We start from the raw sequence: 144,179 nt of genomic DNA on the forward strand, positions 1-144,179 counted from the left end.
TGAAGCTGTGTTACTTTGCCTGTCTAAAACACCTAATGGTCTAATAAAGAGCTGAATGGTCTGCCAATAGAGAGGCAGAGGAACGGGTAGGTGGGGCTGGCATGAAGAGAGAACAAATGGAGAAATCTGGGAGGGAAGAAGAAAGAATGAGAGAGGAAGAAGAAAGATCAGGGAACAAGAGAAGAAGGAGGAGGACTTTAGGGGCCAGCCACCCAGCCACCCAGCCACCTCAGCCACTCAGCCACCCAGCCACCCAGCCACCCAGCCACCCAGCCACTCAGCCACCCAGCCACTCAGCCACCCAGCCACTCAGCCACCCAGCCACCCAGCCACTCAGCCACCCAGCCACCCAGCCACCTCAGCCACCCAGCCACCCAGCCACCTCAGCCACTCAGCCACCCAGCCACCCAGCCACCCAGCCACCCAGCCACCCAGCCACCCAGCCACCCAGCCACTCAGCCACCCAGCCACTCAGCCACTCAGCCACCCAGCCACCCAGCCACCCAGCCACTCAGCCAGATACAAACTAAGAAGAAAATTAAAGGGAAACAGGAATAAAGGTAAAAGTCCCGAGGCCAAAGATAATTTAAGCTGACAAGAAACAAGCCGAGATAAGACCAGGCATTTATAAGAATGAATAAGCCTCCTTGTGCGTTTATTTGGGAGCTGGGTGGTGGGCCCCCCAAAAGAGCCAAAACAACCAACAACAGGTTTCTTTGCGTAGCCTTTGACTGTCATGGAACTCGCTCTGTAGCCCAGGCTGGCCTTGAACTCATTAAGATCTGCCTGGCTCTGCCTCCTGAGTGCTGAGATTAAAGGTGTGTGCCACCCCTGGTTTACCTTTTCAAATTTTTAAGGAATTAGTTTTTAAATGGGAAGGAGCAGAAAGATGGCCTACTGGGTAAATGCACTTGATGCTAAACTTGCTGACCTCAGTTCAATCCTGAGGACCCACATTTTGTTTTGAGACAGGGTCTCATCTCACTGCGTAGTCCCGGTTGGTCTGGAACTTGCTGTGTAGACCAGGTTTAGCCTTGAATTCACAGAGATACACTTGCCTCTATCTCCTGAGTGCTGGGGTTCAAAGTGTGTGTGCCATCATGCCTATCACAAACAACTTTTTTTTTTAAGAAACTTTTAAAAATTCCGATGTGGGTAGGTGGTGACATGGTCAGAGTCGAAACAGGTGAAGGAGGGACATGAAAGGAGGGACAGAGAGCACAGCGCTGTGGAGACAGACTGGCCCTGCAGAGGAGAGGGCGCATCAGTCTGAACTCCGTGTGGTGGAGGAGCTACCACAAAACCTGAGCTTACATCCCTCACGCTCAGCAAGTCTTTTCAAGGAACTTTGTCAGCTCATTCACAGACCACAAGATCAACGTTCTGAGGGACCGTGGATGCAGCTCAGAGACTGGTACTTGCCTGGGATGCATGAGGCCCTGAGACTGACCCCAACACCATGATTTGTTTTAAGTACATAAAAGTCAGCATTTGTATTTTCTATAAAATATTTTTGTTTTATAGATAAATCTCTTCCTTTTCTTTCTTTTTCTGGAACAGGACCTCCTGTGGTCCAAGCTGGCTTTGCATTTGTTTTGTGACCAAGGATGACCTGCTTCATCTGAGGTCACATCACCTTAACTGCATTAACTTGACACTAACTTGTTACTACTAGGAGAAACACAGAAAATAATAATAATAATATAGTACTTGCAAGATGAATTTTTCTTGGAGAGGATTTCCTTATGACAAATCTTTGTTTTGGAGAGTCTGTTGTGTTAAGCTGGGTGTGATGCCACTCAACTGTGATCCCAGCCCTTAGGAGGAGGAAGAAGGACTAAGAAATTCAAGACCATCTCTGGATACAAGCAAGACTGAGGCCAGCCTAGACTCATGAGTCCCCGTCTCAAAGAACAAAGAGCCTGCTGCTCTGTGCTCTAAGCATTGATGACAGAGAAACAACAGAAAAGGTCCCTGCTCACACAGAACCCAGACAGGGAAAACAGAAAATGAGCACGCGAATAAACGGTTGATTTCAGACAGAAGTGTGGGAGAAAACAACAGAGAACACCACCCCGGAACAAGAAGGTCCGAGCTGAAGGTAGGGGTGAGAGGGAACCGGGCTGCACAGTCTGGCTGACAAAGGGCTTCTCGGAGGAGGGAAAGTTTCATCTGAAGCATTCACAGTGAGCCAGCCACAAAACAAACAAACAAACAAAAAACACCCAAATAGGCAGCTGATGTCTCCAACCCTCTCACTGTCCAATGAGACAAAATTATGTGTTGAGTAACATGGCTGAATGCGCCGTGGATATTTACTGAAAATAACATTTTCAGTCTTTGGAACTGGGAAACCTGATTCTAAATATCCGAGATGACTAAATAGTGACTCCATCAGAAAGCATACGGTACGGCTAAGGTGGGGGGCCGTAAAGAGGAGGAAAACAGCATGGGGGCCAGCAAGATGGCTCAGTGAGTAAGGGTGTCTGTCACCAAGCCCGACAACCCAAGTTTGGGGGTCACATTGTGGAAGGAGAGAACTGATTCCCAAAGATCATCCTCTGACCTCCACATATACACCCTGGCTTCATGGAGACCAGAAACACACAAAATGTATAACATTTTAAAATGTAAAAAAAAAAAAATTAAAAATAATATTAAAATAATCAGAAGGTTGGGAGACAGTTCACTGGTAGGTAGCTGCAAAACATGTACAGGCCCTGGGTTTGAGGCCCAGCAATTGAAAACAAAATCAAAAACCTCACTTGTTCTTAAAAGTTCAAAAGGTTGTATTTAAAAGTTCAAAGGAAATTGGTTAGAACTATGGAGGATCTTAATTTGTTGTTGTTGTTGTTTTTGGTTCTTTTTGAGATGGGGTCTACTGTGGCCCAGGCTGGCCTCAAACTCCCTATGCATAGCCCAGGATGGCCTTGAATTTCTGATCATCCCGCCTGGATCTCCAAGTGCCGAGAATACAGGCAGATTCTACCACGCTAGGTTTATGGGTTTATGTGGTCCAGAGCTTTGGGTGATGTCAGACGGGCATTCTATCAGCTCCCTAGCATCGCTAATACCCTACTGCTATCATTCCAACAATACCCCACACACCAGAGGTTTTTAAAGGAGCGGATAAAACATAGCCATAAATTAACCAGACAGCCTAATTTGCACACTTGTATGGGCCTTTGGGTGTGTGTGCCAGAGTCTCAAACCCACACCTGACCCCTGCACAGTGAGTGCTAGTACCACAGGCATGTGTTGAGTGGTGTGTGGCCATCTGATACCAATACAACAACTCAGTCCAGAAAAAAAAAGCTTTCTAAATACCTATATTTGTTGTTTGAATAAGAATGGCCCCCACAGGCTCATATATTTGGTTACCAGGGAGTGGCACTATTCGAAAGGATTAGAAGGATTAATAGGTGTGCCCTTGGAGGATGTGTGTCACTGGGGGTGGGACTTGAGGTTTCAAAAGCCCATGCCAAACCCAGAGTCTCTCTCTGCCTATGGATCAAAATACAGCTCTCAGCCACTGCCCCAGCACCTGCCTGCACGCAGCCATGGGCCCCACCACGATGATAATGGACCAAACCTCTGAACTGTAAGCAAGCCTCGGTTAAATGCTTTCTCTTGTAAGAGTCGCCTTGGTCATGGTGTTTCCTCACAGCACTAGAACAGTGTGTAAGACTGAACGTGGTACCAGAAGTGGGGCATTGCTGTCCCAGGACTGACCATGCTGTTTGTTCTAGGAATAAGAGGACTTTGCACTAGAAAAGCGCTTGGCCGCTTTAAGTGGGGCTTGTTGGACCATCCTAGTGGGGGCAGGAGGACAGTGGCGCTGAGAGAAATGCAGACAATGCTGGCCCAGCTCAAGAGGTCTCACAGGGGAAGAATATTAGTGACTGGCTTTCTGCCCTGGTCCGAAAAACTCTGCCTGGGGTTAAACTGGAGCGTTTTGGATTAATGGCATTGGCAGAGGAGATTTCAAGACACCCTAGTATTGACCATGTCATGTGGTTACTAGTGGTCACTCTTACGCAGATCAATAATGAGAAGGAGCAAGCTGGACAAAGAAAAAAGGAAATGTACACTTTGAGAGAAGGAGCAGCAAGAAGTGTCATGGCACCAAGTCCACTGCACACAGAGACAAAAAGTTTAAAGAAAAACCTGATGCTAAATGCAGTAAAGGGAGCGGTGGCCTCGGAGAAAGACCCCACCCTGCTAAGCCTCCGTGTGAGAGCAATTAAAGACGAGCTTAAGTAGTGAAAGACACCAAAACAACAGAACGCTGGTACAAAGGTAGTCGAATGGGGGTCCACGTCCCAGCCCCAGCAAGCCGCAGAACTTGGCAGCTTCAGCCATGTGGCTCTGACTTTAGGGTCAAGGATACAAGGACCGGGTTATGGAATTTTCCTCCGTGACTGAGGAAAGTGGCTGAGGCCAGGTATGTGGCAGGGGCGTCCCTGCATGGAGGCCTAGTGAGGCCATTGAATGAAGTTACAACGGTGAAGCCTGGATTGCCTCGGAGATCCCGAGATGTTAGGTTGCCAGGGTTACCTGGGAAGGCAAGCTGCTAACAGGGTATGAAAGCAGCCAAAGAGAGAAGTGTGTTGCAGTCAACATAGCTGAAAGGCATTGGATCTGAAGAATGCTTGACATTTGATATAGAGATGCAGAGTTTGGAGTTTGCCCAGTTGGTTTTGGGTCTTGCTTTGATTCAGTATTTCCTCTTCCTCCCTTTTGCAATGGGATGTATATTCTGTGCTACTGTATGTTGGAAGCATGTGCTTTGCTTTTTGCTTTTGCTTTTCCATGGGGTTACAGTTAAGAGATTGCCTTGAGTCTGAGAAGAGACTTTGGACTTTGAAACAGTCTTAAGACTGAAACACTAGGGGACTCGTGAAGTTGGACTGAATGAATGCATTTTCACATTATAATATAGCTACAAGCCTATGGTAGATAGGAAGTGGAATCTGGTGCTTCCTGGCATGATAATGCACTAAGCTCTGAAACTGTAAGCAAGCCCCCAGTTAAATATTTTGTCTTATAACAGTTGCCATGGACATGGTGTCTCCTCACAGCAATAGAATAGTGATTAATACTGATATAAAAAAGCATAATATGCAAATCTGAAATGGGATAACAGAGTCAGCTTGAGAACTTGTTTTCACTACTGATACTTCTCTGGCGGAGATGGTTCAAACTCACACTCATCTTTTCTAACATCAGCACTGAGGACAGACAAGGGGCTTTACAGACAAGGGCCAGTCCACGGCAGGTTTCACGTGGACAGGGGAAAATACAGTGTATCCAGACAGGAAATTAGTGTCATCTGGGAGGTCACAGAACCACCTGTCTGACACAAAGACAGCCAGAGTTAATCTGGGGTAGAAGCTCTGCACTGGACCTGGACACAAGGAAAGGGGTCAGTGATTCTAGTCAGAACCAGAAAGTGTAGGCAGGACAAGGGACAGAGGCATGCTTCCGGATGGACCCGTTTTATTTCCAAACAAGATTCCAAACATAAATAAACTTTCCCAGTTCCATAATGGATTTTCAGTCCATAAAATGTATTTCTTCCTAAAACTTTTCATAAAATCTGCCTTCCCCTTTGCAGAGGGAAATTGGCAAAAAGTCGAAAGTTAAAAGGTGGTGCACAAAATATTCCATCACCATCATTATGCAAGTCCTCCAGTCCTCACAAATGCACATGAGAACATCAAGATAAATTGTACTTCATCACACTCTGCAGCACCTCGAGATTTCCTTCATTTGTTAATGTTCTGATTTCACAGATCTTAGTATTCCAAAGTGTAACCTTTTCACAAAACAGGAGAACAAACCAAGCTATCTTATACTGAAAAGAGATCAGCATGTGGAGCACAACATACTTGTAAGAATAAAACACCAAGTATTCCATCAGGTACAGTGGGTGGTCCCTTTGTCCTTCATTCCCTTTTCATCTTTGAGAGCTCTTCAGACATCTGAGAACACTTTTTGTGTGATTTCTGCAGGATCTGGCTCATAGTTAGGATAGGAAATGCCATTTTAAGAAACTCTGAATATATCACATTTTCCTCTTTCTTACAGCTAAAGTCAAAATATATTTCACACCTTTAAACGATGTAGAAGAAAACAGTAATAGCTCAGGGGTAAAGCACTTGCCAAGCATGTAAGGCCCTGGGTTCCATGCCCAGCACCTTGAGAAGATGGCTATCACTCAAATAATAACAACTAAAATCTCAGGTTTCAAAAACACCCTGTGATTTCCCCCCATAACCTCAGTTGAAGATGGACATCAATTTATATCCTAAATACAAACCATGGTGATCCTGTGGAGGCATTGATGCTATGTGGCCAATTTTTAAAAATCTGTTTTGTAAGTAAAATCAGTGTTTAGGAGGAGTATGTTGGCATATTCAGAATAGGACCTATCAAAAATTACCGTAGAAAAGACTGATGTTAGAAGTGATCTCAAAGGTCAGGCGATTCTGCTCTCAGATTTTAGACAAAAGAGACCAGTGCCAGTAACTTGAGCAAATCAGCAAGGTCATCTATGAGATTATTTTCATACACACACAGAACACACACACACACACACACACACACACACACACACTGTTACATTTATTTTACTATACAGATGCAGTAGCTTTGACGATAATTGAGAAGTCAGTGTGGAAGTTTCCATTTGTGATCTCGTTGCTGGAAACAGGAAACATCCATTCCTCATGGAGTGGAAAGGCTCTCGTCTCATGATGCACTGGATCATGACCTGGTTGGGTGTTCTCTGTACAGCCCCTACCTGTAACATGGATTGCGAGCAGAAGCTGGGTGGACAGGAAGCAGGGTGCTCAACGTAGACCTAATCTGGGATCCCTTACTCTGCCCAAGGTGTGCACACTGGCAGTGAAGACTGTTGAGGAGGCAAGGCTGGGCAGCTGGAACTTGTAGACCTAACTGGAGAAACTCAGGGGTGGGCAGTGCCGGGTCTGCCCTTCACCCAGAGGGATCCCCAAGAGGGCTCCCTTGACCACCGTGGGCAGAGAGAAGCACGCGTGTCTGTCTTATCTAAGCAATTAAACCACAAGTTGGGTATCCCTCATCTGAAAAGCTTGGGGCCAGTGTTTCCAGAGTTTTAATTTTTTTAGACTGTGTGATATTTGCATATATATAACAAAATATCTTGAGAATGGGACCCAAATCTCACTGAGACATTCATTTGTGCTTTTTATACACCTTATCTGCATAGCCTGAGGGTAACTTCACAAAATAGGTTTAATCATTTTATACACAAAATAAACTTCCATGGTCTGAAGTTTTCCATTTGCGCCATCAGACCAGACTCAAAATTCTGGATTTTGGGATAGTTCAGATTTTGGATTAGGATGTTCAACCAGCATTACTTGGATGTCTATACTAGGTAAAAAGTTTCTAATTATTTTAATTTACATACGCACATAAATATCAAAGTATTTGATCCTTACTACTATTATTGTCTAGCTCCTCACAAAATGACATGTGGATATAACTCTATGGTAGTTTTCTTTTAAAAAATACTTTTATCTTTAATTTTTTATAATAGCTGTCTTTCAGAAAAATCCTGTTTAGCTATATATATTAACATTAAATAACTTAAAAAATAAACAATACACTATACCAAAATTGTCTAATTTTTAGCTACAAGTGAAAAATTGAGTTTTCAAGAATGGACTAGCCCTTCTTCCAAAAATGGACTAGACTTTCTAAAGATACTTCTCATAATTTTAAGGTATTATTAAGCATAATTTATTTCCTCACTATCCCAAATATATACACACCAGTCTTAGTAATTTATGCCAGGAGTATTCCTAAGTAACAATAAGCTGTTTCATTTTTCTATCTTTACTTACTTCATAGTAGGAAACTTACTCTACATTTAAATAAGTTTGTTTCCAAAAGATGCTCCCAGGGAAATATTAGAACATGCAGCCTCTCATTTTCTCAGAATAGGAAGGAGTAGAAAGTAACTTTCCAGTCTTCTTTTAGCCCACCCTTATTTACAGCATCTTGCTCATAAAATTAACAGTCTCAGGGAAGAAAAGCTTTTGAGAAGAAGTCTGTTTTGCTAGAAATCCTGTCAAAATTCCCACAAGTAAACACAACCACTGTCGGAGGCAGAGGACATGCAGTCCCCAGTGCTGGCCTCAGAGTGTCCCCTAGACCCTGCCCTGCACTCCAAGTCAACTGAGGGAACTGAAGAAAAGCCCACGTTTTTTTAGTTCCTCAGAAGTTACTACCTCACCACCGCTGGAAAAACTTCTTGTGGAAAGAACACAATAGAGGCCGGACCTAGGGCTGCTTCTAGCTCCTCAAACTGTGACCATTCGTACCACGTGGGGGGCTACAAGAAAGAACGGAGGAAATGGCCCACTGGGGGCACCAAGTTCAGATGTTTTTAAACTAGTTGGTTAGAATCACTTTTAAAATGTAGATTATCAGGTCTGCAGGGTACAGATTCCAATACTCGTGAGAAACAAGAGAAAGGCTCGGATGATTGAAAAGTGCGCGTCTTTCCAAAGCAAACCGAGGCGGTCAAGAGCTTCGTGCATGTGAGGAGCCCACTCTGTCTGTCACAGGTTCTCATCCAGCCATTTGATGTAACTATTCCTAGTCCGGATTCCCACAGAGAAGTTGGTCGGCCAGCTTGTGAAAATCATACACCCATGAAAGCCATCCTCAAAGTGGTCCAAGGTCACGTTCACGCCTGCACTCTCCAAGCGCTTGGCATACATCATGCCGTCATCCCGCAGGACGTCATGCTCACAGGTGAGGATGTAGGTCTTGGGGAGCGCCTGGAGCACTTCCTGCTCTGCGATGAGCGGGGAAGAAGCAGCGTCCAGCAGTTGAGGGATCTCCTGGACGATCCTGGCATCACCTGTGGTCTGCATGACAGGCTTGTAGCTCTTTTTGATGGATGAGGGCAACAGGGATGTCCAGTTGAGCCGGGCCCTGAGGGCTGCGGCCTTTTCCACATCCAGTGAAGTGTGATTGTTCACAATCATCGCCTGCACAAAGTCATAGTTGCCTTTGAAGTAGTCCACCCAGTACTTCACCATGACATGGCGCGGCAGGATTGGAGTGTTCACGTTCTGCTGGTAAGATGGTGTGTTGAAATCCAAAGCCTGGAGGACTGGGTAGATTAAAGCCTGCAGTTTGAGCTTATTTTTTAGGTTGGCCACGTATGTAAACTAGAATAGAAAAAACATATTTCATTTGCATAGATCCTTTTATAGAAAGCAGTTTATAGAGTGTTTTAAATAAATGAGTGGGTTTTTTAAGAATTAAATAATGCATTCCATATCACCATGCCCTGCCAAACTGCTGGACAATTCCTAAGGAAGGTATACTGCTTGTGACTCATAGTTTTGAATGAATTCACTGTTATGTGGCCCTTGAGGTCTCTAACCCCCTACTTGTATCTATCTATCTTTTGGTACCTGTACGCCTTGGTGCGTATTATATATGAGTGAATTGTGAGCCTTACTTAACTTCTTATTTCCTATAAGACGACAAATGGATTGGGGGGAAAAAACCACAAATCTTCCTCTTTCAGAGGAGAAGGACAGAGAGTGACGCAGGGACAGTAGGACTCCAGGAGTCCCAGGTGCTCGGTGACCAGCTGCTAGTCTCCATGCTGGGACACTGAATTCATACAGGCAAGCAATGAGCACATGCCACGGTGAGTAAACTTGAAGTGGAAGGGATACGACTTCCCATCCCAGCAGCCTCAGCTCACCTGCGACTCTCCACAGGGTAGCTATATTGCCCATTTTGTAATTCCAGCATTTAAAATTCTGCATGTGGAGGGCACATCTCAAAAGAAGATGGAATGATTCACAGTAACTGAGCAACCCTCACTTAACTTTCAAACCTCATCTCCTGGTAAGATGCGTGTGAGAACTGTGTGCATGTGGTTGGTAAGATGCATGTGAGAACTGTGTGCATGTGGTTGGTAAGATGCATGTGAGAACTGTGTGCATGTGGTCGGTAAGATGCACATGAGAACTGTGTGCATGTGGTCGGTAAGATGCGCGTGAGAACTGTGTGCATGTGGTCGGTAAGATGCGCGTGAGAATTGTGTGCATGTGGTCGGTAAGATGCATGTGAGAACTGTGTGCATGTGGTCAGTAAGATGCGCGTGAGAACTGTGTGCATAGGGTCTCACTAAGTCCTTGCAACACTCCCGCAGTTAGATGACGTCATCTTCACATTTCCAAGGGTCATAGAACACAGGGATTTAGGCAGGGACATCTATCTCTCCAAGGCGGAGCCCAAATTCAGTCTATCTTTGAGGCCTGTGAGCCCGGCATGGTGGTGTGCACCTACTACCCCAGCACTCCACACGGCTAAGGCAACAGGATCTGAAGTCCTAGGCCAGCCTGGGCTACACAGTAAGACATCATCTCAAAAACACAAGGAATATAATTGGGATAGTGGTACAGGCCTGTAATCTCAACACTTGGGAGTAGAGGCAGGAAGACATCCTAAATTACACAGAACATTGAGACTAACCAGTATAACTAACATCATACTCTATCTCAAAGACAAAACAAAGCCACCAAACAGTAATAACAGATAAAACATTGGAAAACATTAGCATTTTAATTTCTCTTAAAACTCTACAAAAATAACCATAGGAACTGAAATTTAAGTCAAAATATATCCCATTTTGCAAGTTGAACAGTAGCGGGTAGGTAGGGCTATTTCATGTCCACGCATCTTCCTGAGCCCATTCAGAGACACTCCTCCGTGCCGCTTCGAAAAGCCTGTGAGGAATCTCCCAGGGCAGTCACAGGACGGTGCTAGCCACATGGTGAGCAGCCCAGCGCCACGTGTGAAGACGGTGAGAGTCAACAGGCATGCTCACCCCTCCCTCGAGCACCCTGAGGCCGGGCTGTTACCTGCTGTCCAAGGGCAGCTGCCAAGTTCCCGCCAGCACTGTCTCCAGAAACACCGACTCTCGCAGGGTCGACCTTGTACTTGTCTAAGATGTCTGGCTGCAGGAAGTATCTTGTGGCACGCATGACGTCGTAAATTTGCTCAGGAAAGAAGACCTGTGGAACGAGCCTGTATCTGCGAAGACAAAAGCAGTGTGCATTTTGGGATGTAGCCACGCTTTGAAGGCCACTCAACATTTACAGAGAAAAATGGAATTTTCAAAATCCAGAAATAGACAAGAAAGTAAAATAAATATAAAATACAGAAACAAATCATTTATTTTCTCATAAAGTAGGTGGAGTTAGCAGCCTGGTACTAACAAGAGTCCTTAAAATATGCTCTAGCTGGCCGCTCCTGGTTAGGTTCAGCTGTTAACTTGGCACAGCCAAGTTATCTGAGGGAGTCTCAATTGGGGATTGCCTCCATCAGATTGGCCTGTGAGCGCCTCTACATCTATGGGGATTTTCACGCTTGTTGACGTATGTGAGAGGGTCCAGCACACTGGGTGTTGCCACCCTGGGCAGTTGTTAGGAGAGCAGGCTGAGCACTATCCAGAGGGGGCGAGACCGTGAGCAGCATGGTCTGTGGCTTCTGCGTCATTTCCTCCCTGGTCTCCACCCTGACTCCCGCCAATGTGGACTGGAACCAGGATGTGTGGGCCAGATAACCGGCCCCCACGTTGTTTTTAGTCATGTTTTATCACAGCAACAGAAAAGCCCACTAGGACACCAGCCATGGTGGGTGGACACCCATAATCCCAGGGGAGGCTGATGCAGGAGGATTGGGAGTTTGATGTGTGTGTGTGGGGGGGGGGGGTGTCTCTGTGACCACAAAGGTCAGCAGAGTGTCGAACTGTGTGAGACAAGAAAGAAGTCTCATTCAACACGACTCAGTAGCTGTTGCCGGTTCAAACTCCAAGAGCAGCTTATTTTAGGCATATTTAAGTACAGCACAATTTGGAAAAAAGCTTCCTGGTGATAATTAACTGAATACCATGTGCACAATAAAGCTTAAGGGATGACTGTATCGAAACTGTATAATTACTTAAAGTACATGTGGCCTCTTCCACGAAGATGGGATCTATAGATGGACTTCAGGCAACATGTTAAGGGCCTGGAAGAGGATCTGGTGTGGTCTCAGTCATACAGATAGAACAAAGGTCACCAGGCTATTAACTACATTCATTCTCAGCCTTTGGGGAGGAAATCAGGTTATGTATCTCCTTCTTTGAAGAGACAACTCTGTGTGTTTAACATTCCTGGTTCTCCTAGTACCTATCTGTAAACACAAGGACCTCTGTGGCCCCTACAGGTTGAGGCCAGCCTGAGTCACACAGCAAGACCCTATCTCAAAAACAAGCAAAACAAAACAAAAACAGCTCCTGGACATCAAACTTACCACCTGATGTAATGTCAGTTGCTCCTTATTAAGACAGGGTGCCTCCATAATGAATTTGGGGGGTTATTTATGAAGGTCTACATACCACTCACAGCAGCTCCAGGTTAAGAGCTAACTAAACAGCATTAACCAATCACTAGTCTAACGTTTACCACAACTCTTTTGATAAACACAATAAATAAATACATCTGTCTCTACTGAAGAGGTCCATGCCAGCCTGCCACTAAACCCAAGGAACACATGTACTTCCTGGAACACTGGTAAAATGTCATTTTTAACTGGAAAAGGAAAGCTTTGCTGGCACAGAGCATCATCCAGACCCTCTGGGACATTTATGGGGCTCCTCCTGGGGCACACTTTGCAAGGGCAGAGTTGTTCGTCGTCGTCGTCTTATTCTGTAAAACGTGTCAGAACCCTGATCTTGAGAAGGGCCATGCACAACATCAATACCGTGTGTATCTACAGTTCAGTCTTCACACCTCTCAGTCTCCAGCCCCTCCTGTGCTGATCTCCTTATCTTCTGAGCCTTAACTGGGATGTTTGACTGTAATTCCACTTGCTTCCGGACCAAGCAGTGCCTTGGCTGGGCACGTTGTGATTCAACCACTGAGGAGGCTGAAGCAGAATCCCATGGTGAGTTCAAGTCCAGCCTGGGAAACTCGGGGAGACCTTGTCATGAAATAAAAATAGAAACAAGGCCTGGGAATACAGACAGCCCTACTAAGGCGCACCGCTCCCCCACGGACATGAGTGGGGTTACACCACTTATGTGTCACACCACTAGGTGGCGACATCTCTCAAGATTGTACTTATCCCTGCTCTTCCATGTAATTTCTGATTTGAAAAACAAAAACTAAAAACCAAAAAAGAGATGCACCTCAGGAGTCAAGACATGAAAACAATGTGGTGGTTTTTTCCCATTCCATCGTCATCTTAGTTAGGGTTTCAATCGTTGCAGTGACTAAACACCATGATCAACAAGCAAGTTGGGGAGGAAAGGGTTTACACAGTCAGGGCAGGACCCTGGAGGCAGGAGCTGATGCAGAGGCCATGGGGGGATGGGGGGAGCTGCTCCACGTGGCTTATTCAGTCTGCTTCCCCCCCCCCCCGTTTTTCGAGACAGGGTTTCTCTGTGTAGCTTTGCGCCTTTCCTGGAACTCACTCTGTAGACCAGGCTGGCCTCGAACTCACAGAGATCCGCCTGCCTCTGCCTCCCGAGTGCTGGGATTAAAGGCATGCACCACCACCGCCCGGCTCAGTCTGCTTTCTTATGGAACCTAGAACGACCTGCCCAGGGATGGCACCCCTCAAATGGGCTGGGCCCTCCCCCATCAATCACTAATTAAGAAAATGCCTTCCAGCTGGGTCTTAAGGAGGCATTTCTCAATTAAGGTTCCCTCCTTTCAGATGACTGTACTTTGTGTGTCAGGCTGACATAAGACCAGCCTGCACAGTCACTGTATCATGATAAACAGTATTTCTAGTTGCACAGGAGGTCAGTACACACCAGATATACACATGCATTAAGCTGAGTTTTCAGCACTGTCTTACAGAAGTCTCAGAGTCTTTGGATGGCAGGAAATACAATCTGGGTAAACTGGTACCTATTGACTAATCCTGTCAGTTAACAACTTGCTGAGCTAACATGGAAAGCAATCCTGAAAACAAGCAGATCATCACGCTAACATCTATGGTGCCATTGAAGATCCATAGTCTAGTACAGCCCGGTGGTACTGGCCTGTGATCCAACTACCAGAGTCCAGGGCGGGAAGACTGAAAGAACAAGACTGGGCTATAACGTGACCAAGACCAGACTGGGCAGCTTATTAAAACCCCCTTCAGTGGAAGAGCAGTCACCTAGCATGTGTGTGACTAAATCACCAGTCCCCTGTCCCCACACAAGTCCATACTCTAGCCTCTCATTTGATCTCTGTGAAATCTTTTTCTTAAAGACAAGGGCTCACTGTGTAGCTCTGGGTGGCCTGGAACTCACAGAGATCACTGCCTATCTATCCCTGCCCCCCAAGCACTGGGATCAAGTGTGGAATATCATGCCTGGGCATTGTTGCTCAAGCTGAAAGCATCCATTAGTTTTACCCAGTAAGAAAAGATGCTGCTTTTATAGACCAGAGAGTGAATATACTGAAAGCAGTGTTACTTTGGTCAGTTCGAAGTAGCTAAAACTTACCTGAGAGATCCAACGAAGTTGGGAATGCATTTATAGACACAGAAAACTTACAGAACCAGGAGGAAACTCATGGGCAGTTTATCTAAAGAAAGGAGACAGCCTGGCCTAGTGGCACAGACTGATACCACCACCTTCTTGGGACTGGAGTGAGTCCCAAGAGTGAGTTCAAAGCCAACTTGGGTAATTGCAGAAGATCCTATCTCCAGATATAAAATAGAATCAAAGCCTGGCTATACAGCTCAGTGGTATAGTGCTTTGCCTAGCATGTGGGAGACCCAAGAGAGGGAGGGAAGGATGGAGGGAGAGAAGTGCCTGCTGTCTGCAGCTCAAGCTCCCAATTATGTCCCTGGAAAGTACTAGAAAAGTAGTTTTACATTATAGATAAAAGGCCTGGAATTAACATAGTCAATACACACACACCATCACACTGAAATTAACCAGACCTGAAGTCCAGACATCTAGCCTTTCTGAATTCACATTTAATTTACACTTTCAGTATTAAGTATACTTTTATGCACTTACCTACCACCAAAATGAAAAAAAAAAAAATCCATGACAATTACAACTAGGAAAATAATTAGCCTTTATACCCTCTTTATGACTCCTGTCCGCACCGGCACTCGGTGCTTCTTCACCTCTTACATTTAGCCGTTCTTACTCTCTTTTCTGCATATTGTACTCTCCCCGCACTCTACATTGTTTACTATTTACACGTTATTGGCTAGTTCTCCCCCTCTCTGCTCCCTCCCCCTTTTAGAGACAAGTTTTCATGTAACCCAGACGAACTGGTATCAAATTTGCTAAGAATGACTGGGGACTCCTGATTTTACTGAGATTATGGGCGTGCATGCCTGTGTGTGTGTGCGTGTGTGTGTATGTGTGTGTGTGTGTGTGTGTGTGTGTGTACGCGCGTGTGTGTGCATGCGCATGCACACACGTGTGTTCAAGCGTGTATTACCGAGTAACACACCCCCATTCTAAAATACATCTGCAGTCTTCCAACGCCACAACATTGAAGCTTCATATTACCCCATTTGAGCAGTAAATCCTCAAACTAGGTTTTTGTTATCTCAGAACATTTGTCATGATTTTGGTGGGTTAGCAATATTTCCAGTGCAAAATTACTACCCATTAACAATATTCTTTTCCTTATCAGGAGAGGGGCACACACCTGTGATCTTAGCACTCAGGCTATAGAGGCAAGAAGATCAGAAATTCAAGGTCACCCTTAGCTACCATCATGAGCTGCATGTCATAAACAAACAAAAATCCTTACCCAATAAAACATATTATCTTCCTCACCAGATGTGGTACTCTGCACACATGTAACTCCAGCACTGTGGTTATCTGCACACATATGTAATTCCAGTACCAAGGAGACTCGGGAAGAGTAATGCCAAAACCAGCTGAGCTCCAAAACGAGTACAGGTCAGCCAGAGCTATGTATGAGGACAGTGTCTCAAAACACAAATAAACAAAAGCCCGAACATCACACACACACACACACACACACACACACACACACACACACAAAACCAGCCGAGCTCCAAAACGAGTACAGGTCAGCCAGAGCTATGTATGAGGACAGGGTCTCAAAACACAAATAAACAAAAGCCCGAACATCACACAACACACACACACACACACACACACATTTTCCTTCTAAATTCTGCCTGCACTTCACCTAATTCTGTTTTTCAAAAACTCTGAGGTGTGAGCCCTGCCCCCAAATTCCAATTCCAGTGCTGTGGGCAGAAACCCTGCATCTATCTTAGAGGAAAAATCCCCAAGAAACCCCAGTGTTGCGCCAGGCCAGAAACACCAGAACCCCATCACATGCTCCCCCCATTCTCAGGCCGCCTCCTGTTTCCACAGCAGGGCCTTCTCCATCCCCAAGAGCCTTCCCCCTCATTCCGCCATCAAAAGTCCCCTGCCTTTCATTTTAAAGACCATTTCTTTCAATCATTTTCTGAGTCCCTCTCCTTTCTTGGAGCCAAGGTCTGACAACTAACTGTAACCCAGACACCTCAAATTTCTCGAGAAGAGAAGGGTTCAGAATACGTCAAAGAGTTCTATGGAGCACTGGCCCTGTGAGCTCATGCTTTGTTTGCTTTGCTGAGGCAAGGTCTCATGTAGGCCAGACTGGCTTCAACCTATGCAGCTGAGGATGACCTGGACTGCCCGATCCTCCTGCCTCAGTGCCAGAATTACAGACATGGTCTAACTGGTGCTAGCAGCCAGCACTCCACCTCCAGACCCAACACGTACTTTAATATTTATTACAGACACCAGGGAGAGGAGGCAATGCCGAAAGACTGATGATCTGGACTATCACTAGTGGCCAACGAGGCCGGAACAAGCATTGTCCTCAGAGCAGCCTAAGCTGGAAGGAAGCCTTGTGCCCTGCTGTCTGCAGGAGCAATGTTTGCTCGGGTCGTTCCAGGTAGGTGAAAGGTTGTGTGATAGAATGAAATCATCTTCCTGTTGACTCAGCCGACAGAGAGAGGGTTCACAGCCTCTCCAGCTACCCCGCCCCCAACTTTCCCCTCTCCCAAGAAAAACTCAGTACCTTCATCTTGGGAACCTTAAAAGGCTTATCACCCTCCAAGTCTGGAGAACCTATATCTTCAGTAGGGGGAATCCAAAATAAATGAAACAATTACATCCAGCTCGTGCCCTCCATTGGATAGACACGACCCCAGAGGAACAATCCATGTATTCCTTTAACAACGTTCTTTTTTATTAAAGGAACATACAGTGGAGTCTGGGACAGAACTTGGTTGGTAGAGTGTTTGCCTACCATACAGGAAGCCCGGGGTTCCATCCCCAGCACCGCATAAACCCGGCATGGTGGGACATGCCTATAAACCCAGCGACTCAGACGTCAGGGCAGGGGCATCAAAGTACAAGATCATCCTTAAGTGCATCGCAAATTCAAAGCTAGCTTTGGCCACATGAAAGCCTGCTTTAAAAAAAAAAAAAGAGGAGGAGGAGGAGGAAAAGGTGACGGAGGATCAGCAGCTGTCGGAGACAGAAGCTTACTGTTTCTGCTCTCAGCATTTGCCTCTTGACCTGACACCAATCCTTTAGTGGGGGTGCGGGTGGGGGTGGAGATGAGAGCAAAGGCTTCACTGACTGGATAAGCACAGCATTCCATAAAGCAGGTATGGAGGCTGCTATCTGTGACGCCAGCACTGTGGTGGCTGAGACAAGAAGACTGGCATGGGGATGAGGCCAGCTTGGTCTAGATGGTGAGCTACAGGCCAGCCTTGGCTACAGAATGGGATCCTGTCACACAAAGGTGGGGGAAGGCAGAGAGCTCAGTGGGAAAGGCACTGGCTGTGAATGCACAAGGAAGGCCTGATTTTGATCCTCAGAGCCCACGTCACAAGCCAGGCATGGTGGGGTGCTTCTAATCCAAGTGTGGGAAGGGCAGAGACTGGTAGAGTCCTTGGGCTTCCTGGCCAGCCAGCCAGCGTAGCCTGCTTGGTGAGTTCTAGGCCAGTGCCAGATCTGGTCTCAGGAGGAGGAGGACAGCTCCCGAGGAAAGGCACTGAGGCTGTCCTTTGACACATGTGTGTGTGCACGTGCACCCACAAACACAAAGACACACAGGGTTGGGGTTCAAAAGATTAGGTAGATACTGGAAGCTCCACCCAAATCTTAGAGATCGAGTGCCAAGGCCCAGAAGTGAAGTCTTCAAGCAACGTGAACCTCCCAAAGTGCTGGTCCCGGCTTAAGACGTCACAGGGCTCACAAGCGGCTCAGTGGTAGAACACTTGCCTAGAATGCATCAGGTCCTAAGTTTGGTCCCCAAGACTGGGAGAAGGAAATGTCTTCATGAGACATATCTGTAAAGGTTGAGAGACTCCAGTTCCAGGTGCTTATCTCAACTGCCTTTCCCTGCTGGGCGTGGGGTGGGGGAACCTCACCCTTACCCTTAACCAAGATACTCAGTCACTGAGTATCAGCCACTCAGTACTGAAGGAGCCCAGGCAATCCAGGAAACCGTGTGCTTCTAGCTGCCTCTCTTGGTGTGGTTCCAGAAGCTAAGGAGGGAGCCACAGGCTCAGTGTGAAGCAATGGGCCAGGCATAGGTTGACTATGGATGTAACACAGAGCTGTGTGTGTGTACATGTATGTCCTGGACAAGTATATGTGTGCATATGTATGTAGAGGCTAGGGTCAATCTTAGCTGGCATTCCTCAAGATGCCACCCACTTTGCTTTTGAGACAGCTTCTCACTGGCCTGGTTCTCACCCAGTAGCCAAGGCTGGCAGGCTAGTGAGCCGGGGGATCTATTTTCTCCACCTCTCTTGTACGGGAATTAGAAATTTGCACCACCAACAGCACATCTGGCTTTTTTCGTGTTTAAGTGTGTTCTGGGGATGGATCTTAGGCCTCTGTTCTTGCAGAGTAAACACTTGACCAAATGAGCTGTCTCTCTGAACCACTCCCTGCCACCTAAAATTCTAAAGGATCGAACATGTAAGACAAAGGCCTGGGCATTCTTTCCCCTTTGGGTTTTGATTTAAGAAGTGATCAGAGACAACATACACTAACTAATGTTTGAAAAGAGTGATTTGTTACTTAGCTCCAGCAAAGAAAACCAATCAAGCTCTTTTCTAGAAGCAGCCACGGGGTCTTTTCTCTCTAGATTTAAAGTTTGTGATGCTGTCTGAGCTGGCCGGGGCAGACGTGGCTGAGTGGGCATGTGTGGAGCTGAGCTTCCCATCTGTGCTGTTGTTTTGTTTTGTGTGTGTGTGTGTGTGTGTGTGTGTGTGTGTGTGTGTGTGTGTGTGTGTGTGTAGGGGGTGGGATTGGGGGCCTCACACATAGAGCATTCTATCTCTCCATGGCTTCCACGAGGAAGAGAACAAAGAAAGGAATACTTGAGAGTGAGGTTGTTGTCTGAATCTAGATGGTCTTTTAATAAAAAACCCAGAGCCAGATATCAGGGTGAAAGCTGAAAGATCAGAGAAGCAGAACAGCAGCCACTAGTTCTTACCTCTACGAAATCCTCAGCCTAAAGAGTGAGTTCCTGTTTCCTCATGCCTTATATACCTTTCTCTGCCCTGGCGTATTACTTCCTCGGATTAAAGGTGTGTGTGCTTCCCATCAAAGGCATGAGATCTCAAGTGCTGAGATTAAAGTGTGTGCCACCACTGCTTGCCCTCTATGTCTAATCTAGTGGCTGGCTCTGTCCTCTGATCCTCAGGCAAGTTTACTAAGGTCCACAGTATATCACCACAGAGGTTACCGTGTGGTTTTCAGGTCGTGTATACCCAAAGCTACTGAAGCACAGGGCACCACGCGTCGGCCCATTAAAGCACTGTGCTTTTAGATCTGGAGCTTTATGACGTTAAAAACAAGAGCCTGACATCTTCAGTGCTTTTACCCTGGTGACCATCAGCATCCTGTGCGACCACACAACAGGAACCTATAGCTCTGCAAAGCTTCAAGTTCCTCACCTGACACCAGGTGAATGTGATGTGGTTTAAAGCCTCTTTATAAGACAGTGCATAAATGTACAAAAATTTAATTAAAAACAAAAACTTGAAAGTTTTCCACATTAAAAAAGGATGGCATTATAAATCCCTTGTAGAATTTAATTTATCCAACATCCTATGTGGATTGACAACCAAGAATAGCCATCACACTATGCTTTATTATTGTGATGGCTAACTTTGTTTGAGACAGCCACTATTGGCCTACCCAAATCACAGCCTATAAGCCACTCTAATAAATCCTCTTTACATATACATTTTTTTTTTTTTTGGTTTTTTTTTTTTTTCGAGACAGGGTTTCTTTGTGTAGCTTTGCGCCTTTCCTGGAACTCACTTGGTAGACCAGGCTGGCCTCGAACTCACAGAGATCCGCCTGGCTCTGCCTCCCGAGTGCTGGGATTAAAGGCGTGCGCCACCACCGCCCGGCTTACATATACATTTATACACACACACACATATGTACATATCGATTCTATCCACCTGTTCCTGTAGAGAACACTGACTAACGAAATTTTCTCATACTGCTTCTTTGAAAGAAAGGTGTGGTGGTATTGTGTTCACCAAAATATTGTGTACCTTAATAAACTTACCTGGGGTCAGAGAACAGACAAGCCACTAGTTAGTCAGTGATAGCACACGCCTTTAATCCTAGCATTCCAGAGATAGAAATCCCTCTGGATCTCTGTGAGTTCAAGGCCACATTGGAAATAGCCAAGCATGGTGACACACACCTTTAATCCCAGAAAGCCAACCTTTAATCCCAGGGAGTGGTGGTAGAAAGTAGAAAGATATATAAGGCGTGAGGACCAGAAACTAGGGGCTTTTAGCTGGTTAAGATTTGGCTGGATAAGCATTCAGGCTTTTAAGCAGCAGTTCAGCTGAGAGCCATTGGGATGAGGACACAGAAGCTTCCAGTCTGAGGAAACAGGACCAGCTGAGGAATTGGCAAGGTGAGATAGCTGTGGCTTGTTCTATCTCTCTGATCTACCAGCATGGACCCCAATAACTCGCCTCGGGTTTGATTTTATTAATAAAAACTTTTAAGATTCCTGCTACAGAAAGGTATGAATCTCTCTTGTCCCTTATATCTTATGGTCTTCGTGACTAAACAAAACAGAGGTTAAAAGGCAGTGTGTTGAAAATATCCTACTTTATAAATGTAAAATCAGATGGTCCTGGGTTTTATAAATAAGAATACAACCATGTAAGTTAGATACAAGACACCTTTTCATTTACCAGATACATAATGTACAACTGATATGTGAGAACTGCAAAGTACCGCAGAAGACAATAAGAAGTAGGTCCTGGCTTTACTCACTTTTTAAAATGAAAGGCCTTCATGTAAGTCAGCCATCAGGCAGGTCCCCTGCCCCTGTGGACCAGTACAGACAATGTATTTGTAGGAATCCCAACCTTTGGTGCTTATATCACATGAGGTGGTTCCAGTTCCAGGCTGCCCCAGGCCTTGCCTACCAGCTTCCAGAGGCACACTCTTCACCAAACCACAGTCCACACGAAGAAAAGCCATGATTCCACTCCCCAGCCCCGGGACTGACGGTGAAGATAAGGGCCAGCTGCTGCGCAGTCTCTGTGCCAGGGGACAGGCGGCTCTGGGAGAACCCAGCATCCACCACGTTGCTGGAGACTCACAGGATCCTCCATCCTCATTCTTCTTTTCCTTGATGGGACCCGGGTCCTTAACATCCTTCTCTCACCCTCTCTGCAAAAGCCCTCTCATCCCGTCACGTAGACCTCCATAACCATGGCACTGTGTCTAGCTAGGTCCCATTTGTCCTTAAGGGGCTCTGTTCTGGTGTCATTTTTTTTTTAAAGTTTGTTTGTTTTGTTCTTTGGTTTCTTGAAGCCAGGGTCTTATATAACCTAGGCTGACCTCAGACACAGTGTAGACAAGAATGAACTTCTGATCCTTCTGCTTCCAACTCTCCAGTGCTGGGATCACAGGTGTGTACCACCATGGGGAGCAGAGCTGGGCTCCGTGCAAGCTGCGCTGAGCTACACCACCAGCCCCAAATGTCACCTTCTTCTTTTTTATTTTTTTGGTTTTTCAAGACAGGGTTTCTCTGTGTAGCTTTGGAGCCTGTCCTGGAACTCAATCTGTAGACCAGGCTGGCCTCGAACTGACAGAGATCTGCCTGCCTCTGCTTCCCGAGTGCTGGGATTAAAGGCGTGCAGCATCAAATATCACTTTCTTAAAGGTGCCTTTTCTGACCCTTCAAACAGTACAGTCTTGCCCCAGGTGCCTCAATCACTGCTCACCACCTGCTTCTCCCCACTCATCACACTTAAATTATTGGGTCGAGGTTTCTTTTTCAGACTGTGATGTGGCGTTAACTGTTACCCTGCTCTAGCACCAGGCCTTAACACTGCAATTGGCCCAAGAGAGACGCTAAACCAATATTCATGGACTAAAAGGAAAGGAGTGAGCTCTGTCAGACTTCTGGACGTTCCCCTCAGGGAGAGCACAAGGTCACAGGATGCTGGCCATCGTTCCGCTGAAGCACAGGATACCAGGCTTCTGTGGCCAGCCTGGCCCTAAGCACCTTCTCTCACTATGTCTGTCTACAGTGAGTGTGCTCGGATTCCAGGTGTACGCTGTCCTTCTGTCACGTGACTACGGCATTCCTCCTGCAGGCTCGCTCAGCGCTTTAGGAGGGGGTGTCCAACATGATGGAGGAGGAGCTGTGACGTGATGTCGTCACCTATACATATATGGGACTACAGTCCTAACTAACCCAAGGGCCACAGGTTGGGCAGACCTTCCAGAACATCAGAAGCCCTTTTATTCCAGTTGTCTAAACTGGACAGGTCTGTGTCAGCATGAACCCAACCTTACACAGGGTGCTGGAACCCAGGGGAGGGCTCTTGTTTTCTGCTCCCAGGATTCCTAACCCATTCTGCTTATGCGCTTCTGTGAGTTTCCTGAAGGTGCCCCTGCACTGTGCCATTGTCACCCCCAGCCACGTGGATGAACGTCTGGATGCCCTTTATGTAGACTCAGCATGCAATGAAAAGTAAGAAGAAAGCAATTGCTTTCTAAAGTTAATCTTGACTACGTCTTATCTACCCTTCTGTGTTCTACGATAAGCCTAGACTCAAAAGTAACACCCACGTCACTAGAATCAGGAGGCTTCGAAGCAGAGAAGGGCATGGAGGAAGAGCTCAGGGCATGCTGCCCATTGTTGATATTGAAGTCCTGAGGGTAAGTGAGAAGATCCTGCAGTGAACGAGATCCTCACGGTGCCAAGTGAAGCAAGCCCGACTTCCTTCCTTCCTTCCTTCTCTAGGCCTTTGAGTAACTCTAGGTAGCCGAAACTACTCAAGGGCCCCTTAGGCTTCTTCAATACCACATCCTAGGGCCTGGCTCTGAGGACCTGGCTCCTTCAGTGTTCTCCTAGCCCCTGGCCAGTGGCCCAGGCCTGAGACACAGTGTATTGGATGATTCCTGCATTGAACTTCACCAGGAGTCCTCAGGGATCTGGAAGGCCTGGCTGCAGGTTCAGAAAAGCCTCAGAGATGTACAAAGCAACTGCAGCTAAATCTGAGGTGGCAGCCTCCTCAGTCCACTGTGTGGTCCCAGGCTTCTGTTCACAGGGTGGAGCTGCCTGGTGCCTCGGGAGAGCAGCTCTTCGCATAGACTCAGGTCTGCAGTGGGCAAGAGAGAGGTGAGCCATGACCGGGAAGATGGCGGAGGGGGGGGGGGGGGCGCGGGCAGGGAGAGTCGGATGAGCCCGGGTCACATAAGAGATGGTGTCTTCACTGTCTGGTCACTTGGCAACTTCTTCCACTCCTGCCTTGGTAATCAGTAAGGCGTGGGTCCTCTGCAGCTTCACATCTGGAGTCAGCACCCCACAAGGCCTATGTGTCTACTTAGCCATCTGACCTTGGGAGGAGATGATTCAGTTCTCCTCGTGTGTGTGTGTGTGTGTGTGTGTGTGTGTGTACCTCAGCAATCCAGCTAGCCTGGCTGATTAGCGAACCTCCTGTCTCCTCCTCAGTGCTGGAATTTTAGCACGCACTACCACCCCTGGGTTTTTTGTTTTGTTTTGCTGTTGTTGTGGGTGCCGGGGTATGAAACAGGTCCTTATGTTTGCACATAAAACACTTTATCTACTGGGCCAGCTTCCCAACCCTGTTTTTTTTTTTTTTTTTTTTTTTTTTTTTTTTTTTTAAGACAAAGGGCCTTACTGTACAGCCCAGATTGGCCTAGAAATGATTACATAGCCTAGACTGGCCTTGAACTCATAGCAACTCTCCTGTCTCTAGCCAAATGCTAGGATTACATAATAAACCACCATGCCATATTTCCCTGGGTGATTTATATGAAAAATTTAGACTCTTCATGCACCCATCATACAGCCAATAACTGAATTCCCTGCTTATGCTGGGATTTTTTTTTTTTTTTAGCACAACTGATTCAGCAATGAACATCATGTATTAATTCCTATTGCAAACATGTAATAGGTCAAACATGGAAGATGGCTTCAGAGACATAATAAAGCGGAGGAAAGTGGCTGGAGTTTTCCACGGGGCTGTCAAGGAAGGGGCAACCTGAAGGAAGATTCAGTGAGGAGACAAGGGACTGAACGCATTGAGAAAATGCTGGTGTGAAACAGAGATGCGATGTGTCGTTACCATGGCAACAGCTATCAAACTATTCAGGTACTTCATAGCTGCTCAAGAAAACAGCCTATAGAAGAGCCAGCAGAGACGATTCTACCACAAGGTCTACATGGCTAAGATTTGTGGAGCACAGTGCTAGCTCCAAGGGGTACAGAGCCTTACTCAAAGAAAACAGTGCTGGTTACAAACAAGATTCTCTTTAAAATCCCAACTGTTTTTAGATTTAAAAAGTTACTATCAAACTTACAGGTTGCTAGTTCTAGTTAACCTCTTTTCCAAAAGTTTGTAAAACTACATTAAAAGATGCCTGGGAATACAGCTCAGTAGGAAGGTGCCTAAGCATATGGGAAGTACTGGGTAGAGTCCTCCCCTCCCCACCCCACAGCAGAGAAAAGAGCAAATGCATAAACAGTTAACATAAAGTAACTCCATGTGTTACTAAACCCAGTTCAAAACTATTAGTAAGACAGACAAAGTGACACACATCTGTAATCCCAGCATGCAACACTGTATTTTAATCACCAGGTTACTTAGAATTTCTTCTTCAGAAACAGTATGACTTTTGGAGAGTGGAGAGACGGCCCAGCAGTTAAGAGTGCGTGGTGCTCCTCAAAGGCCCGGAGTTCTGTACCCAGCACCCACACTGGGCAGCTCACAAACACCAGGAACTCCAGCTCCAGGGGACCCGACACACTCTCCTGGCTTCTGCGGCACCAGCACTCAAGTGCACACACCCACACACAGACACGGACGGATGAAATCTTAATAGGACTGTGACTACTGTAACTACTCACTCGATGGAAACGATGACAGCGTTCAGCTCCTCGGCCATCGCGGTGCACAGCTGGTCATAGTAACTGATCTCTAAGAGAAAAGAGAGGTCACTCCACAAGTGGCCGTGCAGGTGTCCACGCTTACACGTCTCTAAGACTAAGATAAAACAGCAGCAAACACTGAAAAATGCACGGGAGCCAGGTATCTGAGAGGTAGAGGCAGGAGGGTCAGGAGTTCAAGGCTAGCATGGAGGTTACCCAGGGCTACATGATGTCAAAAAAACCAAAAGAGAAGAAGGGAGAAGGGGGAGGAAGGAGAAGGGGGAGGAAGGAGGGAGGAAGGAGAAGGGAGGGAGGAGGGAAGAGAGGAGGGAAGAAATGGGAAGGATTAGAAAGTGAGGGAAAGAATGAAAGGTAAGCAAATAGAAACATTCAAATGCAAAAATTAAATCTACTTTCTGATAAAAATGTAATTACTATAACAGGAAATCAGTAAAGGTTAGTTCCAAATATGTTTTTAACTTATTAAGCATTTATTTCAAAACAGGCTATATGAACTACACCACATGAATTCTGATTCTGAAGCTCTTCAAATATACCCTTTCACAGCAATCACAGCAAATTAGCAATTTCCTTCTTTGAATTACAAGATTTTGCACTTTTAACGTCCTCATTTGCTGTGATTCAGGAAAACCAGCAACGTGAAGAATAAGGTAGTCTCTTTAAGCCAACACAAAAGAAGTGGAATTTTAGGTGGTTTTAGCACTTCCTAGAAAGGGGACTCAAATGTCCTCAGGAGCAAAGGTAATTTAAAGGGGTAAGAATTGATTCCTTTTGTTGTTCTTTCAGTATTTTAAATCCCATCAGACAGGGATGTGGCTCAGTTGGTAGAGCACTTCCCTAGCACACATGGAGCCTTGGTTTGACCCTGCCACCCCCACCCCACACACACATACCTGGGGGGAGGCACACACCTGTATCCCTGCACTTAGGGGTGAAGGCAGGAGAGGCGGAAGTCTAAGGTCATTCTCGGCCACCTAGGGAAGCTAAGCCTAGAGTACACGAGACCCTGTCTCAAAAAAACAAGTAGACAACAAAAAAGACTTACTGTCTCCGCAGAGCGCCTAGTACCCCCTTCCTTAGGGACTTCCTTCCCGAGAACCAGAGGCTAAGGAGAGCATGCCCACCTGCACACTTCCCAGCCCCCAGATCTCCCTTTGGTACACCAGCCAAACTCAAGGAGCAATGGCCAGACTGACTCGCGTGACCACACGCTTCTGCCATCTGTACCTCCTGTCTCGGACATGACGTCACCTGACCAGTGCCCATTGCCACAGACTCCATCTTTCTAAGGCAGGCACCCTATTTTACTCATTTTTGGATCTTGGTCTCTAGCACACACGAGAGTGACCGTAACAGTTAACAATGGCTGTCAGCGTGACAGGATGTAGAATTACCTCTGAGCATGTCTGCGACAAATGTCTAGACTTTTTAACTGGGGAAGGAAGCCCCATCCTGTCTGTGGTGGCATTATTCCACGGGCCCGGCTCCTGGACTGAAAGGAACGACTAACGTTCCTGCCACGACTAACTGTTGATGCAATGGAACAGTCCACTCACATTCCTGCCCAGGGCCTCCCTGCCTTGATGGACTGTGCCCTCAGAATGCGAGCTGTAACAAGCTCTTCCTTCTTTCCTTAAGTTGCTTCTTGTCCGGTGTTTTGTCATAGTAACAATAAAGGAACCGATACAGTGACCCACGGTCCAGGGCCGCACAGCTGTGAGTATCTGCACTAAAAGTCACAGTATTGGACAAGCTCACACAATGAGTGAGCATGTGCTGAGATCGGGAACCAACCAGTGAGGAACAGAACAAATGATGGAGCTGTGAAACTAAATGTACATTCTCATATTTTCTGCAATAAAATTGAGACAATAATATAATAAAGGAAGAGGCCAAGTTTGAATTGCTTTTCCTCCTATTTTGTTAAAATCATACTTTCATTTGTGTGTGTCTGTGTGGGGGGTGCACATGTGCCATGATGCACGTGCAGAGGTCAGAGGACAACCTCTGGGAGTCAGTTCTCTCTCTTCACCATGTGGGTCCCACGGATGGAACTCGGTTACTAGGCTTGGTGGCCAGCACTTGTGTCTGCTGGGCCATCTCACCAGCCTATCACTCCTATTTCAGTACAGAGACTCCCCAAAGCCCTGGCCTGAGGCTGAGGAAGGAGGTCACCAGAGGCAGAAGCCCTGATCTTCTAAGACAGGCTGTGCTAGGCTGCCTTCTTCCAGCCTGCTCTGTCCATGAGAGATGTCCATCTCCACAGGAAATACCCCTGCACTTGGCAATGCTGTTTTCTTTTAATGGTTGCATACTTTTGGTATTTTAATCTTTGGTTTCATAAGCTGATGTTGATGAATTAATGGGTATTAAGCAACATCCGCTCTATTCCAAAAAAGCCTTCGAAATAAAGTTGATAAGAGTTACAGATAATTACCTCATATTCTGGCCCAATGAAAGTTTACCTTATTTTGACACAGAAAGCTAGTATCAATGGATCACAATATGTCTATGATTTAGGTCACAGGATTTTTATTTATTTTTAGAGACAGGGTCCCTAGCCTAGGCTGACCTCACACTTACTATACAACCGAGGAAGACTTTGAAGAACCAGATTCTCCTGCCTCTGACCCCTCAGTACTGAGATTACAACTGTGTGACAGCACACCAGGTTTATGTAGTGCTGAGGACCAAACCAAGTGCTTCTGGGACTCAAACCAAGGAGTTCGCGCATGCTAGACAACATCTGCACCCGAGCTACGGTGCCAGCTCAGGAAATATTCACAGAGCAACCTGCAGGCACTAAAAAGTAAACCAAGGGCTGGGGCTGGGGCTCAGCGGTGGAGCCATCGTCTCACATCACGATGCACTGCTTTCAATCCCCAGTACTGCACACAGGAAGGGCGGGAGGGAGAGAAGAAGGGAGGGAGGGAAGGAGGGAGAAGAAGAAAAGAGACGCAAAGACAGGAAGGAGAAGGGAGGGATCAATAAGCAAAACCTTTCTACACCATAACCCTATAAATGAAAAGAGGCGCTGCTGACGTGGCCAGAGCGACAGGGGAAACCAGGATGGTCCAGGAGAACGGCCCCATCCTTAAACAGTGGTCACTGCGCTCCAGAGCCCCACGGAAGGGGACGGGTACTTACTTGCACTCGCCAAGGCCCAGCCTCCCCCGTGGATATAGACCACGCTCCGCCGCAGTTGCTCGTCGGGTTTTGGAGAGGCTTCAAACACTCTGACTTCCACCCCATCAAAGTCAGTGTCGGTCACCTTCACTTTCGGGGAAGAACTTGCGCTTTTCTTCCCAAAAGAAACGATGATGAAATTGAGCGCGATCAGGTGGTGGCTCAGCCCCAGGGAGTGGATCAGGTTACTCTGCAGGTTGCGGGAAGAAAGAGGGACGCTGTTAACTGTGGCACCAGACTGACGCCCGCGGGGATACTCACCAACTCCACATTTGGGGTTGGATGTTTTGTTTTGAGAGCTAATGAGAGCCGGGAATGGGGAGCAAGAGGGACAGCGATCTCACTATGCGGCCCTGCAGGTTCTGAAACTTGCTATGGTAAACCAGGTAGATGCGCCTGCTTTTGCCGCCCAGTGCTGGGATTGAAGGCGCAGGCCAACAACCCGGGTCACTTCGCTGTTTTGATTTACCCCGCTAACTGCCTGGCAACAGTTCTTACAAACAGCCGCTCCTGGACTCGAGTCCTGAACACTTAGACCATGACAGCAAACTATTCACCTTTAGGTCTTAGAGCTAACAGCGTTTTCTCTCTTTCCCTTCCCCACCCCTGTCCTGTCTCCCCCCGACCCCCACCCCCACCCCCACCCCCTCTCCTGTCTCCCCCCACCCCCACACTCACCCCCTTTCCTGTCTCCCCTCAACCCCCTCCTCCACCCCCTGTCCTGTCTCCCCGCATACCCACCCCCACGCCCTCTCCGTCTCCCCCCATACCCACCCCCACACCCTCTCCTGTCTCCCCCCATACCCACACCCACCCCCTGTCCTGTCTCCCCCCTTACCCACCCCCACCCCCTGTCCTGTTTTAAAGGCAGTGTTTACACAGAGCCTCTGCATATGCTCTCAGACTTTATCATTTATTTTAGCAGTGCTGGGGATCACACCTAGGGCCTTGAGAATGCTAGACAAGTGCTCTACCACCAAGCCCCAGCCCCAGCCCTGACAGCACATTTTCAGTCCTTTTCAAAACTCTTTTTTGGACCCAAAGTCCGGCCCAATCTTCAGACCTGGGTGCCACCACGATAAACAAATATGTGATGGAGAAGGTGGGAAAGAGAAAAAACAGGAGCAGTCTGTCTGCTAGGGAGACAGGCAGAACTGGAGACGTGATGGGGTGTCGGGTGAGAGAGAGGGCTGGTGGACATGCTGTCACTGACTGGGCGTCAGCACGATGGTGTACAACAGCCTGGAGCGTATGCAGGTGCAGACTGGGCCACACGGAGCTGCTGGTTAGCCTGAGCTATGCCGTCAGACCTTGTTAGAAAAGAGCCCAAATCACCCACCAGCAAAGACCTTTTGGGGTTTATTCTTCTCTTCCCACTTCTACAAGATCCTTAGCAAAGGGGGTTGGAAAGATGGCTCATGGGTTAAGAGTATGGCACAATCATGAAGACCAGAGTTCAAACCCCAGAACTCACTTGAACGAGCTGGGCATAGTGTAAATTCCCATAACCCTCACTCTGAGTGATCAGATGTCCTCTTCTGGAATGCACCTTCCCCATACTCTCCTCCCCCCAACATGCACACATACACACAGAGAAACACAAATAAATAAATAGAAGACTTTCAGCAAGGGGCACAGTGGGCAGTACTGTGCTTTACTGCAGACCATAAAGCCAGGATCTGACACCAGCGATGAGCAAGTCACCATTGCCACGGTAGCCCACACTTGCCCCTCCGCCTCTGGACACCAGGCTCCTGAGACACTGAGCCCAGGGAGGTGTCTTTACAGATGAGATGGTTTATTTGACAAGCAAACTCCCTCTGGAGTGTGTGCTGAGTCACAATCACTTGACTCAGTTTACCCAGTCTGCCCAGGAAATGCTGGAAAGCATTGCATCATAAATCCCCCAGCGGTATTCATGAGAAATAAGAGCAGGAGGTAACTGAGCTAACAATAAACAGCATTTTAGGAATATCCATTTGCTATAAGCAACAGGGAAATGAATATTGATAAGATAATTCAATTTCTATACTTGCTCTGACATTTTGTCTGGAAATCTGTCCAATTTCCTGAAAACTTAAAGTAATTGTTACTATCCATCATATTAAATAAATGGAAGGCCAGCAAGGTAGTTATGGCGCTTGCTGAAGGGCCTGACAATCCAGTTCAGTTCCTGGAACCCACATGAAAACGAGGAACTGATTCCTGCAAGCTGCCCTTTGACCTCCACATGCCTGTCATAGCATAGGTGCACACAAATAAATAATAAATAAATAAATGAGGAAATGAATATTTGAGCATGGAGGGAGTGGGGTGTGTGTGTGTGTGTGTGTGTGTGTGTGTGTGTGTGTGTGTGTGTGTGTGTTTAAATTCTTTGGCCAATTAGAAAATGGCATTTGACTTCACAGTGAAAATGACGGTCTGGTCAGTTCACCGAGACTAGAGTCAGCACAACATGCTCCTCCACGTGACTCAGTTTCCCCACTGACACTGTGTTCACGGAGACTAGAGTCAGCACAACACGGTCCTCCTCCACGTGACTCAGTTTCCCCAGGCCTTCAGAACACTTCTGTCTCTTACTTTGCATTCACCACATTAGCTGAGTCTCTGAAAGGCGGACAGTGTCCTTTGTTTACAGGGGCGGCTGGGGCTAGGGGGCGGGGTGGCTCTGAGCAGAGACTGTTTGTGAAGGAAAAGAGGCAAGAGGGGAAAGCAGGTGGTAGAGACGGAACCCCGAAAGCTTCTAAATAACTGTGAAAAGAAAAAAGTAGTTACCCTAACACCAGGTGTGAGAGTGCCAGCCTTGCGGGTAGAGCAGGCTCCTGAAGGGGTTCAAAGTCACGCTCAGCTACACAGCGAGGTCAAGACCAGCCTGGGATATGTGAGTTCCTGTCTCAACAAAATAGTCAGCTATCCTGTAGTCCATGAAAACTGGGTCTGGGGATGTAGCTCAGTTAGGGTAGTGTTTGCCTATCAAGTGCAAGGCCCTGGGTTCAGTCCTCCGCACCATATAAACCAGGTGTGGAGGTGCCCATCTGTAATCCAGTAGTGATGGAGGGAGGGAGGAGTCTCACAGCTCAAGGTCATCCTTGGCTAAGTAGTAGGTTTGGTGCTATCCTGTGCTATTTGCGATCCTGGCTCAAAATGTGTCTCCCTCCCCAGGTCTGAGGGCCAAAGAGCAAGCGACAGGATACAATCAGAAACGGTACTCTGCTTGTTAGTATATAAATTGCTTCGGTTTTTAACTGGACCAATCTCTGGTGGCCAATTCAATGTAGAAATTATGGACAATTCTATGGGTATGGAGAGCTTTGAGGGGAAGGAAGAGGCAGTCTTCTGAAGAGGAAGCCAGGCAGTGGTGGCACACAGCTTTAATCACAGCACTTGGGAGGCAGAGGCAGGTGGATCCCTGAGTTCAAGGCCAGCCTAGTGTACAGAGTGAGTTCCAGGACAGATAGCCAAGGCTAAACAGATAAACCCTGTCTAAAAAACAAAACAAAAAACAAACAAACAAAGTCACAGAGGAAGCTGGATGAGATAGTACATGCCTGTACTCAGAGGCCGAGGCCGGAAGACTACCAAAAGTGTGAGGTCAGACTGGGCTATACAATAATGTGGGGCCATTCAGAGGTTGGAACCAGAGGATTACAACGAGTTTGAATCTAGTCTGAGCTATACAGTAAGTTCCAGGCCAGCCTGAGCTACAAAGAAAGAACTAGCTTTAAGAAAATTAAAATATCCTGTCTCAAACCCCTCCTCCAAAAGAAAGAAAATTAAACCGAGAAAAGCCATCAAGACCACCAGAGGAGACCCACCCCTGTGAGCCAGTGCTACAGCAGGAGCAGATGAGAGAGCTCCACACACTACGTGACTCCGCCAGGAGCTGTGGACAGGGTCTGTGGACAGGGAGCTGTGGACAGGGTCTGTGGACAGGGAGCTGTGGACAGGGTCTGTGGACAGGGAGCTGTGGACAGGGGCTGTGGACAGGAGCTGTGGACAGGAGCTGTGGACAGGGAGCTGTGGACAGGGTCTGTGGACAGGGTCTGTGGACAGGAGCTGTAGACAGGGGCTGTGGACAGGGTCTGTGGATAGGGGCCATGGACAGGGAGCTGTGGACAGGGGCTGTAGACAGGGTCTGTGGACAGGGGCTGTGGACAGGGAGCTATGGACAGGGGCTATAGACAGGGGCTGTGGACAGGGAGGGGCTGTGGACAGGGGCTGTGGACAGGATCTGTGGACAGGGGCTGTAGACAGGGAGCTGTGGACAGGGAGCTGTGGACAGGGGCTGTGGACAGGGTCTGTGGACAGGGAGCTGTGGACAGGGAGCTGTGGACAGGGGCTGTGGACAGGGAGCTGTGGACAGGGGCTGTGGACAGGGGCTATTGACAGGGAGCTGTGGACAGGGGCTGTGGACAGGGGCTGTGGACAGGGGCTGTGGACAGGGAGCTGTGGACAGGGTCTGTGGACAGGGTCTGTGGACAGGGGCTGTGGACAGGGTCTGTGGACAGGGGCTGTGGACAGGGGCTGTGGACAGGGGCTGTGGACAGGGGCTGTGGACAGGGGCTGTGGACAGGGGCTGTGGACAGGGAGGGGCTGTGGACAGGAGCTGTGGACAGGGGCTGTGGACAGGGGCTGTGGACGGGGAGCTGTGGACAGGGAGCAGGGCTATGAAATGCTGTCTTCAGGACATGGCGTGGCCACTGTACCCACAAACTCACCGCAGCTATGATTATCTGCACACCACCAGCCATCCGCCCAACAGGCAGAACTAACTAGGCTCAGGAAGTTAATAACAAAACAAGGGCATGAGGGGGGAGGGGGTGTGTTGGAAGTGCCTCAAGGGAGTGGGAAGGGAGTCTGGGACAGGTATGATCAAATATATTGTGTACATGTAAGAAATTGCCAGTAATAAATTAATACATGTATTTACATATAGTCATCTGAAAGACGCAAGGACAGTGTACAGAGGCCAGCAGTGTCAACTCCAGAGCCACTCACTGTGCCTGGGTCAAAATCCCAGCTCCTCTCTTATCAGTCCTGCATGAGTCAGTTACTAAACCTCTCTGTGACATAACTCCTATCTATAAAATGAGAATACTAGCAATGTCAAAAGATTGGTGGTGGCCATGTGTAATTCCAGCGCTTGGGAGGTGGGACTGGGGATCAGCAGTCCAAGGTCACCCTCCGTCACAGTCTGCGGCCAACCTGGGCTGCATGAGACTGTCTCCAAAGGAAAATAAAATGCAAAACAAAAAGATTCACAACCATGTTCTAAAACTGTTGGCTAAAAGTTCTAAACAAACTGCTACCAGAAAACTTTTTTTTTTTTCCGAGACAGGGTTTCTCTGCATAGTTTTGGTGCCTGTCCTGGATCTTGTTCTGTAGACCAGGCTGGCCTCGAAATCACAGAGATCTGCCTGGCTCTGCCTCCTGAGTGCTGAGATTAAAGGCATGCACCACCACCACCCAGCCCAGGAAACTTTTGTATATGTGTGATGGCTAGTTTTTATATTACCTTGATAAAAACTAGAATCATTTCAGAAGTGACAACATCAATTGAGAAAACTTGCCCCACCAGATTGTCCTGTGGTCCATTTTCTTGACTGATGATTAATGTGGGAGGTCTCAGCTCACTATGGGCAGTGCTATCCTGAGCAGTGGTCCTGGGTGAGGTAAGAAAGTGGGTTCATCAAGCGAAGAGGAGCAAGCCCGTAGCCACCTTCCTCCATGGCCGCTGCATCAGTTCCTGCCTTGAGTTCCTGCCCTTACTTCCCTGGATGATGGACCACAAGCTGTACGCTGAAACGAATTTTTTCTTTCTCAAGTTGTACTTGGTCATAGTGTTTTATCACAGCAATGATGTAGTGGGTAGCCATTCCAGCTTTGATGTGGAAGTTACAACCCCCATTGAGGCTTTGGAAACTGTCACGCCTACAAGGCGGGGCCAAGGGAGGACCCTGGAGACCCAAGATCTGGATGGGCCAGTGCTCTCTCTGTTCCTGGACCCTGGACGGTGGAGGTTGACTGAGCAGAGCTCCAGAGAACACTGCTGGACTGCAATACACCTTCCCCAGACCCTGCGACCTACCTATCCCTTCATTTGTAAGTTACCTACTAAATAAATCTTCCTTTTAACTACATGGAGTGGCCTTAATAATTTCACCAATAAATAGAAACTTAATAAGGCCGAAAGTATTCTTGGATCCAGGGAGGGGAGCTCGGGAGAGCCTGCTGTCTGATGCTCCAGCCACATGAGAAACTCAGTAACTTGCAACATGATTTCGCTGCTCTCAAGACTCCGCTGCAGCTCATGGCCTGCTTCACTCCTCAAGTCTGATGGTCTGGGTTCTATGTCAGTGGTTCTTCAGTTTTTCTAGTGTGGTCATTTCTTTCTGTCTAGAATCTTTTTAATTCCCCTCTCCATATTCTGCTCTTCTGTACCAATTATAGCTTTTGCTATACTTGGACCAAAGAATGATTTTTCTGCATCAAAATCTGGCCATGTTTTTTTAAGATTTGAGTGGGCTTTTACTAGGGTTATTATTCAGGGCAGGTTTGTTTTGAGGATGTAGTGTCTAAGTATACTTTTAAGTGAAGATCTGGGGAGAGAGTGGGTTTATACAGGGTTTCTCTATGCAGCCCTGGCTATCCTGGAACTTGCTACGCACAACAAGCTGATCTTGAACTTATAGAGATCTCCCTGCCTCTACATCTGCCTCCCAAGGGCTGGGATTAAGGCACGTGTTACCATGATCAGCTTGAAGTACAGATTTAATTTTGGTTTTTGTTAGCACTCAACTTCTATGACTCCAGTGTAGGCTAGAGAAGGAGGGGAGAAGGGTGGTGTAGGGGTGTTTCTGGCTGTGGGCAGGGGTCCCAGTTTTAACCCCTTGCACCCTGTCCTTACACAGCAAGGACAGGAAGAGAATGTGAAGGCATCAAAGTCTTCTGAAAGACCCCACTCTGGTGAAAGGATGGCACGTCATCTCCACCCACCCATCCGTCCCTGTCCTCAGGACAGCTACAAGCCTCCCTTGCTGGAACTGCCCCATCTTGAGTTCCAACTCAGAAAACAGCCTTTCTTCCCCTTCCCATCTCCTTCACCACAGCAGCCCTGAGAGCTCCAGCTTGTTGCCCTCATGCTGCCTCTCTCCGTACACCGCGGTCCAGTTCTCTCCTGTGTCCATGTTTTATTCTTTTATATATAATACAAAGAACCCGCAAAAGGGACTCTGTGTCCATGGTAACACAAGCATTCAGGGTGCTGAGGCAGGAGGCTCACACACAAGTTTGCAATACACAGTGAACCCTATCTCAAAATAAAATGAAACAGAACCTTGGAGAATAACGTAATTTAAATGGCCAGCTGACATGAGACAAATAGAAGATAGACGATAGATAGATAGATAGATAGATAGATAGATAGATAGATAGATAGATAGATAGATAATAGAAAGAAAGAAAGGAAGAAAGAAAGAAAGGAAGAAAGAAAGAAAGAAAGAAAGAAAGAAAGAAAGAAAGAAAGAAAGAAAGAAAGAAAGAAAGAAAGAAAGAAAGAAAGATGACAGGTAGATAGGTAGATAAATGACAGATAGATGAATGACAGGTAGACAGATAATAGGTAGATGGATGATAGATAGATAGATAGATAGATAGATAGATAGATAGATAGATAGATAGATAGATAGATAGATAGACAGATAGATAGACAGACAGACAATGCTGCCTGTTAGCAATCCTTTCTCCTGTCCCTTTCTCGGTCAGGTAAAGAATAGCAAGATGAGGTGGTCGCAATTCATAGCACACAGCTAAGATTTATTGAAGCAAACATAGTCCTCACATGCTATTTTTTACAATGTGTAACAAGGCCAGATCCCCTTTTTCACCTTGAATTGGATGGGCAAGATGCACTTTGTTGGTTCAGTCACTTTAAGTATAGCAGAAACCAGATGGGAGGGGGCAGACTTCTGAAATACCCAAGGAGAAAAAAGCCTGTGCCCAGAATAGGAATAAACCCTGCCAAAAGAGGAATTCTTTCAGACAAGAACTGGGAATTAGGCCATCTTGGATTAAATGAAAAGTATTCAGAGATCAGCATGATCCAGTCCAGGGCCTCTTTCCCTAGCTATCTACCTATTCAAGAATTAACTATCTCCTGTCTTCCCTCAGACAGATGGATAGATACATGCATGGACAGATGGATAGGTGGGTCGGTGGGTGGGTGGTTGGATGGCTGGATGGACGGACGGACAGATGGATGGATGGATTCATGGATGGATGGATGGGTGGGTGGGTGGGTGGATGCATGCATGCATGCATGCATGCATGCATAAATGGGTGGATGGATGGGTGGGTGGATGGATGGATGGATGGATGGATGGATGGGCAGGTGCATGCATGGATGGATGGATGAGTGGGTGGGTGGGTGTGGGTGGACGGATGGATGGATGGATAGATGGGTGGATGGGTGGATAAATGGATGGATGAGCTACAGTGTGTGTGTGTGTGTGTGTGTGTGTGTGTGTGTGTGTGTGTGTGTGTGTGTGTGTGGCGGGGTGGCTTCAAAGAGGGCAGTCTGAAAGTGTACTGCCTTCTTTGGGACAAAGGCAGAACTTGGCTGGGCCTAGTCATTCAAGACTGTAACCCCAGTCTGTAGGAGTCAAGGGCAAAAAAATCACCAGTTTCAGACCAGCATGGACTACAAAGATCAAAGAAAAGAGTCAGGGGCAAGGGAACTGGGAAGACAAAAGAGGACTAAGGTGGAGCTGCCCCAGTGGAAAAGGGTTGAGGGTCACCTCCCACCAGCTCCTATAAACTCACCCGTGTGAACTCTCCACCCTTCATTTGCTTTCCAGGTCCTGCCTGTTCTTTCTTCTTTTGTGATCACAACTCACACCAATCTTTTCTGTGACCTGTCACAAGCTTTCTCAAGCTGCACACCCAAGTCATTCTGTGCTTATGTTCTTTGCTCTCTCTTCTGGCCCACTGCCATGTTTGTCTCTGAGAAGTTGTCTGTCCACATTAGCAGTCCTGTTTCTTTAGCTCCCTTACAATGATACCTACAGCATTTTGACTTCCAGCGCTGCATCTCAAAACAAAGTTCACCAATGGCCTACTCAGTCAAGCATCTACCAACCCGCTCCTCAGTTTCCCCCTTTAACTTCTCCAGGCTCTGGTCTATTGTGCCACAAACCCCCATTTATTTATTTATCACTTGGGAGTTCTTTTGAGACAAGGTCTCATGTAGCTCAGGCTGACCTCAAATTCACCATATGATAACCTTGAACTTCTGGTCCTCCTGCCTCTTCCTCCTAAGTGCTAGGATGTCTGGTTTTTAAAGTGCCAGGGATCTCCTATATGCTATGTAATGTGGCTACCAACTGAGCCACATTCCCAGACTTTTCCAACTGAGCCACATTCCCAGACCTCATTTTGTTTTTTGAGACAAGGTCTAGCTATATAGCCTAAGCTGGCCTCAAACTCAGGATCTTCCTGTCTCAGCCTTCCAAGTGTTGGGATTACAGGTGTGGCCAACATAACCAACTCCTGCCTTTGTGTATATGTATGTATTTTATAGATTGGTTCTTCATCTCCAGCTCAGAGGGTTTTTTGTTTTTGTTTTTGTTTTTTTCCAAGACAGGGTTTCTCTGTGTAGCCATGGCTGTCCTGGAACTCACTCTGTAGACCAAGCTGGCCTGGAACTCAGAGATTCACCTGCCTCTGCCCCCCAAGTGCTGGTATTAAAGGCGTGTGCCACCATAGCCCAGCTCAGAGTTAAATAATGGTGTTTCCAAAGTTCTATTTGTTTATTCTGTTTTATCTTGTTGTGGTACTAGAGGCTGATTCCAGGGCTTCTCAAACACTAGGTAAATGCTCTACCATGGAGTAATAACCCCGTGAGCCACCCCCCTCTAATCTATTCTGTTTTGAAGCAGAGGCTCACTGAGTTTCCTAGAGGGGTCTTGAACTTTGAAACTTTTATTTTAAATTATGTGTATACAGGAGCATGTATATGTGTTTATGGGTATGTGCACACGTGAGTGCGGCTGTCCTCCAACTCCAGAAAAGAACAGTGGATCTTCAAGAACTGGAGTTATAGGCAGTGGTGAGCTGCCCAACTCGAATGCTGGGAACAGAACCCAGTCCTCTGCAAGAAGAGCAAGTACTCTTTAACCACTAAGCCACCTGTAACAAATCCTCAATTAAACTGCTTTTCTTCAGGTATATTTTGATAATATTGAGATAAGCAAGTAACACAGGTTTAATCCCAGGCACCACAAAAATTATCACTGGGTCAGGTGTTAGTGTAGCAGTCCTAAATCTGGGGTTGAATGCGCCTTTCACAGGGGGTCACCTGAGGCCACCAGAAAACACAGATATCTACATTACGATTCATACCAGTAGTAAAATTACAGTCATGAAGCAGCAACAACATAATTTTATGGTTGCAGGTCCCTACCACACGAGGGACTGTATTAAAGGGTCGAAGCATTAAGAATGGTGAGAACCGATGTGTTAATGGCTCACATCTTTAATCCTAGCACTTGGAAGGCAGAGGCAGGTGGATCACAGTAAATTAAAGACCAAGCTGGTCTACACAGCAAGTTCCAGGGCAGCCAGCTGCATAAGGAGACCCTGTGTCAAATAACTAACTAAAATTAGCATTGTCTACTCTTCCTCTGCACCCTACAGCAGTTAATTCACTACATTCTTGGCAAGTTACTTGACAATACATCTAGCTACTAATCAGACACACCTTGATTCTTTGCTCAGCTCCTTCCTTGTTTCTCATGATTTCCAAGCAACCATCAACTCATCTCTTGTTGTGGAATATTATTTTAAGGGGTGTTACATTTGTTATGTAATTATGTTATGTAATTATGCTGTGGAACATTTGTTTAATGATGCAAAGCTATGTTATATTCTTTTATGTTGCATTTGTTTAACTCTGTGAAGCTGTGTTACGGTGCTGGTCTAAAACACCTAGTGGTCTAATAAAGAGCCGAATGGTCAATAGCAAGGCAGGAGGAAGGCGGGGCTGGCAGGCAGAGAGAATAAATAGAAGGAGAAATCTTGGAGGAAAGAAGAAAGACCAAGAGAACAAGGAGTGGAGGACGCTAGAGACCAGCCACACAGCCACACAGCCACACAGCCAGCCACCAAATAAGAGTGAAAGTAAGATATACAGAAGTAAGAAAAGGAAAAAGCCCATAGGCAAATGGTAGATGGGATCATTTAAAGATAAGAAAAGCTGGCAAGAAACAAGCCAAGCTAAAGGCTGGGCATGTATACTTAAGAATAAGCCTTCATGTGTGATTTATTTGGGAGCTGGGTGGTGGGCCCCTCAAAAGAGCAAAAACAACCAATAACAATCTCTATTCTACCTGCCAACACTTTCTGAATGTAGCTCTAAGAGGGATCCCACTGTCATGATACCCCGGCAAGAAGGAGCTATTCCACAGAGAACACTTGTTGCTCTCTGTTCAGCTATCAGACTACTGAAACACAGACCCTCAAACCATGGTCCCCAGAGAATGCCATGTTGGGGTAAAGAAAATCCTAAAAAGCCCTGATGTCAGAGGACAGCTGGAGGAAGTCTGCCCAGCAGGAAGTGATCTCACACTGACCCAACCTATGTGGTTAAATCGCCACACTATTTCTGGGCCTTCGTCTTATCTTTTCTATAAAACTGTAACATTGCTGCTGAGATCAGGCTGTGCCCTGTCTACAGTTATTCTATACTGTGCAGAACAGTGGCCTGCCAGACTGTCTTGCCCTGAGACTACACTTACAAGCAGCATTTGAGTCTGTTTTAAGGAGAGAGGATGACTGTGCACCTTGGTGAACATATGAACGGCACTATCTGTCTGGCATCTCCATGTGGCACAGACTGATAAAGGACTTATGTCTGGGAGAGGAGAGCTTCTTTATAAATGTACAGGGATGAGCTGAGGGTAAAGGATCACATGGGCATATTTAAATTAGGTGAGGTACACCAGGCCTGACGACTCCCCACACATTAGCTTGAGGAAAGGATGTAACTTTCTCACCTGGACCCTCTAAAGCGGAAGACACGGAACGCAATGGTCATGGCTTCCACCCTCTGACCAGCCAGTGTGCATATTAATGACCCAACAAGCAGAGAACTCCTGGATATCCCAGGAGCTTCAACTCAGCTCAGTCTCTACCCCTGATATGGCCCTACTTAGAGCTGTCTGTCATCTGTCCCTGTCTGTCCTGCTGTCTGGGCCTGGTCTCCATCCATTACCACATATGTTCATCTGGACCTGGTCCTACCCTTTGCCTTTATAGCTCAACTCCTGACACTGAAGACTGTACCCAACAGGTTTCCTTATCTCACAAGTGTGCTGCACACCCTCAAACACTCTTTGCCTTCCTATCCGCTCCTCCACTCTGCCTCTGCTAGGCCTCCTGAAACCCCTGAGTTCTGCTGAGACCACTCTAACCCTCTGTAACCATTCTGTAACCTAAGTACACACACAAGTACATCACACATATAGACAGAGGTAACGTACAGTTGCTGTGTTTATATTACCGTGCTTTGTGAGGTGTGTTTGCCGGAGTCAGCTGTCAAGGAAAGCAGGGCTCCTGGCACCTGTTGCTAAGGAAACCACTGTACCTTGTGACTTTACTGTTATCCAATCCGTTCTGACATTGAGGAAGGACACAATGCACCCATCTGTTTCTGCACAGAGTGCTCACTGAAACTGCTACGGGGAAGGTGGAGAGAAACTGGTAGTCTTTCAGCTTGGCCGAACGATAAACACACGTTCCTTTAACCAAGTTCTGTTTCCTTTTAAACTAGTCAGTGGCTTCATGAACCCGTGCACCTGGTGACACCACAAGGTCACAAACCCCAAGCTGCCTAGGTGAAGACTCCCAGCATTCCTAGAGCTTGCCTACTAACCTGAACTGTAGATAACACTCTCCCTAGTAACCTGTTATCCACTGCTGTGAGGGTTCCTGCCCCGAATGCTGACATCATCCTGGCTGCTGAGATCCTGCTGAACTTCCTGTTTCCCGGGGCAGGGGTTATGTATGTGTTCTGAGCATTCCAGTTTGGTCTCATTCTACTTCTTGGCACCCCACCCTTTGCATTCATGCGTAGCTTGTATAACTTATCTTGTGCCTGCTCTTTTATTTGGCAGTGCCCTCTGGACGCAAGCAGGCTCCACATCTGGAAGCGCAAAAAGCAGCTGGTAATTTTACAGAGACTTTGCACATCAGTTGACAGCAGTCAGGAATTTGAGCCTGGTTGTAGTGTGGATGATTTGATCATGGGAATTAGCACATGATGGTAGACCTACTCAGACTCCTGACCTTTTGTAGAGACTCCATCTGGTTTCAAACCATCCCTACATCTTTCCTTGCTCTGTTCTTTTGTCCAGTATTATTTTGTTGAATACATTGGGAGTATGCTGGACGCAGAGTTCTGTAAGGGGCGCAGCCACACAGATGCCACGGAGCAGCAGTGGAGAACCCCCGAAGCCACCCTGGGGCTGGGGCTGCGCCTCAGCTGGTAAAGTGCATCCCTAACAAAACTGGGCTTGATCCACAGCCGCAGCGCTGCAGAAACATGGCATGGGAGTGCATGCAGGTGATCCTGGCAGCTGGAAGGGAGAGGCGGGAAGAACACAAGTTCACGCTTTCCTCAGCTACACAGCAAGTTCTAGGCCAGCTTGAGACACATGAGACTTTGTCTCCAAAACTAAACAAATAAACAAAGCCACCCTCTAACACCATAGCTTTATAAAACCAAGATTTCATGAGGCCACTCTATTACAGAGCTGTTCAATTCATTTCCGATTGTTAATCTGCACATCCAAGAATTCCATTACAGGCTTCAAAGCAAACCTGAGAACCTTACCTAACTCCCCAAGGGACTCTAAGCTAAAGAAAGGGGGATCCAACACACCCACACTTTTCCCTCAAAATGCTGTCTCTTGCCCCTCCCAGGACACGTGTAGTCCTGCGGCTTCACCTCCTGGAGAGCTAAGACGTGCTGGCCTCTTCAGCTCCTTAACTGTTGATGTTTCACTATCACCAGAAGTTAGGCAGTTTCCGCATGGCTAAGGTTCCAGCTAAATTCCAAAAGTCTCCCGTATTTTAAAAGGCCATCTAGTGGAGCAGATGGCGTGAGCGGCCACTGTCTGCCCATCGCTGTTCTGACTGTGGAGAAAGAAAGCTTAGGCAAAAGTGACCACAGGTGATAACTGGGGAACCGAGTTTGCCCAAGCATCCTGACTCCAGAACGTGAAATCATTACTATCTACTGTACAAGTACATCCATTCTCAAAAACCAACAAAGACATTTAAAAGCAGATCTCCAGCTGTCTGGAACACTCGGCCTCTCATAGTCGTACACAATGAAACTGAGATCGCAACCGATATTTAAACATCTTGTAAAAGATACAGGACTCTCCCAGGCTCAGCAATGATGGAAGAAGAACAGCTCCAGACCGGACTGGTCAGGACCAAGAAGTCAGCTTCACCCCCTCCAGCCTTCCTCCCTCCCTGTGACACTATCAGCCCTGTGCATGTCTCGCTTTCCTTGCCTTCCAAGCACAGAGATGTGAAAATCAGAATAAAAAGGCAGCCTTCTGGCTGGGGATGCACTTAATGGAGGCCCAGCACCACCAAAAATAAGCAAACAAAAACAAGAATGAAGCTCTTTCTACCAGACTGTAAACATCCTGGCAGGAATGGAGCTATTCTAAAGACACACTTGTATCACTCCCTAAGCTATCAAACTATTGGTACAACATCCCCAAGGAAAGGGAATTTCCTCAAGAATGTTACCTTGGGAGAAGGGAAAGGCTGAAGCCTGATGCCAGCCAGAGGAGGAACCTGTCTCTCTGGAAGAGATTTCACAGGCTGAGTTGCCAGGGGCCCGGCAGGAGAGGGACTACACTGTGACTTCACTGCAGAGCTGTGCAGACCTCTGGCCCTCTTGTAAAGCGGAACCCTCCTGTCAAGACCCTGAAGATGGGCACGGAGGTCACTGGACCTCCTTATTGATCCCTCTTCCCAGTTCAGCTCCACTAATTCAATCTCCTTTTTTCCACCACGACTTATTTGTTTAAATTGTCTACTGTGGACAGGTGGCTGAGTCAAGGTTGAGAGGGTGGTCAGGGCCAGTCTCGGACCTTATCAACTCTGGAAACCACCTCCTTGCTACTTTTCCCAAGTAGATCAAGAACCAGTAGGACAAGGTCTGGGTCCGAGGCCCAGCTTCTTTCCTGCGGCTGGGACTGCAGCTCAGCAGCAGCAGAGCAGAGCCTAGCATGTGGGAGGCCCTAGGCTCAGTCCCTAGCGTCAACAGCTAATGTGATCAACCCTTTGTATGTGATTATTATTGAGTTTTAAAAGTTCTTTATATACTCTGAATATAAGCCCCTTTCCAAACACATTATTCGGAAGTATTTTCTTCAATTTTGGGGGTTTATATTCACCCTTTGTTTCTTTCTGTATAGGTGTGTGTGTGGTACAGCACATGCGTTTGTTAGTGTGGGGTGTGTTCATGTGTGTGTGTGTATGTTCATGCATATGGAGACCAGTAGGCAACTTAGGGGGTCCTTACACTTTTTTTTTAATACACGGTCTCTTGCGTACCCTGAAGCTTATTGATTCTGCTAGGCTGGCAGACGCGTCCTATACTGGAATTATAGGTACATGCTGCCATGCCCAGCTTGTTAAACAACAACAAAACCAAAAAGCAAATGTGGGTTCTGTCAATCTAACCTCAGGTTCTCTCTCATGCTTGCTTGACAGACGTTTTAACCATGGGTCCTCATTTTCACCTTCTGTACACCGATTATCTTTTAATATCCATTGAAGGTTTTTCTTGATCCCCAGCCCCCAAATAAAAATTTAAGAAATGTTTTCTCCTGCCTTGGGAACTGATCCTAAACAAAAGCCCTCTATGAGGCTGTACCCGCCGCTGAGGCGCCTCTCCTGGAGGCTGTACCCGCTGCTGAGGCGCCTCTCCTGGAGGCTGTACCCGCCGCTGAGGCGCCTCTCCTGGAGGCTGTACCTGCTGCTGAGGTGCCTCTCCTGGAGGCTGTACCTGCTGCTGAGGTGCCTCTCCTGGAGGCTGTACCTGCTGCTGAGGTGCCTCTCCTGGAGGCTGTACCTGCTGCTGAGGTGCCTCTCCTGGAGGCTGTACCCGCCGCTGAGGTGCCTCTCCTGGAGGCTGTACCTGCTGCTGAGGTGCCTCTCCTGGAGGCTGTACCCGCCGCTGAGGTGCCTCTCCTGGAGGCTGTACCCGCCGCTGAGGTGCCTCTCCTGGAGGCTGTACCCGCCACTGAGGCCTCTTGATGCCCAGGACAGGTAGGTTTTGTTTTCGCTTCATTGTTCAAACAGCAGCTGACTCAACCTCCAGCACAAAGACTAGAACTTCCAAACCAAACCTTCCCAACTCCCTTCTGGAGCACAGCAATCCGTGCTTGCCCACTCATGCCTCTGCCTGGCTCCACACACCAGCTCCACAGAGCGCTGCACAGACTGGATTCACCTTCCGCTGTCTGCAAAGTTCGGGAAGCAGAAAATCAGATGAGGCCTTTGACAAATGATTTTCTCTTTTTATGTCTAGGGCTCTCTATATTTTTAAAAACTGACTAGCAAACTCTAAACATGCAAGGCAAGAGATTTTTACAGATATTTACGAACGTCTGAGAGTCAGAGATTGGAGATAGTCTGTTTGTGTATACCACAATGATGACTATCAACTAATGCATTCCATATAAAATATTTTTTAAACGCATTATGAACCCTTTGTATAGCTTTACAGCCATCTGAACTTTCACTCTCTGGTTCTCTGAAAGTCTTATGAACAGGAAAGGTGAATAGCCCACTTATGTGATGCTCATTTGAGGCTAAAATGTTAACTGCCTTGCCTAGACCTCACAGCACCAGATTACAGCAGCAGTATCTGACTCAACAGTTCACCTGATTGTGACTCATCACTGAATACTATCGCTCAGAGCTGGAAGGCAGCCACTACCCAAACCAGCGCTCCAAGGCACACCTCTTCCATTACACATGCCTTGCAACATTAGATTGGGCAAAATTTAAAATCAAGATGGAGAAGGAAGTGGGTTGTGAAATGTCCCCCAAACTCTGTCCCCCGGGCAGCATATTCTTTCTGCCAGCAGCTCAGTGTGAGCAGGATCAGGGTGTCCCTAACAGGGGAGCCTGATAAAATCAGCATCCCAACAAAAGCCCAAGCCTCCAGCAGGAAGCTCTCCACAGCCACGACTTGGCTGGAAGCCTCAGGAGGCAGGCTGGCCCGCAGGCTCAGGCTACAAGAAGTGAGCACAGAGCGCAGGTGCCACTGCCCTGTGTAGGACGGAGTTTGGATCACTGCTAAGCACTGCGGTGTTTACAGCATGCCAGAAACTGAGGGCTGGACAGACGGAGGTCACGGAAACAACAGACTCACTCTCGGAGAACATGTAGTCATGAGCAAGAGCTCAGCAGTTAAGAGAGCTGGCTGCTCTTTCTGAGGACCCATGTTTGGTTCCCTGTACCCACGTCATGTGACTCACAGCCACCTGAAACTCAAGTTCCAGGGGATCCAATGCCCTTTTCTCGACTCCATGGGCATGTATGCTCACATGCACACACTCTCACATACATGCACATAGATAAAAAGGCTTTAAGAAAGAATTTATTCTACACCCACAATCACAACAGTGTAAGCTGTGTAATGCTGGGCATATCCAGTCAACATCAAAACATCTACACATCAGATGGGATGGCAACAAATTAATCGTCCCTTCTGAGGGGAATTTATGGCTAATTACAAGCGAACAGTTCCATGTGTTTGTCATCCACTCTTTTTGTTTTGCTGGTCTTGGATATTAGGTCTCACCCTGTACTGGAGGAGCCAGGAGGATCCCAGGGACTCAGGAAGCTCCAGGTTCAGTGAGGAGAACGTCCTGACTCTGAAGGCAATCTGGCCTGCACATAATGCACACACTAGAGCACACCCACACACATGCACACAATGAATAAAGGAGTAAAAGTTTTGTTTTGAAGCTGGGTCATAAGGAAAACTACTTCACCCTAACACTGAACTACAACATGCAGTCAACAAACACTGGAAGAAGTAAGTGTCCAGGTAACACCTGGAGTAAATACTTAAAACTGGCTCATTGCACTAACATTTGCCAGAGGTCAGGGCTTCGCTCTCTTTCAGGGCTACACAATGTTTTTCTGGGAAACTTTGGGGCAAGTTCTTTTTTTGATTATTTGGGTTCTGTTTGTTTGTCTTTGACATGGGGTATCACAGACTATTTCAAACTGACCAGCCTGAGCTCCAGTCATTGCTGGAATTGCAGGAGTGCACCACACATGGCTTATGTGTGCTGAGGACTGAAGCCAGGCTTCATGCATGCTGTGCAAGTACCCTACCAACTGAGCTACCCAGCCCTGGGGCAAAACATGTATGCTTCAGCACACTGCCAACAGACTCAACACAAATATTGGACCCAGTCTTTTTAGATGTCCCTGAAAGATTCAGTGAGCTCTGACCTAATCTGTGCAGAAAGGCCGTTATGCCAGGCATGATGACGTATACCTGTCATCGATGAACTTGGGAGTAGAGGCAAGAGAAGGAGGTTTTCAAGCCTTGACTCAACTCTTCACCAAGTTTGAGACCAGCATGAACTACATGAAACCGTTTTTCAATACACAAAGATAGATTTTATTTATTCTATACTTAATTATGTGTGTATACATGCGTGTGAATTTGAGCACCTGAGGACGGTGCCAGTGGAGGCCAGAAGACAAGGTCAAATTTCCTAGAAAGCAGCCATTGTGAGCCTCCCAGGGTGGAACGCAGTTCCAGACCTCTACAAGAACAGTATACAATCTCAACCACTGAGCCATCTCTCCAACCTGATGGATACATAGATGATAGAAGATAGATCCAAAGACAACAAATAACAACCTCCATATGTTCCTTCCCAGCCTCAGTACCAAGTTCCCATTCAGCTACCAGAAGTAACCATGCCCTAAGTAACCACTACCCCAACCCGTTTACCCCTCAAGTAATAAGGACGTCTTCAGACCATCTTGCTAGATTGGGAGCTGAGAAAACGATGGGTGAGAAAATACCCTGACCAGGACTGTTTAATTAGGATATCTTCTGCCCAATGGCCCGATTCTTCCATTCTAACCCTTAAGATTACATCAGCACCCATAAGATGGACTCGGGGGTCACTGGGCCCCTGTATGGAGCCCTTCCTCCCAATCTGGTCACGTCAATCAAACCTCCCCCTCTCTCTGCCTTTCACCATTACTCTGTCTTTAACGGCCATGCCTAGCCTGCCGGGGCTGCCTGTGTCCAGACTTCCGGCCTAAAAGCTCCCTCACAGTAAGTGTGTCTGATCAAAGGATGAAGAACTCCATGACACAGAGATCAGTTCTTCTCTCGGGTTCACAGCAGCTCAGCCTTTTAAAGATATCGAAAAATTCTAGTGGTTAAAAAAAAAAGACTTTATTAAACCCTGTTTAATCTTTTCCCACCCACTCTCTTAAAACTCATTGAGGGGTGGACTGAAGCAATGGCTCGGTAATTTGAGCACTCGTTGCCCTTGCAGAGGGCCCAGGCTCAATTCCCAGCACCCACAAGATGACATGATCACAACCACTGATAACTCCAATTCCAAAATATCCCTCTGCAGGTACCAGGCACACATGTGATGCACATACATACATGTAGGCAAAACACTCACACATATAAAATTAAACCCAAAAGTTGTAAAGAGTAGTTTGGATAAGCCTTGCCTAGTCCAGCACCTTTGTTTTACAAATGAGGCGCAATTCCTACGGGGACAGGACCACAGCGCTAGCACAGCAGAGCTGACAACTGGACCTGCTTTTGAAACACTGTAGCTCCTCTGCAGTATCCCGCCCATCTACCAAACACTGACACCCCACCTCTCCCCGGGAAGACGTAAATGTTCATGGAAACTGTGCCTGTTGAGAGCGGGAATGGGGTAGATGTTCACACTTATCGCAGCTGATCCTAAATCCAAAGGGCTGTGCTGCTGGTGCCAACTTGTACGAGTTCTCTGCATCACTAACGCTGCACCACAGACCGGCAAAGCCACCTGAGGCCACTTCTCACAGATGCATAAACAAGAGGAAAGAGACCAGAGCGCAGTGCCTGGAGAAGATGTGCACTCACACAGCCAATGAGCTGGGGTGAGTGTGCAGCCCGCTACAGTGGGTACCACATGCATAACAGCCTGCCTCCTCTCCACCTTCTCCGACCACACAGGGAGCCTGCCCACGCTCCTTCCCCTACTCTTACACCAGTTTTCCAGGTGACTCTAGAAACCTTAATATGAGAGAAATGAAATTTAATTTAATTCCCACCTATCGCCACCTCTTAGGGTAGAGGCAAGAAAAAGTAACATAAAAGGGGGCTTTAAAGATGCAGAGATCCACAGCCAAGCACCAGGCCGAGATCCAGGAGTCCAGTCGAAGAGAGGGAAGAGGGATTCTATGAGCAAGGGAGGTCAAGATCATGATGGGGAAACCTGCAGAGACAACCAAACCAAGCTAGTAAGAACTCATGAACTTTAGACCAAAAGCTGTGGAGTCTCCATGGGACTGGACTAGGCCCTCTGCATAAGCAAGACAACTGAGTAGCTTGATTTGCTTAGGGGCCCCTGGCAGTGGATCAGGATCCATCCCTGGTGCATGAGCTGGCTTTTTGGAGCCCACTACCTATGGTGGGACACCTTGCTCACCCTTGATGCAGGGGGAGGGGCTTGGGCCTACCTCAACTGAATGTACCAGGCTCTGCTGACTCCTCATGGGAGGCCTTACCTTTTTGGAGGAAATAGGGGGTGAGTTGGAGACTGGGGGTGCTAGCAGGAGGAGGGAAGAGGGAGATCTGTGGTTGGTATGTAAAATCAAATAAAAAATTCTTAATAAAGAAAAAAAGGGGGAGCTTTAATGGAAAATGGGAAGGCGTGCACTACATGCTGCTGCCCTGTGACCCAGTTAAGGAAAGAGCCAGTATAAAAAGAACAGGCTATTCCAAACGGGGAAAGAGAAGAGCTCTGGGTATTGTTTACCACTCTAGTTGGCTGCATAAACCTGGGAGAGCGAGGCCTAAAAATGAGGGAGACTAAAGTCTTACACAATAGCCAACTTTATTCAGAACATCAGACAATTTATACTCTGAGGGTTAAGAAGAATCACATGAGTAAGATGTTCAGTCACAAGGACAGGCCACATGTGGTAAAAACATGTTTCTCCATAGAGACACATGACTAACAGCAGCGAAGTCAACTCACTCCATCCACCACACCTGGGAGGAACACAGAAATACATTCCAAGAACAATTCCTTGTTTTGAAGAGACTGAGGTCACAAGACCTTTGTCTTGTTTGCTTGGAGTTTTCTCACAAGCACTCAGAGTTCTCACATGAGTCCATTCTTGCCAGGCTCCTGTTCAGCTGCCTTTCTTATACCTCCCAGGACCACAGTGGGCCGGGCCCTCCACATCAATCATCATCAAGCAAATGCCCCCAGACTTGGCCACAGGCACTCTGACGAGGCAGTTCCTGGCTGAGAGTCCCTCTTCCCAGATAGGTTTGTCTACAGCTGACGGAAGTTAGCCAGCAAGGAGCGACAGAAAAGCTAGAAAGTGTGGTGAGAACCAAAGGGGACTGTGCTGAAGAGCCAAGTCTGACCGGCCCAGGCCTGTGGCTCCAGGGTGGGCAACGGGCAGGCAGTCCTGGAGGAGACACTGGCAGTCTTCCCCTCAGCACAAGCAGGTGTTTTCAGTCTCAAACCCAGGCTCAGGTCTTGTGAGACAGTGATTCCTCTGGTGGACAGGGCGGCCGCGGAGAAGAACCCCATCTGTCACTCAGCAGCTCAGAAGGCTGTGCTGAGGGTCGTCTTGAGAGCCTGTTGTTTAAAACTGAGTGACCCTGGGGACCTGAGAGCAGGGAACAATTACAAATTAGCTACTTACAGTCCCGGGGTGAGAAAACAAGGCTGGGAAGCAGCTGTGGAGAGCAGCTGACAAGCCCAGGTTGTGGGAAGTTCAGCTCAGGCAGGAAAGTACACGGGGTTCCTCTAACTTTTAACTCCGTCTGTGGTGGCATGGCCAGCAGCAGGTCTCAAGTGAGAATTACCTGAGCCGGAGGTCAACAGGAGGAGGAGGCTGAGAGGACCCCCAGCACGCACCCTCTAAGGGTGGCCCTGGCTATGTGAGGGGAAGAGAGCAGCGTGAACACAGCTTTGACACAGCAGACGCTTGCCCAATACAGGTTCAAGCTTTCGTTCGTTGCTTGGTTGGTCTGTTGTTTTTGCCAGCACTGGGGACTGGACCCATGTACTGAACAAGCTCTGTCCCTAAGCTATATTCCTCAGATCTTTTTCTGCCTTTTGTTTTGAGACAGAGTCTCACAAAGTTGCCCAGGCTAGCTCTGAGGTCTTTCTGTAGCTCAGGCAGACCTTGAACTTGAAATCCTTCTGACCGAGTCTCACGAGTCGCTGGATTTGCAGGCTTGTACACCAGGCCTACCTGAAGATGTCGGTTAAATAAATGGACACAGGGTATTATCGCTTATGTTTCTCTTCCCTCTCACCTCTGCGTTCACATTTTCTGAAGCAGTGGACAATTTACCCTGTCCACTTCCTACATAGGTTCTTCGTGGAAAGGAAACGGATAAGAAGGGCAGAAGCAAACAGTCTGGCCGGTTGGTCCTGCAGGATGCGGCCTCGACGGAGAAAGGGGATGTAGCCTCCAGTGCTGGGTTGCCACCACTGCCCTCTGTGGGCACAGCTCTGTGGAGCTCCAGGCCTCTCACCCACTTGTTCATTTAGGAAATTCACAAGCCTCTGCTCCGTGCCAGGGACTTTTCAAAGCGAGGTGCATAACGTGGGGGAGCCCACAGGCATGGCCCTGCCCTCTGAGCTTCTTCCAGCCAGGCAGAGGAAGACAGATTTAGCTGGGGAAACAAATTACTTAAAGGTGTCTAAGCAATGGTGGGGACAGTGGTTCACACCTGTTATCTGAGCACTTGGAAGGCCAAGACAAGGACAGCCATAAGTTCAAGGCCAGCCGACCTATAGAATGAGATGCTATGGACCCAGTACCACAGGAGGAGGAGGAACAAGATCATCAAACATACATCAATGGTGGTGTCAACAAACTAGAAAAGACGGGAAAGGAAGAGGGGGAGGGGGAGGGGGAGAGAGGATGGTGGGATGCGGGCATTAGGCTGGTAGTTCAAATATGAGCGCCAGCTCTGTCTACAGCCTTTTGATGAACACACAGAAGCTCCCGTCTCAAGCAAGACACCATGGTCACTAACAATTTTAGTGTTTGCCGATACTCTAGGGGCACAAAAGGGCAGGTTTGTATGGTTCCTTGTTTTGTTTTGTTGGAGGGGGGTTGGTAGATTTTTGTTTGTTTGTTTTTTGAGACAGGGCTTCTCCGTGTAACAGCCTTGGCTGTCCTGGAACTCTCTCTGTAGACCAGGCTGGCCTCAAACTCACAGACGTCTACCTGTCTCTGCCTCCTGAGTGCTGGGATTAAAGGTGTGCGCCACCACAGCCTGGCTTTGTATGATGTTTTTGTTGAAAATAAAAATCAACTAAGCTAAATAGAAAAGCACATTGTTTTCTGTCAAATAAAACTTACACACTATTGTACAGGTGTGCAAGAGTTTTTAGTTGTTTGTTTTAAATGCTAACTATTTAACCTGGGGTCTCACACAGCAGGTAAGAGCTCTACCAGATGTTGCTGGATCCTAGGCTCCCTTGCAGGAGGGAAGGAGAAGGCTTGGGATCAGCGACACAGACACTGGGAGTCAGGGGAAGGCAAACAGCAACTCATTTATTCAATAATGGGTTAGGCCTTATATACCCGCCTCCCAGTACTCAGGCTGTGTCCCGATTTGGTGACATTGTGTGATCATCTCTCATTGGCTGGTCATAATCAGGAGCTCTACAGCACCTGTTGCTAGGCCCTCAGGCAGACTCCAGGTTGGCTCATAAGGAAGTATGTTATGTGCATGCCTTGGCCAATGGTTTGAGCCAGTTTCCTCGACCTTATGGGCCTGTCCTACTACACCATTTTTATTACTTGAAATATTAATTATTTACTCTGTGTGTGTGTGTGTGTCTGTCTGTCTGTCTGTCTGAATGCAGGCCAGAAGAGGGCATTTAGAATCTTCCTCCTCAAGTTCCCGGCCTGGTCCTTCGAGGCAGAGGTTCTCCCTGAACATGGAGTTTCCATTTCTCCTGGCTAGGCTGGAAGCAGCAAGCCCTCTTCTTGATCCTCTTCCCTCTGCCTCCCTTGGAGCAGAACGTTCTCATCCTCAAGAAATGGTAACTGTCTGAGATGATGGGCAACTAAAATATTGTAGGTTGATAATATACAATGTATATATACATTTACTGAAATATACTGCACCCCACACGTTTATATAATTACCTGACAGTTAATAAGTTAGTTAGAGGGGCTAGAGAGATGGCTCGGTGGCCAAAAGCATTGGCTGCTCTTGCAGAGGACCTGGGTTTGGTTCCCAGCACCTACACAGTAGCTCACAAGCATCTCTAACTCCAGTCCCAGGATCCAATGTCCTCTTCTGGTCTCCCTGAGCACAGGCATGCATGTTATGAATGTATTTACTTTTCAAATTGTTTTAGAGACAAGGTCTCACTATGAAGTTCTGGCTGGCTTGGAACTCTCTATATAGACCAGGTTGGCCTGAAATTCACAGAAATGTGCCTGCCTCTGCCTCCCAAGTACTGAGATTAAAGGTGGGTACCACCACACTCAACTTGGAAAAAAAAAGTTTTTTTAAGGGAATCCAGATTGTAAAATATACTTTCACACAAGCTGTCTATAGGGTTTCTCATTTTTATCTAACCATGAAACTTTGCAACATATGGCACACTATGAAGGCAAATAAAAAGGCTATCAGCCTCAGGCTGTCCCTGGAGCCAGACTTTCTGCCTTCAACAAACCAATGTGGACAGGAAAAGGAAACTTAGGTTACCCAATCAGAAGCCACCGACTAACCTCTAACCAGAACTTTCCACTGACTCATCCCAGCAAGGCCAAGCCCCAGCAGCTGATTGTCCCGCTTCCCTTACCCTTCCTGTGTTCCTTAGTTCAGACGGCCCCACACCCAGCTCTGTTTTCACGTCCTTCCATGCTCCTTAGGAGTTTCGTTCAGTCACACACAGCACAGGGGTTGAACCCAGGGCCCCATGCACGTTACAAGTCTCTGCTGCTGCACGCCACCCCGGCCCTCCTTCCTCTCTGTAGAACGAAGACATTACAGCTCTACAAAGTGGTTATATTTATAATTCACTGCATAGACTTGATATTGTGCAGAGTCCTCATGACAAACTCCCCACCCTAAAACCAGCACACATACAACAAGTAGCAAGCTAAACACCTCACCAAAATGGACTTTAAAACATTAAAAAGGGTCAATCGGTGGCTCAGCTGGTAAAATCACCTGCTGCTAAGCCTGACACTTGTGGTCCATCTCGGGCTGATGCAGAAGGAGGGAACTAACTCCTAAAGTTTGACCTTTGACCTCCACATGTGTGCTCTGACAGACCACACACTCACACACTCACACACAGAAAATAAATAAAAATTAAAAAAATTTTTTTTTTTAATGTAAGCATTCAAAGAAAAAAAATTCAAGCAGCCTGTGGTGGCGCAAGCCTGTAATCAGGGCACTTGAGAGGCTGAGGCAGAGGAGGTCAAGCTCAGGGCCATTTGGGGATGTATAGTGAGACCCCGTCTCGTTACCCAGGAAAGGAAGGAGGGAGAGGAACTCAGAATATCAGCCCAGAGGGTGGTCACCAGCTACCATCGGAGAGAGAAGGCCAAGACACTCCCACGCAACGGTGGATGCTTGCCAGCCATCTCTGAAGAAGACGGCCCAGAATTACAGCTTGTTATTTAGTAAAAAAAACTGTAGTTAATTCATTCCCAATTCAAAAACAAGCATAAATCTTTAACAACATTATGGGGAAGCTGGAAACTCAGAAAACAGCAAGGCTTGCAAAAAGAAAAGAAAAAGAAAAGAAAGCCTGCAAAGGAAACAAAAGGCCGCTTTTAGCCAAGTTCAGAGTCAGAGCACGTGATGCTGAGGTCAGATCCTGACTCAGTCAGGGCCACAGACTGCAGGAAATCAGAACCCGAAACTCTCTCCAGGTTCTCTGTCCTAAATGACTGTCAAACCCAAAAACAGTCGGAGGGGAAAGGTGTCTGGTAGACGAGAATGCTGGGGACCCGGTGTAGACGAGTTTAAATTGATGTTGAAAGACATGGGCTATTGGGCAAGGCGAGAGGGTAGGAGGGCCTCGGAGGCACAGGAAACAGGGAAGATGTCAGCACACAAACGCACACAGTTCACAGCTGGGCTGGAGTGGGACTCTGACAAAAGGGACGGGCAGAGGAGTGGAGGCTGGCGGCTAAGCTGGAGCGTGAGAGACACCTACGGCCGGGCCGAATGTCAGAAGTCAATAAATGTAATGCAAACATCTATCCAGCTTCGTCTAGGAATGATTGTATTTAAAATGTCCTCGGGGCCAGCAACACAGTGCAGCTGGTAAAGATCCGTGCCGAGCCTGACAACCTGGGCCCCGATACCCAGGACCTACATGATGGAGGGGAGAACCAGTTCCTACAGTTGCCCCTCCCCCCCGACTTACATAAACTCAGTGGCACACACACAAAATAATTAATAAGTGGTTTTGTTCGTTTTTTAATGTAAGTGTCTGGGGAGGGCTCATTGGTAGCTTGTCTAGCATGCAAGAAGTACTGGGTTCAATACCCAGCACTGCAAAAGCTGGGATGTCGATGATGCTTGCAATCCCAGCATGGCTGGTGGGAGCAGCGGGAGCAGGAGTTCAAAGCCAAGGCCATCCTTAGCCAGGTGGCCAGTTCTAGGCATCCTGAGAAAATTTAAAAGGAAAAAAAAAGACAGGATGCAAAGACTGCCATAGCACCCCAGCATACTCAGCACCCCAGCATACACAGCGCCCCAGCATACACAGCGCCCCAGCATACACAGCGCCCCAGCATACACAGCGCCCCAGCATACTCAGCGCCCCAGCCAGGAGCCAGGACCCTTCACCGCAGCTCATCAGGTGAGCCTTCTGTTCTCATCTGACAACAGAAATAACAATACCAAGCAGTGAACAGTTTTGTTTTAATCTATTAAATGAAGGATTTATACACACACACACACACACACACACACACACACACACACACATATATATATATATATATATATATATATATATATATATATAGTGAAATCTTGCACAAATCCTAGAGTTTACACAAAGTATGTAAAAGCGATGCTTGTTCACCTGGTTGGCTATTTCTGATTTTCTGAGACAAAGTCTCCATATATGGCCCAAGCTAGCCTCAGACTATGTAGCTCAGGCTGGCCTGAGCTCTCAATCCTCCTGCCTTGGTTTCATGTGTGTTGGGATGATAAGTGTATGCCATAAACACAGTGGAGTCCTAGCCCTGTGTATCCCAGAAATACCCTGGACAGGAGTGCTGTGGATATCTCTCTATATAAATAAAACACTGATGGCCAGTGACCAGGCAGGAAGTAGGTTGCCAGGCAGGAAGTAGGTGGGACAAGGAGAGAGGAGAATTCTGGAAAGCAGAAGGCTGAGGAGGGAGACACTGCAGCCACCGACAGGACAAGCAGCATGTGAAGACACCGGTAAGCCACCAGCCACGTGGCAAGGTATAGATTTATAGAAATGGGTTAATTTAAGATATAAGAATAGTTAGCAAGAAGCCTGCCACGGCCATACAGTTTATAAGTGATATAAGCGTCTGAGTGATTATTTTATACGTGGATTGTGGGACTGCAGGGCTTGGGGAACCTGGAGAGAAGCCCTCCAGCAACACAGGAGTTCCCAGTTTCACTCAAGCTCCATACACAACCCCCCATTTGCAGTGACCTTCAAATCCACATGTGCAGCCAGGTCACCTTCCAGTGAGCCAGCATACCCAGCTGCATGCTAACAGCTATCTGGACTGACCCCAGCAATGTTCCTCAGGTCCCAGCCCTACCTCACCCACCAGCAGACCCTCTAAGTTAGAGTCACATTTGTGCAGCTGTTAGCGGTTGTCCCAGGGCTACTTGAGGCAGTACCAGGGCTCACCAGAGCTCCTTTCTCTCATCCACAGTGGCAGCCCTGGTCAGCTGCCCTCCTGACCACTCCTAATCCATTTCTTCATGCTGTCTGTTGGATAACAACCCTTACCGTGGAGTCTGCTTGAATTGCGGTTTCTACACTACCAATGGGGACTCTTCTAGGGGCAGAGCTCGGTAATGCAGTCCTTGCCTAGTACGTATAAGCGACCCCCGCCCCCCCCCCCAGCAACAGACCGGAACCAGGAAACAAACAAGCAAACACATTTCTGAGCACTGGAGGTATACCGCACTTGGGAAAGTGCTTGCCTAGCATGGTGGAGCCCTGGGTACCAGCACCTCATCAACAGGGCAGGATGGTGCATGCATGCACTCTCAGCACCTCATCAACAGGGCAGGACGGTGCATGTATGCACTCTCAGCACTTCAGGGGAGAAGCAGGAGGATCAGAAGTTCAGGGTCATCAGTGGCTACATGGAGCTCTTTAGCCAGCCAGGGCTATAAAAGTCTAAAAAAAATGCTGAGGATTACTCTAAAACACAGACTTGACCACGTGACTTCCTCCCTTTTCTCTTGACCATGGATAAAAAGCCACTCCTTACCCAGATCATGCTTCCTCTGACCCCACTTTCGTCTTAAAACATTTAAGGCTCTAGCTGGTCTAAACCATTTTTAGGTTCCCAGCCTTATCCTCATTTTCCCCCCAGGCCCCTCATTCATCCACTGTTGCTCCAGCTAAATGCCCTTTCACCCCTCTCTTGTAAGTGCCCGACTTCCCCTTTCTCTGCTGGTCCGTGTGCAAAGTCAGTCAGCACTGTGGTCAAGCTCCTGAGCACAAGACCAAGGCAGCCCCCCTCCCCTCATCTGTCATCCTGAGCAAGTTACTTGTCCTCGTGTTGGTGTGTTCCTGGAGTAGCCCAATGAATCCGTGCAAATCACAGGGCACAGGATCTGAGAGAGCAGGCACTTACTGCGCTTAAAGATGGTGAATGTAAGGACAACACTCAGCCTTGCTAACAGACTAGATACCAAAGGACAGGAGAGATGCCCCAGTTACAGGGCCACTGTCTGTTGTTTGGTCCCAGAGCCTTAGCTCCTGATCCTCCTTCGTCCATCTGTCCACTGCTGGGACTACAGGTGTACACTACCCTGCCCTCACCCTAGGACTGTGTCCTTTTCAAAGATATTGCAGAAGCCAATAGAAGCCCCATCGATAACTTAGGTTCTATCATCCAGTCCTGTGACAGTCACATCTTATTCAACCAGCAACTCAAGTTTGTTGTGTAGCTATATCATGTTAACTGAAATACCCAGGAAGGAAGCTTCTAAGAACCCAGGAAGTAAAGACAATTTCCAGGGCCCAGGAAGCTCATGAATGTTACAAAATTCACACTCCCACCCCAAGAGAATACAAGTAAACAATTGCTGGGGACAGGTGACTTTCTCTGGTGGAGCTACAGGGCACCATCATCCATGCTGGGGTGGGCTTTTCCACGATCGGCTGCCTTTGAATTACCCATGTCCTGTAACATACTCCTTCCTATACTCATTAGTTCAGTAGGCAAGGCGTGGAATGGTTGCTTTGACTTGTCATTGATGGCTGTCTGAGGGTTCTATTGCAGTGAAGAGACATCTTAACCACAGCAACTCTTATAGACATCTTAACCACGGTAACTCTTATAGACATATTAACCACGGCAACTCTTATAAAGGAAAACATTTAACTGGGACTGGCTTACAGTTCAGAGGTTCCGTCCATTGTTGTCAAGGTGGGGAACATGACAGCATGCAGGCAGAAATGGTACCTGAGAGTTCTACATCTGGATCAGTAGGCAGCAGGAAAAGAGAGAGACACTGAGCCTGGCTTGGGCTTCTGAGATCCCAAAGCCCACCCCTAGTGATACACGTCCTCCAATAAGGCCACACCTCCCAACAGTGCCAATTCCTATGAGCTCATGGGGGCCACTTTCATTCAAACTACCACCGTGCCTTATCCTGGATGTAGATATTTGCACCTCACCAAGAAAAGCCATACAATGAGATCAGTTCATTCTGCCATTTATTCTGCCATGCCTAGCACTGGTGCTCAGTTAACATTTATTAAGGGTTGGGGAGGTGGCTCAGTGGTTTAAGCCCTTGCTGTGTAAGCAAGAGGAGTTTAGAGCCCAGGACTCAGGTAAAAGCGGGGTGAGCACAGTGGCTCACCAGTGATCCCAGTCTTGGAAGGCAGGGACAGAGTCCCTGGAACAAGCTGGCTAGAGCAAGCAGCCTTAGCAGAGCTCTGGGTTTGACCTAGAGACCCGGCCGCCTCAAAGAATAAGGTGGAAGATTTGATTGCAGAAAATTCTGGGCTGGGGACAGTGAGATATCTGAGTGAATTAAGATACCTGCCATCAAGCCCGAGGACTGGAGTTTGACCCTCAGATCCCACACTGGATGGACAGAACTGAGTCCTGTAAGTTGTCCTCTGACCTCCACATGCATGCCTACACATATCACATATACACATATGCAATACATAGAAAATAAATAATATTAAAAAAATCCCTAACATTAACCTCTAGTCTCCTCACATAGGCACACACCTGTACATGTGTGCCCAAACACATGTGAATACACACATACACATGCATTCACCACAAAAACACAATGAAAAGAAGAAATAAACATTTTTTTATTGAACAAGCCTAGGAGTGTGTGGCTCAATGATGGAGGACACACTTAGCATGCATGAGGTTCGGGTTCAATCCCTAGTACTCACACACACAAATTATATATAATACATATACACTACATATAAGAGATGATGATGCCAGGTGGTAGGATTTTAACTTTATTCTAGAAACACTAAAAAATATATTGCAACCATTTCATAATATGACATATCTTAGATTGTCCTGGGATGTTGCCAAGTTTGTCACTTGGCAACTCAATGACATTCTTTTCCCTTTTCGTGACGCTGGAGAATGAACCAAGAAACTCATGCATTGTACTCAAGAACTCTCGCACTGAGCCATGTTCCCAGGCCCCACATCTTCATCCTTTCATTCTGTTTGTTTTTGAGACAGGGCCTTGCTCTGCAGCTCAGGCTGACCCTGGAACTCTTACTCCTCCTGCTTCAGATTCCCAAGTTTGGGCCTATAGATATGTGCCACCCCATACCAGGTCTTATCTTCATTCTATAAGCATAAAATGGAGGAAATAAATAAGCAAATATTTCAACATAGCCTCATGGAGGCCAAGATAAACACATGCCAGTTATTCATTTATTCATTATTGGGAACTATGCTTGAACCCAAGGCCTTGTGTTTGTTAGGTACATTCTATTCCTATCTCTCCCTGACCACCCCTCACTTTAAGTTTTTATTTTGAGATGTCTTACTAAGTTGCCCAGGTTAGCCTTGAACTTGTCTTCTCCTATGTCAGCCTTTCTAGTTAGAGTGGGATTATACAAATATACCATCATACCTAGCTAAAACCAGACCTCTCTCTCCCTCCCTCCTTCTCCCTCTTCCCTCCCCCTCCCTCCCTCCCTCCCTCACTCTTCACTTCCTCTGGCATGCTAGGAATAAAATCCGGATCTTACTCATGCTAGGAAAGCATCTACTGCTCAGCTACATCCCAGCCTCATGCTCATTATTTTTAGAGTAAACTGCATAAAAAGAACATTTGAGAATGAATGATTAACCACACTTCCACACTTCACAGAAATGTAGATCAAACAAAAGATCACATAAGAAAGACAGATTCTCTGTGTCAGATATATTTGCAGAAGTGATTAAAAAAATTAAGATGCGTCTATTAATTAGCCATTGCCTTACACATCTGGTAAGTGAATCAATTTGACTTTAATATTTCCTATGTGCTGTCTGCAGATCACAACTCACTTGTCAGAACTAGTTCCGATCCAACACCTCCCTGAAGGTAAAGCCCTTCTACTGCCCTGTGTTTGTAGAAAATTCAACTGAATCAGCTACACATCACTATGGTTACTGAACTTCCGTAAAGCGGTACTCTTCATCACAAGTCTGAAGGTGGCATGCCACACTTGTTTCCTACCAAGCACGGTGGCCCACAAGTACAGCCCCCATGTTCCAGAGGCTGGCAGAGAGTTATCACGAGTTCAAACACAGCCTACACTAAGGACAGAGTAGGTTTCAGGCCAGAGAGTGTGAGACAATGTTTCCAAAGAAAAAACCATTAAAATTTATTCACTAATATTTTAAAGTCCATCTCTTCTTCCAGACTACAGATGCAATGTGAGCAGCTGCCTCGGGCTTCCATCCCATCCAGACTACAGATGCAGTGTGAGCAGCTGTCTTGGGCTCCCATCCCATCCCAGACTACAGATGCAGTGTGAGCAGCTGTCTTGGGCTCCCATCCCATGCAGACTACAGATGCAGTGTGTGCAGCTGCCTCGGGCTCCCTTCCCATCCCAGACTACAGATGCAGTGTGAGCAGCTGTCTCGGGCTTCCATACCATCCAGACTACAGATGCAGTGTGAGCAGCTGTCTTGGGCTCCCATCCCATGCAGACTACAGATGCAGTGTGTGCAGCTGCCTTGGGCTCCCATCCCATCCAGACTACAGATGCAGTGTAAGCAGCTGTCTTGGGCTCCCATCCCATCCCTGCCCCGTGGACTGTATCCCCACAATTCAGGAGCCACAATAAACACTTCTGTACTTACAGTTAACATTTACCTGAGATTGGTAGAATTTCCAGTTCAAAACTCAAGACAAAGGTCAGTATACTGGAGCTCTGCACTTTCCAGCTAGGCTGTAATTTCAGTCACACCCACACAATATGGGAGCACAGCAAGGCCTGCAGAGAGCTCAGGTGGGGTCATGTTACAGCTCTAAGTGTGAGCAGACATCTAACAACTAGTCCCAACGCTTGGTCATCCATAGAGAGGAAGACATGGCCTGGTGGTGTGGCTCCGCACTCAAACGTTTTACCTTCACACTGAGGATGCAAACTCAGGTCCTCATACTTAGGTAAAAAGCATTTGCTCTGCTGACCGAGTCATCTCCCCAGCACTCACTAAACGTTATTTTACAATATAAACATTCTAGCTTCATAGTACTCAAAAATATGAGTAGACCACAGTTTAATTTCTTGTTGTTTAGGGATCAAACTCCAGGTCTCACAAATGCCAGGTAAGCACTCACCACTGAGCTACACCCCACCTCCCTCTTGTACTGTTCCTGAATTTCCATTCATTTAAATGATTATAGGGTGCTGGGGATCAAAGTGAAGTACTAATGCATGATGCAATACAAGCACCCTACCAGTGAGCTGTGTCTCCAACCCTTCCCTTTAACACAGAATGCTTCCTCTTTCTTTTTTTTTCTTCTCCGCCCCACCCCCACCCCCAGACAGGGTTTCTCTGCCTAGCTTGGCTGTCCTGAAACACCCTCTGTAGCCCAGGCTGGCCTCGGACTCTGAAATTACACAAATGTGTTGGTTTATGTGGTGCTGAGGATTGAACCCTGGACCTCATTCATGCGTGGCCAACTCTACCAACTGAGCTACAACCCCAGCCCACTTACATACATAACACTTTGAAAGAGGCTCTTCGACACGGCTCCTTTCCGTCCTCAGGTCTCCAGGGCACCCTCTTCATCCGCCTGCTTCCTGCCCTTCACCAACACACTGCCTCTGCGGTTTCTGCCATCAAGTCTGATGGCTCTGCTATCACACTGAATCTGCCTCATTAGCATTTTATTCCCTTAGACCAGTGGCTCTCCACCTTCCCAATGCCTCGACCCTTTAACACAGTTCCGAATGTTGTGCTGACCCCAGCCGTAAAATTATTTCATTGCTACTTCATAACTGCAATTTTGCGACTGTTATGAACTGTAATGTAAATATCTGATATGCAGGGTATCTGATAATGGGATCCCCGTGGGGGTTATGACCCACAGGTTTAGACTATTGAATATCACCCAGCTAATCTGATATCCTAATCATTCATACATGCTAGATTACCTGGATAGGTTAATAAGCAAAATATATATCATCCATAGTATATCCAAATAATATCCAAAATAAATATTACCCATAACAGTATTTTGTCTTATTTATATCATAGCACAATTTGAGAGGATTTCTTTCTTTTTGGACAGAAGATATCAGAATGTACCCCAGGTTGGCCTTGAACTTAATCATCTTGCCCCACCACCTGAGTGCAGGAGGACCATGGTTTTCAAGCTTGCTACACCTGAAATCACCTGGGGACTTCTGACAGAACAGGCCGCTTACCTGGCTGGAAACACAGCTGGGCTGCGGCACAGTGCCTGCCTGGCAGGACTGGAACCCCGGTTTCTAACCACGGGGAAAGAACTGCTAAGAACTCTGAGTGAGTGTGGCCTGGGGGATAACCTCCGCAGGAGAAGTGCTCAGACAGTGCTGGCACTGGGGAGCTGGAGACAGGAAGATAAGGGTTCAAGGCCAGGCCCTGCTACAAGAAGCACAAACGACAAAAAGCAAAAGGGAGCGAGCGATCGTAACAGCTTCCAGGACCCCACGGAAGGACCCCAGCTTCCAGGACCCCACGGAAGGACCCCAGCTTCCAGGACCCCACGGAAGGACCCCAGCTTCCAGGACCCTACAGAAGGACCCCAGCTTCCAGGACCCCACGGAAGGGACGCTCAATAAACACGGTCGCCGTGATCTGACAGCGGGCACCAGATAAAGAAAAGGTGAGGAAATGGTGGAGGCCGAGGACAAGAACAAGGAAGGACCTACAGGAATCAGTATTAGACAGGGTCTCACTACGTAGCCCTGGTTAGGCTGAAGCTCACCAGGAAATCTACCGGAATATCAAAGACGAGCTAATACCAATTCTCCTGAAATGGTTCTGAACCATAGAAACAGGGAACATTGCTAAACCCTCTTTACAAGGCTGCAGTTACCCTGGTACCCAAACCACACAAAGACACAACTAGGCAAGGGAACTACAGGCCAAAGTCCTCATAAACAAAAACCCACCCAGACCTGCCTGCCTCTGCCTCCCAGTACACCACGCTGCACTCACACTTCCTGATGTTAGAAATCGGGCCCAGCTTAATCTCTCAAATAACTTCAACTGCTTTTTTAATTGAGCCAACCCATCTCAACCAAAATTATTTGGCAAACAAGGTTGTGCCAAAACATGGCAGCTGTCTAGGTTTTCTGTTTGTTTGTTTGTTTGGGTTTTGGTTTTTTGAGACGGGGTTTCTCTGTGTAGCCTGACTGTCCTGGATCTCACTCTGTAGACGAGGCTGGCCTCAAACTCACAGAGATCCACCTGCCTCTGCCTCTCCTGCGCTGGGATTAAAGGTGTGCACCACCACCACCACCACCACCACCACCACCACCACCACCACCACCACTACCACCACCACCCTGTATCAATAAATCAGCTTATCTTGTGTTTGAACAAAACACACAAGCCTACAGATTTCCCCTACAATCTATGGTGGAGCTCTGCACACCACAGAAGCCCAACACAGCCTTGCCCTCGTGGTTTGGAAGGCATGCTGGAGAAGAAAAGCTTCCCTCCACCACACAGGCTATGGCTTTTAAACAGACTCTCGGGACACTGAGGAGGTGAGGAAGACAGGAGCTGAAGGCCAGCTTGAACTACGTAACAAGTTTGAGGCCAGCCTGTGACAAGTAGCAAGATGTGGATACTGAAAACCAAAAATAAGAAAAGAACAACTTATAAGCCGACACTAGGGATGTGAAAACAGAAGAACTGTGAGTTTAAAGTCAGCCTTGACTACATGACACACTTATCAAACAACTACAACACGTGTGCACACACATACACATAGTGGAGACAGGTCTGTAATCTCCACATGGAGAACTCACAGGAATGTGAAGCCTGCTTGGCCCACACAGTAAATTCCAGGTCAGTCTGTCCTACATACAGTGAGAGATCCAACCAACCAACCAAATAAAAATTATAACAACAGTTGAGGGGCGTGGTGGTACACACTTTTAATCCCAGCACTTGGGAGGCAGAGGCAGGAAGACCTCTGTGAGTTCAAGGCCAACCCGATCTACATAGTGAGGTCCAAGCCAGCTAGAGCTACACAGTGAGACCGTATCTCAAAAGAGAGAGAGAGAGAGAGACCTTGGTGCCAATACAGCATTCTTCTTTCCTTATTCTGACTTACTAAAGATGGCTAACCCAGCCCAGTAAACACCCTTTATTCTTCAGAATCTTTGAAAGGTATTACTTGTAAAGTGCACACTCACTTCATGAGGGCTTCTAGGAAAGACTGACTTTCTTGTATGCCTGTAGAGAAGAGAGCACCATTGTTCCAACAGGTCAACACTCTGTTAAAGTCTAGATGGTAGTCCAGGCCCAGAATTCCAGCATTTAGGAGCTAGAGGCAGGATCAAGAGTTTATGACCACACTCGGCTACTCAGTGTGTTCCAGGCCAGACAGAGCTGCATACTGAGACCCTGTCTACAAAACAAGCAAAAAACAAAAACCATCTGGAGCTTATGGGTTAAGAGCCCTGGCCCTGGGTTCATTCCCAGAACCCACATGGAGGCTCACAACCCTCTATAACTACAGTCCCAAGTAATCCAACACCCTCGTCTGGCCTCCTTGAGCAGGGCACCCACGTGGTACACAGACATACATGCAGGCAAAACACCCCTACATAGAATAAACAATAATAAAATGTAATGCATGTTCACATACTTTAAAAAATAAACAAAACCAAAAACAGAGTTGGGTGGTTGTGGCTCAGGCCTTTAGTCCCAGCACTAAGGAGGTAGAGGCAGGTGGATATCTGATTTCTAGGCCAGCCTGATCTACAGAACTGAGTTCCAGGACAGCTAGGATTACACAGCGAAATCTTGTCAAAACAAAACAAAACAATAACCAACCAACCAAACAAACAAACCAAAAACCCGCCAGTATTAAGGCTCAGTATCGGGCAGAGGTAGAGGGTGACTTGGTTGTGGAGGAGTGTTGGGAACCTGGATAATGTAGACTACTCAAAAATACTATCCACTCATAGGGTTCAGCCTTGGCTGCAGACTGCTTCTGATACTAAAAAACAATCCTCCTACCCCGGAATAAACCAAACAGTTACACTGTCCTGCCCATGGGGGGAGCAACCTACGCGGGCAGGGTACAGTGGAGAGAAATGCCACCCTATCAGGTTAAAGAAGGTCACATTGCCTTAGCTCAGGCCAAGGTTATCTCCCCGGCATCGAAGGACACAAAACAAATGCTGCCGGGCAAACAGAAAGCACAGCCTGCAAACGAGGACCTTGACAGCCCTCCGGGCCTCCCAGCCTCCCGGCCTCCTTTTCTTGGGCTGAGCTGAGAGGTGCCAGGGAGCAAACCGAAGGTCAGAACGGTTCCTCCTGGCCCCAGAACGGAGCGCTAGGGCCTGGGGACATTGGGAAGCTGCCCGTGCCCGCTTTTGCTCTTCGGGGAATCACAATCCCTTTGGCTAAAAATATTTAACTCCTCCTCTGCCTGCGAGTGAGACGAGGGTGGGGGCGGGGTGGTTTTTAAAACACTGTAGGCTTTGGCTCAAGACACTGAAAACCAAGAAAGCAGGGGCGCTATTTAGGTCCTAGGAAAGGTTAAACAGCTGTCACCCAGACGCCAGGCGAGAACTTCACCTGTTTCCGGGTGCATATCTGCCCTCGGACTTTAAGGATGCGAACACCACCGGGCTGGGGGTCCCGGGGAAGCGCGCACTCGGGGAAGCACGGGTGACACTGAGTGTCCCCACTGAACTGCAGAGATGCCAACGCGACACCCCCAGCGCCCGGGGGATCGGAGGAAGCGAAAGGGAGGGGAGATGCGCGTTCACGGGAACACCGGCGACCTGGGGTATCCCTACTGCAGTGCAAGGATGTAAATGTGATACCCGCAATGGGCCCACGCGCAGCCTGGACAAGCTATGGGGGTTTCGTTCAGGGGAGCAGGGGCGACACGGAGCATCCCCTTCGCTCTGCTCACCACTTGCTGCGCGCCGCGGAAAGTGGCGTCCAGCAGCATCAGTTTCCAAGGGTCGGACACCGCGCCGGGCAGTGGGATGTACACGTAGTAGGCGGCCAGCGCCAGCAGCGCGGCCAGTAGGACGCACGACGACCTCATTGTCCCCAGGCCGGGCTGTCCGGAGATGACCGCGGTATGGAGCGATGCTACCCGGAGACGGCCGGTAAGTTTCTGCCAGCCTCAGCTGCTGCTTCACGTGTTCCTCTTAAGGCTGCGAGCCAATCACAGGCTGTGTCGGGAGGAAGTGGGAGCGCGGATGTGCCCCCTCCGCGGTGTCCTTGCGAAGGGCTGCGGGCTCGGCAGGTTGCAGGAAGCGAGATGGTGCTGCCGCGCCGGCAGGACGCACAGCAACCCCTGGCGGGCACTGTGAGTATGACCGCCTGTGATGCCAAGCTGCCTTCTGAAGGTTCGCAAAAGGGTTCCAGGCCAGCCTGAGCTGCTTGAAGCAGTCTCAGAAGAAAAACTAACAGTAACAAGCAAACAAACCATCAAACAATAAGTTGAGTTTAGCACACATACCTGTTTTGAAAGGTAGGAGCATGAGGACCAAGGTCAAGGTCATCCTGAACTACATGACAAGTTTGAGGCCATCCTGGGCTAGAGACCCTGTCTCAAGAAAACCAAAATATTAAACAAATAGAAAACTCAAGTAATTGCATTGTGCAACTTCCAGAGCATATAAATCATCTGATCCAAAACAGAGATACTATTGCCAAAGATAACAAAAGTCGTCTCTCTAGAGGAAAACTTGGAATGGAATATACATTCAGTAAGTGGTTAAAAAAGTGAGTCGCTGTGCAAGGTGATGCCACGTCTTTAATCCCAGCACTTAATGGGGCAGATGTAGGCAGATTTCTGTGAACTTGAGACCAGCCTGGTCCACATAGCCAGCCATGGCTACAGGGCTGCATGAGACCCTATCTCAGGGGATGGCAGGCAGGGGGTGGCTATGACACAGACAGACAGACAGGGAATATGATTTCTCATAGCTCAAACAAGACCAGTATAGCTAGCCTCATGTCTTAGCTTCCAAACCCCATCCTCACTGGGCATGGTGATGGCGTTGGTAATTACAGAACTGGGGAGATAGAAACAGGACCAGAGGTTTGAGACCAACCTGGGTGAAACCTTGCCGGGGAAAAATAATGAAAAAGGAGGGCCGATGACAGAGTGCTTGTCCAGCATGCACAAACCTGGGCTTAGTCTTCAGCACTATGTAATAAGTAAAGCAAAGATTTTATTTTAAAATATTTATTTGTAGGCTAGAGAGATGGCTCAGAGGTTGGGAGCACTGGCTATTCTTCCAGAGGTCCTGAGTTCAATTCCCAGCAACCACATGTGACTCACAACCATCTTTAATAAGATCTAATGCCCTCTTCTGGCATGCAGACATGCATGCAGACAGAACACAGTACATATAATAAATAAATAAATAAATATTTGTCTTTAATTATGTGTTGTGTGTATCTGTGTGTGGAAATGTCCAAGTATCCATGGAGGCCAGGAGAGAACACCAGATCCCCTGGAGCTAGAGTTACAGGTGAGTGTGAGCATCTTGACATGTGTGATGGGAACCGAAGTCTGGTCTGTAGACGAATTTCTAAATGGTCTTATTAAATAAAAAACACAGGGTTTGGGGATTTAGATCAATGGTAGGCAAGCACAAGGCCCTGGGTTTGGTCCTCAGCTGGGGTGGGGGGGCAACAGAGCCAGAAATTTGGGTTAAAGCTTTAGAGAGATCAGGGAAATACGAAGCTAACCTCAACTCACCTCACCAACTCCACAGCTTCCAAAGAGTGTGGACTTCCTGTCTACCCAGGCTTACATGCCTTGCTTTTCTGCCCTTTCATTGGCTCTTAGCCCAGCTACTTCACTTCCTCTTCCTACACAACTCTGTCGCTGTCTGTCTTTACAGACCTCCAGGTCTCTATGGTTGGTACTGGGATTAAAGGCCTGTGTCACTACGCTTGGCTCTGTTCCCAAGTGTGGCCTTGAGCACACAGAGATCCTGCCTGCTAAGGCATTAAGGGTGTGTGCTGCCTGACTTTTGTGTTTACTTAAAATGGCTGGCCTTTCCCTCTTAATCTCCAGGCAAGCTTTATTTATTAACGCACAAATAAAATATCACCACACTGGTCCTTTGCAAGACCCTTTCAAAAGTGAGCTCTTAACTACCATCTCTCCAGCCCTAAATGGTTTGTTGTTGTTATTGTTTTAAGAAACTGCTATAATTCTTGGTGCTTCCTTCATAGCTTGGAAAGGGGGTTGTTGTTGTATTTTTGATAGTTTTTATGACACTAATTAAGATAAACTAAAGCCCTTTTTTTCATCATTCATTTCTATTACCTCATTCACTCCACAAATAACACCTAGCCCACACCAAGAACGAGAAGAGCTGCAGAACAAGACCACAAAGTCTCTTTTTTCCCTGCTGGTGACTGAATCCAGGGCTTTGAATGTCAGACAAGTACTTTATAGCTGAGCTGCATCCTAACCCTCGGATTTTTCTAAGTCAGGATCGCAGGCTAGCATAAAACCATCCTCCTGCCTCAGACTCTACAATACTGAGTTTACAGGCATTTGCCACTACCTGTAGCAAGTAAGACACACACACACACACACACACACACACACACACACACACTTTTTGGATCTCTGAGACAGGATTCCGTGGAGCCTGGGCTAGCCCTGTTCTGTAGCTGGGACGTCGAATCCTCCTACCTACCTGAATCTCCCAAGGACAGTTACTGTCATTTGTCAGCAGGCTACACTTGCTCTGTTTAATTTTTTGTGTCTCATAATTGGGGGTGATTGTGAGTGCATGGAAAACACACAAGGGAAGCCAGATAATAGCAACAATAGCTGATATACAGAGTGCTTATTGTGAGCTAAATTCTAGGGTAAGCACTCCAAAAGGATCAATTCGTTTAGTTTTCATAACAGTTCTGGGAAGCACTATTGTTGCTCTGAAAACAGAGGCCTTGAAAAAAGTAGATAGGCATAGTGGCACACACTTTCAATCCCAGAACTTGAGAAGCTGAGGCAGGAGAATGTCTGAGTTTGAGGACAGCCTGGTCTGCATAGTGAGTCCCAGACCAGCCAGGGCTACATAGTGAGATCTTGTCAAAGAAAGGGAAGAAAAAGGAGGGAGGAAGGAAGGAAGGAAGGAAGGAAGGAAGGAAGGAAGGAGGGAGGGAAGGAAGGAAGGAAGGAAGGAAGGAAGGAAGGAAGGAAGGAAGGAAGGAAGGAAGGAAGGAAGGAAGGAAGAAAGGCAAGAAGGCAGAGTTATTCCTAGCCACCCATCTGGTGATCCCTGGGATTTAAGCTGAATCCATATCCAGGACTCATGATGTTTTACCACTCAAGCTACTGCTGAGAAATGAGAGTACACCTCGAGAATAAAGCTCTCTTAATGCAATGTTTGCCCAGCATGCAAAAACCTCTGACTTTGCTCCTCCCAACGACAAGGACAGGGTGTGTCAGCACGTGCTTGTAAGCCCAGCACTCAGCAAGTAGGCAGATCAGAACTTCAAGGTTATCCTTGGCTGTGGCGATACCCTGTAAAGAAAGGAGACTATCCGACAGTGAGCCTGGTCCCCCAACAAAGGCGCTTCCTCTCTACTTATTGAACAGCAGATCAAATACGGCATGGGAAAGGATGGAGGAACTTTGCCTTAATCTATTACAGGAGTTTTACTTCTTGAAGAAATTTGATTTTCTGAATTCCCTGACGACCCAGAGCAGCAAGCAAAGCCACAAATGGATATTATCAGAATGTATACTTCCAACGTTTTCTGTGGGGCATTCATTGCTTTCAAGTCATTATTTTCAGTGGTGGTCTCGGGCCTAAGTACCACCCCTTACACACTTACATTGCCCTGATTCAGAGACATGGAGAAGTTATGCAGGAGAAACAGGGAGCAAGGTTTAAGATTAAAGCTACCGCCGCTCAGCTTGTAAAAGCTGATGCACGGGAAGCCCCAAGGTGTGGTACAATGGATTGCATTGTCTTCTTAAAGGTGAGTCAAGTCCAACAATCCAGGCACAAAGTACATAGTTTACATGATCTTAAAGCATATGATTAACTTGGTTACAATATCGTATTGGATGCTCAGGAGCCTTTCTGAGTAAATGCCATTTAATTATTTAATTATTTTATTTTTTTAAGATTTATTTATTTATTATGTATACAGGAGAGAGTGCCAGATCTCATTACAGATGGTTGTGAGCCACCCTGTGGGTGCTGGGAATTGAACTCAGGACCTCTGGAAGAGCAGTCAGTGCTCTTAACCTCTGAGCCATCTCTCCAGCCCACATTTAATTATTTTATAAACTGAAAATCCAAGGGGAAAAAAGCCACAAGTACGTCATAGTTTCTTTAATGCTGCTTAACTCATTAGAACTGCTTGTGGAGGCCTGGAGTGGTGCAGATCTGGAGCAGACTATCTTGGGCTGTCTTTAGTTCCTGCCTCCTTTAACAGTAAGTAGAACCCTCTGTAATACCACAGACACATTTGTGTCCCTCAACTGTTCCCAAGAGGTTTTCTGTGTTCAGTAGCAGCCAGTCAGTCATTTGTGAGATTTAAACTCTGTATCTTTGGTATGTATTCGCCCCAGGATTAGGAATGATGTACTTATTAACATACTGCTGAATATTCTGTATCTTCCCCTTTCATCAGGTTGGTTGCCCCTCACCTTAGGTGTATTCTGGACATTTACCTCTTGTCACCTGTATGGGTTTGAAACACAACCTTAGATTCTCTGCCTTACGTGTGGACTCTGGAGATTATTTGCTATGTGGAAGCTCTTTGGCTTTATGGAATCTTGTTTTTATATTTCTGCGCCTTTTGGTTCATGTCACAGTATTTGTTTCCCAAACAGATGTCATGACTCTCTCTTATGTTCTCATCAACTATGTAGAGTTCAGTTGTCATATTTAAGTCCTTGGTCCATTTGAATTGAATGTATAAGAGTTGTAAGATGAGGATCTAACACTACTCTACTTTTTATAAACAAACTTTATTATAAAAAAAAACCTGCAAATGAAAAAAAAAAAAGATCTTTTTTTTTCTTTAAAAAAACAAACCAGCCAGGAAGCAGAGAGAAGGCTCAGTGGGTAAGAATGCAGTGCAGACTTGAAGACCTGAGTTTGAATCCACCGTCCCCAAGTAAAAGGCCACGGTGCACCCCATGTACCTGTAACCTCAGTCCTGTAGGAGGTCGAGACAAAAGGATGGCTGGGGCTTGCTGGCTGTCAGGCTGGCTCCAGGTTCCATTAGAGGCTTTCTCAGAGAGAGCAATAGAGCAGACACTGATGTCTTCAGCGTCCATGTGCACATCGATGCTGAGGTCGCTGATGCTGAGGTCACCGATGCTGAGGTTACAGACTTGCACCACAATGCTTAGGGGATCAGTTTCTTTGTAGATGCAGCTTTTTGTTGATGGAAATTTTCACTAACTTTAGGAAGGTAACCTGGCAGATGTAAAGTCACCATTTGTTCCAAGGTATTCACATGGGATGGCTATTCTTGGTTGTCCACTTGACTCTATCTAGAATAAAAAAAAAAAACACAAGCATCTGGGCACACCCAGGAGCTTTGGTTAACTGGATCATTTGAAGTAGGAAGACCCACATTAAATCCATATCATTTGAGGTCAGAAGACCTACCCAAAATCTGGGCCACACCTTCTCCTGTCACTCATTGTCATTGGTAAGTTCATAGATCATGCTCCTGAGGCATTCCTTCACTGTTGTTACAGCCTACTTCTTCAGGATCCTGACATACACAGAAGACCTGCTGAGACATCCAGCTTCATGGACTGAACAACTACTGGATTCTTGGATGTTCTGTTGGGATACAGCCATTGTTGGACTAGTTGGACCACAGCCTGTAAGCCACTCTAATAAATTATATGTGTGATGTATAATTTATTATATATATGAATATACACACTCACACACACACACATAATCATTTTATCTATCAGTTCTATTCTTCTAGAGAATCCTGGTTAATACAGTACACTTAAATTCCCTCCATTGGAAAGCAGTTCCTTCCTGCCCTCTGATACTCAACAAACTCAGGGCAGCTTTTTCCTTTGCTATAGGAGCGGTAAGATATCTAGATAGTGAGGAGAGAGAGCCTTGCTTGCCAAGCTCTGCAGATTAAGTTGTCTTGAGGGCTAGAGACTGGGTACTGCCTTCAGATTTGCATTTTCCAAGATGTCACTCTCTTACTGAGTGGCTGCTAGTTGGCAGGAAGAAAGCAGGATAGCCTGAAGAAGGGCTGGAAAATGTGAGGTTCATTTTGTCTTGATTTAGTTTGTTGTAGATGCCAGAGACACTGCCTTGCTTTATAGCCGAGCTCACTTTGAACTGGAGACCCTCCTGTCTTAGCCCCTTGCTAATAGGGCTCATAGGCATGGACTACAAAAGCCTAGCTGAGCTGATGGATTTGAGAAGTGTGTCATGTAGAAGATTGTGATCACAGCTTTGGGAAAGGGAAGAATATTGCAGGAGGCCGAGGTTTCCAGAATTATGGGCAACTGGGGAGACAGTACCCACAGGAGAGTTGCTGGGGGTTGGTACACACCTGTAATCTCAGCAGGAGATGCTAAAATTCAAGATCATTTGTTACATAGTTTATGGCCAGCCTGGGCTACATGAGACCTTGTATCAAAACAAAGAAACAGACAAAATCAAAACAGGGGAAAATTATTAGGAGTGTGTGGCAGTTTGAATAAAAATGGCCTCCATAGGCTGATAGTTTTGAATGCTTAGTCATTAGTGAGTGGCAATGTTTGGAAAGATTAGAAGGATTAGTGTGGCCTTGTTGGAGGAAGTGTGTCCTGGGGTGGGCAGTGGGCTTTGAGGTTTCAAAGGCCCATGCAGGGCAAGACTCTCTCTTTCTCTCTGCCTGAAGATGAAGATGTAGCTCTCAGCTACTACTGCACCATCGGCCTGCATGCTGCATGTTCCCCACATGATGCTTATGAACTCACCATCTGGAACGGTAAGCCAGCCCCCAATTCAATGCTTTCTTTTGTAAGAGTTGCCTTGGTCACGTTGTCTCTTCACAGCAGCAGAACAGGGACTACGACAGAGAGGAAGGTCTCTGGGGGAAGAGCAGTATTGAACTTTTTGATATTAAAGTTTAAAAACCTGTGTTTTCTTTCTTGTTCTGAAAACTTGTAGTTTCAAAGGGAGATTCTGGTGGGCGGTTCAGTGTATGGATTTTGCACCTCAGGAGAGATCTGAGGTAGAGATGGAGATTTGAATATTTAAAATATTGACTGTCTGAAAGTGAGAATAACACAGAGTAAAGGCCAGAAATAACAATGCTCAGATGCAGCCCACAGAAGAGCAAGCCAGGAGGTCTGGCCTGCGGGTTGGTTATGAGTCTTCGTGCCTTTTCACCTATGGTAATGTGTTCCCACAGTGAAACACAGGGTTTCAGTGACTCGGTTAGGAGCAGCTCCTGGCTGCCTTGTTTCCTTTTTTAAAAGTGTCTTAGGACTGAAGGTTGTGGATGTCAGAAGATGACTTACCTCAGGTGCCCAGGCTTCAGTGTCCATTCTCAGCTCCCCGGAAGAACTTTTCCTAATTATGCCTTTTCTTTATTCTTGAGAATTGCATACACATACACAGTAACTCATGACCATATCCACCCCCAATTCTCTCCCCCAAATCCTTCCCAACAAGTCGTCCTCCCAACTTCATATCTTCCTCCTCCTCCTCTTCCTCTTCTTGATAACCCACTAAGTCCAATGAGTGCTGTCCATGGGTGAGTGTGGGTCATCCCCTGGAGGGTGGGACACCTATCATTTGGAACTTATCAGTTGATTCTCCCTCCTCCACCAGCTCCTCAGGAAGGGGTGGGGCCTGGAGAGTACTGTCCCCCTCCTCCACCAGCTCCTCAGGAAGGGGTGGGGCCTGGAGAGCACCGTCCCCCATCTATGCTTGAATTCTGGCTGGGTTGATCTCACACTAGTCTCGTGCCAGTAAACCACATAGCTGTAAGTTCCTGTGTGTGGTAGCAATGTCATGTCCAGAAGTCAGCCTTTCATAGCCTCCTCCAGCTCTTACATCCCTTCTTCCTCCTCCTCTGAGCTATTTCCGGAGCCTTGTAAGGGTGGGGGAGGGTGGGCAGAGTTGCAGTAGGCGGGTGTGGGGAGGCTGAATAAAGACGGGTCACGTTAACTAGCTAGGAGCACTCAGTCTCTTATTCTCAGCACTTTGATCAGTTATATCTCCTCTGCATTGACTGACTGCCCATTTCGTGAAGAAGTTCCTATGGCCAGGAGTAGCTGTGACGAAGGATGAGAACAACCATGTCTGTAGGTAAAAGCATAAGTATTTAGAAGGCGGTTTGACAACATGATCACTGAACCAGATAACAATAGCAGATTTTGCCCTAGGACCTAGGACCTCCTCAGCCATGGGGGTTTGACCAGGATTACAGTACAAACATGGATTCCATATTCTGGAGCAGGCCTCGAGTCCAGCCAGCCAGCACTGAGTTCCCTCGTAACAAACAGCTGTGCCGCTGTGGCACATCCTGCCCATTCAGTCAGCACTGCACCATGCAGGACCCAGTGCTGAGAAAATCTACTGGAACCTCTTCCCCTTGGCAGCCTGCACACCACCACCTGGGGTGGGCAACAGAAGAATTTTCTTTTTTAAATGTGGGGAGTATTCCGTCTTAGAGATTTGCTTTGGCAGTTTAGATTGTACTCTTGCTTTTGTCGTAGTGAACTTCATTTTCCTCAGTACCAAGGCCTCCTGAATCCTGAGCAAGCATCCACCGCTGAGCTATATTCCTAGCTATACCCTGACATTTTTAGTTTGGAACAAGGTCCTGCTAAGCTGTTCAGCCTACCTCGAACTGGAAATTCTCTTGCACCCACCTCCTGAGTGCCAGGGTTGTAGGTGTAGGTCACAATACCCCATGTTGCCTATTTTTTGTAAGATCTGTTTGTTTGTTTGTTTGTTTGTTTGTTCCAGAGCTGAGGACTGAACCCAGGGCCTAGTATTTGTTAGGCAAGCGCTCTACCACTGAGCTAAATCCACAACCCTGTAAGATCTTGATGTAAACTAAAATTCTAACCCAGTGTCTGTTTTTATTATCATCCCATCTACATTAAAGATTGAATTTCTACTTTAGACTATTTGATGCAAAAATAAGTGTAAGAAGAAATATAAACTGTGTGAGTCAGCAGCTCAGCCCTGGGAGGAGGCAGAGCCAGGCTCAGTGTGCTGGCTGCCAGAACTTGGGCTAGTATGTATTGGTCACTCTTGCATTTTCATTTGGTAATGTAACTCTAAAGGTAATCAACATTTTCCCTATTCTAGGGAGGCAACATCTAAGAGGAATCACAATTAATAATGATAATCATACAGAAACAATAAAAAGCACACATTTATAGCCACAAACTTAATTCTTTAACAGGTAGAAGTTTAAAAATAATAATAGTCTTTGCTATAAACATAATTTTATAATTTTAGTTTGTTAAATGTATATATAAAATTTGAGATTTTTATTTTTCATTTTTAGCCCAGGCTAGCCTGAAACTTACAATCTTTTCCCCTCATCTCCTCCAGCACTGGGATTATAGTAGTCCCCAGCAGGCACAGCTAAGGCAATCAATCGATTAGACATATGATTTTAATAATTATGAGCCTGGTGTGGTGGTTGGCAAATATTTGTAGCCCCAACACTCAGAAGGCAGAGGCAGGAGGATCAGGGGCTCAAGGCAAGCATTGCATACATACTCAGTTAGAGGCTAACCTGAGCTACATAAGACCCTCTCTCAAAAAACACAAAACAAGATTTTTTGTTTTGTTTTGTTTTGTTTTGTTTTTCCAGACAGGGTTTCTCTGTGTAGCTTTGCACCTTTCCTGGAACTCACTCTGTAGCCCAGGCTGGCCTCAAACTCACAGAGATCCACTGGCCTCTAGGTCCCAAGTGCTGGGATTAAAGGTGTGCACCACCCCCACCCGGCACAAGATTATCTTTTTTGTTTTGTATATTTTTAAAAAAATAAGTGCATTTTTCTCTGCCCAACTAGATTTTTTTCTCTTTTCTTTTCTCTTTCTTTCCCTCCTCCCTATCTCTCTCTTTCTTTTTTGAGACAAATTATCACTGTAGCCCAGGCAGGTTTGGAAACTGCTACACAGATTAGACCAGCCATGAACTTTTCCTTTTCTTTTTTCCTCTTTCTTTCTTTCTTTCTTTCTTTCTTTCTTTCTTTCTTTCTTTCTTTCTTTCTTTCTTTCTTTCTTTCTTTCTTTCTTTCTTTCTTTCTTCTTTCTTCCTCCCTCCCTCCCTCCCTCCCTTCCTTCCTTCCTTCCTTCCTTCCTTCCTTCCTTTCTTGATGCACTGTCTCACTGTGTAGCTTTGGCTGGCTTGGGACTTGCTGTATAAACCAGGCTGGCCACAAAACTGACAGAGATCTGCCTCCCCAGAACAACTAGGACTGAAGGTGTATGTGACCACATAGAGCTGGCCTTGAACTCTAGGTTCGCCTGACTCATCCTCTTATCCTTATAGCTTTTACAATTACTATTATTATTACTTACTTGCTCTGTTTTTTGTTGGCTTTGTTTTATGTTGAAATCTCTGATGATGAGATTCTACTTTAAGATGTCCCGGGGTTTTCCAAGAGACAGACCTCTCACCCTCCTCTCCTTGAACAAATGTGGGCTTGTTGACCAGTGAGACGGCTGAGCAGGTGGAGGTGCTCACCGCCAAGCCTGAGCACCTGAGCTGGATCCCAGAGGTCCACATGGCGGAGGGAGGGAACTGATCCCCACATGCAGCAGGGAGGAACAGTTTCTGAGAACTGAAGCCCGAACCTCTGTTCAGAAGCACATTTATTGGCTGCACATAAAGCCTGTGTTTGGGATCCAACAAGTTCCTCGTGTCAAAAGCCCCTCTGATTTCTTCTACATGTTATCTGAAGAAAACCATCACAACCTCACAACCTTTAGTCTTTATTGTGCAGCGTTTGCTGTGTCCAATAATACAAGACCTCCACGTGTGCCTGGTTAGTCTTGTGATCAAAGATATGCAATAGACATATAACCCCTTCCAAAAAAAAACAAAACAAAACTCTGTAAATCATAGAAAACAATCACTGTTCTTTACACAATTTCCTCAAGGTCCAGGTACCTTCAACAAAAACTAATACACGCTCTAAATACAGTGACTCGACTAGATTCCCACCACACATTCACAACTTTTTGAAAACAAAAAGAACTATCAATATAGGTCAGGGATGGTGGTGCATGCCTGTAAACCCAGTACTCAGGAGGCAGATCTGGAGAAATCTAAGGCCAATCTGTTCTAGGTTGCAAGTTCCAGGATGCCAGGGCAACATACTGAGACTTGTCACTCACACCACAAGCCAAGCTCTAAGTCCAGACTTGGGAGGAGGTGGAGACAGGAGAATTAGGAATTCAAGGTCATTTTGGGCTATATAGTGAACTCAAGTTGGCCTGGGCTACATGAGACCAGTTTCAAAAACAAACAAACAAACAAACAAACCAAGTCAAGTGATGCTCACTCAGCTGAGCTTAAAATGTCACATCCACATTCTCAGGAGTAGTGCTGTGTTAGTTCCTACATTACCCACCTTCCTGAAGATAAGACAACAACAATAAAACCACCACCAAGAAAAGGATTTTAATTTGGAACAATGAAACAATGTAATTTGAAATTACTGATAATGATCTTAATTATACAATAGTATATGTAATGACTCTGTTTAATCTTCAAGAAAGAAGCATGCAAAATGTTAATGAAAAATTAAAGAAAATTATGTTTAATGAAGGAGAAAATAGCCCAATATTTTAATAGCTTCCATAAAATAAGCTCAACTGGGTGTGAAAAAAGGTGAAAATAATGAGCTAGAGCATTTTCCACGTCCACGGCGACTGGATCTAGCACCACAACTTTCATATTAGTGTTCATTAGGGAAACATTTCCTTTTTACATATATTAACCAAAATTGCCTCTCTATTACAGATAATTAGTACAGATACAAAGCTTCGTGTTTTCCAGTTGTACCAACATGAAAGCACTGTGATAGGATTAGTGTTATCTGAGCCTGGGGATGGTGGAGTGCTCGCCTAGCATCCATAAAGCCCTGGCTTAACTCCCGCACAGCGCAGACGAGGCATGCTGGCACACACCTGTAGTCCCTTCACTCGGAAGGCCACCATTTTATTAGCTCTACAGCAAGTCTGAAGAAGACTGGGCTTCACGGGGTCCTGTTTTTAAAAGAATTGTAATAAGATCACATCAATGTGCTTCATAGTTTTATTCTTAGTGCCCAGTATGGTACCTCAAAGATAAATGCCTAATAAGTATAGTTACGTTGATTTGCTTTGTAGTGTTAATGAAAATTGCCAGGCTATTTTATTTTTGGTGTGATAATGTTTTGAAATAGGATCTCATGGCTTTAATTCCTGATTCCCCTGCCTCTACCTCCCCAGTGCCGAGAGTGCAGGTCCATGCCACCATATCCACCCTGCTGGCTCACCTGAAATTCAGATTTCTGCTGATAACTACTGCTGTTCACAATGTGGGATTTCTCCACTTTTCCATGTCTCTCTGGCACGCGGCATCTCACACTCTGTGCTTGTGTTCTAGTGCTTTAGGCACACCAGTTCCTGTGTGACCTTGGATTTGCAGCGTCTTCCGGATCCTCGTGTCACTGGACCCCAGACACCCTAAGTTCTTACCCCAGGCCACTCCTTTGCCCTCTCTCGGCCACAGATTTACTGAAGTTCTCATGAACATTATCTCATGAGCAGGGCCAGTTCCCGGGGAAGTCCATGTCAGTGACAGCCGGGCCTCATGACACAGGCTTGCCATCCCAGCCACCCAGGAGACTGCAGCAGGAAAACTGGGATTCCAGAGTGAGTTCAAGTCCTGTCTGAGCAACATAGTGAGACTCAAGAGAGCAAATGGAAAAGTACAAAGGAATATAGCTCAGTGGTGGAGTGTGTGCCTAACACATGGGAGGCCCTAGGTTCAACCGAAGTGTGACAAAAAAGAAAAGGGAAAAAGAGCCTAGTCAGGAGACAAAAACATAACCTCCAGGGAATAAAAGTGAACTTGACAGTGGTCTGGTGTGATCTCCCCCGCCCCCCCCCCCACACCTCACCTTCTTCTTCAGGGTTTAGTTGTGTAGGATAGGTTGTCCTCACGAGTCCATCCTCCCATCTCTGCCTCTGAGTGCTGGGACTGCACACAAGCTACCTTTGATCTGATACTCCTCATCTTTTGCTGTCTCCATAAGGCATTTATTTTGGTTATGTATTTTATGCACTTATTAAAATGATCACAGTGCCTTATTCCCTTATCCTATGAAAGAGGTAATACAGTTCACTGGATTTAAAATGGTGAGTTTTTTTGGGTTTTTTTTTTTTTTTTTTTTTTTTGGTTTTTTGAGACAGGGTTTCTCTGTGTAGCTTTGCGCCTTTCCTGGATCTTGCTCTGTAGTCCAGGCTAGCCTCGAACTCATAAAGATCCACCTGCCTCTGCCTCCCGAGTACTGGGATTAAAGGTGTGTGCCACCACCACCCAGCTTGTTTTGTTTTTCAAGACAACGTTTCTCTATGTAGTTTTGGTGCCTGTACTGGATCTCGCTCTGTAGACCAGGCTGGACTTGAATTCACAGGGATCCCCCCGGCTCTGCCTCCCTGTGCTGGGATTAAAGGTGTGTGCCACCACCACCTGGCCATAAGGAGTTTCTTTGACACCCATCATCTCTGAAGTAAATTGTGCTGCCAGGAGCAGATGTGTCTCATTGTCATGAAAAGCCCTAAGTTAGCAAAACATTTTAAATGCCATATTCTGTAGGTCTTTGAAAGGTTTGAAGACCATCTATCTATCTAAAATATATTTCTATATGACCTGGAAAGCATACCTAACATCCTAACATATCTACAATTTTGATTGTTAGAAATGACTCAACATTAACCTATGTTTCCTGACTATCCTATATAGTTTATAATAATAGTTTTCCAAACTAGAACTTCACCCTACATTTCCAAATGAACTGCATAGGCACAATACCAAAAAAAAAAAAAAAAAAAAAAAAAAAAGGAAAAAAAGAAAAGAAACATACATACAATATGTTGTAATAAAAATAACCTTAAACTTTTATCAATATACAAAAATCCTTTAAACAAGAGTGTAGTGGGTAGCCATCCAGCTTTGATCTGGAATTTCCAACCCCCATTGAGGCTTCGGCAACTGTTACGCCTACAACGTGGGGCCAAGGGAGGACCCTGGAGACCCGAGATCTGGATGGGCCAGCACTCTTTCTGTTCCTGGACCCTTGATGGTGGAGATGGACTGAGCAGAGCTCCAGAGAACACCGCTGGACTGCGATACACCTTCCCCAGACCCTGCGACCTACCTATCCCTTCATTTGTAAGTTACCCACTAAATAAATCTTCCTTTTAACTACGTGGAGTTGCCTTAATAATTTTACCAATACAAGAGTAGAAACATATATACAGTGTAACAACATTAATTTTGAATTTGTATCAATGTACCAAAATCCATGCCAATGCAAAATATCTGAAATTAATAGTTGTTTCTTTATTTTATATTCCTATATTCCCCTAAATAATAACAAACATGCATAGCCCACCAAATAACCAAAGGCCTCCCACAACCCAACTCTTGGGAATGTGGACTTCATGTTCTCCAAACTGCTTCCTGCTGTCTGTGGACAAAATATCTTTAGGGTCCCAGAGAAATTTTCAGATAATGGCCAAATCCAGGGAAGACCAGCAGTAACCTTTGCTGATAGATATCACCTGTCAAGGTTCAGGAGGTCTCCCTTCATCAAACCTGATTCATCTCATTTCTGAAGAAATCCACAGCCTCTCGTCTCCTGTGGAAACGAAACTCCAAAGCATTTTTGATTTCTATTTGAAAAATACATTTTTTATTGGTTTTTTTTTTTAGAGTTAAGGCATTCTTAAAGTATCTACATTGGTTTAATTTAGCAGTCCAGTTCATAGGCCCATGTATCTTAGCTGGTATTGCTTGCTTGTCAGCTTTCAAAAAAAATTAAAAATCAACACAATACTATATAGGAGCCAGACTTCCTGTGTATTTCCCATTTTATGTGGCTTTTTTCTTTTATATTACTTTTACTATCTCTTTAAAGGCTTTATTTTTTAAACTCTATAACTGCTTATATCGATATTCTTTTCTTTCTTTTTTATTTTATAATTTAATTTAATTTTACATATCAGCCAGGATTCCCCTGTCTCCCCCCCCCACCTTCCCCCCAGCCCACCCCCCATTCCCATCTCCTCCAGGGCAAAGACTCCCCTGGGGATTCAGCTCAACCTGGTAGATTCAGTCCAGGCAGATCCAGTGCCCTCCTCCCAGGCTGAGCCAAGTGTCCCTGCATAAGCCCTAGGTTCCAAACAGCCAGCTCATGCACTAAGGACAGTCCTGGTCCCACTGCCTGGGTGCCTTCCAAACAGTTCAAGCTAATCAACTGTCTCACTTATCCAGAGGGCCTGATCCAGTTGGGGGCTCCTCAGCTATTGGTTCATAGTTCATGTGTTTCCATTCGTTTGGCTATTTGTCCCTGTGCTTTTTCCAATCTTGGTCTCAACAGTTCTCGTTCATACAATCCCTCTTCTTTCTCACCAATTGGACTCCTGGAGCTCCACCTGGGGCCTGGCCGTGGATCTTTGCATCTGCTTCCCTCAGTCATTGGTTGAGATTTCTAGCATGACAGTTAGGGTGTTTGGCCATCCTATCACCAGAATATATCAGTTCCGGCTGTCTCTCAACCATTGCCAGTAGTCTATTGTGGAGGTATCTTTGTGGATTTCTGGGGACCTCTCTAACGCTTTGCTTCTTCCTATTCTCATGTGGTCTTCGTTTACCATGGTCTCTTATTCCTTGTTCTCCCTCTCTGTTCTTGATCCAGCTGGGATCTTCCGCTCCCCTAAGCTCTCTTTCCCTCAACCTTTGCCCTTCATTACCCCCACTCACGTCCAGGTTATTCATGTAGATCTCATCCATTTCTCTGTCATTGGTCGTTCCTTGTGTCTTTCTTAGGGTCCTGTTTTCTAGGTAGCCTCCCTGGAGTTGTGAGTACACACTTGAACCCATTTAGAAGGTTTTTCTGTCTGAACCTCTTTTACTATGTATTGTTATTGAATATTATTTTAAGGTGTGTTACTTTTGTCTATGTTGCATTTGTTTAGTTCTGTGAAGCTGTGTTATTTACCGGTTTAAAACACCTGATGGTCTAATAAAGAGCTGAAGGGCCAATAGCAAGGCAGGAGAAAGGATAGGTGGGGCTGGCAGGCAGAGAGAATAAATAGAAGGAGAAATCTGGGAGGAGAAAGGAGAAGTAGCCAGAGAAGAAGGAGGACTCAGGGGTCAGCCACCCAGCTACACAGCAAACCACAGAGTAAGAGTAAGATTTACAGAAGTAAGAGAATGGAAAAAGCCCAGAGGCAAAAGGTACATTGGCTAACTTAAAGTTAAGAAAAGTGGGCAAGAAACAAGCCAAGCTAAGGTCAGGCATTCATAATTAAGAATAAGCCTCTGTGTGTGACTTATTTGGGAGCTGGATTGAGGGCCCCCCAAAAGAGTAAAATACAAATAACAGCATATCTTTCAGCCTTTTTTTACCATGTGAGCAAACTTGTAAACTGCTAACCTACACCTGGATCCTCCATACATGGCTCTAGGCTAGCTCCGCCCACTTCTGTGGTCGTGAACGTCAAGCCTAAAACTCACAGCTTGAGAGAGGTTTATGACCAACTACTGCATTTAGCCTTCCTAGAGCTCTAAAACGCTGATGCTTGTGCTGTAGCAGGCATTTTTATTGAGTTTTTCTGTTCCTACTTAACATACTGGCTGCTCAAGGGCTCACTGACTGGCAGGCAGAAACTCGTCAAGGAGCCGTATTTTTTTTTCCTCCTCCTTTTCTCAGTCCCTAGGGATATTCAAGCCTCAGGTTATATGCCAAAATGTAAGTGATTGCTTTTGCTCTTTTGAGGAGCCCACCACCCAACTCCCAAATAAATCACACATGGAGAGACTTATTAGTTATAAATGCCCAGCCTTAGCTTGGCTTGTTTCTTGCCAGCTTTTATTAACCTAAATTATCCCCATCTATCTTTTGCCTCTGGGCTTTTCCTTTTCTATTCCTGTATACCTTTCTTTGTTTCTTACTCCATGGCTTGCTGTGTAGCTGGATGGCTGGCCCCTGGAGTCTTCCTCCTTCTCTAGCTACTTCTTTTTTCCTCCCTGATCTCTCTTTCTATATATTCTCTCTGCCTGCCAGTCCCACCTATCATTTCTCCTGTCTCACTATTGGCCATTTAGTTCTTTATTAGACCATCAGTTGTTTTAGACAGACACAGTAATACAGCTTCACAGAACTAAACAAATGCAACATAAACAAAAGTAACACACCTTAAAATAATATTCCCCAACAGCAAGAGGATCAGAATATCAAGGTTATCCTCAGGTCTAAGATTCTTTGTCTCAAACACACACACACACACACACACACACACACACACACACACACACACACACACACAAATTGGGAACTAGAAGATAGAGGTACAAGTAGAGAAGGGCAGGTATAGACACTGTTAAAGATGGCAAATTTAGAACTTATGAGAAAAACAATATGAATGGGGATAAGCTCTGTGGTAGAGCTCCTAACCAGCATATTAGAAGTCTGTAAGACTCTGGATTCAATCCTTTTCACTATAGCATTGGGGAAGTGCAGCTAATATGTAATAAGCAGGTATAGTTCAGATCAAACAGAGGTACTAAGATGAAGCATTTTATGGAAGACATAACTTTAGATTTTGTGCCATGTCATCTTGCATGTGGAAAGTAATTCTTAGGATAAATTTAGAGAATGTGCTATGGGCTAGTGACTGTTATTAGATGCTGGAGAATAAACTGAACAGCAAATCAGTAATGTTCCTTTAGAGAGTGCTTTATTTATTCATTTGCTTTGAGTTTGTTTGTTTGTTTGAGATAGGGTCATATGTAGTACAAGATACCCTGGAACTCACTGTGTAGTACAAGCTGGCTTTTAATTCCTGACCCTTATGTCTCAGCCTTCCGAATAATAATTTTTGTTTTTCTTTCTTACAGTCAAGATCATACTCTGTAGCCCAGGTTGGCCTTTGGACTCACTATGAAGTTCAGACTAGCATTGAATTCATGGCAATCTTCCTGCATCAGCCTTCTGAGTCTTATAATTACACATGTAAGTCACCATACCTATCCATTGTTAACTTTTTAATTTATGTGTATGTCTATGTGAGTAAATACCATGTGTGTACCTGCTGCCTGCAGTAGAGAGCGACAGATCATCTCTTTATCTCTCTAGACCCTTAGTCCATCTTTTAAAAAAAGGTAAAACACAGCCAGGTGGTCGTAACACACGCCTTTAATCCCAGTACTCTGGAGGCAGAGGCAGGTGAATATCTGAGTTCAAGTGTACCCTTGTTTATAGAATGAGTTCCAGGACAGCCAGCGCTACATGGAGAAATTCTTTCTCTAAAAACAGAAAAACAAAAAACAACAGCAACAAAAGGTAAAACATATATATTATTGGTAAGTATATTGGTGCTTTTATATGCATACTGTAAGATAATAGATTAGTAGAAATGACCCTTCTGATCTTGGTTTTGGCACTTTCTAGTTAGCTAACCTTGTGTGACCTCTATGTTGTTGGCCTTGATAAAGGTCATCTGTAAAATCAAGAAATGAGACAAGTGAACTGAGTGAGGTTTTCTTCCCTGAGCTCATTTTACTAACCAAATTACTCATTTTTAAAGAATGCTTTTGGGGTTGGGGATTTAGCTCAGTGGTAGAGCACCCTAGCAAGTGCAAGGCCCTGGGTTTAGTCCTCAGCTCAAAAAAAAAAAAAAAAAAGAATGCTTTCTACTTGGGACCCTTTTGCTCTACAGAGGGAGCTAATTCTAGTGCCCAGTGAATTACCAGAGCTGCTTTTGCAGTCCTGCAAATTGGTGTCAAGTGATTTATAGCCTAATGATTCACATGAATAAAGCGAAGATTCATATACTAATTACTGACTATTGAAGTGTGCAAAGCAGCTTCTTCTGGCTCCCTCTGATTATAATGTCTGAGGCTTGTTTTACTGGAAAGGGTGACAGGTTAGAAGATGCTATAGCATAACCAACTTGGAAGTGTGACAATTTAATTGGAAAAATGCTAATAGTTTTTTTAAATATTGACAGAAATTTCATGGCTATCCATTAAAACAAAGCTTTAAATGAAATTCTTAGAGGACTGACTCTTAGTAACTTTAGTGTGGCATTATATATAGCTGTGTTTATAAATGAGGCCAGTGTGAGTTATATGAGACTCTGTCTCAAAACAAAAACAAACACAAAAAAAACCCCACAATAATCTACTCATTGCAAGCTTTAATATTTGGCTTCATGGTGTGTAGTGAGATATAGTAGGGAAGGTGTTATGAACAGCCAGTTTCTATTAAAAATGGGCAGAGGATGGGCAGTGGTGGCACACACTTTTAATCCCAGCACTAGGGAGGAAGAGGCAGGAGGATCTCTGTAAATTCAAGGCCAGCCTGGTCTACGGAGTGAGTTCCAGAGCAGGACTATACAGAAACCCTGTCTCTAACGTGCCCCACGCCCCTGGGAGGTGGGAAGAAGAGACCAGTATCATTGAGGTGAAATCTCTAATGTATTCCTCAGGGTCTGCACACAGAGAGGGTCCATTGAGGGCCAAGGTTGCACCTTAGGCTGGCAGCCCAACTCAGTAATGCGTAAGGGCCACCCAGGTAGTGCTGGTTTTTATGTTATTAACTTTGGGGTGACTACCAAAGACATCAGCAGCTGTGTAATGAAGCTGGCCTGAGTGTTAGCATTTAGGCATCTGTACTGCCTGCCCTTAGAAGGACCTCAGCTGTAGCCACTAAGAGCACCCCGTGTGCCTTCTCTATGTGTCCTTATAAAAGGCGGCCTTATACCTCCCATCTCTTTCTCTTCCTTCCCTCTCATCCCCAGGGACCAGTCTCTGCCCCCTCCTCTCCCCTCCCATCAATAAACCTCCCATGTGGGCCCTGTTGTATGGTGTGACTCCTTCCTGCCGTTCCCCCCATCCCCTCACTCCCCCACCCCCACCCCTCCCCACCCCTGCCGTTTTTAAAATACACTTGGTGCCGTGACTGGGATAGGCTTTCCTGGCAGTCTGAGATGTGCTGGGACCCTGGATCCTGGTCCACATGTGACAGCTCTACTTTCCCACCTAACGGATCACTGGGACTCTCCATCCAACACCGACGCTTGGTAAAGCCCCCCCACTTTTTCCACTCCTGGCCTTTCCCATGAATGAAGCTTCGTTTCTCAAGCACAGTCCTCGTCTTCTGGCTTTTCTTCAAGTCCCGGTACCAGGTGACTGTGTCTCACTCGGGTTCTTAGCCTGCTGGCCTCTGCTCTTTTGGATGACTGTTCACTGAGCAGCCTGTGCCTTCTCATTGGTCCTTACTGAATTTCTGGGATGCTAGAGATTCCAGACCTTGGACCTTATTTCTCTACTTCACTCACAGAAAATTCGCCTACCACCATACCTACCACCCGACTTAAAGACTAAACTTATCGGCCTTTGCCCCAATATCCTGTAGATATCAGTCCAAATGGCCGCTTACCAGCACCCATATCCGGGTATTTCACGGGCCCTTTGCAACTTCTGCTGGCGATCCAATAGACGGAAGGGGATGCCCAGTTTTCAAGCTTTTTCCAAGTCCTTCTCTCTGTTCTTTCTTCCTGCTCTGCTCAGCCCCTGCTAGCCTCGAAGCCTGTTAAGCTGCATTTCCCCTGCCCAGCCTCTGCCAAAGCAGTTACCTCATCACCTGTCTCCAGGTCCTTTTCCACGGCATGTGTACCTTTAGAAATGCCCGCCAGGCAGAGCTTGCTCCCTTGGTCTCTTCTCATGCCTCTTCTCCTCTCCTTGCCTCTCATCCCCTCTCTCGCCTCCTCTCTCTCTCTCTCCTCTTCCTCCTCTCCTTGCCTCTCATCCCCTCTCTCGCCTCCTCTCTCTCTCTCCTCTCTCTCCTGTCTGCCTGCCTCTCATTCCCTCTCTCGCCTCCTCTCTCTCTCTCTCTCTCTCTCTCTCTCTCTCTCTCTCTCTCTCTCTCTCTCTCTCTCTCTCTCTCTCTCTCTCTCTTCCTCCTCTCCTTGCCTCTCATCCCCTCTCTCGCCTCCTCTCTCTCTCTCTCCTCTTCCTCCTGTCTGCCGGCCTCTCTCAAGTCCCCACTCTGATGCAGACTTTCACTCTTCCACCTTCGGCCTCCTCCTCCCAGTAAACCTCTCGCACTAACTCTGTTGGGTGTGGCGTGTCTGCTTAGTGGCACACCTTGGCAGGGTCCACCACAGGTACCCACTTCACTCTGTGACCTTATCTGCCTGCTCCACCTGCTGCAGATCTGTTCTCTTCCACCTGCAACAAATCTGTTTTCTCATTCACCGACAGCTTTGCCTTCCATTCAGTACCAACAATTGGGTCTCTGGTGGGGCTGCCCACCTCTGACCATTCCCCTAGATGTGAGGTTTCATTTCTTGAGCACAGTCCTCTCCTCGCCTTCTGGCTTTTCTCGAAGTCCTGGTACTAGGCCACTGTGTCTCTCTCAGACTCTTAGCCCTTGGCCCCTACTCTTGCATGACGTATTGAGCAGCTTGTGCCCACTTGATTTGATCCTTCCTGGATCCCTGGGATGCCAGGACATTCAGGCCTTTGGATCGCCTCTCTGCCTCATCCTTGGGAACTGTGTCATACACCTTCTACTCCATTGGGATGTCTTTTGGAGACCCACTGACCATTCTTTGGACCAGGCAGCTGGGGAACAGAGAAAGAATTCTTCACTTACTTTCTTTTTCTTTGCTCCAAGACCTGCTTGTATCTGTTTTCTCTCCCTCTCTAAATGTTCTATCTGTTTGCTGGAATGTACAAATTAGAGATGGAGAAACCAGCTTCATCTTGCTCAGCACACACTGGTTCTCCCTTTCTATTTACTCAACTCCTGTTTAATTCTGTGTGCATGTGCATGTAACTATTAACAGCAACCACGTGGCTCTCTTCCATCTTGGCTGGTGACCTCATCATGATTTCTTGTGAGCTCCAGGGATTTGACTTTGATCCACCTTGAGCAGCATCTTGCCAGGTCCAAGAGGTGCCAGACAGTTCCACAGAGCCTGGACGTGAAGTGAAACAGCCAGCTACCCCAGGATGTGGTCAGTACCCCAGATCTCTCAGGTCCCCCAAAGATGACTGATGGCCCCCCAGGTCAGCAGGAAGCAGTCTCGAGAACACGGCGCCCTCATCCCCGCCTCACCTGCTACCCCCTTCTAACGCCTCATCGTTTTATAATAAACAAAAGGGAGGATTGTCAGCATTCAGGCATCTGTACTGGCTGCCCTTAGGGTGCTGATAGGATACATCCTCAGCTGCAGCCTCTAAAAGCACCCCTATGCACGTTTGCTGCATTTCCTTATAAAAGGCAGGCCTTGCCCACCTCCCATCTCTTTCTCTCTTTCTTCTCTCTTGTTCCCAGGGATAGATCTCTGGCCCCTTCTCTTCTCTCCTCAATAAACCTCCCATGTGGGCCCTTGTATGGTGTAATTCCTTCCCACCCTTTTTAAAATACAACATTGAGCCTATGACATGAGTTATATGTGCCAGCCTGGTCTACAGAGCAAGTTCCAGGGCAGCCAGGGCTACTCAGAGAGACCCTGTCTTGAAAAAAAAAAAAAAAAAAAAAGGAAGAATAATAAGATTAAAAAAAAATAAAACCTCAAACCGTAATATTTACTGTGTGGGTAATTTATTCCAGTTTATACACAAAGTAGTAACTTTTAGAATCAAGTTAATAAGTAAGAAAAACCACATTAATTAAGATCAGACATAAGAAATGTCAATGGACAAGGGCTATAGCTTCTTAGCTGAGTGCTTGCCTTATATGCACGAAGCCCTGGGTTGGATCCCCAGTATAGCATAACCTGAATGTAGTGGTACATGCAGTAATCCCAGCACTATGGGAGACAGAGGCAGGAGGAACAGGTGTTCAAGGTCATATTCAGCTAGGTAGCAAGCTGGAGGCCAGGCTGGAAACACAGAGCACCTTGTCTCAAATCGAAGTGGGGAAGAGAGAAAATGAAGTCAATCTGAGCTTATTGATCTATTTTGGTATAAAACTCCTACAATATGGCTTTGATCAATCTGAACAGCTAGCACCAGTGTTATAAATGTAGCTAGCTGTAAACAGGTATTCTGAAAGTTCTTGGATTTCAACTCAGACAGTTGATAGAGTGATAGGAAAAAAGGCAGATTCATGGCTGTTAACTTGACAATTTATAAAAAATACTTGGGGCTGGAGACATGGGTCAGAGGGCCTGGGTTTGATCCGTAGCTTCCACATAGTATCTCATAACTGTCCCTGGGGACCTGATTCTTCTGTCCTCTCTAGGCATTGGTATGATTGTGGTATACAGACATACATGCTGGCAAAACATACATACTCATAAAATAAATAAAAAAAATTATATTCAGGCACTGAGCCTCTGTTGTAGGGAATAAGACATAGATATACATCAAGATAATGAAATATTTGCTTATCTTCCCTCTGTTTTTCATAAATATACGTGTGTGTATGTATGTATGTATGCACATATTACTTTGGTATCTATGTAAGGTATACGTTCAGATGGAACCTCCTGCTCACCCCTGCACAATCCAGAAAGCCCCATTCCTGTGTCTATCTACAAATCCACTCTTGTCCACTCTGAGAGCCTCTGAACAAAGGAAAGGCACCAGAAGTCCACTTCCGAATTCTTATAGCTTCCTCCCCTGAAGTTGCCAGCTGCCCAAGTCCCCACCTAAAGAGCTCATCTTTTGATCATACTCGGGCACAAACCCAGCTTGTGGCAGACACATCATCACCCTTCAGGTACAACGTATAGTCTACCTGCTTTCATTTGCGGGTACTTCTCCAGCTTCAATCTCTGGGACTGGAGAACTGGCCCCGAAGTTGCTTTGCTCAAGTAAACCTGTTGTTATTGTTAGAATTTCTAGCCACTCCCCCACGACCACTCAGGGGCTGGCAAGATGCTTAGTCATCCTAGGGCCTTACGTCCTACGTAATCAGTGTACTGTGTGATCAAGTAATCTGTGTGCATGTGTGGCTTATCTATGTAAGCCCATATACACATGTGTGGGGGCGGGGGGGTTCCACATACTCCTCTACCTGCACAGTCTTTCCATAGGCCTAAGCACCCCCTTCTATTTCTTCTCCTTAATAAACTTTTATAGTGGGCTTTGTTGTACTTCGTGGCTTTTCTAGCTAAACAGAGCCCCTTAATGAATAACATTGCACTGCATAATAAATAATAGTTATACTTTTTCAATTTGGCTTAGTGTGGCTTACTGTATCATCGGATAAACCTACTATGGGGGAGGGAATCTATTAGTGTATGCACATATAGGCACACATTTTCTTTGTTTTGATTTGAGACATGGTAGTCCTACGTATCCTTCTCTGGCTTGGAACTTGCTTATCAAAGAGCAATGTACCATGCCTTTTTTTTTTCCACATTAAAACCACTTTTAGATTTGAAAATGTTCTTTTATGTGTGTGAGTGTTTTGCTGTATGTGTGTATATATACCATGTACATGCTGATGCCCACAACAGTCAGAAGAAAGCATAAGATCCTCCAGAACTGGAGTTAGGGTGGTTCTGAGCCACCATGTGGGTGCTGGGAACCAAACCCAGGTCCTCTACAAGAGCAACAAGAGTTCTTAAACTGCGGAGCCATCCCTCTAGCCTCAGCCCTGCACCCCCACCCCCACCCCTGCCCTTTTCATTCATTCTCAGGCTGCTAGGGTTTAGTCTGGCAAGATGGCTCCGTGTGTAAAAGCCTTTGTCATGCAAACCGGATGACCTGAGTTTGATTCCTCACACCCACTGTGGAAGGAGTGAACTGACTCTTGAAAGTTTTCTTCTGACCTCCAAGTGACATACACAGGTGCGAACGCACGCGCACGCGCACACACACACACACACACACACACACACACACACACGCACGCACGCACGCACGCACGCACGCACGCACGCAGGGGTGAAGATTCAAAGATTAAGGGTTGTGTTTTCTTTTACCAGGATCTGCGCGATGCTAGGTACAGTTTGGTAGCAATCATCTCTCTCACACACAATTATCTAAAATGCTTCCCATACACTGTTTTCTATGTTAGGATTCCTTTTCATCCATCTGTTATTTCCGGATTCCTTTATATTTTTAGACAGGGTCTCACAGAGCCCAGGATGGCCTGGAACTTGCTGTGTACCCAAGGATGACCTGAAACTCTAGCCCTCCACACTCCCTGGTGATGGGATTACAAATGTGCACCACCACACCCCACTGGAGCCTCACAGGCTGGACCTACACCTAATTCGTGTTTTCAGTCCAAGCAAGTGCAATGGATCCTTACAGTCGATACATATTTGCTGAGTAAATACAAACCTGTAAGTGAAGATGTTATCTCCCGTTCATTAGCTTCTCATCAAAGCGCCATACAAGCACTGGAGAGGATGCTTAACCTTCCCGCACAGGTCTCACACACCCTGTCCCAACAGATGGGGAAGCTTGTTTCCCTAGGGCAGTGCACAGAGGAAACCGGGCTGCTTCAGTTTGAAGTACTTTAGTGATGAGAATGTCTGGAATGCCAGACACACCCAAGCTTAAGTATGCAAGCACACTCCGGAGGGCAGTTTCAATGCCTAGTTTTCTTCCTCCTTAACAGCCAGTATAGAATTTTAGTGAAAGGCAGACCGTAGATACTTGTAAGCAGGAAAAACTATGACTATAGACTGCTCTACTCATTCTGTGAATCGCACCACAACCTTTTCAAGCTGCTAAAGTTGCCTGGCAAAACTAGAAAGAAGTTGTGTTGTTTTTAAAGTAGTAGTTTTTGGCTGGAGAGTTGGATAATGGTTAAAAGAATTTGTTGCTCTTACAGAGGTCCTGAGTGTGATTCCTAGCACCCACATGGTGATGCATGATCTTCTGTAATTCCAGTCCCAGGGGATCCCAGTCTCCCTCTTCTTAACTTCAAGGTACCAGGTCCTCCAAGGGCACCAGGCACATACATTCAGGGAAAATACATACATGCAGGCAAAAAAGTTGGACAAATAAAATAAATAAATCTAAAACAAGAAATTTACTTTTCTACCTTTTATTGAGATTTGAGGGCTTAGCAACAGATTCACTCCTTTTCCATTTAAGTCAACAATCACTTGGTTTTTTTGTTTTTTTTTAACTGAAAAATAATTGTTTTGAGACGGGTCACTGTGTGTAGGCTGGCCTTGTCCTCCACCTCCAGCCTCATCCTCCTCAGTAGTAGGGTCACTACACTCGGCTAGAAGTGTAGAACATTACATCTGGAAACAACGTTCAGAATAGCAATCCTGACCCCAGGGGAAAAGCTGGTCACTTCTAGTCTAGACCGAGGGACCTTTACGCCAGGGTGCGGAGGGCGGGGCAGCCCTGAAGCAGCGAGCCGCAGAGAGTCTAAGATCTCACGCATTTTCAGCTGCTCAGATGCAGGCTGGTCCTTAAAGAAGCAGTGGTGCTTTCCCCTGAAGTTGGAGGAGCCGGTAGAGCGAGGCCCTGCTCCCTGGGAAATGGGCTGTTTACTGAGTAAACAAGCGGTAACCACAGAAACACCTGCTATCGCATCCGGGCACTCCGCTGACGTCCCCACGCTACGGCCGTTTAGCTCATTTGAAAGCCACGCACAGCCAATCCACCGGCCGCGCCTGGAGGCGGGCCTTGGGCTGTGACCAATCAGCACGCCCTTCGGGGCTCCAGCCTATCAGAAGGGGGTTGACAGAGGGCGCCAATCAGCATGGCTCTTAGGGAGGGCGGCTGGATTTTTGAATCGGCCGCGGCCGCCTCCCTCGAGCCATGGCGGCGCCGGCGAGCGGAGTGAGCGTGTGAGGAGAAGAGCCGGGGACCGCGCCGGAGTGGCTGCCTCTCCGTCTCGGCGTGGTGGACTGAGGGGTGAGTGGGGACGAGCGCCCCGAGCCGTGGGCGCTGGCGTCCGGCCGACCGCGGCTCCACGCCTGCCGCCCGCTCCCGCCACCCCTGCCCGTCCTCTCCCGCGTCCGCTGTCCCCCCGGCCCTTCCTCGCGGTCCGATCCCGGTCCCCTCCTGGGGCGCTGCCGCCGGGCGCCGGGGGAAGGGCGCAGCGGGGGCGCGGGCTTTGGCCGCCCGCCCGCCCGCCCCGCCGCCGCAGCCCCAGCTGCCCTGATTGCCCTGCGGTTTCCCTCTGGAATTCCTGCGGAATTCCGATTTTCGATTTTTAAATATAAAGCGCTGGCCGCCCCGCCCCTTCCCGGCCACAGATGTGTGTGGTTAGTGGTTAAGGACGCGCTCTCGGTGCATTTGGACCCCGCTTGGAGTCGCTCGCCTTGTGGGCAGCTTTCCTTAGCCACAAACTGCATGTGGCAGCAGTAGTCGTCTGCTAGGATGGATGGCTGCAAAGGTTAAAGCGAATGGCAAGGAAAAAGATTTGGGATCGTGCCTGTAAAATATTAAGCTCTAAGCAAATGAGAACTAATCACAGTTACTAATAACATATTCACTGTTGTAATTTGATTCTTTACGCTGGATAACGTTTTTATGAAGAAACCTAATTTAAAAGAGCAGCTAAAATGACCCTTTGTTTAAACGGGCCCATGTACTGTGGAGCCAAGGGTGACAATGATCTTCTGACGTGCTTGCCTCCACCTGAGTGTTCGGATTACAGGTGTATTTTCACTGTGCCTGGCTCATGAGTTAATTGGGGATGACTTCATGCGTGCTACTGCCGAGCTGCACCCCGAGACAAAGATGTGTTGTTTTATGGTCACTGATTCTGTTGTGTTTATTTTTAAAAACTCAAAAATGTGATTGGTGCATTTTAGTTTGATCAGATTTTTGGATGCTAGTTATATCATTATTTACCATGTAGCTCTTTTGCTGTAAATTTTGAAGCTGTTTTGGAAACAAATGATATATGCATTTAAGCATTTTCTTTTTTTTTTTTTTTCCTTTTTCTTTTTGGTTTTTCGAGACAGGGTTTCTCTGTGTAGTTTTGGAGCCTGTCCTGGATCTCGCTCTGTAGACCAGGCTGGCCTCGGACTCAGAGATCCATCTGGCTCTGTCTCCCAAGTGCTGGAATTAAAGGTGTGCGCCACCACCGCCCAGCGAATTTAAGAATTTAAGCATTTTAAGTTAAAGAGGGTTATATAAATTAAAGTATCTCTAAAAATGTATAGTGAAAGTGGGATAGTGTTAGTTCACGCCTTTAATTCCAGCACTCGGGAGGTAGAGGCAAGTGGATCTCTGAGTTTGAGGCCAGCCTGGTCAATGGAGCAAGTTTTAGGACAGCCAATGTTACATGAGAAGCCATGTCTTGAAAAACCAAAAAACCTGTCTTTAAAACACGCACACGCACACGCACACATATTACAATGCATACACACACACAAATACGCACACACATACACACATTGTGAAGTCTTGACGTTGATGCATGATTATACGTAATTATGGGCTGTATTTTGACATTTCTTTTTTCCTCTGGGGCTGAAGGGTTGAACCCAGAACATCCATCCTTCATGCTTTACCACTAAGCTACACTTCAAGCCTTAGTATATTCTAGTACGTTTATACAGTGTGTATGATCAGATCAGGGTAATGGTATGTCACATCACTCCTTTCATTGGAAACATTCGAAATTCTTTCTACTAACCTCTTTTTAATGAAGCACAGTTGGAGTTTATTTATTAGGGGAAAGTTTTTTAAAATTTTAAAATTTTTATGAGTATTGGTGTTTTGCCTGCATATATATCTATGTGAGGGTGTTAGATTTTGGAGTTACAGACAGTTGTGAGCTGCCATGTGGGTGCTGGGAATTGAACCTGGGTCCTCTGGAGGAACAGTCAGTTTAGTCTCCAGCCGTCTCTCCAGCCCCAGGGGGAAGCTTTAAGCACTGTGTTCTACTAAACATTTCATTAATTACTGCTTTTGGCTTTTTTGAGATCAGGCTTCATGTGCTCCTCCTGCTTTTACTACCATGAGCAGCCCAAATGGTCTTTTATTTTTATTTTATTTATTTATTATGTATAGTGTTCTGCCTGCATGCCAGAGGGCACCAGATCTCATCATAGATGGTTGTGAGCCACCATGTGGTTGCTAGGAGTTGAACTCAGGACTTCTGGAAGAGCAGCCAGTGCTCTTAACCTCTGAGCCATCACTCCAGCCCCTCAAATGGTCCATATATATATATAATTTTATTTTACAATACCATTCAGTTCTACATATCAGCCATGGGTTCCCCTATTCTCCCCCCTCCCACCCCCTCCCCTTACCCCCAGCCTACCCCCATTCCCACCTCCTCCAGGACAAGTCCTCCCCCGAGGACTGCGATCAACCTGGTAGACTCAGTCCAGGGAGGTCCAGTCCCTTCCTCCCAAACTGAGCCAAGTGTCCCTTCATAAGCTCCAGGTTTCAAACAGCCAACTCATGCAATGAGCACAGGACTTGGTCCCACTGCCTAGTTGCCTCCCAAACTGATCAAGCCAATCAACTGTCTCACCTATTCAGAGGGCCTGATCCAGCTGGGGGCCCCTCAGCCTTTGGTTCATAGTTCATGTGTTTCCATTCATTTGGCTATTTTTTTTTTTTTCAGTAATTGAGTAAAACCGAAATTTATTATAAGCCACAGTCGTCCTAGGGACCTCCACGCTATATATATATATATATAGCCTCCATGGTTCTATGGGTTGTGGTCTGATTGTTCTTTATTTTATATCTAGAATCCACTTATGAGTGAGTACATACCATGACTGTCTTTCTGGGTTTGGGTTACCTCACTCAGGATGATTTTTTCTAGTTCCATCCATTTGCCTGCAAATTTCATGCTTTCATTGTTTTTCTCTGCTGAGTAGTCAAATGGTCTTTTTGATTTATTGAACATTTTGATTTCTTTAACCTAGCTTGTTTTTGTGAACCTTTAATCCCAACTCTCAGGAATGCTGACACAGGAGGATTACCTGGAGTTTCATAGTGAATTCCAGGCCGGCAAGGGTCACATTGCAAGATCCCTCCTCAAAAGAGCGTCAGTCAGCCAAATCAAATCGTGTCCGTCCTGAAAGCTGACCACCTCTCCCTCCTCTCCCTTTCCTTCTCCCCCTCTCCAGCCCTTTTTTGAAACAGGGTCGCCTCCTGAATTTTGGAGTAAAAGGTGTGCACCCCAAGGCTTGGCCCAGCGTCTCACTCTAATCCAGACGGGCCTCAAATTCACAGTCATCCTCCGGCCTTAGCCTCCGGGAGTTCACCACCATGTCTTGCTTTTTTTCTTTTTAAAAAACATTTATTTTTATTTTTTAGGTTGTTCTTTTTTCAGACATGGTCTCATTTTAGCCCTGGCTGTCCTGGAACTCACTATGTAGACCAGGCTGTCCTTGAACTCACAGAGATCCATCTGCCTCTGCTCCCAGTTGCTGGGTTAAGGTGGGCCACTATACCTGGCTCTTTTTTTTTTTTTTAATTGAAAATAGATTTTTTTTCTTTTTGGTATTTTTGAGACACGGTTTCTCTGTGTTTCGCTGGTTGTCTTGGCACTCTTTCTATAGACCAGACTGGCCTCAGATTCAGAGATGACCTGCCTCTGCCTCCCCAGTATTTTTTTTCTTTTTTGGATTTTTTTTAATACAGTACATTCGATCATTTCTTTTCCTAGATCCTCCCCATCTCCCTACCTCTCCACCTACCCAATTCCACAGCTTCTTTCTCTGTCTCTTTAGAAAATGAACAAGAAAAACAGAATAGAAAAATCAGGAAGAAAATCCAAAGAAAAAGGATGAGAAGCACATACACAAACAGAGAGACACACACAGAAAAACCATAAAAGCACAAAACAGTATATAAACGGAAGACCAGTAAGGTAAAAAAATGCCCAGACAGAATTATGAGGCAAAATATTTCCACAAGAATACCACAGTTCACTTTCCGTTGTCCACCTACTGTGGGTATGGAGCCTGCCCTTCGTGACTGTACACTCAGTGAGACTTAGGAGAACACTGTATTCTTCTTTTGAGTGGTTGTCAATTGGAGATAGCTTCTTGCTTAGAGATGGGAGATCATGTCAACTTCCTCCTCTCAGTGCTGGGACCCCATTTGGCTTGGACCTTTGCAGGCCCTGCGCATGCTTCTGTCTCTGAGTTCATGTGTGCATCAGTCCTGTTGATTTAGAAGGCCTTGTTTCCTTGTGTCCTCCATCCCCTCCGACTCTTAGACTCTCTCCTCCTCCTCTTCTGATGGAGACATCATCCTGTTTAGGGCTGAGTGTTCCAAAGTATCTCACTCTCTGCATAATGTCTGGCTGTGGGTTTCTGTATTGTTTCCCATCTACTGCTGCTTCAAGCTTCTCTGATGATGGCTGACCAAGACACTGGTCTATGGGTATATAACAGAATGTTGATAGAAGTCATTATGTTGTGACATTTCTTTAAGTGACTTAGAACCTTGCGTTTTTCACTAGAAATGATTTTTAGAAGATGTAGGAAAAAGATTGTGTGGAATTTGTAATTGATTCTGAATAAAGACAACTGTTGGAGCACTCTATAGAGAACTTTAGAATAGTGATTCCTATGGAAGACAATAAACAGTACTGAATTGTGAATATTGTATAAATATGAATAGTTATTTGTCATTTCAAAATACCTATTCAATTTCTATCACAACCTGAATTTGAGTTGCAATCCAGATCTGCTTCCCTCATACAGAAACTGAGGCTTAATGCAGAGCTGAGCTAGGAAACAGATGTCTGACTTGTGAGTGTATGATTTTTACAACCATGTGTAGGTCTGTTGTGTGTACATTTTGTACTACCTAGACTCACCATCCAGAAGTGAAGATTCAAACCTTACTGATTTTCAAAAGCATACAGTTTAAACTGTTTCTTTACTAAGAATCCAGAGCAGTGTAGACTCTCTGAATCTGAAGTAGGGAAAAGTGGACCAGTCATGAGCTGTGATGTAAAGATGAGACTGTTACATTAAGTTAAGAAATTTGCCCCCCTCCCAAGTTGGGTATAAAGCCCAGGGTCTGCAGCATGATTGGCAAGCACTTTACCACTAGCTACAAACTCCAGCTTTATACTTCAGTTAAACTTTCTAACCTGCTTGCTTAACTTTTCAGTTCTTAGGTCCTAGTGAAAGCACCAAGTGGACGCCATCACAGGCTGCTCAGCCTTCTCTCAGGTGTCAGGCCTCAATTTCAGTTTCTTGAGACTCAGCAAGCAGTTTCTGGGAGGGCCGTGAACAAAAGACAATCACTGATGCCCCTGCTGTCAGGGACAGGGAGATAGGACACACCAAGCCTGGGCCACTGAGCTAGTCCTAGTCCCCACAGTCAGTACGTGCTAGGCCAGCCTGCCTCCACAGCAGCTCAAGGACAAAGTGTGGGACTTGTCCAGGCCTGCCCCAAAATGGGTAACTATAACCCCTTTACTAACCTAGCCGATTAAAAGTTACTAGCATGCCACTTGCATAAACCAGTCCTGAGTCTGGTCCTATGTGGTCTGTCGGCCCTAAGACCCACCCCTTGCTTTGCCCCTATAAACCCTGCCCCATTGCTACTCGGGGTCTCTCCTGCTCTGCTGCTGCACCAGACAGAGAGGTCCCAGCTAACGTGCAACAATAAAAAGACTCTGCTTTTGCACTGGATTTGGTGGTCTCTTGATGGTCTTTGGGGAACTCTGGGTAGAACACTAGAAATCTAAGAACTTTCTTTCATAGTCCAGATTTATATTGGTACTTATTTATATTTATTCGTCTTGTCAAATCTTAGAGATATTTGGAAATTAATATAAACATGTCAACAATATGTAAGCTGCACAATTACCCGTGGAAGGCTCTGAGAAGTCCATGAAGGTTGAGTCAAGAGTGAGGATTGAGTAGAGAACATGCTAAGTAGAGCTGATCACTACTAAATGTGCACAGTTATAAAGTACATTGCAGTTTAGCCTCAAAACTGCTCAGAAATCATTGTGACTCATGGAGCTTGGCACTGGATTTGAGACGGGCAGGCATTTGGGCAGGGGGAACGAGGCAGAGGATAAAGATGGGTATTGTAGGTAGCTGTTGTGTGGACGTTTTGGAAGAGAAACGGGTTGAAGACAGATGAGGAAGAGAGAAGTGGGAACGCACTTGTGACCACCTTTTGTGTGCTTATGTCAGGGGGTTTTCTGTGTTCCTCTGATGCTCTTTGATAGTTCTTTGTTGCTGTATTTCTATAAACCAGTTCGGAGTAGCTTTATTTTACAGAAGAGGAGACCTAGACCCAAGGAGGTTTTGAAACAGGGTCTCTTGTACTCCAAATTGGCTTTGAATTCATGTTGCCAGAGATGACCTCCTATTCCTGATCTTTCTTCCTCCACCTCCCTGGTGCTGATTCCAGGCATGACGACCCCCTACCACATGGGCCCAGCTGATACATTTTACATGATCCAAGTACAGCTTCTAATGCAGTGGTTCTCAATCTGTGGGTCAAGATCCCTTTGGTAGTCACATCAGATATCCCGAGTATCAGATATTTACATTATGATTCATAACAGCAAAATTACAGTTATGAAGTAGCAATGAAATAATTTTTTGGGGTAAGTCACTACAGCATGAACTGTATTAAGGGGTGGCAGCATTAGGAAGGGTGAGAAACACTCACTGGTCTAATGTTTGTTGTTGCTCAGTGGCCAGGTTTGTTTCATGTATTCAAATTTCAAATTTTGTTTTTCAGCCTCCAAAAAGTAGTACAGACAATGGCTGACAACAGCGTATTAACATCTCCTACTGAGATAACAAGCTTGGCAGATTCTTCCATCTTTGATTCTAAAGTTACTGAAACTTCCAAGGAAAACTTGTGCCTGGCATCTACTTCAAATGTTGACGGTAAGCCTGTTGTCTGCTTTTAAAAACACAGAATTGTTACTTTGATCCTAAAGTACCAGCTGCTGATTTTTTGGTAACTGATGTAACAGTTGTTAAGTTAGAGCATGTCTATTGAGTAACTAGTCTACGTCTACATTCTCTGTCCATCATTTGAGTTAAGGCTTCCCCAGTTTGAAAAAGGAGTGTTCTAGTGTTGATATTGCTTCTTAGTATTGCTAAGCTAGAATTTGTTGATGTTTAAGTGAGGAACCACTTTTTTTTTTTTTTTTTTTTTTTTTTCAGAGCTGAGGACCGAACCCAGGGCCTTGTGCTTGCTAAATCCCCAACCCCAAAACCATTTTTTTTTTTTTTTCCGAGACAGGGTCTCTCTGTGTAGCTTTGTGCCTTCCCTGGAACTCTGTAGTCCAGGCTGGCCTTGAACTCACAGAGATCCACGTGCGCCACCATCGGCGAGGAACCACTTTTAATTCACTGCTTTGTAGATGGTCTTTCCTAAAGTTTCCTGTGCTCTAAGAAGGAGGATATGCATGATAATGCTTCTTTGGGGGAATTATTTTTTGGTTGTTGTTTGTATGTCTTTTACTACAATGTATCTTTTTTTTTTAAAGTGATACATAGTCAAGTATTTTTGTAGGAAACTCAGAATTAGATTATTTTAACATTCGGGAATTTTCTACTCTCCTCAGAGATAGAAGACTTTCTAGCTAGGAGGAAAGCCTAGGAAGTACTGATTGTGCTGTTGATACCCTATAACCACATTAAAACATTTTACATTTCAATAGAAGAGATGCCTCAGGTTGAAACAAGATTGATACTGGTCCAGGAAGCTGGGGAACAAGAAGAGCTTCTAAAGGCCGTAAAGGTAAGGAGTTTGGGTTTGTAGTTCATTTCCAGATGAGATTCTTCACCCACCTATCTTTTCTTAATCTTATACTTAAGTCTCTTTTCCACAGACTGTTAAGATAATGGAAGTCCCTGTTATAAAGATAAAAGAAAGTTGTCCTGGAAAATCGGATGAAAAATTAATAAAAAGTGTTATTAATATGGTAGGTCAAGCATCTCATTGCATGTGGCATGCCTCACTTCCTTCGATTGAATTGCTTCACTCTGGTGATTGGATCAGGCATGAGATGTATGTGCACTCTGAATTAGAAATGTAGAAAGTAGCTTATACTTATTTTAGAATTGGGTTGTTTTTGAAATCCAAAACTAGCATTTATTATAAATACAAATTTTAGAGACTTCTCATTTAATTTAAATCAAGGACGTAATGTGTACAAAGATCTGATAATTTTCTTTACATGTTTTAGTACTTTTTCCCATTAATTTTATTTAGTTTGAATTCTTATTGTTTTTCCAAATTATTAATACCAATAATCAATTATTGTGTCTCAGAATTTGTAATATATCTAATTTTCTAGTCCATCTCCAAAATAATCATTATTGTATTTTGACGGATTGAACCCAGGGTCTCCTGCATGCTAGGCAAGCATTTTACTGCTGAGCCAATGGCCTGGCCTTCAGTTACATTAGTTTCCTAGGGACGCAGGAACAATTTAACACAGACTAGAGAGCTTATGCAACAGCACTTTATTTTCTCAGTTTTGAGAGCCAGTTGGAATTGGTGCCAGCAGGTTTAGAGTCCCGAAACCTCTCTTGGCCTGCACGGGGTTTCCTTGTTGTATCCCTCCTGGTCTTGTTTCTTTGTAGTACATCTCTGCTGTTAACATCCTTTTACCCACATATAATCACCTTGTGAGATAAAGCTTCACTCTTCATTTTGGGTTTGGGGTTCAGTATAAGAACGTCAAGGATAGCTGGGTGGTGGTGGTGCACGCCTTTAATCCCAGCACTTGGGATGCAGAGGCAGGCGGATCTCTGTGAGTTCAAGGCTAGCCTGGTCTACAGAGAAAGTTCCAGGACAGCCAGGAATAGCAAAACAAAACAAAAAACTTCAAGGATAGCTGGTTTGTCTCATCACTCCAGTCTTTCAAATTAAAGCCCAAATAATTTATTTATCAATTCAGAGTTATTTATTTATTTTGGGGTAGTGTTTTTCTGTGTATCCCTGGCTGTCCTGAACTCATTCTGTAGACCAGACTGGCATCTGCCTCCCGAGTGCTGGGATTAATGGCGTGCACCACCATTCAGCTCCATTCAGAATTCTTTTTTCTGTTCTTTTTACACAGGAATTGTGTAGGCTCTTCAGTATGTTGATTCTTGTTTTTTTTTTTTAAATTGTTGTAAGATACTTGCCTTTGTGTATTGTACATTTGTCCCATGCAGCTAGTTTTGCTCATGACCTCTCTTTACAACATAGGTATTGAAAGGAATGTTGGGACTGGAGAGATGGCTCAGAGGTTAAGAGCACTGAATGCTCTTCCAGAGGTCCTGAGTTCAATTCCCAGCACCCATATGGTGGCTCACAACCATCTGCAATGAGATCTGGCACCCTCTTCTGTATACATAATAAATAAATAAATCTTAAAAAAAAAAAAAAGAAAAAAAAGAAATGAGAATGTTAATCAGAAACCTTTTTGTTAAACTGTGGTATTTTATAGCTTATGATATTTTTTCTTATTTTTTTGAAGATAGCAGTGAATGTATGTTATCATTTTTCCTGATCAGAATAAAAAGTGGTGAACAGATGACTGATGAAGTGTATCAAAACATGTGTACTTAATTTTTTTTTTAAGTGGGACCTGGTGGCTTACGCTTGTAATCTCATCATTCAGCAGTCTAAGGCCAGGAAGGTTTCTGAGAGTTCAAGGCCAGCCTGGGTTATATAGAGGAGTTCATGCTAGCCTGGCTAATGTTGTAAAACCTTGCCTCAGAAAAGCAATAAGAAGGCAGTGGCAATAGCTCATTACTAGAGTGCTTGCCTAGCACGCTCAGAGTTCTAGGTTCAATTCCTGTTACCACCAAAACTAAAACTAGAGAAAGGGAAACTTGTGGTGTTCTAGTACTTGGAACTTACTGTGCTTGCTAGGTGGTTATAGGCCACTGAGTCATGGAGCCCAAGTTCATGTCTTCACAGTATCCATCTGTAAGGTCTTACTGTGGATGGGGTAGATGACATAGAGGTAGAGAAACACAGTTTTTCACTATTGTATGGGGCATTGGTAATTGTATGCTTTAACAGTTAAGTTTTCTACAAATCTTAAAGATGTCAGAAAAGTACCGGAGTCCCGCTGGGCAGTGGTGATGGCGGTGGCGGCGCACGCCTTTAATCCCAGTACTCGGGAGGCAGAGCCAGGCGAATCTCTGTGAGTTCCAGGCCAGCCTGGTCTACAAAGCGAGATCCAGGACAGGCACCAAAACTACACAGAGAAACCCTGTTTCAAAAAACAAAAACAAACAAACAAAAGTACAGGAGTCATTTTTTAGGGAGTCATGTATTTTATATGGTCTATGAATGAGTTTTATTTGTAATAACCATATTAAAAAAAAAAACCTAGGAAATTAAAGTACCCTGTGGAAAGCTGGACTCAGTGGAAGAATGTGGAGATTTGGATTCTCCAGAATTTGAGAATGTATTTGTAGTCACTGACTTCCAGAGCTCTGTCTTCAATGACTTACGCAAGACCGACTGTAGAATTGTTGGGCCACCGGTTATACTCAGCTGTGCGCAAAAGGGAGAGGTAAGAAGCATGCAGCTATCATGACTTCAAGATCAGTTTTGCTGATGAAGTTTTTGAAAATTTTAATTAGAAAATCCTGTTAATTGTTGAATGTATGTAACACTTAGAATAATTCATAGTTGCTGGATGGTGTTGCTCATGCCTGTAATTCTAGCACTTGGAGGTGGAAATTGGATTTGGAGTCTAGTGCATTCTAGGCTACATGAGGTGCTTTCTCCTCAACAAAATGGTAATTAATAGGGGCTATTCTTATGTATTCCTTTTTAATTTTTTAGTAGTCAAACCCCAGGTCATTGAAAGTCAGACAATGAGAACTGTGGGTATGTAAAAGCATGTACATATGGCCTTACTTATTACACCTGTAATGCCTTAGGAGAGATTTGCAGAGGCTTGGCTTCCAAACGTGTGTATACATAAACCTTTCTTTTTTTCCACATAAAACTGGTGCCATATCTGTTATCATAAAATTTTAACTAGGAAAATTATTTTAGCCTCCCCCCCAGGTTTTTAACTCTGTGTGTGTGTGTGTGTGTGTGTGTGTGTGTGTGTGTGTGTGTATAAGAGGACTACTTGGGGGGTTCAGTTCTTTCCTTTCATTATGGTGATTTCAGGGTTCAAACCCAGGTCATCAGGCTTGCCAACAAGTCCTTTTTTTCTTGAAGATAGGGTTTCTCTGTGTAGTCCTGGCTCTCACTTTGTAGACTAGGCTGACCTTGAACTCAGAGATCCCACCTTCCTCTGCCTCCCAAGTGCTGTGATTAAAGGAGTGGGCCATTATGCCCATCTACATTTTTAAAACTTTATTTTGAGATAAGGGCTTCTTGTATTCCTGGATGGCCTTGAACTTACAATCCTCCTGTCTCAGCCTTCTGAATGCTGGGATTGATTACAGGAGTGTCCAATTGACCATACCTGGTGGGGAGATATTGTGGGGTTTATAGAGTTAGACTTTTGTTACCCGAAAGTTCAAGTAAAACTTGGCAAGAGGAGAAATCGTTAAGCTTGAGGCCATGTTTTCTAAACCCTAGCTAGAGAAGCAGCTCATTGGTTTACACTTGTGCCCTCCACAGCCCCTGCCCTTCTCCTGTCGGCCGCTGTACTGTACGAGCATGCTGAACCTGGTGCTGTGCTTTACTGGATTCAGGAAGAAGGAGGAGCTCGTAAGTATGATAAGGCAGCTTCGGAGACATTGTCCTAGAAATGCAGATTTAAATGCCTTTCTTTCTTTTTGGTATCATGAGTTAATTTAAAAAGTCTTGAAGGAAAAACGCTATGACCATCAGATCCTAAATTTTAAAGAAATTTTTTTTTTTCCCCCAGAGCTGAGGACCGAACCCAGGGCCTTGCCCTTGCTAGGCAAGCGCTCTACCACTAAACTAAATCCCCAACTCCTAAAGAAAAATTCTTAAGAGCTTTTTTTTTTTTAATATTATTTTTCATCTTTTTGTAAGAGCTTTGTTTAAAAAAAATCTAAGTGATAGCTGGCATGTAAATTAATAGAAAATTTTACTTTCCTGCTAATTATCAGTTACATTGGTTAATTGAAGTTTTTGTCACACAAAATTAATATTGTTATACAAGCCAAGCTTTAAAGTATTCTTACCACCACAGAGAAATTACAGAAAGATTTTTTGGTTCACAATATTTCCTAAGTTGGAACTAGTAAATATTGCTATAATTTTGTGGGACAGGTATTGATGTTATATAACCTGATGTTAAAAGTCAGTAGTATATTTGAGGCTGGAGAGATGGCTCAGTGGTTAAAAGCCCGTTCTCAGAGAACAAGAGTTTGGTCCCTATCACCCATGTCAGGTAGCTCAGAACACCAGCCTGCCCGGAGTACTAGCTCTGGGGGATCTGACACCTGCTTCTGGCTCTGTGGATACCTATGTGTGTGTGTGCGTACTCACAGACACATAAGTAAAGGTGAACTTTAAAAAAGAAATCAGTATGTTTGTTTGTGGGTGTGTGGTCTTGGCTTTGATATCCAGTGTTGTAAAAAGTAAATAAGGTGAATAAATGAAAATAATATATCTGTGTTTAGGCAGGATTAGAGCCTGTTGTCTGTTAACATTCTGTGTGTATTGTTTGCCTTTTGTATGGTTTTCCTGTAGCAGCAGCAAGCTACTCTTTTTTTTTTTTTTAAGGGGTGAAAGCCTTAGAGATCAGGGAAATAGTGATAGCCACCAACCTTACCTCTCCAGCTCTGCAGCTGCCAAAAGGGGCTACTTCCTGTCTAACCTAAGCCTTTATTGCCTTACTGTTCTGCTTTCTCATTGGCTCTTAGCCCAGCTACCTCACTTCCTTGTCACTGCCTGTCTGTACAGACCTCCAGGTCTCTATGGTTGGTACTGGGATTAAAGGCCTGTGTCACCACGCTTGGCTCTTCCCTAGTGTGTCCTTGCCTGCCAAGTGATCAGATTAAGGGCATGTGCTACCACTGCCTGACTTTTTTGTTGGTGGCTTGCTATTACCTCTGATCTCTAGGCAAACCTTATTTATTTACACATAAAATATCACCACATTTCAGCACAAATAAAATGTCACTACACTATATCTTTTTTTTTTCAGAGTAGATTCAATAATGACAGTTTTATTCTATCATTTCTTTTTTTTTTTTGGTTTTTTCGAGACAGGGTTTCTCTGTATAGCTTTGCGCCTTTCCTGGAACTCACTTGGTAGCCCAGGCTGGCCTCGAACTCACAGAGATCCGCCTGCCTCTGCCTCCCGAGTGCTGGGATTAAAGGCGTGCGCCACCACCGCCCGGCTATTATTCTATCATTTCTATATAATACATTTCTATACCATATCCTCCTTTCTTCTTTTAGAAAGAGATTGACTATGACCAATAACAATTTTTAACCAACCACTAAACAAAGACAAATTAAATTTTATTTGACCAAATAAATTAATGACCATTAAATGATCAAAAACCACCTACCCCACCTCTTGGGAATGTGGGCATCCTGTTCTTACAATCCTCCTGTTTTTTTCATTTACATACCAATCCCCCAGTTCCTCCTCTTTTCCCTTCTCCTGCCCCCCCCCCAACCTCCCCCAGTCCCACCCCCCATCCACTCAGAGAGGGTAAGGCCTCTCTTGGGGAGTCAACGAAATCTGGCATACTAAGTTATGGCAGGACCAAGTCCCCCTCCCTGTGCCAGGCTGAGCAAGGTATCCCACCATAGGGAATGTGTTCCAAAAAGCCATTTCATGCGCCCAGGATAAGTCCTGGTCCCGCTGCCAGGGGCTCCCCAAACAGATGTAGCTACATAACTGTCACCCACATTCGGAGGGCCTAGTTTGGTCCCATGTATGTTCCCCAGCTGACAGCCCAGAGTCCATGAGCTCCCACCAGCTTGGGTCAGCTGTCTCTGGTTTTCCCCATCATGATCTTGACCTCACTTGCTCCTGTGATCCCTCCTCCCTCTCTTCAACTGAAGTCCAGGAGCTCAGCCCAGTGCTTGGTTGTGGATCTCAGCATCTGCTTCCATCAGTTACTGGATGTAGGTTCTATGATGACAGTTAGGGTAGTCATTACTCTGATTATAGAGGAAGGTAAGTTCAGGCACCCTCTCCATTATTGCTAGGAGTCTTAGTTGGTGTCATCCTTGTGGATTCCTGGGGATTTCCTTAGGACCAGGTTTCTCCCTAATCCTCTAATGGTTCCCTCTACCAAAATATCTTTTTCATTGCTCTCCCTCTCTGTCCCTCGCTCCACTGGGCCATCTCAGCCCCTCTTGTTCCCCTCCCCCACCCCTCCTCCCCCTCCCCCCAGTTTACCCAGGAGATCTTAACTATTTTCCCTTTCTGGGACCCTCCATGGGTCCTTTTTCCCTAGCTTTTCTGGGGTTGTGAATTATAGCCTAGTTATCCTTGCTTTGCCTCTAATATCCTTTAAAGAGTGAGTACATACCATGTTTGTATTTATGGTTCTGGGTTACCCAACTCAGGATGATTCTTTTTAGTTTCATACATTTACCTACAAATTTCATGTTTTCATTTTTTTTTTTTAACCACTGACTAATACTCCATTGTGTACATGTACCACATTTTCTTTATCCATTCTTCAGTTGAGGGGCATCTAGTTTGTTTCCAGGTTCTGGCTGTTATGACCAGTTGCTATGAACATAGCTGAGCATGTGTCCTTATGGTATGATTGAGCATTCCTTGGGTATATGCCCAAGGGTGGTATAGTTGGGTCTTGAGGTAGATTGATTCTCAATTTTCTGAGAAACCACCATACTGATTTCCAAAGTGTCTGTACAAGTTTGCATTCTCACCAGCAGTGGAGGAGAGTTCCCCTTGCTCCACATCCTCTCCAACACAAGCTGTCTTCAGTGTTTTTGATCTTAGACATTCTAACAGGTATAAGATGGCATCTCAGAGTCCTTTTGATTTGTATTTCCCTGATGACTAAGGATGTTGAGCAATTCCTTAAATGTCTTTCAGCCATTTGAGATTCTTCTGTTGAGAATTCTCTGTTTAGATCTGTATCCCATTTTTAAGGGGGTGGTTTGGTATTTTGATGTCTAGTTTCTTGAGTTCTTTATATATTTTGCATCAGCCCTCTGTCAGATGTGGGGTTGGTGAAGATCTTTTCCCATTCTGTAGGCTGTCATTTGGTCTTATTAACTGTGTCTTTTGCTTTACAGAAGCTTCTCAGTTTGAGGAGGTCCCATTTATTAATTGTTGATCTCAGTGTCTGTGTTACTATTGTTATATTTAGAAAGTGATCTCCTGTGCCAATGCGTTCAAGCTACTTCCCAATTTCTCTTCTGTCAGGTTCAGTGTAGCTGGATTTATGTTGAGGTCCTTGATCCATTTGGACTTAAGTTTTGTACATGGTGACAGATAATGGATCTATTTGTAGCCTTCTACATGTCTACATCCAGTTATGCCAGCACCATTTGTTGAAGATACTTTCTTTTTTCCTTTGCATAATTTTAGCTTGTCAAAAATCAGGTGTTCATAGATGTTTGGATTAATGTCAGGGTCTTTGATTGGATTCCATTGATGTATGTGTCAGTTTTTATGCCAATACCAAGCTGTTTTTATTACTACAGTAGAGCTTTACAAGCTACTCATTAAAAAAATTTTTTTACATAAAATTTAACATTTCTAAAAATTTGTATAAGTTTTATAAAGTAGTTATGCTAAATGAGTTATTAATACAGATTTTTGTTCAAATTAGTTAATCAGTTTTGTTCAATTTTTCTTTTGAGGTCAAATTGGTGACATTGGTTCATCATATGGGTGGAGTTATTCGAAAAGAATGTAATTCCAAAGTAACACATCTGGTGGCAAATTGCACACAAGGAGAAAAATTCAGGGTATGTAAACTTAATATTCATTTTTTTCAGTACAGTATTGCTCTGTATTGGTTTTTTGTTTATATGTTTGTTTTGAAATGGTCTCATACTATACTCCAGGATAATCTAGAAATCATTTTGTAGGCCATGCTAGGCTTGACATCATGAGTGTCCTGTTTCCCCTGTCCAACTCCTTTGATTATAGACTGATCTACCATGCCTGGTTTGATGGGGTTTAATAATATCACTCTTGTTGATTCACCATGTATTGAGGGTCAGGTTGAAATTTTGCCGTTGGCATGTTTAGTAAAGGGTTTGTGATGTAGCTCATTATGGAGTGCTTGCCTAGCGTGCACGAAGGACTCGTCCAGTCCCTAGCACTGCATACCTGTCCAAATAGTGCGTGATTAATCCCAGCTGTTGTGGTGGAGACAGGAGGCCCAGCACTTACAGGCTGTCTTTGACTTCACAGGTGGTTTGAGGTCAGCCTGTGCTAATGTGAATCCCTATTTCAAAAAACAGAGAGGGAGGCAAACAGAACCTTTAGCACAGATTTAATCTGTACAGAACTGTGGCCCATCAGGTTTTCAGAAGGAGTGAAGCCAAGTTAGACGTGGAAGAGAAACGAGTGGGGTGGGGAGGGTGGGAGAGGGGCTTGCTAGCAGATGTTGTCTGACCGCAGTGACAAAGGACAGATGTTTCAGTGTTGGCTTGATACAAGTACAGCCTCTTACAAAATGATCTTGTGCCTTTGCATGTGTTAATTATCTGTATATTTAAATAAAAAAGAATTATCTATTTAAAAAAAACAACAACAGGAAAAAGTATGTTTCTCCTCAGACCGGATCATTTCTATTCTCTCTTTTTTCTTTTTGTTTATTATGGGGGTGGGGATAAGTAAAGGGTTTGTTTCAGCTTACATTTTCACATCAGTCTATCACCAAAGAAGTCAGGGAGGCAGGAACTGATGCATGAAGGAATGCTGCTCCCTGGCTTCTCAGCATGGCTTGCTTTTACACCCCAGGCCCATCTGCCCAGAGGTGCTATCACCCACCGTGAGCTGGGTCCTCCTGTATCAATCACTAGTTAAGAAAATGCCTTACAGGCTTGCCTACACCCTGATTTTGTTGTTTTAATTTTATTTATTCTATGTGCTTTTACATCATATATCTTGATCTCATTCATTTCCCCGTCCCTTTGTGTCTGCCTTCGCCCCTGCACACTCCCCAAATAATACAAAATTTAAGAGAAAAAAAATAAGAAGGGAAAAACTTAAAAATCTTGTCCTGGAAGTTGCAGTGTGACACCATGAGTCACACCTTGAACCCTTTTGTCTGTATATCTTTACTTGCAAGTGCTCATTGCAAAGTCTTTGGTCTGCTTTAAGGTCTCTGGTTTCTTCTTTCTTTCTTTCTTTCTTTCTTTCTTTCTTTCTTTCTTTCTTTCTTTCTTTCTCTCTCTCTCTCTCTCTCTCTCTCTCTCTCTCTCTCTCTCTCTCTCTCTCTCTCTTTCTTTCTTTCTTTTATGTGCATTGGTGTTTTGCCTGCAGATCGGATCTTTGAGTTACAGTGGTAAGCTGCCATGTGGGTGCTGGGATATGAACCCAGGTCCTTTGGGAGAGCAGTCAGTGCCCGTCTCTGGTTTCTACTACCCTACGGGTGCTGGGCACTTGCTTGGGTTCTTCGTGGATATCCTGTTGTTGCCCTGTGTTGTGGAGATCCTGCAGCTTTGGGTCTGCAGGTCAGGTCCCTTCACGTGCTCCGGCAGATCATAGATGGGGTAGATAATATCTATGGTGGGCGAAGTCGTAACCTTGGGTCGGGCTTGGGCAGCTGTAGGGTTGGTCCACCAGATGTGAAATGGGGACAACTGTCCCGTGCTTACAACTTTGGGCCTGGCTCACTCCCATCTGCACTAACAGGATTGGCTCTCCCACTCTTAGGGTTGTAGGGCCAGCTCTCCCCACTGCCCCAGATGTTGAAGGGGGTAAGTTGAGGGGAGGGCAACTCCCTTCTGTCCATGCCGCCACAAGACAGATGGGTAATGGGGGCAGCTCTCCCAGGCTCACAGTTTTGGGACTGGCTCACCTGTGTTGACAGCGTTGGCTCTCTTGTGCTGCCCTGGTGAGGTGCAGGCTTTGCTCTCCGGAGTGCTGCAACTGGTGGGGTCAGGGACTGTTCTGCTCTTATGACTAGAGGGGCAGCTCTTCTCTGCCCATGCCACCACAAGACGGATGGATGGTTCATGGGACAGCTCTCTCAAGTTCACAGTTGTGAGGCTGGCTCACCCATACCTGTGCTCAGAGGTTGACTCTCTTGTGCTGTTTTTGTTTGTTTGATTGAGACAGGATCTCTACGTAACTGTGGCTGTCGTGGAATTCAGTGTATAGGCCAGGCTGGTCTGAAACTCTCAGAGATCCCCCTGCTTCTGCCTCCCAGGTGCTGGGTTTAAAGATGTGGGCCACTGTGCCTATCCCAGTCTAGCCTCCCAAGTGCTGGGATTGCTGGACCATCTGTCCTGCCAGCTGAAAATAACTTAGTAGGACTGAAGTCTCTTTTAAGTTGTAGTTGAATTGTACATTTTATTTATTTTGTTTGTCTGTGTTTGCATGTGGATGTGTGCTTGTACCATGGCCCATGTGTGAAGGTCAGAAGACAACTTGCAGGCATAGATTTTCTCCACTCATTGGTCCTGGGGATTGCATGGCAAGTGCTCTTAACCACTGATTCATGTCACTGATCCCAACTGAATTGTCTTAACTGGAGTTTATCATTCCATCCCACATTCTCAGTGTATTTATATAGGAAATGGTAATTGGCTTGAATTTCCCCTAAATTTATTTATTTTTTTTTTTTTGTGTGTGTGTGTGTGTGTGTGTGTGTGTGTGATGTTGAACATATGGAGACCAGAAGAAAACTACCAGAACAGTGGTTTTCAACCTTCTTAATGCTGATGTGTAGGAATGTTTTATATTTTGTCAGCTTGCATGTTTGTATACCATGTGTGTGTCTGCCTCTAGTGGTTCTTAACCTTCCTAATGCTGCAACACTAATGTTGTGGTGACTCCCAACTATAAAATTATCTTGCTGTTACTTCATAACTGTAATTTTGCTATTGTTGTGAATCCTAATGTAAATATCTGATACACAGGATATCTTCTGATATGTGACCCATGTGGGGGTCTCGACTATGGGATGAGAAGAGCTGTTCTAGAGCATAATAAGGAGAGTTAGCAATGGGTAGATAGATACCTGCTAGGGTGGAAATGCTAGGGTGTGTGTGAAAATTAAATCCATTACTGTGTACTAAGGGAGACTTACTGTTTTCCGTTGTGGTAACATATTCCTAAAATCTACTCAGACTTGAGTCATTTTAAGTGCACAGTTCGGTGTCATAGCTACATCTCCTTTACTGTGCAGTTCTTGTTATAATCCGTCTGTTAACCCTTTGTTTGCACTCCCTAGGGCTTCTCTTTCTCTTGCCCCAGATAAACACTTACTTTCTGTCTTTGTGAAAGACAGAAACTCTACCTAACTTATTAGGAGAAATCTCATTTGTCTTTCAGTTTACATTGTCAAACAGTCCAGTAGCATCACAGTTTTGATTTAAACAGTATCAAAATCTTTATAGAGGTCCAAAAAATTTGGGCTGGTAAAGGACATTCATTTTAAGTCAATTGTACGGTTGGTACACATGGAAAGCTGTTCAATTGTCCACTCAATACTCTCTAAGTAATAAGTAGCACTATTCATAAAACTCAGGTAATGTATGTTACCTTTGTTTTAAGATTGTAATAGCCTGTACAAAGAAAGAAATAGGAAATACATGTTGCTTTAATTTTTTTTGTAATACTGCACCATTCTACATTAAGTTAGACAATAGGATTATTCTGATAACTACAGGACATGATGTCCTCATATTTGTCTTCATGGTATCAAGGCCAGCTACACTGCCATGGCACCCCCTTCGCCCCCCAACACACACACTTGAGAACCCCTGTTCTAAAGTTTGGTTCTCCTTCTACCATGTGGGTCCTGGGGCTTGAGCTCCGGTCGTCAGGCGTGACAGCAGGCACTGAGCCCTCTGCTAGATTCCAGTAACTTAAACTCCAGGAGCTCAGCGACTCAGCCACATGTTTTCTTCTGTGGTCCTGTGCTGGCCAGGACCTCCAAGGTGTGAAACAGGAAAAGAAGAAGTCAGAGTTAAGTAAGGATCAATTTAAGAGCTGTATCCATAGAAAATAGAATCAAGAATTGGTTTTTTTCCTCTCCTAGACAGCACAATAGAGCTGACCCTATTGACAGGGGTGTGAGTGAGCTGGAGCTTGGGAGAGCTGGCCCTGCCCCTCATCTGCCCTATGGTGGTGTAAGCCTGGGGGAGATGTCCCTCACCCCATGGATGGGAGAGCTGGCCCTGCCCCTCACCAGCTGCAGCACTCGGGAGAGTGACCCTGCCCGACCCTGAGGACCTGAAAGCAGGAGAAGTGGCCCTGCTCTTGCTCAGTGCTGCAGGGGTGAACTAGCTGGGGCAGTGCTGGAGAGCTCCCCCTGGTGGTGAGCATGGGGGAGAGCTGGGGGCTGACCAATCCCAATCCTGCAACTACCCAGGCCCAGAACCAGGGCTGTGAGTTGTCCCACCCAGCATCCACCCCACTTATGATCTGCTGGAGCACATGAAGGGACTGATCCTGCAGACCCAAAGCAGCAGGATCTCCACAACACAGGGCAACAGCAGGATATCCAAGAGGAGTCCCAGTGAGGGCCCAGTGCCCATAAGTGGTAGAAACCAGAGGCCTGGAACCAGACCAATGACTCTCTGTAGTGAACACTTGAAAGTAGAGATTACGGACAAAGGGGTTCAAGGTGTGACTCACAGTGTCACACTGCAGCCTCCATGTTGAGCTTTTTTCCTCTTAAATTTTATTTTGGGGGAGGGGAGCTTTCCACAGGCAGAGAGACAGAGAAATGAATGGGATTGAGATGCATGATGTAAAAGACACAAAGAATAAATAAAAAGAAAGTTAAAAAAAAAGAATTGGGTACCATGGAACTTATTTTAAAGTTACATTTACTTTAATAAAGTAGAATGTAAAATTCTGCTAAGAGTTTTGTACATAATTCTTTAGAAGCACTTCCTTGAATGTAGTTATTTACAGTGAAAACTCACTGTGATTGATGTTAATATTCTTAGGTTGCTGTGAGCCTGGGTACTCCAATTATGAAGCCAGAATGGATTTATAAAGCATGGGAAAGACGGAATGAGCAGTAAGTGCTTCGGAATCTAGTAGTTCATTGTGTGAATTCAACATGCTATTTATTTATTTAAAAAAATTGGTGTGTGTGTGTGTGTGTGTGTGTGTGTGTGTGTGTGTGTGTGTACTTGAATGCACGTTGTTGTACCATGTGTGTGCAGTGCCTGAGGAAGCAAGAAGATGGCATCAGATCCTCTGAAACTGGAGTTACCATGTGGGTCCTGGGACTCAAACCTGGGTCTTGTCTTGTGAAATAGCAGCCAGGGTTCTTAACTACTGAGCTATCTCCAGCTCAACATGTTACTTTTTAAAATGTGTGATTTTACCCTTTGTTTTAAAGATGAAGCCATGTGCCAACAAAAACTAAATTTGTAGATCATACAGAAAAAAATAAATTCAGTCTTTGAATAGCTTAGGGAATAAAACATAGGTTATGAAACAATTAATTGAAAGATTTGGTATCATTGGATTTTACTTTGTAAAATACTTTTTGTGTGTGTGCATGATAGTATGTATGGGCATGCGTGTTGCAGAACACATTTGGAGGCCAGAGGATGACTGTGGAGTTGGTTTCCTCTGTTTACTTCTACATGAGTTCTCGGGATTGACCGTAGACTGTAAGGCATTTGTGGCAAGTGCCTTTCCTGCTGAGTTAGCTCACAGGACTGATTTTTGTGAACTAAGTTTGACTGGGTAGTTAAGATGCTTTGGTGGGTGGAGGTGCTTGCTACCCAGCCTGCTGACGACCTGTGTTTGATTCCCAGGGCTCACATCAGGGAGAGATTGAACTTCCAGGGGTTGTCCACTGGCTTCCATGTGTGCATTGTGGCCCCCATGTGCACACATACAAATAAAATGTTTGATTATCATAAACATTCTAAAATTAGCTAGGTAACAGCTTACTGCTTTTAGGTATTTGGATTATGTTACAGTTTTTTTTCTACTTTATGTTTAGATATGTTTGAATTGGTGCTTAAAATTTATTATCTTGTTTTGCTAACTTTCCAATTACTGACTCTCTGCTGTGGCACTTTATCATTATGTAAAATTTCATGAAATTGGAGAATATCTACTATAAAATTCCAAACCACAGCCAGGATGTGAAGCTTGTCTGTGATTACATTTGGTCAGGTGTAATGGCCCATGGGTCTATGCATGTTACTAAGTGACATCCCAGACAACCCCCTCTCTTTTAAGAAAAGAAAGCAAAATAGACAAAACCGAAAACAAACTGTATAAGTTCAGGACCTTAGGTAAGATATTTTCAATAAATGTGTTATGCTAAGACCTTTAGAATCCTGAGATACCAAACGGTTGTGCCTAACTGATAGAATTTAAGCTGGCTTTACAAGTGCATATTTGTTTTTAGATGTTTCTGCGCAGCAGTCGATGACTTTAGAAATGAATTTAAAGTTCCCCCATTTCAAGATTGCATTTTAAGTTTCCTGGGATTTTCAGATGAAGAGAAAAACAGTATGGAAGAAATGACTGAAATGCAAGGTATCCTAACAAGCTATATGTGGTGGTTAATGTTGTCCAGAGACTAGTGTCTGAGCAGTTCTGAGAGAGTTTCTAGCCTGGACTGATAGAGGGGGAAGACCCCCTCTGACTGTGAGTGTGCCATCCCATGGTCCCATGCATATGAAGGAGAAAGTGAACTGAGCACCTGTGTTTCTTTCTCTGCTTCCTGAAATGTGACCAGCCATCCCATGCTTCTGCTACCGTGGCTTATCTGCCCTGCATGGACCCTTGAACCCAGCTAAAATAAACCCTTGCAGCTCTTATTAGAAATGACTAATATTATAAAAGTTGTATATGTTTTATTCCTCAGGCCTGTTCAATCACTTCCTAATAAATAGCTGCTGTAGAGATGGAGTTTGGAGAGCAGTTATTTGGCTGATTTATGTTTGTTTATCTGTGCTCCTGTTCTCTTTAGGAGGTAGCTATTTACCAGTTGGGGATGAAAGGTGCACTCACCTTATTGTTGAAGAGAATACAGTGAAGGAACTTCCATTTGAGCCCTCAAAGAAACTTTTTGTTGTCAAGCAAGAGGCAAGTAACTCCAGAATGAAATTAGGTAGCTTTTACAATACTCTAGCTTCTCTGCTGATGTAGATTTAAAATTTAATTGAATATTTTCTTTCTCCTCTAGTGGTTCTGGGGAAGCATTCAGATGGATGCTCGTGCTGGAGAAACTATGTATTTGTATGAGAAGGTAGGTTTGGCTCTGGAGCTATTGGTTCTGTGAATTTTTTCGTATAAAATTGATACTTTTGTGTCCAGAACATTTAGAAGGCATGGTATAATGAGTATATATGTCATATATCTAGCTTTTTAGAAGAAATAGTTTGAATACCATATTCTTAGTCTTTGTAAATTTAAGTGAAACTGTGCAAGGCAGTGAGTTTTCTTTTAGTGTCCTCACTAGTTTTATGCCAACTTGACATAGTTTAAGTCATTTGGGAAGAAGGAGCCTCATTGAGAAAATACTCCCGCCAGATTGGCTTGTGAGCAAGCCTGTGATAGACATTTTTGATTGATGTGGGAGAACCCACTTCACTGTGGGCTCTGCTGCCTTTGCTGGTGGTCCTGGGAACTATAAGAAAACAGGCTGAGCAACCCACAAGGAGCAAGCAAGCCAAGAAGCAGTACTCCTTGATGGCCACTGCTTTACTCCCTGCCTCTGCTCCCTGTGCTGACTGCCCGGGATGATGGATGGACTGTAAGCTGTAAGATAAAATAAGCCCTGCCTTTACCAAGTGGCTTTTGCTCATGGTATTTTATCACAACATAGAAACCCTAACGAAGACATTTAATATAACGTAAGTTATTCTCTGCTGATTGCTGACGATACTGTCATCAACAGTAACACCCCTGTCTTTAGAAACTTTACAACCCTGCTAGAACAAAGGTGCGTTATAACCAGATACTGTTTTAGAGAATCTCATTCTGAGAGACTGCCAGGGTTGAATAGGACAAGTGAATGTTGAACCAGCATCCTAGGCTAACCAGGTGAGGACCTTGGGTAGAGGAGAGGAGCGGCAGGGAGAGCAGGGAGAGGTAGGCAAGCTTGCGACAACATGAAGATAGTAAGGAGTCCAGAATGGTTTTTTTAATTTGGGGGAAAGAAAACCAATAGGTAATGTTCAATAGATAGGAAGACCCAGAGTTCTTAATATCCTGAAGAGCCGCATATTATTCTGAATTGTGAGTCATTGTTATTAAAAAGATGAATGTAAGCAAGAAAGATTTCATTTTCATGTTGGATATCAACAAAGAGGACTATTAAATTCTAGAAAGATTTTTGAGAAGATTTACTTCAGTTTGAGATTTAGTAATTTTGAGTGGAGAAGCCAGGTGTGATGGCACATGACCATAATCCCATCATGTAGGAGGCTTCAGAAGAAGGTTTTCAGGGAGTTTGAGGCCAGCTTTGGCAATGTAGTGACGTACCAGGGCAGGCCAGGCTACTCAGCCAGACCCTGCCTCAGAAAGATGAAAAGAATTTTTGAATGCTGTGTTGAATACAAGGTTTTAGACTTAGTGTTTCCTCTATAAAATCTATGTAATTACTCACTGTGCTCCTTAGTCTTGTTCGATGTAAAGTTCTCACAGTGAGGTTTGAAGTGTGCTTTAGATGTGGTGAGAGAACTCAACTCTGGTTGAACTAGGAATGTTTCAGGAGAGAATGAAGCGTTCTAAGTTCCTCCCTGCTGTAGTGGAGACGGAGGACACAGAGTGTGGCTCACCCTCTCAGTTCATGCTTTGAAGAGTCGCTAGTAAACAGGCCAAGAGACAGTTACTCATGGAGAAGGAGCTATGGGAGAGGCCGAGGCTGCCTGTAGAGTGGCGTCCTGACCGGTCTGTTTCATGAAGCTTTGCAGTTGTCTAGCAGACAGCAAGATTCTGAGAAGTGGTGTTCCTGTCTCCGTCAGGATCAAACGAGCTGCTGTGCTTCTCATTTCAGACTAACACCCCTGAGCTCAAGAAGTCAGTGTCTCTGCTTTCTCTAAGCACTCCAAACAGCAACCGCAAACGGCGCAGACTGAGAGAGACGCTGGCCCAGCTCTCCAGAGAGACTGACCTCTCCCCGTTCCCTCCCCGGAAGCGGCCCTCGGCTGAGCATTCCCTTTCTATTGGCTCCCTCCTGGACATTTCCAACACGCCCGAGTCCAGCATTCACTATGGAGGTGATTCACATCTTACAAATTAGTGACTAATAGGAGAAATCCCTGCTACAGTGAAGGGACAGGAAAGGCTTTTCTGTTAATTAACTTATCCTAGTTGAGGAAATAAGACACTTGGAAAGCTAAGCATAGCTGGGCAAGGTGATACACCCCTGTAATTCCAGGACTGGGCAGGTGCAGACCAGAAGATGAGTTCAAGGCTGTCTGGCCAATATGAGACTCTGTCTCAAAAACAAAACAAAACAAAACCAAAAAACAAATTCCATAAATCAATCAGCTATGCACAGTAATGCTTTTGTTGAATGATCATTCACTGTAAGCTTTTGTATGTTTTTAATAGGTGGTGTCTGATTTACAGGCCACTGAACTGAGGTGCAGGGGATTATGCCTTGTTCTGGGCTGTAACTGGAGAGTGACAGCTATTTTAAAAGATTTTTTTTTTAAAAGACTAGGACTCATAGCTGAGGCTGGGCTTAAACTGCTGCTTACCCCGCTTCTCAAGTCCTGGACTTGGAGGGATGCACCCCACACCACTAAAGAGAACTATAGCAATGTTACATTTATTATGGGGACATGCGGTGAAGTCCGAGGAGGGTGATGTCCCTTGGTGTTGGACTGACAGGAAGACTGGGATTAACCCTGTTTTCGTCACCGGCATTTCTCTCTGTAGTCTGTAAATACGTAGTATTTTCCAGAGTTTAGATAGAAAAACATGAAAGCTTTTGACTCCATGGCACTCTCTCCTAACTGTGCCGTTTTCCTGGTCCCTTCCCTTAGTGTGCTTCCGAGAGTTGCCTGTGTGACCCTGAACTCACTCCCCCCTGTCTCCTCCCTTGTGCTCTCTGCCCGTCCCCATTAGGTAGCAGTCCCTCCTACGCGTCACTGCTCTCCTGGGAGACGGTTTCTAGGTAGCTCACAGCACTCGGCGTTTGAACGGCTAACTCCTTCCTGGACACACACCAGCCTTCCCAGGCTTCCTGATAGAACTGACTTCCTTCTCCTTTTCCTTCCAACTCTGAACTTTCCCTTCCAACTCTGACTCCAAATGCTTCATGATCTCATTTCATTAATTCCCCGTCTTTAATTTTCTCTGCTGATGGCCCTGAATGTGTCTTCTCTGCTTAGCTGCTAACTTGAGACATTCTGTCCTTAAGCAGTGAGGATCTGAGATCGAACCGAACAGGAACTCCTGTGTCTTTTCCCATCCGTCCTTCCTCACTTTTTCCTGTAGCAGACGCTTTTTTATGATAGTGACTCCTACATTACATCTTTGCTTTGAGTTTTGCCTTTGTACATGTCAGACTTATAAAAGTCTTTAAAAATGGAAATTTAAAACGCGTCACACCTCTGCTTTAAAGGTCATGGAGTGGCTGCTTTGTGCTGTCGTAGCTCTTTCCCGTCTCTTTGAGAGGGTCTCCCAGCCCATTGTGGCTGTGAATGTCCTGCGCAGCCGAGACTGGCGTTGAACTGATCCTCCTGTCTTCCCTGCTAAGTCAGTGTCAAGCTGTGTGCCACCGTGTGTGACTTCAGGAGTCATTAAATGAAACAGGTGTGGCCTTGGCCTAAATGATACTTCATCTTTGAAGATGATAGTTCGGATTTAGGAAAATCAGGTGGAAAGTGAGTAGGCTTTAATTTAGAATCTTTTCTGTTTCAATCTTCCCTGTAACTGGGGTCACAGGCCTACACGACCAGATTCGGCTTGGTTCTGTAGTTGTTATGGACGAGGGCATGAGATAGTAAAGAGCCGGTCTTAAAGGTACAGGGCTTGAATGTGCAGTTTAGGAGAGAGGAGAAGAAAATTAACCGTTAAAGCATACACATGACACACTGTTATGTCAGGTCTCTAGCTGGTGGGTCCCAGCTAGACACAGTGTAATTTAACATCACTAGATCTCAGACTTTTCCTCATTCAAATATCCTGACTGAGACTTATGGCAGGCTTATGTAGCCTGAAAATGTAGGATGTATAGGAACTATTTTGAACTCCATTATTTTTCAAACAATGTAGAACTCCACAATTCACATGATTGTCTAATATAAAAATGTTTAAAGATATTTGTGTAAAACTAAGTAAGGGTTAGGAATAGTTACTGTTTGTTTTCCATACCACATTTTTTTTTTGTGAAACATTCTTGTTCACATAATGCTAAAGTGTTCTAATCATACTTAAGATTATGAATTTTTTCATAGTAAGAATAAGAAAATGAATTTTTTTGAGGGCAGCCTGTGCTACAGAGCGAGTTCCAGGACAGGCTCCAAAGCTACACAGAGAAACCCTGTCTTGGGAAAAAAAAGAAAGAAAGAAAGAAAGAAATTAATTTTAAGCTTTTCTCCAATTTTTGTTTCATGATATATGCCTAAAACATGCTGATTCTTCTGCCTTCTCCCATTTTCGGTTGGACCGGGTGTTTCTATGTTAAGATTACTCTGAACTAACAATTTCGGTTCATTTTTTAAAGATTTAGTTCATGTGTGCAAATGGTTTGTTTTGTCAGTGTCCCTGTCTGCACACCATGTGCATGTGAGGAGCCTCTAGAGCAGAGGTTCCCAACCTTTCTACTGCTGCTGCCCTGGGGTACAGTTCCTCATGTGTGTGCTGACCCCCAACCAGGACGTTATTTTGGTGCTACTTCATAACTGTGATTAAGCTACTGGTATGAACCGTGATATAACTATCTGGTATGCACGGTATCTGATATGTGGCCCCTGTGAAAGCCATTTGACCCCCCCCCCCCCCAGTTGAGAACCACTGCTCTAGAGATCAGAAGAGGGGGTTGGATCTTTGAGCTGGAGTTAGTCAGTTCTGAGCTTTTGTGTGGGTATTGGGAATTGATTCCAGATCTCTGTAAAAACAGCCAGTGTTCTTAACCACAGAGCCTGTTGGCTATCTGTGAAGGAGGCTTCTTCTTTCTGCGTAAAGTTTACATTATTGAAATAGTGTAATCATAGCCCACCCTTTCCTCTTCCATGACTTATCTATCTATCTATCTATCTATCTATCTATCTATCTATCTATCTATCTATCTATCTATCTATCTATCTATCTATCGAAATAGGGTCTTTAGACACAGTCCTGGCTGTCCTGGAACTCACTATGTAGACCAGGCTGGCTTTGAACTCATAAAGATTCACTTACTTCTGCTTCCTGAGTGTTCAGATTAAAGGCATGCACCACAGTGCCTGGTTTCCTCATGTTTTACACTGAAGTATTTTAACACTTTTTTTTCCTATTTTATTATTTTAGCTTTTCAAAAACCTGTGGCTTTTCAGGTTCTCTCCATGGGATTATTCTGCCATGCTTTCTTTTGAATCAGTTCAGTCAAAAATCATTATCCATACACATTCCTCCATGTACGTTTGCCATGTGAGAGGAGGGAGGAAGTGGAAAGCGTGATGAGTCTTAATTCTCAATATCTAAGTGTCTGTGTTTGGACATTTCTTTGTGTGTGTGTTTGTGCTTTCTGAACGTGGCTTGAACTCAGGACCAAAACATACCGGGGCAGTGCTTTCCCACTACATCTTCAGCCCATGCTTTGAGACAGGGAGATATCACTGTGTAGTCCTGGGTATTCCTGAAGTCATGGCTTTCCTTCAGCATCCTGAACGATGAGCTTACAGACATGTACCACTCTAGCTGGTTTGGAGACATTTTTAAATAACCACATAACACTTATAACATTAATTCCATGAACCAAATCTAATATTTTAGATTTCTCTAGTTTTCTTAATCATGTCCTGATTTCTAGCCCCCGACCCAAACAACAAGAAAAGTTTGTATTTTAATTTAGAGTACAATCCAGGGTGCACATTATTTTCATCATTTAGTTTCCTCTCATCTAGGAAACTTCCTTTTAATTTAATGACCTTGGCAAGTTCAAAGACTATTGGCCATTTATTAGTAAAATGTATGTCAGTTTTGTAATTGGTATCTAGATTGAACCTAGAACTTTGCATATGCCGGGTAAGCTTTCTCCCATTGAGCTATATTCTCAGCTCAGAATTAATGACTTTCGGTCACTGTATTTTTCTGGCCTTATCCTATGAGGAAATTTTACTTTAACAGAAATGTCTATGGTGGTGCTATTAAGTCTGTATAATGTTTAGATCTGCCTTCCAATTAAATCTTTTCCTTTTCAGAAACACCCAAGTCATGTACTAAGTCTTCTAGAAGTTCTACTCCAGTTCCTCCGAAGCAGTCAGCCAGGTGGCAGGTGGCCAAAGAACTCTATCAGACTGAGAGCAATTATGTCAACATACTGGCCACCATTATTCAAGTGAGTATGAGTTAGGTTCTAGATAACTTCCTAAAAGACTCTCACGTCAACATACTGGCCACAGCCATTCAAGTGAGTGTGAGTTAGGCCCTAGATCACTTTCTGAAAGACTCTCCCCTCTTGCTTCCCTTCTATGATTGTGTGGCTTGTTCTTTTAAAGGATATTGGGTTTTCTTTTGGGTAGTATTGGGGGTATGGGGTTGAGATCAATCTTGCTATATAACTCTGGCTGGGCTGGTACTCAATAGGCTGGCCTCAAACTTGGAATGATCCTACTCTCTCTCTCCTGAGGACACGGATAGCAGGTGTGCACCGATCCCACTCCGGCAGGAGGATGACCTGAAAGACCACACCAAGTAGCGTTGCATCAGCCTGTTGAAAACAATAGTCCTTGACCCCAGCGGTCACTAGTGGTGCCCGTCAGGAGTGGCAGTTCAGTCTGTCTGTTAGAAGTGCCTTTGCTACAATGCTGTGGCCTTTGTGTGACCTTGTGGCTTTCTACCTAAAAATCCACGCAAGATCCCAGTTTCTGTTTTCGTTTAGGCTGACAATGACTGACCACATTGAGTTCTTACAGCTGCACATTGTGAAGATACCGCCTTACAGTTAGAACTATACAATTTTCTGAAGTTTGTGTTCTAGAGAAGTCGCCCTATTTAATACGGCATATGTGTGAAAGTACTGAGAAGCTGAACAGCTCTATGTCAGTAGTAATTTTCTCAGTCCTTGCGTGTGCTCCATCAGATGGGCAGTAGTTACTCAAACATGGAACTCATTGCTTATCTATGTTTAAACATTCTTTGAGCTGGTCATGGTAATGCCAGCTTGGACTATCAGTAATGTCAGTGCTGTGGAGGTGGACGCAGGGAGGGCGAGACCAGTGGGCTGTAGTGAAACCCTGTGTCAAAACCAGGCACAGGCGACCAGGCAGAACTGTGGAGTGCTTCTGATGAAAAGACAGGGCTTTAGATGACTCCTGACAGTACGAGAGTGCCGAAGACAGTGAGGAGTGAGCAGACGGAAGTTTAAGGTGGGAAAGCCAGGAACTGGACGTTTCTGTGTCATCGGAAGTGGTTTTAGGTCATGAAAGAGACCATTTGGGATATTGTGAAGGTCTCCAAGCTTATCTTAGAACAGGAAAACTAATAGATTTACTTTTTTACACACACACACACACACACACACACCCCGGCCTTTTGAGATGGTATCCTCTGTATCCCAGGCTGCTCTGACACTTGCTGTGTAGCCAGGATAACTTTGGACTTCGGATCCTCCTGTTCCCACCCTCAAGTGCTAGGACTTACAGGTGTGCACTCCCCTGCCGGCTTTGTGTGGTGCTGGGGACGGTCACAGGGACCCCTGCATGCTGTGTGTGTTAGGCAAACACTGCTAACTGAGTTACATCACACACACACACACACACACACACACACACACACACACACACACACACACACACACACACACACACACACGGGGTGGGGAAACCAGAATAAAGTGCCGTGTATAGGAGAGAACAGCAGAAGTGTGGGGAGGACCCTGCTCAGGTTGAAGTGCTTGCCGTGTGGACGTGAGGCCTGGGCTTTGGCTCTCTAGAACCGTGTCAATGCTGGCTGGGCTTGGCCGCCAGCCTTATTCCACCTCAGAAGTTAATGGGAACCCCGAGCAGTCTGACTGTAGGATCCGCCATGTTGGCTACCTTTGGGTTTGACTGAAGAGGACCTGCTGCAGTGTATAAGATGGGAAAACCATGAAGGATGATTCTCAGCATCAACCTCGGGCTTCCACGTGCACATGCACACACATGCACACACATGCAGATGTGCACACATTCATGAAAATGGAAAAAGGAGAAAGAGTACTTGATTATTAACACTTGTCACCCTTACAGGGGTGGAGTCGCTCTAGGGCAGAGTGCATATGCAGCATACATGGGCATAGATTTTATTCTCCACACCGTTAACGTAACCAGTCCAATGCTTCCAAGTCACACAGCAGTTTATAGTTTCCACAACACAGGCCCCTCACCCCCACTTTTATAAATGGGGTGAAATCTGCCTGCTAAAAACAAATGAAAATAGGAAAACCACAGCTGGGTATAGTCGTACATACCTGAAACCCCAGTACCTGGAAGGCTAAGGTTATTTGCGGTTTTGTTATTTCTTTTTTTCCGTATAATTGGCACAGCAGGACCAGTGAGATGGCCCAGTGAGTAACGGCCGTACTTGCCTTGAAAGGCTTCGTTTGGTCCCAGATCCAGGGCGGAAGGGGAAGAGTGACTTCGGAGGGTTTCCCTCTGACTTGTGCATGTGCACTGTTGCACGTGTGCACCATGGTTTTCTCCCCCTCCCTCTACTTGCGTCTCCTCCTCTCCCCTCCTCCCTACCTTCTGTCTCCCCCCTCCCGCTTCTGTCTTTCACACACACACACACACACACACACACACTGATAATAATATAAAAATGCTACAGCAATAAGTGGGCAGAGTTTAGGTTTTCTCATGAGATTTAGAAATCTAGTTTCTTTGCTACTGAATTTTTATGTTGCCATTTCTAAAACATTTAGTATTATACGACTGTTATGTGTCTAGAAAGCTTATTACTTTCTTCGTTACAAATTGAATAAAAAGGAATTAACTTTTCTACTAATTCTAATAATTTATTTGTTTGGTTTCCTTTGTAAAAAAACAGATTTATTTTTATTTTATGTTTATGGATGTTTTGCTACTGTTCTGGTGGAACCAAGAAGAATGTATTGGATTCCCTGGGATTGGAGTTATAGAAGGTTGTAAACCACCATATGGTTGCTAAGAACCGAACCTGGGTGCCCTGGAAGAGCAGCCAATGCACTTAACCCCCCCCCCCCCCCCAAGTGTGTTTCTGTACAGAGTATATCAATATAAGAATGAGAAATAAAATGGTAGGAGAAAAGATTGTGAAATTTAGGAAAGGTTTTTCCCGACTATTTCTGATGTTGCCGTCACTGTCACTGTTTATGTTTTAGCCTTCTTTTTCTCACGGTTTGCCTAAAGTACATTCTTCCCCCACTTAGTTATTTCAGGTGCCGTTAGAAGAAGAAGGGCAACGTGGTGGACCTATTCTTGCTCCAGAGGAGATCAAGACTATTTTTGGGAGCATCCCAGATATCTTTGATGTACATATGAAGATAAAGGTGAATGTGCATTAAAGATGGGCAGCATTCTCTTTGGGGGTGGTGTGTACTTATTGTAACATTTCAGGTCTTTCTGCCTAGCTAAGTAAGTTTTGTATGTGAGACTTAACATCTCACCATGTAGCTGGCTTTGAGCTCATTGAGATCCTCCTTGGTCAGCGGGGAGTTACAGAGTTGAGACACCACTCTTGGCTTAGATTTTTTAAATGTCTTTAATAAATTTTTTTTTTTTTTTTTTGGTTTTGAGACAGGGTTTCTCTGTGTAGCTTTGTGCCTTTCCTGGAACTCACTCTGTAGCCCAGGCCAGCCTCGAACTCACAGAGATATGCCTGGCTCTGCCTCCCAAGTGCTGGGATTAAAGGCATGCGCCACCACTGCCTGGCAAAAAAATTTTTTAAGACATTTTATTGTATATGGATAAATATTTTGCCTGCATGTGTGTCTGCATACCACATGCATGCTTGGTGCCCAGAGGTCAGAAGTTGGCATTGGATCCCCTGGAATCTGGTTATAGATGTGGGTGCTGGAATTTGAACTTGGGTACTCTGAAAGATTGAAAAGTGCTCTAGACCCTTGAGCCATCTCCCCATTCAAATTTTCATGAATATTTTATGTTTTAGGATGACAGGAATTTTATGGACCAGGGAGTAGCAAACTTGTGGTTCATAGGCTGCATCTAGACCTCTGTTTTAGTAAAGAGTCTTACAGTAGAGCCCATTCATTTTCATACTTTTTTTTTACACAGTATATTTTGATTATATTCTTTCCCCTCCCCTACTCCTCAGATGCTCCCCACCTCCCTCCCCACCTAACTTCATGTTCCTCATCTCAAAAACAGAAAAAAAAATTAGGGCAAACAAACAAACAAACAAACAAACAAATCCAGCAGGAGAAACAATATACCAAGTACAACAAAAAGTCCACAAAAAGGGAGGGCGGGGAAGTCCTGTTTTGTTGACCAACTCTTTCTGGGCACGAGGCCTGTCCTGATGTAGTTGATATACCCAGTGACAGACCTTTGCGGAAAACTCATTTTCCATTTCCCAGAAGGTATCAGTTCCAGATCACTTGGTAGGTGTTTGTTGAGTCTGTTTCCCTTTCTCAGTGCTGGGATTTTGTCTGGCTTGAATATGTGCAGGTACTTACATACTACTGCAGTTTCTGTGAGATCCTGTGTTCAGTTCTGCTGTGTCTGGAAGACGCTGCTTCCTTAGAGTCATCCAAGTTCTCTGGCTCTTAGTGTTTCTTCCTCGCCGAGCCCAGGGGAAGGTTTTGAGAGGCATCCCTTTTAGGACTCATGTTCCAGTCTCCTCACTCTCCATTTGCATACTCTATGCTTGCTTCCATTCTGCAGAATTGAGAACTGGTAACAAGCCATATGGCCTTGGAATATTTACCATCTGTCCCTTCTAGTAAAATTTGTTTGACCATGTTACAGGTTATAATTTTTAATGACTTGTGTTAAATTAGTTGCTACAGCAGCAGGGTTAAAAGTAGCTTTTTCATAATTGATAAGGCCAATCAGCTTTATATTTAGTAAGACAAAGCATTAAGTTATTAGTCATATTGGGGAATTAGGATTGGTCTGCCTGACAGCGCTGTGTATATTTTCTTAATTAGTCCAAAGGTTATGTTCTTTGTAGACAAAAACTTAATTCTTTGTTAGAAAAGGAGTTTACATATGAGATTAAGGTACTGCATAAAGGTTTTTTTTCCTCCAGCAAAAGATCTCATGAGTGTTATGAGATGTGTAAGGAGCTGTTGAGTTTCATTGTTTTGATTTGTTGTATTTCAGGATGATCTTGAAGACCTTATTGTTAACTGGGATGAGAGCAAAAGCATTGGTGACATCTTTCTTAAATATGTAAGTGTTTGTTTACAATTGCATGGACTTGAGCGATTGCAGACTTAGTAGTAGCTCTTTAAGGATTGGCAGGGAGCCGGGCGGTGGTGGCGCACGCCTTTAATCCCAGCACTCGGGAGGCAGAGCCAGGCGGATCTCTGTGAGTTCGAGGCCAGCCTGGGCTACCAAGTGAGCTCCAGGAAAGGCGCAAAGCTACGCAGAGAAACCCTGTCTTGAAAAACAAAAAAAAAAAAAAAAAAAAAAAAAAAAAGGACTGGCAGGGAAGGAAATCTGAAAATTCTATTTAAAGAGTTCCCGTGGTTGTTACAAAATATCCTAGAATTGTTCTTGACTTTTGAAACATGTTTTCTATATGCCAGCTTATTACAAGGTCATCATTAGAATATCACTTATCTCACAAATGTATAGTGACTTTTATATAAAATTATTTACTATCCCCAAATGGTTATATATTCATGATTTAAAAAAAAAAATTTGCATGTGCCAGGCAGTGGTGGCACACCTTTAACCCCAGTACTTAGGAGGCAGAGGCAGGTGGATCTCTGAGTTTGAAGCCAGCTTGGTATATGGAGCCAGTTCCAGGACAGCCAGGGCTACATAGTGAGACCATGTCTCAAAAAACAAAAACAAAGACTTTGTGTGCATATATATGTTGCTACATGTACATATATATTGTTGGTGTCTCTTGCTTTCACATCACTTCTGTTGAATTTATAAACTACAAAGAACCGAGTGTCTAAGGGTGTAGCTGAGGCTAGAGTGTTGGCTGAGTGAGCATCACACGTCGCAGAAGGGGAGAAACAAACGAACCACTTAAGACTAGGGGTTGGGGTAGCTCAGTGTGTGTGTGTGTGTGTGTGTGTGTGTGTGTGTGTATGTGTGTATGTGTTTTAATCCTTCAGCAAGCAAAATCAGAGACAAAAGGCAGAGTATATAGTTGCATACACCTTTCCTTCCAGCACTTAGGAAATTGAGGCAAGCGACTGTGAGTCAGAGGCCCACCTGGACTACGTAAAGTGGTCCTGTTCCAACAAACATAAAAAACCATGTAGCTTAAATTTAGGGAATAATCCATTTTGTAACAGGCCTGTGGTTTATATCTGTTATCCCAGCACTTGGAGGCTGAGGCAGAAGGATTGCTTTGAGTTTGACTCTAGCATGAGCTCTGTCTCAAAACAAACCCAAAACAAAGTCCACGAAATGTTTTCCTTTTCCTGAGGTCCTGTGACTAGAAACTGCTCTTCTTAAGTCTCTTAGGCTGGGATTTGCATGTGAGTAGCTGATGTTCCTTCTGCAACAGGTTGCTTTTGTTTCCTAAGGCCTCTTTCTCAACCTTTAGAGATGTTCGTTCAGGTTGTTGAGGGTTCTGAACATGGAGATCATTGACATATTTGATGACTGCCAACATGTTTAATTAGTGAAGACAGTTTTTTCTTTTTAGAGATTTTAGTTTTTTTTTTTTTAATGGTATTTATATGTGTGTGGGTTTGTACACATGAGTGCAGGCAAGTTCTTGTGGAGGCTTGGAGTTAGGGTGTTGTGGACATTGAGTGTTCCATGTAGGTACTGGGTACTGAACTTGGATCTGCTGCAAGAGCAGTCAAGTCTCCTTTACAGCTGTGCCACATTTTCAGACCAATTTTTTTCTTTCTTAAAATTGCATGTCTTGAGAAATATGATTGGTATTTTAATCATGGTTTGGATTCTTCAAGAAACAATAACATTCATTTTTAGGCTCCCATAGATTAGCTTTAACTTAATTTAAAATATTATGAAAACAGAAAGGTTTTGAATGTCTAGTTTGTAGGTATATTTCATCATGCCTAGTTTATATGGTGCTGGGATCAAACACATGGTTTTGTTTATACTAGGTAAACACTATAGCACTCTATTGACTGCATTCCCAGTCTGTTATTCATATATCTGTTACGTTTTAAAGTATATGTCGTGTGTGTGTGTGTGTGTGTGTGTGTGTGTGTGTGTGTGTATGTGTGTGTGTGTATCTTTTATTTGCTGTTTTAAATCAGCAATAGGCTGATTTATAGGCTGTGTGTACCAGTTGATGCATTTTGAATAGCAATGAAAAAGTTCATTTGGGATGGATGAAGTCTCACTGTGTAATGCTGAGGATATCCTGGAGCTCTCAGTAGACCAGTCTGCCTCTTGCTGGCCCATCTTCTTGGCTTCTGAGTGCTGAGGTGTGGGCCATTGTGTTTAGCATCAACTTATTTGTAAAACAAATTTCTGTATTTAACAGAAATTATGAGGAAACGTATTTAAAACCTTTCTTTTGCATATAAGTCTGATTGTGATTGTCAATTGTGTCACAAAGATTCATAACAAATTGTTTTTATTTTTTGTATCTAGTCAAAAGATTTGGTAAAAACCTACCCTCCATTTGTAAACTTCTTTGAAATGAGCAAGGAAACAATTATTAAATGTGAAAAACAGAAGCCCAGATTTCATGCTTTTCTCAAGGTAATAGAATTTTCTTTCATACAAAAATTTGATTATCACTTGTGAATAGATTCATTAAATAATTTTTAAAAGAGCAATTTATAATGTTAGTAAAATTCTGCTCATGTAATGACACATTAATACTGGTCTCAATTTTAGTTGTACCTGTGGGTGGCTACGAAATTTAGATTTAGAATGTTGGTATTTATACAGAAGGGGCCAAGAGGCAGCTGAGTGAATAGGGATGCTGCATGATTTGTTTTGGCTTCTCTGTAGCAGTAGGCTTTGTGTATGGTGGCACGTGTGGATATTTTCAAAGGAAATAATGTTGTCCTTGATGAATTCTGCAAACACCTGTCGGTGCTCCGACGATGCTGTGTTCGCCTGTAATGGTTGCCGTTTGTCCCATCGGTGCTTTCTGTGAACCAGTGGTATAGAGCAGTTGACAGTTTAAACTGTTTCAGGGCTGACGTATGCAGTCTTTATAATAGCTAAAGAAAGCCCCTATATGTTACACGTGTGTAGAGGAACACACGCTCTGTAACATGTTAACCCCTTCTGACCAAGACAGAATTTTAGACCTTGAAAGTTACTGAATCATGGTGGTCTGCCAAAGAGTAGCTCAATCCTGCATCTTCTCCATGAATTCTTAATTCATTTATTTTATGCAAATGCATGCATGCATGCATGCGCACGCTTGCATATGTGTTCATTGCAGTGTTTGTGCATGCATGTGCATCTTTGACCCTGTAGATTCTGGGGCTTGAACTTGAGTGTCTGATGTGGCAGCAAGTACTTTTACCTTCAGAGTCAGCACCTGCTTCCTCTTCTCTCTTCTTGACAAGGATAGTTGTGTCTAATAAATTACTTCTGTTTAGATAAATCAAGCTAAACCAGAGTGTGGACGGCAGAGCCTCGTGGAACTGCTCATCCGGCCGGTGCAGCGGCTACCCAGCGTTGCTTTACTACTAAATGGTACTTGGCTTCCTGTGGTTTTGTTTGCTTGTTTTTTTTTTTTATTTAGATATTTTTTATGCAGTAGTTTCTTCCTCCTCCTCTTTTTCCTTTCCCTTCCACCTTTCTTTTTCTTCCTTCTCCTTCCTTCTTTCCTCCTTCCTGAGGATGACCTTGAACTTCTGCCTCTCCAGTCTTCTGAGTACTGTGATCAGTATCTGGTTTATGTAGTATTGGAGTTCCAGCCCACAGCTCCATTTCTCATGCTGGCCAGCGCTGTCCTAGCAGCTCCATCCTCAGTCTGCAGTACTTCTTTCTTGAAGAGTTGGTATTTTTATTTTCAGGGTTTATTAGGTATTAGCATTAGAGTTTGTTTTTTTTTTTTTATATAGATACCAAATTTATGATAAATTTGAAAAGAGGTCTCTGAAGCTACAAATATTTAGTTTTACCTGATAGTCTATGTTGTCATAGTGGTCTCTTTCTGCTTAAAAGTTCCTTTTGTTTCATGGAATCATAGATTCTAAATCTATTTATGCAAGTAACAGAATTCCCACAGAAACGTCACAAGAAGAAGACTCATGTCCTAAGTTCCTAGTCCTCTTTAAGGTTTTTATATTTGATTTTATGTTTACCTTTTTGTAAAGTCTTGGATTGGAGCTGGGGAAGTCGTTCATTTGTCAGAGTGCTGGCCTTGTGCATGTTTCCCGACAAACCGGGCCTGGTGCTGCTCTCCTGTAATCATGCCCGGGGAGTGGAAGCAGAGTCACAGTGCAGATGATCTGCTGAGAGAGTGCGAGGTCAGGCTGGGATACACGAGAGACCCGGTCTCAGATGACTCAGTCTCAGAGGGTTAGTGTACCTTGAGACCTACAGCCATTTACTTGAGCACGTCCAACTGCAAGTATCAACAGGATCTGCTAGTGCAGCTTTTATGATTTGGTTTTTGTTTTGAGACAGGCTGTTACTATGCAGTCAAGCTTTGTTCCAAACTTGCAATGCTTCTATCTCCAACTCCGAAGGTAATAGGGATTACTGTTCTGCTCTGCCATTCCTGGCCACAAACTTCTTTTCAATATAAGGGTTAGATGTTACCTTTAAAAACAGTTAGCCTGTATCAAGATGGATGTATTTTAAGCAGTAGGTGGAAAACCACTGTACTTATTTCAGTCATTAAAAAACATGTCATTATTACAGATCTCAAGAAGCATACAGCTGATGAAAACCCTGACAAAAGCACTTTAGAAAAAGCTATTGGATCACTGAAAGAAGTGATGACGTAAGCAGCTTAGAGTTTCCTTTGCAATGGGTGTGTGTGTGTGTGTCAGAGTCAGAGAGAAGATAGATGAGCATGTGAGCACATGAGCTCCACCGCAGCCACACAGAGGTCAGAGGACAGCTGTGGAGCTGCTTTCCTCCTTACACGTGGACTGAAGTCAAGGTTGCCAGGCTTGCGTGGTGGGAGTCGCTCTTACCTGTAGATCCATCTTGCTAGCTGCTAACATGTTTTTGTTGTTGGATTTAGACCGGAAAGGATGTCTTTGTCATAAATAAATACCAATAACAAACTTCTGTAAGATACCTAAATTATTCCTCTAGTAGTATGATTATAATTAAAATGGTAAATATTGTAAGAGTATATTGATCAAACTATTTATTTCTGACATTAATTGTATGTACAGAGACAGTAATGGGATAGAAATTTGAAAATAGCCATTAATGAACAACTAGACCTTTTCTTCTTGTGCCCTAGAAAAAGGCTTTTTCCTCTCATTCACATGCATATGGTCTTGTTCATGGCGATTTTCTGATTTCAGTTAAATTCTGATTTACAAAGATATATTTCTGTAAACCTTGCATTCATAGGTCCTTTCACCGACACGGATTTTCTTTTTTCTACTACTACTTTTTATATTTCTTTACTTGAATGAATTTTCTCATATTCTTTAAACATTCCGTAAACTGAACAAGATCCTAAGTTCATACAAGTTTTCCGTCATGACTTACATTCTCAAGGCTCCCTGCTGATGTTGAGCAAGGTGTGAACTCCAAGTGGAAGCTCTCTTGCTTGAGTTCCCTACTGGACTGCAGTAGGATTTACGCCATGGTGGAGGCTTGTCCACATTTCTTACCAGTGAGCTACAAGTGAAAGTTCCCCTGCCCTTACATGCATAAACTGTTCACTGTAAATTCTTGGGTATCTAATAAGACACAATTGCTGACTAAGAGTTCAGTAAGTGCATTCTTTGGCTTTTTACCATTATGCATTTCCTAATTTCAAGAGACTTGTCCTTGTTTTGATGGATTTTTAGTTTTGGGCACAAAGGTAAAAGAAAGGAGAGACTCTTAGACCATTCCCTCTAGAAGTAGTGGATTTTTTCTCTGCAGTGAAATGACTACCATGTAACTTGAGAATAAAGCATAGAACTTTAATTGAAAGTATGTTTCAAACTTCAGAATTTTGTTAACATTAAATATTATGCAGGCTAACAGTATTTTAGAATGTGTTTACTGACTAAGTGAGTAAAATATTCCACAGTGAAATATAACATTTCTGAAAGATGTATGGAATATTTTTTAATATCAGGATGGTTTTGAAGGACTGTCTGTCTGATTCATGTATCGAAATTAAGGCACCCACATGAAAGTCAGGCTTTGTGACATGAGATATATTTGTGTGCTGATTTCACGTCTGTATTAAAAGAAATCTTACAAAATACATATGAATTTTTCAGACATATCAATGAAGATAAGAGAAAAACAGAAGCACAGAAGCAAATTTTTGATGTTGTTTATGAAGTAGATGGATGCCCAGTAAGTATTGTTTGATGATTATCATTTAGTTTACTGCCTTAATGAGGTTTCTATAGTTTCAACAATATAAGCGATCTCAGGCTGCAAAGATGTCTTGGTGGTTGCGAGCACGTGCTGCTCTTAAAAAGGACCCACGTTCAGTTCCCAGCACCCATGTCTGGTGACTCACAACCTAGAATCCAGCTACAGGGGATTCAGCACCCTCTTTTGGATTCTGAGGGTACCTTTTCACACATAGCATATACTCAAAAGAGACACATACACATAAATAATAACAACAACAGAAACAGATCTTTAAAAATATATTACAATCTTAGCACCACTTTTGAATGACAACTTGTAAAAGTTACTTGATAACATTTGACCATTTTTATCCATGTTCCCAGGCAAACCTGTTATCTTCTCATCGAAGCCTAGTACAAAGAGTGGAAACAGTTTCTCTAGGTGAGCACCCTTGTGACCGGGGAGAGCAAGTCACCCTCTTCCTCTTCAATGACTGCCTCGAGGTAAATTTGTACTCGGTGTGATTTAACACTGAGGTATTTTGTGATTTCCCTAAATATTTAAAACTAAGCTTTGATTGGAGTACAATGTAGAAATTTGAGGTATATTTGGTTATTTTTCAAAGAAATTAAGACCAGTTGCTGATTTCATACAGTGGAATGCTTTGGAGAGAAAGTCTAATATTAAGTTTGGTAAATTTCCAGTCTTCAAATCTTAAGTCAGAATTCCTTACAGGTAAATGTTTAGATCATGAGTTTTGGGGATCTTGTGTTTTTATGTATATTTATTCAAGACCTACAAATTAATTTTTTAAATTAAAATGTAAGTAGCCCTTTGCAGCCAAGATGAAATCAGTTGAAGAGCTAACTTGGTAACTTAGTATGTGAATCCCTTGATTCCTTCTGTTTCTACTTTGATAGCATCTCACTGTGTAGTCCAAGCTGGCCTTGAACTTTGGGCAGTCCTTCCACTTCAGCCTCCTGAGTGCTGGGATGATAGGCATGAGCCACTATGCCAAATTGGATTCTTTAAAATTAGAAGGTTTTATTGATGAGATGTTATAATTTCAATTACAAGACTCTACCCCGTCTGTGGTCAGTGTTTTCTCCTCATAGCACCCTACAAGCAAAATTTTGAGTTTATGTACTTCTTTAGCTTCTTTCCCTTCCTTTAACATGTATTTTTAAATAACCAATTAAATGAGGGGAAGTATCTTAGTTGCTGTAATGAAATTCCATGACCAGAGCACCTAAAGGAGGAAAGCATTTCTTTGGCTTACACTTCCACATCACTGTTCATCACTGAAGGAAGTCAGGACAGGAACTCCAACAGGGCAGGAACCTGGAGGCAGAGCTGATGCAGAGGTCCTGAGGGAGCGCTGCTTACCGGTGTGCTCAGCCTGCTTTCTTATCAAACCCAGAACCACCAGCCCAAGGATAGCAGCACCCACAATGGGCTGGGCCCTCCCACACAATCACTAATTGAGAAAATGCCCTCCATCCTTTCCTACATCCATTCTTATGGATGCATTTTCTTAATTCAAATCCCTTTCTCTCAAATGACTTTAGTTTGTGTCAAGTTGACATAAAACTATCCACCACAGGTAGAAAGGAATTCAGCTTCCTTCATTTCAAAAATGAAAAGATGTTCATTGGGTAAAAACATTAACAAGAAAACTCATTTGACATGTTTATAACTGATTAACTTTTTGTTTCCTTCGTCAAAGTGACTGCTGGCTTTCCTGTTTCTTTTAAATCTATCCATTCCTTTATCCATTTCCTGTGTTGCTTCTCTTCCATCATGTACATGATTTAAAGTATAAAGCACAGGCCAGTCTTAGAGCCCAAGCTGTGTATGCACAGAGCAGCACAGAGAGGTGCAGTACAATCTCAAGGAAGACCTCCTGTGTTGAGTCCTGTACTGAGAGGTTAAGAGTGATGCTTTTATTTGGCTAGTAGTGTTACAGAAAGCACAAGGTAGTGACAATATGATACTCAGTGGACCACATCCTGCAGTGACAAGAATGATGGAAGACATGCCGTGGGCCCCTGCAGAACAGACCTCAGCCTGCTCTGCCTGTGAGAACAAGCTTATCTTACCTGAATTTACATCACCAGAGGGCTTAGCTGTATATAGTCGGACTGTGTTTCTTCTGTTTGTTTCTGTTAAGACTTCTTTAGGTTTTTTCTATTGAAATCTCCAGGTCTGTTGGCCCCATTCTGTTAAGTCTGGTTATTTGATTCCCTTAACAATTTGTTGTGGAGTTTATCTTTGTTTTTAGTATAGCAGTGATTTGTTTTGATTTTTCAAGACAGGATTTCTCTGTGTAACAGCCCTGGCTGTCCTGGAACTCAACTCTATAGAACAGGTTGGCCTCAAACTCACAAGAGATCCACTTGCCTCTGTCTCCTGAGCGCTGGGATTAAAGTTGTAGACCACCACTCCCCTGCTAGACCTTTATTTTTTAATTCACGTACGAAAAGTAGAACTCAGCGGGCAGTGGTGGCATATGCCTTTAATCTCAACATTCAGGAGGCAGAGGCAGGTGGATCTCCGTGAGTTGGAGGCTAGCCTGGTCTATAGAGCTAGTTCCAAGACAGCTAGGGCTACACAGAAACCCTGTCTCATAAAACGAAAACAAACAAACAAACAAAAAAAAAAAAAAAGGAAAACTAAACCAGCAAATTTGAAACAAAAATAGTTACTTTTAATATTCTGATAGTGTATAACGTAAATGCCTAGAGCAATCACTATACTTACACATTAGGAGCAGTTCAATAGCAGTAAAATCTGTACTATCTTTAGTATGACATTGACTAATGTTAAATCTACATTTAAGGATTTATTTTGCATTTGAATATTTTATCTGTGTTTTGGGTTTTTTAATCCTTGATTTATTAATGTTTGTGTCATCGATTTCACTACCTTAAAATGGTATATTTTGTTTAGCTAATAAAAAGCATATGCATTCATTGTAGAGGAATTAGAGTATCTTCTGCTTACTTTCCCTGTGCTTCTGTCAGTGGAATGTTAATGTTTGGTATATTTATGTGATATGTAGACTAGACATTTCTATATCTGCTTTAGTGGGAATATGATACACCGACTAGCTTATCGTATTCATTAGCCCAGTACCACGTAATATATTTTTAATTGTATTTGTCTTACTCATGATGACCAGTCTCGATTCAAGTAAATGTTTGCACTCATTTTATGTAAATGCCATTCAGCAAAATCTGTTTTACTGCAAAGGAGATTCCTTTCTCCTTTTTCTTTTCTTTTGGCAAAATCTCAATATATCACGAATCACAAGATCTTTCTGATTTTGCTCTTCTCCAGTTACCTATCTCTTCCTTTTGCATGGGTATCCAGTTAAGGTAAAGTGATAGCCTCATACAGCACTTTGACTTTATAATTTCTATTTGTGTGTGTGTGTGTGTGTGTCTGTCTGTCTGTCTGTGTTATCGTTGCTGTTTTATTTTTAAGACAGTCTTATTGTGTAGCTCAGGCTGGCCTCAACCCGAAGGTCTTTTCCTGAGTTAGCTTTCTAGAGCTAGGATTTCAGGTGCTGAATGCATGTTTAATTACTTTCCTTAGGCTTCCCTTGGTCAGTATTCTGTAGGCAGCCATGAGACTAGGGACTGTTTGACCTTTCCTCTGTATTATTCTGTCACTAGGAGATATTTGAAATAACCCCTTACACTACAATTAACACCATTTTGAACTCAGGACAGCTATTTCCCATCTGAGGTTCCGGGCTTTATTTAAGTCTCCTGCCAATTTTTTTCTTGTTCTTGCTTCTCGTCCTTCCGTGCCCTTGGGACTTCCCACCACCCCTACCCCTAGGACTGTTTTTCTGGTTGTGAACTTTCCTAATACGGACATGAGCATCTGGCTGTACAGTTACATGTGTGCTTTTTGTCACGGTCTCTCGCTTTCATCGCATAGTAACTGGAATGGCTAATCATCAGATTAGTTGCATATAGATTTATGTGACTAGTGCTGTTATTTTTAAATGTGTGAACCTTTGGTTTTATCACAATAATGATTATGACTTTTTCTCCTACAATCAGATAGCAAGAAAACGGCATAAGGTTATCGGTACTTTTAGAAGTCCTCATGATCGCACCCGACCTCCAGCTTCTCTTAAGCATATTCATCTAATGCCTCTTTCACAGATAAAGAAGGTGCTGGACATAAGAGAGACAGAAGGTAAGCTCAAAGTATTCACTAAATGAGAATAGCTTGTCCTTACCGAGGCTTAGGTTTACTGCTGTCATTCCTTAGTTAATGGATGAATTATCTTGACATGTGGCTCAGCTATAATGTGTCCTAAAGTAATTGTGCTTGTACCTCTATCTTAACTCCGTCTCTAGGTACAGACTTGATGGGTTCATTGTTTCAACCAGCAGAACAGCCTCTCTCTAAGAGCCAAAGGCTTTTCAATGGTTATGTATTAAAATAGCACTGTAGTTTGTCTTATTCCCATATCAAAACTTATTAATCATTCTTTAGAATCCAAAATAAATCACCAGTCTTGTTCTGGACCATATATCTTAATACCCTTTTTTCTTGCCCATGGTGCATTTAGGAGTATCTTTTCTTTTTTCTCTGTTGAGAAAACAATGTGTGTACATGTTTTGTCTGCATGTCTAAGCACTACATTTTTACAGTGCCCACAGAGGCCAAAAGGAGGCCCCAGATCCCTGGGATTGGAGTTAAGATGGTTGTGAGCCACCATGTGGGTGCTGGGAATGAACCCAGGTCCTCTGGAAGAGCAGCCAGTGGTCCTAACCACTGAGCCACCTCTCTAGCCCCTTGTGTATCTTTAAGGTACATACTTGGGAAAGGAGTTGTGGGAGTGGACAGGATGGCTCATTGTGTAAAGGAGTTTCCTGCCAAGACTGACCTGAATTCAGTCCCTGGGACCCACATGGGGGAAGAAAAGAACTCACTCCCACAAATGGTCCTCTAAAGCACACGTAGTCTAGCATGTGAGTGTGCATGGGAGCAGACAACCACACCATCTAGTCTTCTTTTAGGAAAGACAGAGGCTGAGGAGTAGACGGATATGAAATAAACAGCCCACAGGACCTGGTAGGCGTGGTCAGACGCAGGGACACATACACGTGCAAAAGAGAGCTATGGTATGGAGTGAGACCGTATCTCAAAAATCCTAATGAAAAAATAAGTAGGCGTGTGTACATTTGGATGTGTGCACCGGCTGCATCTGTGCCAGCTTCTCAGTTGCAACAAAATTCCGAGATAACTCTTCATGAAGTATTTTGGTTGATAATTTCGGAGCTTTCAGTCCATTCCCTTTAGCCTTATTGCTGTGGACTGTGGTGATGTGGTTCATCATGTCTGAGAGCGCATGCTTGAGACCCATCGCTGAGCTGTGAAGTGAAGAGGTCAGGGTCCCAGCTGCAGACAGGCATTTACCACAGCGTTGGTGTCATTCCTGATCCGCAGTGCAGCACTGGCCTAAGGAAAGCTTCTCCTTTTAACTTGTTAGTATTGAGTATTTGAGTGACTTGCTGTGGTCTGGAAAGGCCCAAAATGAACATCCGTCTGAAGTAGTGTTAGCTGTTTAGCTAGCACTTAGTGTAGTGTGTTTGTGGTCATATTTTAGACAGCATCTCTTCATTTGTTATTTAAATAAAGCTAAACTATTTCAGTGATCCACTCCTGAGCTGTAAGGCGTGATCCTTTCCTTTTTCTCACGTGTGTTGCTGGTGTTCAGACCCAGGGCCTGGCGCCTGCTACTCAGGCACTCTACCACTGAGCCGTATCTCCAGCCCACAGTAACTTACAGAGCTGTTTTCTCTCAGTTCTTCAACTCTGTCTGTTAGTGCCTAGGAGGAGGCCGTTATTTAATTTGGGGAGTGGTAGTTGTGAAAGTGTTCCCATTGGGGGGGTCTCTAAGGTACAGACCGGGGAGGTGGGGAGACCAGCGAGGTGGCTCAGCAGGGAAAGGCACTTGCCATCCAGCCTGACGGCCTGAGTCTGGTCCCGGGGCCCATGGGATGGAGGAACTGACTCTCACAAGTTGTCCTTTGGCTTCCGCATCTTCATTGATAACACCTAAATGTTTGTTTATTTTCATCATTACTTCTTTAAAATAGATTATCTTAGCATCTCGATTACAAAGCAGTTACTCTTTAATAATTGTACACTTCTTTTTATGTGATTTATTTATGTTGCTAGTGGCTTATGCTGCCATTTTAATTTTGAAACTTAAATGCTAGAATTAGATTATATCTTTTTATTAGATTATCTTTGAAAAATTTAAATGTCACAAAGAATACCTTTTATTTGTTTTCAGGTTATTGTTGATTCCTTATACAGTTTTTATGATTATAATTCTTCTTCCCAGTGCTTCAACTTACTGCAGTGATGGTCCCGTTTTAGTTGGAAAAAGCAGGAGTGGGGGAAGAGAAAGCTGATTTTGGTGGTCTGTAGAAATGAAATTTCTAAACATCAAGGAGTAACACTGTTCATGGTTATTCTGGAACCCTAGATTGTCATAATGCTTTTGCCTTGCTGGTGAGGCCACCAACAGAGCAGGCCAATGTACTGCTCAGCTTCCAGATGACATCAGAGGAGCTTCCAAAAGAAAGCTGGCTGAAGATGCTCTGCCGACATGTTGCCAACACCATTTGTAAAGCAGATGCTGTAAGTTCTTAAACCTGTGTCAAGTGCAGCTGTAAACATGCACAGTGCAGTCAGGCTGCACAGTGCAGTCGGGCTGACTACATTCCCAGTGACAGGTTATTCATGGATGGAAGAGAGCCTTTAGTTTTATTCATATGCAGAAAAATGAGGTTATTTGGTCCCTTTTAACATTCTAGCTCTTGTGGTTGCAGTTTAGTGAGTCTTTGGGGACTTGTAATGCACCATGTGATTTTTGCAGATCCTTTTTCTTTAATAGAATTTAAAATATTGACATTAAGGTAATTTTGTATATATATAAAATCTTAATCTAGCTGTTTTGCAAGTTGTTTTCTAACTTTCTGTTTTAAATTTTTTTTGTAAAAAATTACTGTTTTGTGTTTATGGGTGTCTTTGGCCTGGTTCCCATGGAGGCCAGAAGAGGCCATTGGATCCCCTGGAACTGGAGTTACAGATGGTTATGAGTAGCCATGTTGGGAATCAAACTGAGGTCCCTTGAAAGTGCAGCCAGTGTTCATAACCACTAAGCCACCTCCCCAACCCCTTCAAATCAAATCCTTCTTGAACTCCAGCACTGAAAGTCTTTGTTCAGTGCTCTCCCAAAGTCTGTGTGAGCTCTCTTCGGTCCTGTTTTCTTCTGGTTTCCTTTGATTGTGCTGCCTTTGAGCTGAGTGGTTCATTTTTATTGTTTGACCTAGCCTGACTTCAATGCTGTCTATTGTCTTTTTAAACTAGTGCGTGTTTTCTGCTCAGTGATTTTTAAACTGCTTCCATCACTGTGAAGTGTCTCTGCTGAGCGTTGAATCCTTTCTCTGTATTTTTGAAACTTGAGTTTCCTTAAAACAATTCTTTTTTAATGACCCAGGGTATAATGTATCATCGTGGGGAAGTTAAGGCTGTGGGAGCCTGAAGTGGCCGCTTACATTGCTTCCGTAGTTGAAGAGGCAGAGAATGATGAGTGCGTGTGCTTAGATTACTCTTTTTTCACAGTTCGGGATTGCAGAGTGGTGCCGCCCAGGGCCGCCCACAGCAGTCAGGGCGTCTCACCTCAGTTATCCTTGTCCACGTAACCCTCCAGAGCCCTGTCTTCCAGGTGATTCTAGATGCAGATGAACAGTCCTGGTAGTAGAGGCAGTCTCCTGCTGCTGGCCAGCGTGGTTCTCGTAGTTTAGTCCCTGGTTTGGGACTTGGCTCAGCATCGGTTTCCCCATGGTGTGCCTGCTGGTGACTTTCAAGTCCAAGGACGGAATTCTTTCTTGCCCAGGCCAGAGGCATCGTTCCACTTTGCTTCAAGTTGAGGAAAGAGTAATAATCATGCTGCCTTCCTTCTTCAGTCCATCTTACTGTGCTAAGTTAAAAGCAGACGATGTATCCCTCTCGCCTGGCTGTCCTTAGCACTGAGGAAGATCTTGTTTCCTGTCACTGTGTTGTCTGTTCAGCCATCTCAGCCACTGTCTTTTCGCTTCCTACCTAGTAATTTCCATTGGTGTCTTCAGGAATGCTTAGTACAGGCAGACTATTCTTTTTCAAAGTGCTTGGAACCAGAAGTGCCTCACCCTTTGGCAAGTTTTTCGGGTGGTGGAATATTTGCAGACTTCGTCAGATATATCTCTAATCTGAAATTCTGAGGTCAGTCGCTCCCGAACTTAGCACTGAGTGCACCTGTTTTATGCCTCATTTTGGCTTCCAGATGGTTGGATTAGGGATGCTTGACGGTAGTAAAAGAGGACATCTTCTTTCTGTCTTACTGGAAGCAATGGAAGGTTGGAGCATGTTGCTTTTCCTGTTATGACAAGTTGCCAATCCAGTTTCCTCACAGAAACTCTTAAATTAGTTACCATCATTAAGATAAGATTACAGTGAAGAGCTAGGTGTGATGACTAGGAGTAAGTGAATTGCCAGGAATCTGAGAACCTTTAGTAGATGTTGGATGCATTCAAGATCCTCTGGAAGATCTTCATATGGGATCAGGTTGTTAGGGAGAGCCTTACTCTGCAGAAATGATGCAGAGATAGGATCTGTTGCCGTGACAGACAGAGCCTGCTCAGTAGTAGTACTATGAGTTGCTTTGGACCTTGCCATGGAATGACATTTACCATAGTTGCCTAATAATGATGTTGAAGTTTGCACATAGCATGTTGGGAACAGCATCCTCATGTAGTTCTTTCAAGATGTATAACTGTAATACTGAAATGCAAAGCTAATGAGAATTTTTTTTTAAATGTTATATTGATTTACTAGATGGAAGGTCAGGCAACAAATGCAGAACATGTCAGAAAGTGTACTCATCCACAAGATGGCAGCAAACACACACCGAATTACTCTAGTCTGTTGAAGTTTTCCCTTAGAATTGTGCTTTACACATTCGGATTCAGGGGCACCAGTCAAGCTCTTTCCTGCAGTTAAGATTTCACACACAGGAAAACTTAAAGCCCCAATAAAATGTCTTATTTGAGAATATTTTGCGATGTTGAAGAAAGTATGCTTCTAAATATGTATGTACAAGAGATATAAATAATAGACTTTATAACTGATATTTCTTAAAAAGGA

The 144,179-nt window shown here is 44.9% G+C and overlaps 2 protein-coding genes across 9 annotated transcripts in view; one reads left to right on the forward strand and one right to left on the reverse strand.

Annotated features, from left to right (window-relative positions):
• Positions 1 to 5,482: 5,482 nt before the first annotated feature.
• On the reverse strand, positions 5,483 to 67,258 carry Nceh1 (neutral cholesterol ester hydrolase 1). The gene is made up of 5 exons (XM_006971176.4): positions 66,925 to 67,258; positions 28,698 to 28,926; positions 25,509 to 25,578; positions 10,944 to 11,115; positions 5,483 to 9,230 (listed from the first exon to the last, which is right to left on the reverse strand). The coding sequence occupies exons 1-5, from the start codon at positions 67,060 to 67,062 to the stop codon at positions 8,613 to 8,615; spliced, it is 1,227 nt and encodes a 408-aa protein (XP_006971238.1). The 5' UTR covers positions 67,063 to 67,258; the 3' UTR covers positions 5,483 to 8,612.
• Positions 67,259 to 93,889: 26,631 nt separating this feature from the next.
• The window catches only part of Ect2 (epithelial cell transforming 2), a 64,049-nt gene continuing 13,759 nt past the window's right edge, over positions 93,890 to 144,179 (forward strand). For 3 of the 8 annotated variants that reach the window (XM_042278864.2, XM_076573966.1, XM_042278867.2), the window contains exons 1-22: positions 93,903 to 94,091; positions 100,875 to 101,026; positions 101,809 to 101,888; positions 101,980 to 102,072; positions 104,485 to 104,667; positions 105,738 to 105,827; positions 109,893 to 110,000; positions 115,170 to 115,243; positions 116,600 to 116,730; positions 117,167 to 117,282; positions 117,383 to 117,445; positions 119,198 to 119,420; positions 123,558 to 123,694; positions 126,746 to 126,865; positions 128,661 to 128,729; positions 131,097 to 131,207; positions 132,065 to 132,161; positions 133,338 to 133,419; positions 134,876 to 134,954; positions 135,341 to 135,460; positions 139,031 to 139,169; positions 141,478 to 141,632. In XM_042278864.2, coding sequence (XP_042134798.1) covers positions 100,897 to 101,026; positions 101,809 to 101,888; positions 101,980 to 102,072; positions 104,485 to 104,667; positions 105,738 to 105,827; positions 109,893 to 110,000; positions 115,170 to 115,243; positions 116,600 to 116,730; positions 117,167 to 117,282; positions 117,383 to 117,445; positions 119,198 to 119,420; positions 123,558 to 123,694; positions 126,746 to 126,865; positions 128,661 to 128,729; positions 131,097 to 131,207; positions 132,065 to 132,161; positions 133,338 to 133,419; positions 134,876 to 134,954; positions 135,341 to 135,460; positions 139,031 to 139,169; positions 141,478 to 141,632 — 2,400 coding nt within the window. In that variant the 5' untranslated portion in view covers positions 93,903 to 94,091; positions 100,875 to 100,896. Of the gene's footprint in view, positions 94,092 to 99,278; positions 99,341 to 100,874; positions 101,027 to 101,808; positions 101,889 to 101,979; positions 102,073 to 104,484; positions 104,668 to 105,737; positions 105,828 to 109,892; positions 110,001 to 115,169; positions 115,244 to 116,599; positions 116,731 to 117,166; positions 117,283 to 117,382; positions 117,446 to 119,197; positions 119,421 to 123,557; positions 123,695 to 126,745; positions 126,866 to 128,660; positions 128,730 to 131,096; positions 131,208 to 132,064; positions 132,162 to 133,337; positions 133,420 to 134,875; positions 134,955 to 135,340; positions 135,461 to 139,030; positions 139,170 to 141,477; positions 141,633 to 144,179 lie in introns of all 8 variants that reach the window. The other 5 variants (XM_042278868.2, XM_076573969.1, XM_076573967.1 and 2 more) reach the window with 3 other exon arrangements.

Source organism: Peromyscus maniculatus, chromosome 6 (assembly GCF_049852395.1).
Source record: "Peromyscus maniculatus bairdii isolate BWxNUB_F1_BW_parent chromosome 6, HU_Pman_BW_mat_3.1, whole genome shotgun sequence".
In the NCBI taxonomy this organism is placed as follows: Eukaryota; Metazoa; Chordata; class Mammalia; order Rodentia; family Cricetidae; genus Peromyscus; species Peromyscus maniculatus.

Excerpts from the sequence above, each read along its gene's own strand:
- Nceh1 (XM_006971176.4), bottom strand. The coding sequence starts at position 67,062 with ATGAGGTCGTCGTGCGTCCTACTGGCCGCGCTGCTGGCGCTGGCCGCC. Across the intron at positions 25,579-28,697 it reads CTGGGCCTTGGCGAGTGCAA|AGATCAGTTACTATGACCAG; the intron begins GTAAGTACCCGT and ends CTTTTCTCTTAG. Across the intron at positions 11,116-25,508 it reads GCTGTCATCGTTTCCATCGA|ATACAGGCTCGTTCCACAGG; the intron begins GTGAGTAGTTAC and ends TTGTCTTCGCAG.